At 39.6% G+C, this 143005-nt stretch overlaps 1 protein-coding gene and 2 pseudogenes across 1 annotated transcript; all 3 read left to right on the forward strand.

The window, feature by feature from the left end:
• Positions 1-36549: 36549 nt before the first annotated feature.
• Positions 36550-59470, forward strand: LOC120108019 (annotated as a pseudogene).
• Positions 59471-61155: 1685 nt separating this feature from the next.
• LOC120108020 (pentatricopeptide repeat-containing protein At5g13770, chloroplastic-like) lies at positions 61156-63000 on the forward strand. The gene has a single exon (XM_039121538.1). It carries the CDS (start codon positions 61156-61158, stop codon positions 62998-63000), a length of 1845 nt encoding a protein of 614 aa, XP_038977466.1.
• Positions 63001-73801: 10801 nt separating this feature from the next.
• On the forward strand, positions 73802-73899 carry LOC120108021 (annotated as a pseudogene).
• The last annotated feature ends 69106 nt before the right edge of the window (positions 73900-143005 follow it).

Genomic DNA, 143005 nt, shown 5'->3' on the forward strand with positions numbered 1-143005 from the left:
AACACCATCCATTTCAAATTATCTCACCCGTATGAACCATCTAATGTTTGAATTTTGAATTCAAATAAGATAGGATCTATCTTGTTACAACCAACTCCTTCATGCGCCAACAAGATACCAGATTATCATTTGAATTTCGAATTCAAATGATTAGATGGCGTGCCATTAAAAGGATGATCTCCTTGTGTCGCCAAAATAATTAAAATTCAGCTTTTCCATTTTGCTGACTTCCATCTCCTCTAAGTCCATCTCGCCATAGCTGATAGGGATCCCTGATAAGAGCTTTTAGATCAGATCTAAGTCCTCTTTAATTCTTACAAACCATTCCTCCAAGTTCTTCCAAGAAGGTGAATCAAAAGTTGATAGCGTCGAAAAGATCAAAATTCAGTAAAGGAAGATCCTGCGCAAGCTAGCACTTCCGCGGGATTGGATCACTCTAGGAGCTTCGCATGGATTACTCGTAGAGGCCAGACGAGTGTGTGGCTACAAAGCTCAAGCATCAGATACATTACTTTTAGATTTCATAATGGTATGAATCTAGATCCAAAGATATTTCTAATAGATTTTAATCCCCGAGGGTTAAACCTCTTTTGGGGCTCTTCATAGAGTAATCTTCAGAGCCTATTCGATGGACATTCGAAGATTAGTTGGGTGTTAGATTAATTGAGTTTAGAACTTAATTAATAATCTCATTTCAGATCTGAAATTAATCGTGCAATGTTTGTAGCATAATCGTTTAAAAGATCCCGGCATATTGATCATGAATACTTATAGTGGTACTTTGAAATTTGATTTCTTATGCATGCCAGAATTAAAATGTTTAATTTGATTTTTCCGCTACGAATTTCAAAATTAAATGAACTACATATGGCTTGATCCCCCTTGTGAAGGGTACGTAGGCAACCCGAATAGGTACAGCCATTGATTTTGAAAAAAATTTAAATTTCAGTATGCTATCACTACTAGCATCATAGGATTGCTTTCGGTGGTACTTGATTTGCTCTCCCTCTTGAGACAAATCCTTCTGCCTGTGTCATGTAAACCTCTTCCTCAAGATGACCATTAAGGAAGGCGGTTTTGATATCCATCTGCCAGATTTCATAATCATAGTATACAGCTATTGCAAGCAAAATCCGAATAGATTTGAGCATAGCAACTAGTGAAAAAGTTTCATCATAGTCAATTCCTTGCTTTTGCCTGAAACCTTTTGCCACCAATCTAGCTTTGGAGGTTTCTACTTGGCCATCTGCTCCAATCTTTTTCTTATAGACCCATTTGCAATCTATAGGATTTACACCCTCTGGTGCATCAACCAAAGTCCATACTTGGTTGGTATACATAGAGTCTATTTCGGATTTCATGGCCTCCAGCCATTTGTTGAGTCACTACTCATGATAGCTTCCGAATAAGTCAGAGGATCATCATTCTCAATGATGTGGGCTTCATCATTCTCAATGATAAACCTATACCTCTTAGGTGCATTTCGCACTCTATCTGACCTTCGAAGAAGAGATGTGTGTTGTGGTTGTACCTCATCAATGGGTACATCTGGTTGAGGAATATCTTGTGTCTCCATTTGTAAGTCTTGAACTTCTTCAAGTTCAATTCTTCTATCCTTCCACTTTTCAAAGAAAAACTCTTTCTCCATGAAAGTAGCATGCCTACCTACAAAGATCTTTTGTTCGGTAGGATGATAGAAGATGCATCCTATACTATTTTTAGGATAACCTACAAAAATATACTTATCTGATCTAGCACTTAGCTTGTGTCTAAAATTTCTTTTGACATAAGCTTGACAGCCCCATATCTTAAGATACTTAAGATTAAGCTTCTTTTCTCTCCATATCTCATATGGAGTGCTAGGTATAGACTTAAAAAGTACCCTGTAGTTATACTAGTGCAGCAGTCTCTAGGGCAAAATCCCAAAATGAAATAGAAAGATCTGTAAAGCACATCATGGACTGTACTATATCTAATAGAGTATGATTCCTTCGTTCGGCTACACCATTTAATTGTGGCGTATACGGAGGTATCCATTCAGAGAGAATACCCTTTTCCTTAAGATAATTTAAAAAAACTCACTAGAAAGGTATTCACCTCCTCGATCTGATCGAAGGATTTTAATATACTTTTCGGTTTGTTTTTCAACCATACTTTGATACTATTTAAACTTATCAAAAGCTTCGGATTTATGTTTCATAAGATATACATATCTGAACCTTGATAAATCATCAGTGAATGTGATGAAATAAGAGTATCCACCTCTAACAGGAGTTGTCATAGGACCACATACATCTGTATGTACAAGTTCTAATAACGCTTTTGCCCTTTCTCCATGTCCTATGAATGGAGACTTGGTCATTTTTTCCATAAGACAAGATTATAAGTTCCTAATGATTTAAAATCATAAGGATCAAAGAATTCTTCTTTATATACTTGTGTATTCTTGACTCACTAATATAACCTAGACGGCAATGCCAAAGGAGGATGTTATTTACCTCCTCTCTTTCTTTTATTACTTTTATCAATATGATAAATATTATCATTAAGGGATAGAACTAGAAGACCATTTTTCATAATGCCATTACAAAGATGCTTATTAGAAAAAGATATAGAGCAACCATTGCCCTTTTCATTAATCTCAAAACCTTTCTTTAACAACAAAGGAATGAAAATTACATTTTTAATAATTTTTGGCATATAATAATAATTTTCTAATTTCAGGAGCTCTCCCGAAGGCAACTCCAAATGGTAAGTTCCAACAGCTTCAGCCTGCATAGACTCTCCTCCAGTACCATAAAGCTCGAAGTCATCTTTCTCCAAACTTCTAATTTTCTGTAGTCCATGCAAAGATTTGCAAATGTGAGAACCACAGCCGGTATCCAATACCCATGAATTTGAATTTGAAGAACTTAATGACAAATTGGCATGTAACATAAACATAACTTTTGATGCAACTTGAGGATGATAGTGGTATTTTGATGATTAACACAACCACTAAGGGAATATCTAATTAAATATGACAAGGTAATATGATACATCATTACTAAGTTCGTCACCCACGGTACATTAGAAGAATGAGATCAAGATGTACTTCAATGATTACCAATGAGATAAAATTTGCGATAGAAAAGGGATAGTGAATTCTAAATTCCAATTCGGCAAAGTTTCAAGTGAAACGTACTCCTAAGGGGACAATAGTAATTTTCATTGTTTAGAGTATGTAGCACTACCATGACATATATTCAAAATTGCTTGAAGTATATTTCATTGATTATATGCATGAATCTAACCTTAAGTTACAGCAAAGTGTGGAATGAGTCGACCCCAAGATTGGTGGAGTCGACCCCGGCACATCAAGGAACCATCTGGCACATTTTTGCAAAAATGGCACGATGAACAGTACTTGGGTCGACCCAAGTGAAAGTTGAGTCGACCCCATCTTCAAGCCTCAAGAAAATAAGTCTCTAGAATCCCTGAGAGGGTCGACCCTAATGGAACTTGAGTCGACCCCATCTTGAGTCGACCCCAACTGAACATGAGTCGACCCCAAGGCTGTGTCATTCAAAACTGGGTCTCTGGAATTCCTGAGAGGGTCGACCCAATGGAACTTGATTCGACCCCACTGTACCTTGAGTCGATCTAAAAAGAGTTGAGTCGACCCTAGTGAAAAACGGCTGAAATATAAGGTTCTGTGTTTCCTGAGAGGGCCGACCCCAATATAGCATGAGTCGACCCCAGTAAAAGTTGGGTCGACCCCAGTGAAAGTTGAGTCGACCCCAAGTCTGATGAACAGTGGTTTGAGTCGACCCCAGAAAAGTTTGGGTCGACCCCAACACGGGCAGAAGCATAACGGCTAGTTCTGCAGAAGTACTTTTTGTCCTCCAACAGTAAGTAACGGCTAGTTTTTGAAATCTAACCAATGGAAGGTGTCCAATGGATGAGGAAAACTATTTAAAGTGACACTATTCATCAGAGAAAGTATCCTTTTGCAAAATATCAAAGCTTACACAAGAAAGACAAGAGCCCTAATTTTCTTTATCCAAGTACTTCATTCAAAGAGTCAAAAGAAAGTGGTTGAGCAGATTCCAAGAGACATTAAGAGCTCCATCCACCCTTGAAGAGTGAAGCATTCTTGACAAAGAAGAGAGAAGTCTCATCAAGCGATAACTATTTTCTAAACTCTTCTTTGTAGCTTATAATTGTTATATTTGCTCATCTAGGAGTTTCAACTTTCTTCTTCTTTTTAATCACCTTGTAAAGGTTTGTTGGTGAGCCCATAAAACCAACGGTGTAGGCTTGTTGGTGAGCCCGTAAAATTAATTGTGAAGGTTCGTTGGTGAGCCCGTAAAACCAACATAGGTTCTTGGTGATCCCGGAAAACCAAAGTGTAAAGGTTTTTGGATTGTGAGCCCGGAAAATAATCCAACTGTAATCCGCAGAATTATAGCGAATTTCCAAGGGGTCGCTTGGGGAGTGGACGTAGGTGCTTAGGAGAGCACTGAATCACTATGCTTCTTTGTGTTTGCATTGTGTATTGTTTTAACTTCACTCACTCATCGATTGACTAAATTAAGATAGAAAAAATTTGAGAAACCAATTCACCCCCCCCCCTCTTGGCTTGTCACCTTGGGCAACAAGTGGTATCAGAGCAAGGTGCTCACATAGTATTTGTTGATCTCACAATCAAGAGACAAAGATCATGACAACCCAAGTAGGATGCTCTATGAGCGAGGGACAATCCACAAATAGACCTCCTCTATTTAATGGCTCTAATTACACATACTGGAAAGCTAGGATGAGGATATTCATTCAAGCTCTAGACTATGAATTGTGGAATATCATAACTAGAGGACCACACACACCCACAATTAGTATAGAGGGTACAATCATTTCCAAATCAAAAATGAATTGGAATGAGAGTGATAGAAGACTAGCACAACTAAATGCAAAAGCAATTAATGTACTTTACTGTTCACTAGATGTAAGTGAATTCAATAGAATATCTACATGCATCTCCGCGAAAGAAATTTGGGATAAACTGGAGGTCACACATGAAGTAACTAATCAAGTCAAGGAGTCAAAAATAAATATATTAGTTCATAAGTATGAGTTGTTTAAAATGGAGTCCACTGAGTCCATAACTGAAATGTTTACTCGATTCACATAAATCATAAATAGGCTAAAAAGTTTTGGAAAGTCTTATACTAACTCTGATTTAGTGCAAAAAATTTTCAGGTCTCTACCAAGAGTTTGGAAGGCCAAAGTAACAGCAATTCAAGAAGCAAAGGACCTCAATATATTGCAATTGGAAGAACTTCTAGGATCACTCATGATCCATGAGTTGACCATGAGGCAAAATTCAGAAGATGAGGTCAAGAAAAGAAAGACCATTGCCTTGAAGTCTACTACTCCAATGAATCAGAAGAATCTGATGATGAGGAGAAATATGATTAAGAAGGAATGGTTATGCTTGGAAGAAAATTCAGAAAGTTCATGAGAGGAAAGAAGAAATTTCATAAAAGGAAGCCCTTCTTCAAAGGTAGCTCAAGCAAAGAAAAGGGTAAGGACAAAGAAAAGGAAAAGAAAACGCCAATTTGCTATGAGTGTAACAAGCTCGGGCATTTCAAGATAGATTGTCCGGAATTGAAGTGGATGGCAAGAAAACTTAATAAGAAGAACTTCATGGCTGAATGGAGTGAAAGTGAGGAGTCAAGTTCGAAAGAGGAAGATCAATAAGAGACGGCCCAAATCTGTCATATGGCCAATGACGATGAGGTAGATTCTGAACTTGAATGTGATTTTACAGTAGAAGAGTTACATGATGCATTTTTAGAACTCATGAAAGAACACAAGAAATTAATCAATAAAAATAAAGTTCTAAAAGATGAAAATCAATCTCTTATCAAAGAAAAGCAAAAACTATCTAATGACTATGAAACATTAAGTAGGAGATTCACCAATGAAACCAAAATTCAAATTGCTGAAAATGTCAAGTTAAAGGAAGATGCTGAAAAATACAAATTCTTAGTAGACAAGTTTACACTTAGCTCAACTAAATTAAATATGATTCTTGATAGTCAAAAAGCTGTATATGATAAAGCTGGATTAGGATATAAAACAAATAGGAAACAAAAATATTTAAAGAACATATTTGTGAAAGCTAAAAATGAAAATATAACTTGTCATTGCTGCAATAAATTAGGACATAAAGCATATGAGTGTAACTATAGAAAGTCTAGCTACAACAAATTGAGTAATAATCATAAGCTAAAATCCAAGAAAGTTTGGATTCCAAAAGGAATATCAAGTACTAACCCTAAAGGACCCAACATAGTTTGGATACCTAAAGCATATTCTTGATCTTGATTGCAGGGGTGTCTTGCAGGTAATAAGGTGGATAAATGATGGTATCTAGATAGCGGCTGTTCAAGACACATGACAGGTGACGTAGAACAATTTGTCACCTTGGAATCTAAGAAGGGTGGAGTAGTAACCTATGGAGACAATGGAAAAGAATTTATCATTGGAAAGAGTAAAATTTTTATTACTCCATCTATCTTTATAGAAAATGTCTTATTAGTTAATGGTTTGAAACATAACCTACTTAGCATAAGTCAATTTTGTGATAAAGATTTTAAAGTCACATTTGAAGCCTCAGTATTCATAATCACAAATCCTAAAGATAATAGCATTGTACTCATAGAACAAAGGCAAAGAAATATTTACATGGTAGATCTTCATGAATTAGGCAAGAAAAATGGATTATGTTTAATTACTAATGAAGAAAGAAAAAATGAAACAAGTTGGCTTTGGCATCGTAGACTAGGACATGCTAGTATGGATTTAATATCAAAACTAGTCAAGAAGGATTTGATAAAAGATGTGCCAAAATTGATCTTTGAAAAGGATAAAATCTATGGTCCATGCTCATTAGGAAAGCAAACTAAAACATCCTTCAAATCAAAGAATATAGTATCAACCACTAGGCCTTTTGAACTCATACACATGGATCTATTTGGACCCACTAGAACCGCAAGTCTAGGAGGGAAGAAGTATGGACTGGTTATAGTAGATGATTTTTCAAGATATACATGGGTTTCATTTCTTGAACATAAGAATGAAGCATTTTCAGCATTCTTGAAATACTATAAAAACATCATAACTGAAAAGAAGCTCACCTTAATAGCAATTCGAAGTGATCATGGAACTGAATTCGAAAATCAACACTTTGAAGAATTTTGTAATGAAAATGGTATCTCATATCAATTTTCAGCACCTAGAACGCCTCAACAAAATGGGGTTGTTGAAAGGAAAATAGAATCTTGGCGGAAATGGCACGCACAATGTTGTGCGAGTCAAATCTTCCAAAGTACTTTTGGGCTGAAGCTATAAGTACTATTTGCCATATTCTAAATCGGATTTTAATACGACCTATAACCAAGAAAACTCTAAAGGGTTCTAGCATGTCATAATGGGCAGCGGAAGCTAGGGATTTTAAAATTTTCTTAATAAAGTCCCTATGCATGAAACCCTTTTAAGCCTAGATCACTTTAATGATTACAATCAAATAATTAAAATAAATACAGAATTAGTAGAATACCTCAAACGCTAATCCAAAGTGTACAATCTCCACGAGACGTCCAAGTGTCCCCCTCCAATGGTGATCCACACGAAAACTTGATCAAGACTTTAGCTCCAAAACTTTTGATCCTTAATGCAGAATTCTTCTAAAGAACTCTAATGGCTTGCTTTCCTTCCTTTCTATTTTTCTTTAGCCTTCTAAATCACTTCTAATCCTTTTGTCCTAAGGAAGACCACCTTGTCTTGGCTTAGGACACACTAGAAGCAATGTTAGAAAGAAAGAAACTAATGTAAGAAAGAAGGGATATGAGAGAGAGAGTTGGATTGATTTCCGATGATTTGAAAACATCGGGAGCATTCCCTATTTATAGATGGCGTACGGATGCATTGTAGCCATCCATTCATGCATGAAGAGGGGCGTGAGATCAAGGGATGTGTCATTTGATGAGAGGGCATATCAGAAGTAGTTAGGATAAGATGAAGTGCTTATGATATGGCGCTTCATCCTTATCCATTCCCTAAGCATCTCTTCATGAAATCCACCGTACTCATGCCTCTCTTCATTTCTTCTCACGCATGAAAAATAGGGAGCATTCTCAACCATTGATCAAGGCTAGATGATGATCCAAAGGCCCTTATTGGTGGCGCCATAAGAAAGAAGGAGAGAGAGAATGATGCGGTTGAAGGGAAAGTAGTTAGGATATGATGACGTGTCATCTTTATCCAATCCAAGTGGCACTTCTTCATGAGGCGCCATTCTAAATTCACCGTATTCCCTTCTTTCTCACGCCATCTGATGTTGACTAAGTCAATATCACAAGTCCATCACGAGATCATGATCTCCCATCATCCCATGATGAAGATCCAATGGCTCTAATCCATGGCGCCATCCATTTGATCCTTCTCTTCATCCAAATGTTGATCCAACGGTCAAAATTAAATGTTTTATCAAATCTAATCCAATTAGACTCAAATCAAGCCAATTTAGGTGCCAACTCTTGGCTAACCCATATTAGAATATGATCTAATCAAATTAGATCAATTAAGAATCAGATTCGAATCCAGTTCGAATCAGATTCGAATCCAGTTCGAATCAGATTCGAATCCAGTTCGAATCAGATTCGAATCCAGTTCGAATCAGGAGCTAAGGTTTGCAACACCTGCTAGGATGTTTATCTTGCAAACATGATCTAATCCAATTAGACCCTTGATAAGTTTTCTTGTGTGTGACCCATTGGGTTCCATACTTAGCCAGCAATAGGTGTGAGTGCGAGTTGACCCAACTTGATTAGAACTCTTCTAATCGATTTAAGTCCAAACTGCGGCGAACCCCGAACTTAACAATTAGAATCCTTTCTAATTGATGATCGAATTAAACTCTTAGTTCGATCAAACCTATAGACAAGATTGACGTCTAGCAACGTGTCATGTCTACCCGAAAAATGATGGAATTTGGTGGAAATACCAAAAATACCCTTCAGTGGCAAGTTACCATGCAATTCAATCCTTTAAATCAAACTGCATCCCAAATATGTATATGAGTATGAATATATGTCAAACTCAATTTCATATTCATATTTTTCTCAATCTTTTAATGATAATTCAAATAATGAAACATTAGAAACTCTTTCTAATTTTCATTCTGCTTTGATCAAAGGCTTCCTGAATTATCATATGATTAGAATAAATAGGATGCTATCTCTCTTACTTAGAAGTGATTAATTCCTTGTTGACCTACTCATAATCTTCGTACACCAATCCACCATATCCAGAAGACCTCGTACATAACTTATTGTCATGAATGAGTGTAAACCAAAACATAGGTTCATGTGCACAAGATACCATGGTGATCTCAGGTCCAAAGGATCAGTTGCACAACTCCCACTAAGAGAATCATCTTTTGACATGTAAGTAAGACTTCATAAGATTTCTCTTTGTAGGTCAATTCAGTGAACTCATTCTTCTAATGAGCACCCATATCTTTGTATTAGTGTCTCCACACAAATGATTGTGAGATCAATCATCCTCTGCATCGAGCATACATAAGACATGCCAGTCTTTCCGGTAATCATTGATCCCCGACTCAATGTACCAATGACTGGAATATTTAAGATTAGGATTTTAGGATTTTAAGTCTCACTAGTATGATCTCATCATAGTCTTAAAACCATTGCCCTAATCTAAGGAGTTTATCATAAATATAATCAACAGCATATGATAAAATATAATGCCTTTATTCATATTTAAATGTCATGTACATGATTTGGACAAATCAAAAGAAACCCTTCGCAATACATATTGCGATTGGCTTGTAGGGCATCTACTCTTTCAATCTCCCACTTGCACTAAAGCCAATCGCTCTTATATTTTATCCCCATACAATCGAGGGTGGCGATCGAACTGCTGTTGTGGTAGAGCTTTAGTGAACGGGTCTGCTAGGTTGTTCTTTGGTGTCTACTCGTTCAATGACTATGTCTTGTCTCTCGACAATCTCTCGAACAAGATGGAAGCGTCTTAGAATGTGCTTGGATTTGTGATGAGACCTTGGTTCCTTCGCTTGAGCAACAGCTCCAGTGTTATCACAATAAACTGGGACTGGTCCAGCAATCTCGGAACTACTCCTAACTCAGAGATGAACTTCTTCATCCAGACAGCTTCCTTAGCGGCTTCACTTACAGCAATGTATTCTGCCTCAGTAGTTGAGTCAGCTACAGTTTGCTGTTTGGAACTCTTCCAGCTCACTGCACCACCATTTAGGGTAAAGACATACCCTGAAGTGGACTTGCTATCATCTGGATCTGATTGAAAACTAGAATCAGAAAATCCTTCTAGTTTCAACTCAGATCCTCCATAAACTAGAAAAATATCTTTAGTCCTTCTCAAGTACTTAAGAATATTTTTCACAGCTATCCAATGATCCTCTCCTGGATCAGCCTGAAATCTACTTGTTATGCCTAAGGCATAAGCAACATCAGGCCTAGTACATAGCATAGCATACATAATCGATCCTATTGCCGAAGCATAGGGAATAGAATTCATTCTATTCCTCTCTTCAGATGTCTTAGGAGACATCTTCTTAGAGAGACGTATGCCATGACTCATAGGCAAATAACCTCTTTTACTTTCTTCCATGCTGAATCTTTTCAGCACATTATCTATGTACCTAGACTGGGACAAGCCTAGCATCCTTTTAGATCTATCCCTATAGATCTTTATACCAAGTATATAGGATGCTTCTCCCAAGTCTTTCATGGAAAAGCTTTTTGACAGCCAAGTCTTGACCGATTGTAACATTGGAATATCATTTCCAATGATCAGTATGTCATCTACATACAATATTAAGAAGACAATGGCACTCCCACTAGTCTTCTTGTACACACATGGTTCATCCACATTTTTGATAAAACCAAACTCTTTGACTGTTGTATCAAAACGGATGTTCCAACTCCTCGATGCTTGCTTTAATCCATAAATGGATCTCTTAAGCTTGCATACTTGATTTGCTCTCTTACTTGAGACAAATCCTTCTGGCTGTGTCATGTAAACTTCTTCCTCAAGATAACCATTAAGGAAGGCGGTTTTGACATCCATCTGCCAGATTTCATAATCATAGTATGCAGCTATTGCAAGCAAAATCCGAATAGATTTGAGCATAGCTACTGGCGAAAAAGTTTCATCATAGTCAATTCCTTGCTTTTGCCTGAAACCTTTTGCCACCAATCTAGCCTTGTAGGTTTCTACTTGGCCATCTGCTCCAATCTTTTTCTTATAGACCCATTTGCAACCTATAGGGTTTACACCCTCTGGTGCATCAACCAAAGTCCATACTTGGTTGGTATACATAGAATCTATTTCGGATTTCATGGCTTCTAGCCATTTGTCAGAGTCATTACTCATGACAGCTTCCGAATAGGTCAGAGGATCATTATTCTGAACAATGTGGGCTTCATCATTTTCAATGATGAACCCATATCTCTCAGGTGCTCTTCGCACTCTATCTGACCTTCGGAGAGGAGATGTGTGTTGTGGTTGTACCTCATCAATGGGTACATCTGGTTGAAGAATTTCTTGTGTTTCTATTTGTAGGTCTTGAACTTCTTCAAGTTCTATTTTTCTATCCTTGCCCTTTTCTAAGATAAACTCTTTTTCTAAGAAAATGGCATGCCTACCTACAAAAACTTTTTGTTCGGTAGGATGATAGAAGATGTATCCTATACTATCTTTAGGATAACCTACAAAAATATATTTATCTGATCTAGCACTTAGCTTGTGTCCAAAATTTCTTTTGACATAAGCTTGACAACCCCATATCTTAAGATACTTAAGATTAGGCTTCTTTCCTCTCCATATCTCATATGGAGTGCTAGGTACAGACTTAGAAGGTACCCTGTTTAATATTAGTGCAGCAGTCTCTAGGGCAAAACCCCAGAAGGAAATAGGAAGATCAGTAAAGCACATCATGGACCGTACCATATCTAATAAAGTACGATTCCTCCGTTCAGCTACACCATTTAATTGTGGCGTATACGGAGGTGTCCATTCAGAGAGAATGCCCTTTTCTTTAAGATGATTTAAAAACTCACTAGAAAGGTATTCACCTCCTCGATCAGATCGAAGGATTTTAATACACTTTTCGGTTTGTTTTTCAACCATACTTTGATACTCTTTAAACTTATCAAAAGCTTCGGATTTATGTTTCATAAGATACACATATCCGAACCTTGATAAATCATCAGTGAATGTGATGAAGTAAGAGTATCCACCTCTAGCTGGAGTTGTCATAGGACCACATACATCTGTGTGTATAAGTCCTAATAACTCACTTGCCCTTTCTCCATGTCCAGTGAATGGAGACTTAGTCATTTTACCCATAAGACAAGATTCACAAGTTCCTAATGATTCATAATCATAAGGATCAAAGAACTCTTCTTTGTATAACTTGTTGATTCTTGATTCACTTATGTGACCAAGTCGGCAATGCCAAAGAAGGGTGTTATTTACTTCCTCTCTCTTTCTTTTATTGCTTTTATTAATATGAAAGACATTGTCATTAAGTAATAAAACAAGAAGACCATTTTCCATAATGCCATTGCAAAGATGCTTATTAGAAAAATAAATAGAGCAACCATTGCCCTTTCCATTAATTTCAAATCCTTTCTTTAACAACAAAGGAATGGAAATTACATTTCTAATAATTTTGGGCATATAATAACAATCTTCTAATTGTAGGAGCTCTCCCGAAGGTAACTCCAAGTTGTAGGTTCCAACAGCTTCAGCCTGGATGGACTCTCCTCCAGCGCCATACAGCTCGAAGTCACCTTTCTTCAAAATTTTAATTTTCTGTAGTCCATGCAAAGATTTGCAAATGTGAAAACCACAGCCGGTATCCAATACCCATGAATTTGAATTTGAAGAACTTAATGACAAGTTGGCATGTAACATAAACATACCTTTTGATGCAACTCTTGCATCGGTCTTCATACTTGCAAGAAAACTCTTGCAATTCCTTTTCCAGTGGCCAGCTTTGCCGCAATGAAAACAGGTACTTGATCCGGAGTTTTTCTTTCCTTTTTTCTTTTTGATGCTACTCTTGGGGTTCAATCGTTTCTTAGAACCCTTATTTCTCGATTTCCTTTTAGAAGTGCCATCTATAAGAAGGAGTGGACCTTTATCCTTCTTAATATGGCCTTCAGCTGTTTTGAGCATATTTAACAGCTCGGGCAGGGAGGTGTTCAGCTTGTTCATGTGAAAGTTCACAACAAACTGAGAGAATGAATCAGGCAGTGATTGCAGGATCAAATCCTGACTGAGCTCACTATCCATAGCAAAACCTAATTGACTTAATCTAGTGATTAAGTCTATAACCATAAGAACATGGTTTTGCACTGGAGTTCCTTCATTCATTCTAGCACGGAACAACTGCTTAGATATCTCATACCTAGCAGTCCTGCTTTGTTCTCCATACAACTCTTTTAAATTGAGAAGTATGGATTGAGTGTCCATGCCTTCATGTTGCCTCTGTAATTCATTGCTCATAGAGGCAAGTATGATACATTTGACAGTCAAACTGTCATTTTTCCACATCTTATGTGTGGCAACCTCCTCTTCTGTAGCATCATCCCCTAGATCTCCAAGATCAGGGGTTTCAAGTATATAGGAAATTTTCTCCTGAGTGAGTACTATCTTTAAATTCCTCAACCAGTCCACATAGTTTGGTCCGGTCAACTTGTTGGCATCTAAGATGCCTCTTAGTGAAAGTGAAGAAGCCATTTAATAATTCTACATATGCAAGAACATAACTAATATAAGCAGACCAATCATGATGACATGTTTGCAACTAGATAAGGACTTTAATCTAATTTGTCTCCTACTATTTTTATCGAATATCATAGCCCTCTCCTATGATAAACGTGAAAATATAATTTTTCTTAGTAGGGTTGAGATCCTAATTCATCATAAAAAGCCTTGTGGTTACACAACAAACCTTTATGAGTTCAAAGGTAGGAAACTCTTTCCGATTGCATCTCATGCAATTCTCAACTTTATCTTGTCCTCTTAAAATACTTATTGCCTTGTGTTAGCACAACAAACAATAATATTTTAGTTAAGTCAAACCCTTCATTTCCATATAGTCATATTCGAATAATATTGCCCTTGTGGTTGCACAACAAGGCAATATATTAAAATATGCCATAAGCATCTTAATGCACCAAGACAGTATAACATCAGTCCCCATTGCAAGTTTTGTGTTAGCACAACAAACTAGCATGGATCTTGACATAATAATATCGAGGCATGAAGGAAGGCTATCAATAGTATTATATCAATATTAAGCTTATCCATAATAGACAATCAAACAATTGGCCAGGTAAGCAGGTGGGAGGCTCCCCTTACTCAAAGAGTAAGGTCCTAATTAAGTAACCACCTTTAGTGCTTTCCTTAGACACCAATTAGATTAATTGTTCTAGAATGGGTTAGCTCAAAATTTTTTAACACTATGACTTAATATAATTTTTATTGAGGGCTTACTAGTCTCTAGCACATTCTTTAATTGTAACATATATTTAACATATCTAAAATAAGCTATCATGCATCATAGCTATCTCATAGCATGTATAAATTATAAGCAACTAATTAACATGCTTCAACATATTTTCATATGGAAAATTTCATATCATGACATTTTATTACATATCATATCATATATGAATCATATATTTCAGCATTTCATTAAGCATATGACATTACTATCTCATAGTAAATTAATAATCATACATCATGCATTATTATTTGATTGAACCAATTAAGGATAGCTCTGATACCACTGAAGGGTTCTAGCATGTCATAATGGGCAGCGGAAGCTAGGGATTTTAAAATTTTCTTAATAAAGTCCCTATGCATGAAACCCTTTTAAGCCTAGATCACCTTAATGATTACAATCAAATAATATAAAATAAATGCAGAATTAGTAGAATACCTCAAATGCTAATCCAAAGTGTACAATCTCTACGAGGCGTCCAAGTGTCCGCCCTCCAATGGTGATCCACACGAAACTTGATCAAGACTTTAGCTCCAAAGACTTTTGATCCTTAATGCAGAATTCTTCTAAAGAACTCTAACGGCTTGCTTTCCTTCCTTTCTATTTTTCTTTAGCCTTCTAAAATCACTTCTAATCCTTTTGTCCTAATGAAGACCACCTTGTCTTGGCTTAGGACACACTAGAAGCAATGTTAGAAGAAAGAAACTAATGTAAGAAAGAAGGGATATGAGAGAGAGAGAGTTGGATTGATTTCCGATGATTTGAAAACACCGGGAGCATTCCCTATTTATAGATGGCGTACGGATGCATTGTAGCCATCCATTCATGCATGAAGAGGGGCGTGAGATCAAGTGATGTGTCATTTGATGAGAGGGCATATCAGAAGTAGTTAGGATAAGATGAAGTGCTTATGATATGGCGCTTCATCCTTATCCATTCCCTAAGCATCTCTTCATGAAATCCACCGTACTCATGCCTCTCTTCATTTCTTCTCACGCATGAAAATAGGGAGCATTCTCAACCATTGATCAAGGCTAGATGATGATCCAAAGGCCCTTATTGGTGGCGCCATAAGAAAGAAGGAGAGAGAGAATGATGCGGTTGAAGGGAAAGTAGTTAGGATATGATGACGTGTCATCTTTATCCAATCCAAGTGGCACTTCTTCATGAGGCGCCATTCTAAATTCACCGTATTCCCTTCTTTCTCACGCCATCTGATGTTGACTAAGTCAATATCACAAGTCCATCACGAGATCATGATCTCCCATCATCCCATGATGAAGATCCAATGGCTCTAATCCATGGCGCCATCCATTTGATCCTTCTCTTCATCCAAATGTTGATCCAACGGTCAAAATTAAATGTTTTATCAAATCTAATCCAATTAGACTCAAATCAAGCCAATTTAGGTGCCAACTCTTGGCTAACCCATATTAGAATATGATCTAATCAAATTAGATCAATTAAGAATCAGATTCGAATCCAATTCGAATCAGATTCGAATCCAGTTCGAATCAGGAGCTAAGGTTTGCAACACCTGCTAGGATGTTTATCTTGCAAACATGATCTAATCCAATTAGACCCTTGATAAGTTTTCTTGTGTGTGACCCATTGGGTTCCATACTTAGCCAGCAATAGGTGTGAGTGCGAGTTGACCCAACTTGATTAGAACTCTTCTAATCGATTTAAGTCCAAACTGCGCGAACCCGAACTTAACAATTAGAATCCTTTCTAATTGATGATCGAATTAAACTCTTTAGTTCGATCAAACCTATAAGACAAGATTGACGTCTAGCAACGTGTCATGTCTACCCGGAAAATATGGAATTTGGTGGAAATACCAAAAATACCCTTCAGTGGCAAGTTACCATGCAATTCAATCCTTTAATCAAACTGCATCCCAAATATGTATATGAGTATGAATATATGTCAAACTCAATTTTCATATTCATATTTTTCTCAATCTTTTAATGATAATTCAAATAATGAAACATTAGAAACTCTTTCTAATTTTCATTCTGCTTTGATCAAAGGCTTCCTGAATTATCATATGATTAGAATAAATAGGATGCTATCTTCTCTTACTAGAAGTGATTAATTCCTTGTTGACCTACTCATAATCTTCGTACACAATCCACCATATCCAGAAGACCTCGTACATAACTTATTGTCATGAATGAGTTGTAAACCAAAACATAGGTTCATGTGCACAAGATACCATGGTGATCTCAGGTCAAAGGATCAGTTGCACAACTCCCACTAAGAGAATCATCTTTTGACATGTAAGTAAGACTTCATAAGATTTCTCTTTGTAGGTCAATTCAGTGAACTCATTCTTCTAATGAGCACCCATATCTTTGTATTAGTGTCTCCACACAAATGATTGTGAGATCAATCATCCTCTGCATCGAGCATACATAAGACATGCCAGTCTTTCCGGTAATCATTGATCCCCGACTCAATGTACCAATGACTGGAATATTTAAGATTAGGATTTTAGGATTTTAAGTCTCACTAGTATGATCTCATCATAGTCTTAAAACCATTGCCCTAATCTAAGGAGTTTATCATAAATATAATCAACAGCATATGATAAAACATAATGCCTTTATTCATATTTAAATGTCATGTACATGATTTGGACAAATCAAAAGAAAAACCCTTCGCAATACATATTGCGATTGGCTTGTAGGGCATCTACTCTTTCAAACTCCTTATGAACTTTGGAAGAATAAGAAAGCAACTGCTAAATTCTTAAAGTATTTGGATGTAGATGTTCATTTAAATAATGGCAAGGAGGATCTAAGTAAATTTGATGCCAAGTCAGATGAAGGTATCTTCTTAGGATACTCTACATCTAGCAGGGCATACAGAGTATTCAAAAAGAACTCTTGTAGTTGAAGAGTCAGTTAATATCATATTTGATGAATCTGATAGTGAGTCTCCTAGGAGAGAAAATATTCTTGATGATGATGCAGGAATTATTGACTTTGAAAAATTGAATCTTGATGACGTGCCAAATCAAGAAAAAGAAAATGAACGTGTGCCACCACAATCTCAAGACTTGCCAAAGGGATGGAGGTATGCACATGGACACCCTAAAGACCTAATCATTGGTGATCCATCTCAAGGGGTAAGAACTCAATCCTCTTTAGAAATTTAAATGATTATCTTGCTTTTGTTTCACAATTAGAACCTAAGACTTATGAAGAGGCTGAAAAAGACACAAATTGGATAAATGCTATGCAAGAAGAATTAAATCAATTAAAAGAAGCAATGTATGGACATTACTGAGAGACCAAAGCATAACTCAGTAATTTGAACAAAATGGATCTTTAGAAATAAATTAGATGAAAACGGGGTAGTTATAAGAAAAAAGCTAGACTTGTAGCTAGGGATACAATCAAGAGAAGGGATAGATTTTTGAGAAAACATTTGCTTTCGTGGTCAGATTAGAAGCTATTAGATTACTTCTAGCTTTTGCATGCTTCATGGATTTCACGTTATAATCAAATGGATGTTAAAAGTGCCTTCTTAAACAGTTTTATAGAGGAAGAAGTATATGTAGAGCAACCTCCTGGTTTTGAAAATCATGAATTGCCTAATCATGTGTTTAAATTACATAAGGCATTATATGGATTGAAACAAGCACCTAGGGCTTGGTATGATCGACTAAGCAAATTTCTACTGAATAATAATTTAGTAGGAAAAATGTAGATAAAACACGTTTTCTCAAAAGAAAAGACAAAAATTTGCTAGTAGTTCAAATATACGTAGATGACATAATTTTTGATGCCACTAATGATAATCTTTGCAAAGAGTTGCTAACTTAATGCAAGGAGAATTCGAGATGAGTATGATGGAAGAACTAAATTTCTTTCTCGGATTACAAATCAAGCAAACTAAGGAAGGTATCTTCATTCATCAAACTAAGTACACAAGGAAATATTAAAAAGTTTGGGAATGAAAATCACAAGGGAATAGGCACCCCAATGAATCCCACTAGTAAGCTAGACAAAGATGAAAAAGGGAAAAGTATAGATATAAAGCTTTATAGAGGCTTAATTGGATGTTTGCTTTACCTTACTGCTAGTAGGCCAGACATGTGTTTAGTATAGGAATATGTGCTAGATACCAATCAGATCCTAAGGAGTCACATCTAAGTGCTGTCAAAAGAATCCTTAGATATTTGAGAGCAACTACAAACATAGGTTTATGGTACTCTAGAGACTCCTATCTAGATTTACTTGCATATTCTGATGCAGATTTTGCTGGTTGCAAATTAGATAGAAAGAGCACTAGTGGAACATGTCAATTTTTAGGAAGTAACTTAGTATCAATGGTTTAGCAAAAAGCAGAATTCAGTAGCATTGTCAACGGCTGAGGCCGAATATATAGCTGCCGGAAGTTGCTGTGCTCAAGTACTATGGCTCAAGCAACAACTAGAGGACTATGAATTAAACTTGACACATTTCTATAAAGTGTGATAACACTAGTGCCATTAACCTTACTAAAAATCCGGTTCAGCACTCTAAAGCTAAACATATTGAAATAAGATACCATTTCATATAGATCATGTGCAAAATGGGAACATATGTATTGAGCATGTATGTACTGAGAAATAATTAGCTGACATTTCACAAAACCTTTAAGTGAACAGATTTTGCATGCTCAGGAGGGAATTAGGCATATGTGATCCTTTTGATTGAGGAGATATAAAAAGGACAAGTTATCTCATGATACTCTCCTCCCATTTCGAAAAATCGATGAAACATTAGTCAAACTATTCATCTATAGATTCCTTACTCATGTATCAGTGTCCCATAAAGAATTTGTAAGGATTGGAGCCAAGGAAGAATTTTTAAAAGGAAAGGAAGAGAAAGAAAATTTTCTGAACTGGGACCGACCCGAGCCAGAATGGGGTCGACCCCACGTTGAGTCGACCCAAGAAAAATCTGGGGTCGACCCAACAGCGGGACTCTATTTTTAAAAAGAGGGACCCGTGAGCAATGTTAGGGCACTGTTTCATCTTGTCCTCTTCCTAAAACCCTATTTTCCACTTTTCAATCTCTTCCAATCATCTCCAAACAGTAGAAGGGAGCTTCCCCAAGCCATTAGATCAAGATCTTGGAAGGAATGGGACCCAAGCGAGCCGTTGCTAAGAGATCCGGGAAGTTTCACAGACAACCCGTGTTTGATAGACATGCTAGAGAGTCTTCTACAGTGCCTCCACAAGGTGAGACACGTGTAAAGCCTCCTCCTCCTCCTCCCCTCCGTACAACTTGCAAAATATGCGGGGAGACTGGTGACCACGGGGAGAAGGATCCACTCCGAATTTTTGGATCAAGAAGGGTTCCGATTGGATGATTGGATCCAAAGGCAAGGATGGGAGTATCTTTGCTCCCTGGATGTGGTGACCTACCCGGGCTTGGTTCGTGAGTTCTATGCCTTTCTGAAAGTTGGAATGGGAGGGCTTATGTCTGAAGTCCGAGGAGTAAGGGTTAGGGTTTCAGAAGAAGGTTTGAGTGAGTTGCTTATCTTTCCTGCGAAGGAGCTACACCGGAAAGACAAAAAGTAAGTTGAGAGCTCTACAGCTGATTTTTGAGAGAGAGGATTTTGATTATTCAGAAAATTAGTAGCTAGCTCTTTATCAGCTGAGATGAGGTTGTTGCATAACTTCATAGGTCGGATATTATTTCGAAGAGTGGAAGATTCGATCATATATCTGAGCGAGACATGGTCATTATGGAGCATGTCATTCAGGGCATTCCCCTGAATCTTCCAACTATGATGATCAGGCAGATGCGAGAGGCCATATGCAAATCGAGAGTCTCTTTGCCCTATGGTATGATACTCACCCTGGTCTTCCGATAGCATGACATATCAGTAGAGGGAGAGATCTTCAGGCATCTATTATTTACTGACACTTACACTGCACGATCCCTAATTCGCATGGGTTATGAGAAGGTGAACGGGCAGTAGGTGCGTGCAGGAGCAGGGATATATGCACCCAGAGGGTGATGCACCAGAGATTGGAGACCCCATCCTGAGGCAAGGTACCTGCGGATCATCTACAGCACCTTCAGAGGCTGGACCTTCATCATCCGTACCCACGGGGTGCATAGATGAGTTTGGAGTAGGATGACTGATCTTATATCAGCTCAGGCGAGGAACTATCACTGACGGGTTGATGAGCAGGATGGACATCATGACTGCTGAGCTTAGCGACCTCAAAGAGGAGGTGGGAGCATTAACGCAGAGAGAGAGAGGCTCATGGTCATCTGTGCCCCGAGCAGCTGAGTCAGAGGTGTCGGCACAGAGTCATCCAGCTCAGCGAGGTCAACCAGCACTCAGTCCCATCAGGCTCGACTCCCCTCGCACTTATGCTAGGAAGATGAAGACTAATCACAAGCCATTAGATACCCCCTAGGCTGATGTTAGCATTATGAATTAGTGCCTAGATTTATCTAGTTCTCATATGTATTTTGTGATGATCATGTTACTTGCACTTTGATAGAAGAACATTGTATTTTTGGCATTAATGTACTACAATATTCCATTTTGATCAATGAAACTTGATTGTTTATTATTTACTGTGTCTACTTATCTATTGCCATGCACCTATTTGATGATAACAAAAAGGGGGAGAAGGAAGGAAAGAAAGAAGTGGCAATAAGTTATCAAATAAGGTTGAAAATTAATAAAAGGGGATAATATACACTTAAGGGGGAGCGATATGTAACAATGAAAATGTTAAAGTCTAAACTTTTAATCAAATTTTAGAATTTGGCACATACTTTCACACCTCGATACATAATCTGAAACTCTTGCTTTATCTCAAATTTTTGAAGTTTCATTTTTAACCAAATATAAAAGTAAGGGGGAGTAAATCAAAAAGTTTCAAATTGGCAATATTTGGATGAAAAAGGGGAAGAATTCACTCTCAAATTTGAAAAGCTGAAATTCAGTAACTTGAGCTCCTTTAAAACTGATTTTAAGTTAAGTAACAATCTGCTCATACTCAATATTTTGTAATCATCGAAAAGGAGGAGATTGAGGATGATAGTGGTATTTTGATGATTAACACAACCACTAAGAGAATATCTAATTAAATATGACAAGGTAATATGATACATCATTACTAAGTTCGTCACCCACAGGTACATTAGAAGAGTGAGATCAAGATGTACTTCAATGATTACCAATGAGATAAAATTTGCGATAGAAAGGGATAGTGAATTCTAAATTCCAATTCGGCAAAGTTTTAAGTGAAACGTACTCCTAAGGGGACAATAGTAATTTTCATTGTTTAGAGTATGTAGCACCACCATGACATATATTCAAAATTGCTTGAAGTATATTTCATTGATTATATGGATGAATCTAACCTTAAGTTGCAGCAAAGTGTAAAATGAGTCGACCCCAAGATTGGTGGAGTCGACCCCGGCACATCAAGAAACCATCTGGCACATTTTTGCAAAAATGGCACGGATGAACAGTACTTGGGTCGACCCAAGTGAAAGTTGAGTCAACCCCATCTTCAAGCCTCAAAAATACAAGTCTCTGGAATCCCTGAGAGGGTCGACCCCAATGGAACTTGAGTCGACCCCACCTTGAGTCGACCCCAACTGAACATGAGTCGACCCAAGGCTGTGTCATTCAAAACTGGGGTCTCTGGAATCCCTGAGAGGGTCGCCCCAATGGAACTTGATTCGACCCCCACTGTACTTGAGTCGATCTAAAAAAAGTTGAGTCGACCCAGTGAAAAAACGGCTGAAATATAAGGTTCTGTGTTTCCTGAGAGGGCCGACCCCAATATAGCATGAGTCGACCCCAGTAAAAGTTGGGTCGACCCCAGTGAAAGTTGAGTCGACCCCAAGTCTGATGAACAGTGGTTTGAGTCGACCCCAGGAAAGTTTGGGTCGACCCCAGCACGGGCAGAAGCATAACGGCTAGTTCTGGCAGAAGTACTTTTTATCCTCCCAACAGTAAGTAACGGCTAGTTTTGAAATCTAACCAATGGGGGGTGTCCAATGGATGAGAGAAACTATTTAAAGTGATACTATTCATCAGAGAAAGTATCCTTTTGCAAAATATCAAAGCTTACGCAAGAAAGACAAGAGCCCTAATTTCTTCATCCAAGTGCTTCATTCAAAGAGTCAAAAGAAGTGGTTGAGCAGATTCCAAGAGACATAAGAGCTCAATCCACCCTTGAAGAGTGAAACATTCTTGACAAAGAAGAGAGAAGTCTCATCAAGCGATAACTATTTTCTAAACTCTTCTTTATAGCTTATATTGTTATATTTGCTCATCTAGGAGTTTCAACTTTCTTCTTCTTTTTAATCACCTTATAAAGGTTTGTTGGTGAGCCCGTAAAACCAACGGTGTAGGTTTGTTGGTAAGCCTGTAAAACCAATTGTGAAGGTTCGTTGGTGAGCCCGTAAAACCAACATAGGTTCTTGGTGATCCCGGAAAACCGAAGTGTAAAGGTTTTTGGATTGTGAGCCCGGAAAACAATCCAACTATAATCCGCGGGATTATAGTGAATTCCCAAGAAGTCGCTTGGGGAGTGGACGTAGGTGCTTAGGAGAGCACCGAACCACGATACTTCTTGTGTGTTTGCATTGTGTATTGTTTTAACTTTACTCACTCATCGATTGACTAAATTAAGATAGAAAAAATTTAGAGAAACCAATTCACCCCCCCCCCCCCCCTCCTGGCTTGTCACCTTGAGCAACACAACTCTTGCATCGGGCTTTGCAGTTGCAAGAAAAGCTCTTGCAAATTCCTCTTCCAGTGGCCTTCCTTGCCGCAATGGAAATAGATACTTGATCCGGAGATTTCTTTCCTTTCTTCTTCTTGATCTTGCTACTTTTAGGGTTCAACCTTTTCTTAAAACCCTTATTGCCTAATTTCTTCCTTAGCCCTTATCAACAAGAAGGATCAGACCCTTTTCCTTCTGATATGGGTCTCTGCTATCTTTAACATATTTAACAGCTCAGGCAGGGAGACGTTCAGCTTGTTCATGTGAAAATTCACAACAAACTAAGAGAATGATTCAGGTAGTGATTGCAGGATCAAATCCTGACTGAGCTCACTGTCCATAGCAAACCTATTGACTTAATCTGGTGATCAAGTCATAACCATAAGAATATGGTTTTGCACTCGTGTTCCTTCATTCATTCTAGCACGGAACAACTGCTTGGATATCTCAATATCTAGCAGTCCTGCTTTGCTCTCCATACAACTCTTTTAAATTTAGAAGTATGGATAGAGTGTTCATGCTTTCATGTTGTCTTTGTAATTCATTACTCATAGGGCTCGTTTGGTTCGCCAGGAAAAGGAGGGGGGAAAGTGTTGGTCCAACCGGGAAAGTAATGAAATGCCTCTTGTTTGGTTGGAGTTTTCAAAGGAGAGAGATGGAAAAGTTGTATTCCCATGGGAATATGATTTCCACATTTCATGGGAAAAGTCCTTTCCATGAGAAACATGGGACAGTTACTTTCCATGAGGTGGGAATCACTCCTTTTTTATTTTTTTCCAAAAAGACCCTTCACGCATAACAGAAGCATTAAAAGAGCATTAAAGACCTAATTTTATTAAGGCATAATAGGAATTATACATAACATTCCTAGGAAAGTGGATGGTCAACCAAACATAAGCACTTTGGAAATTTGTCACTTTCCCATGGTTAACCAAACATGCCAAAAGTACTTTTCCTAGGTATCCTCTTCCTAGGAATCTGATTCCCAGGAATCATATTCCTAGGAGGAAAAATACTTCCCGCGAACCAAACGAGCCCATAGAGGCAAGCATGATACATTTGACAGTCAAGCTGTGATTCTTCCACATCTTATGTGTGGCAACCGCCTCTTCAGTAGCATTATCCCCTATATCTCCAAGATCAGGGGTTTCAAGTATATAGAAAATTTTCTCCTGAGTGAGAACTATTTTGAGATTTCTCAACCAGTCCACATAGTTAGGACCGGTTAACTTGTTGGATCTAAGATGCCTCTTAGTGAAAGTGAAGAAGCCATTTAATAATTCTACATAAGTAAGAACAAAAACTAACATAAGCAGACCAATCATGGTGACATTTATACAATTAAATAAGGACTTTTATCTAATCATCTCCTACTATTTTTATCGAATATCATAGCCTTCTCCTATGATAAACAAGAAGCCTAATTTTTCTTAGTAGGGTTGAGGTCCTAATTCATCATAAAAGTCTTGTGGTTGCACAACAAACCCTTATGAGCTCAAAGGTAGGAAACTCTTTCCAATTGCATCTCATGCAATTCTCAATTTTATTTTGTCCTCTTAAAACACCTATAGCCTTATGGTTGCACAACAAACTATAATGTTTTAGTTAAGTCAAACCCTTCATTTCCATATAGTCGTATTCGAATAATATTGCTCTTGTGGATGCACAACAAACTAGCATGGATCTTGACATAAGCATCTCTATGCACCAAAACAGTATAACATCAGTCTCCATTACAAGCCTTGTGGTTGCACAACAAACTAGCATGGATCTTGACATTATAATGTCGAGGTATGAAGGAAGGATATCAGTAATGTTTTATTAACATTAAGCTTATCCATAATAGGCAATCAAACAATTGGCTAGGTAAGCAGGTGGGAGGCTCTCCTTACTCAAAGAGTAAGGTCCTAATTAAGTAACCACCTTTAGTGCTTTCCTAGCCACCAATTAGATTAATTGTTCTAGAATGAGTTAGCTCAAAGTTTTTCAACACTATGACTTAATATAATTTTTATTGAGGGTTTACTAGTCTCAAGCACATTCTATAATTGTAACATATTTAACACGTCTATGTATATGCTACAATAAACTATATATCTATCTCATAGCATATATAAATGAAAAGCAATTATCATACATCACAGCTATCTCATAGCATGTACAAATTATTACCAATTGATTGAATCAATTAACATGCTTCAACATATCTTCATATGAAAAATTCATATCATGATATTTTATTATATATCATATCATATAATTCAGCATTCTTCTAAACATATGACATTACTATCTCATAGTAAATAAACAATAATACATCATGTATAATCATTTGATTGAACCAATTAAAGGTTGCTCTGATACCACTGTAGGGTTCTAACATGTCATGTGGGGGCAGCGGAAGCTAGGAATTTTAAAAATTTCTTAATAAAGTCCCTTTACATGAAACCCTATTAAGCCAAGATCACCTTAATGGAAGCAATCAAATAATATAATATAAATGCAGAAATAGAAGAATATCTCTAATGCTAATCCAATGTGCAGAATTTGCACTAGGTGCCCAAATGTTCACCCTCCAACATTGATCCACAGGAAAGCTTGATTCAAGACTTTAGCTCCAAAGACTTTGATCCTTAATGCAGAATTCTTCCAAAGAACTCTAATGGCTTGCTTTCCTTCCTTTCTAATTTCCTCCTCTTTCTAAAATCACTTATAATCCTTTTGTCCTAAAGAAGACCACCTTGTCTTGGATTAGGACGCCCTAGAAGCAATCTTAGAAAGAGACAAGCTCTTGTAAGAAAGAAGGGATAAGGGAGAGAGAATGCGGTGGAATGGGATGAAGAAATACGGTGGAATAGTTCCCTTTTATAGATGGCAAGGGATGCATGTATCCCATCCTTTCATTAATGAAAGGAGGCGTAGGATCCAAGGGATGTGCCTCCTGATGAGAAGGCATATCATAGGATGGGGCGCTATCAAAAATAGGGAGCCGTATCATGAAGAGATGTGATAAGGATGAGAGAGAACGCTTCATCCTTATCCACTTATAACCTCCACGTATTCTCTCTCCTTGTTTTTCACGCCACAAGCCATCACGCCATCATTCATCACGTCCTCCTATAAAGCCCCATCATGCTACCAGCCTATTATGTCCCCATCCAATGGTGGACATAAAAATCAAGGGCTATGATTGAAGGCGCTATCAAAAAAGGAGTTATGTCATCATCCAACGGCTTGATGATGATCCAAAGGCCCTAATTCAAGGCACCTTATCATGATCTCATTATGTCTTCATCCAATGGCTGATGAAGATCAAATGGTCATGATTAAAGGCCCCTATTTAACCCAATCTAATTGGGTTCAAATTAACTTTCCATTATGTCTTCATCCAACGGTAGATGAAGATCTAACGGTCAAAAATGAATGATTTATCAAATCTAATCCAATTAGACTCAAACCAAGCCAATTAGGTGCCAACTCTTGGCTAACCTATATTAGGATATGATCTAATCAAATTAAATCAATCAAGAATCAGATTCGAATCCAATTCAAATTAGGAGCTAAGATTTGCAACACATGCTAGCATGTTCATCTTGCAAACACGATCTAATCTAATTAGACCTTTGATCAATTTTCTTGTGTGTGACCCATTAGGTTCCATACTTAGTCAGCAGTAGGTGTGGGTGCGAGTTAACCTAACTTGATTAGAACTCTTCTAATCGATTTAGATCCAAACTGCGCGAACCCAAACTTAACAATTAGAATCCTTTCTAATTGGTGATCAAATTAAACTCTTTAATTCGATCAAACCTACAAGACAAGATTGATGTCTAGCAACGTGTAATGTCTACCCGGAAGATATGGAATTTGGTGAAATACCAAAAATACTCTTCAGTGGTAAGTTACTGTGGCAATTCAATCCTTCAATCAAACTGCATCCCGAATATGTATATGAGTATGGATCTATGTCAAACTCAATTATATATTCATATTTCTCTCAATCTTTTAATGATAATTCGAATAATGAAACATTAGAAACTCGTTCTAATTTTTATTCTACTTTGATCAAAGATTTTCTGAATTATCATATGATTAGAATAAATAGGATGCGGTCTTCTCTTACTAGAAGTGATTGATTCTTTGTCGACCTACTCATAACCTTCGTATACAATCCACCAGATCCGGAAGATTCCGTGCACAACTTATTGTCATGAATGAGAATAAACCAAAACATGGATTTTTATGCACAAGATACCATGGTGATCTCAGGTCAAAGGATTAGTTGCACAACTCCTACTAAGAGAATCATCTTTAGACATGTAAGTAAGACTCCATAAAGATATTCTCTTGACAGGTCAATTCAGGGAACTTATTCCTCTTAATGAGCACCTACATCTTTGTATTAGTGTCTCCACATAAGTGATTGTGAGATCAATCACTCTCTGCATCGAGCATACATAAGATGTGCCAGTCTTGCCGGTAGCATTGATCTCCGACTCAATGAACCAACGACTGGAAATACTTAAGATTAGGATTTTAGGATTTTAGGTCTCACTAGTATGATCTCATCATAGCCCTAAAACCATTGCCTTAATCTAAGGGGTTCATCACAAATATAAGAGACAGCATATAATGAAATACAATGCCTTTATTTATAATCAAATGTCACATACATGATTTGAAAAATCAAAAGAAAAACCTTTGCAATACAAATTGCGATTGGCTTGTAGGGCATCTATTCTTTCAGCTTCTTCTCCGCGACCTTCTGCCCCTCTGGCTCCTCCGAGCCTGGCTCTGGTAGTCAGTCGCTGCGGAGACTAACATGTCAATTTCATGGAGGTGCTGCAACGAGGAGGAGTAAAGGTTAACCGAGATTAAAAACTTGGAAGAATATGAAAGTGAAAGTATGAGAAAAACTTACTCGGATGGCGGAACAGTAGGCCTGATCAACAAAATTGCTGACCTCGCCGGCTTTGAGCTCGGCCTCGGTCAGCTGGGAGCAGCGCGTAGCGGATGACCTCGCGAGCAACCTCGCTATTGTGGAGGGCCGAGTCGTCCTCAAAAATCGACCACTCGGGGCAGTAGGGTCTCCTCTCGGGGCGATCCTCAACCCCTGAAGAGCTCGAAAGGTCGAGTCTTGAAGAGTTCGGGAGGTCGAGTCTTGAAGAACTCGAGACCTCGAGACTGCTGCCCGGCTCAGGTCCCCGAGCGCCGCAAACGGATGAACCTTGCGGACTTTTGAAAGGCCCGAGGACGGGCAAGCATGGGCCGCTGATTCCTCTAACGGCTCGGAGGAGTTGCGCGCTCGGCGGGGGGAGCCTCTTCCGATCTAAACTCCCTTAGTTTCTTCCTTGCTGTTCTTCCGAAGAAGCTGGGAGGTCTCAGCCTCAAGATCTTCAACCTCCACAGGGGCAGAAGTCGAGGCCGGCCTAGGCCTCTTCCTAGGCAATGGGGCGAGCTCCACCGAAGTACAGCCATCCTCCATCCGCGAGGTTCGATTTCAGCATGAAACACCAGCGGAAGACATTTACCGGGTCGGTATTCATGAAGCAAGGCAGAGGGACAGGAAGCCGATGATTGTCCTCCCGAGTCGGAGCAAGCTGCACTGGGACGAGATGATACATAGTCTAGTCCTTCGGATGATTTTTTTGCTCTTTTTCCTATAAGCTCTTTTGCCTTGCTACGCACCTATATTAAGATGTAGGGTATGACTACGAAAAGATGAAGAAGTCCGAGCTAGAAGACAAATTCTCGCTTTTTTTCCACGCCAGGGGAGATGCCATTGAAGAAAAAAGAGTCACTCCCGTTTTTCCCCGCCTCAACTTTCTATATATACATATAAAAAAATCCGGATATTAATATAATTCATTTCATTCTACTTTGTAAAGTGAAAAGAAGAGGTGGCTCATGCCGGTGAAAGAAAAGAAGAAAACAACAAGGAACAGAGGAAGGGGTCAGATTTATCCTGATGGGAGCAAGAGTAACAATACAGTCATATAATGCTACATTCAGCAGGTATAGTAAGCGTAATTCTACCAACCTTCCGGATTCTCAATGAAGTGCGTCAGGAAGATTCGTCATTCTCGTAGCGGTGACCGAGAGTGATTGCGCAGCACCTTTGCGTCAAGTCAACTGCGCCCGCTAACCAAAAGAAAGATTACCCTTGTCTCTGTTTATGTCTCGGATTGGAACAAATCACTATAATTCGTCCGCGCCTACGGATCAGTCGACATTTTTCACAAATTTTTGACATCAACAGCAGTAGTGGGCCCGCTCACTTAAAGCCGGAAGTAGAGCTAGTTCTTTCATCCAAAGTTTTCATTACATAAACATCCATGTATCAAATTCTGCCATTTATCACAAAAGCCGAAAATCACACACACGCATTACCCCCAACAAGCCCATTCGATCCAAAAAGATTGCTTTTGCCATATCCTGAGTTTCTTTTTTTCGTTTCGTCCGTCAAAATGAAATGGCAATAACTCATCTCGGGCAAGAACCAACTACTAAGCGGTCGTTCGGGCTCTATTCCTCGGTCAGGTGGCAGCTCGCTCTCTTCTTATTTTTCTTGATTAGCTATCCACTCACAAAAAACCCTTTTTTCTTTCGATTCAGTGGCTTTCTGGTGAAGCTTAACGAAGGCCGACCACTCCCACCGAGACAATGACATATCCTTTCCCTTATCCGTCAGGATACCTGATATTCAAAAAAGCTTTTCACTAAAGTCAGGTCCATTTATGGACGGATATTCCCCCCGAGGGGGCAGGGGGGTAACGCGCGAACGAATTATAGTGATTTTGTTCCATTAGGAGATTTGTTCACAAACTCATGCAGGGGGCATCTCAGACCGGCCCGAAGTGTCTTCACGTACACTCTAATCCGACCTGGGGGGGTTTCGTGAGCTGGTCCTCCGGCCCCGCGAGCTCGAAAGCGAACTCGCGCGGAAAGGAGAACTAGGTTGGAATCATGCCTAGTTCTTCCTTAGTCAGGTTCGACCCAACTCCGTCTGGGCCATGGCCCACCTCTAGCTCGACCTCCTTCCTATAGGAAGGAGCCCCAGCAGAAGATGAAGCACCACTCGACATTTGTCTCACTCACGAATTTAAAAAAAAGAGGAGAGATGAAAGAAGAGAACAAGGAAAGAGGAAGAAGGATGAAGAAACAGAGAAAGGAGAAAAAGCAAGCCTCCGAGCAAGCGTGAGTGGAAAACCTACCGTGGTCCTCGCCGAAAGCACCGACAGCTAGAAATGGAGAATCAAGAAGAACCTCCAGAAAATACTCAGAGGCACCTTCGGGAACACTAAACAACGATCAGAGGAAAGTAAAATAGAGAAAGAAGAAGGCGAAGGCTATGGCGGCCAAATGAAGGTTCTTAGGGCTGGACTGGGCTTTATATAGACCTCTCAACGGATCGGATTGACAAAGGCAAGCCGCGCCTTCCATCCAGATCACGCTACGTGCCAGCCTCGGAAATCGGCCTAGCGTATCAACCTGGATCGTAGCTTTAAAAGCGAAATGGGAGCAGCCATCTCTTTAAATACTGGAGTCCCATTATGAAGTCGCAGCACAAATCGCCTCAAAAAACAAAAAGCTGCCACCTCGTGCCTTCATTAAAAACATCCAAAAGCGCCTTTTCTCCTTCTTTCGAAACGACAAAATGATTGGAAGCCGCCTAATCTCATCAGCATGATATAATTAGCTACTTCCTTTGTCCCGAGCTCGAAACGGCTCGAACTCTGAAGCCAAGGGGTAGTGATGGGGGAAAAAGTGGACCACCCCACAAATACAATTAAAGCACCCGAATCTGACGGCAGACATAATCTCAATAAGTATAGTCTCGACAAGCACGGCCCCGACAAGCACGACCTCGGCAGGCACGGCCCCGACAAGCACGAACTCGGCAGGCATGACCTTGACAGGCACAATCTCGGCAGGCCATGACCTCGATAGGCACAATCCGGCAGGTATGACCTCGGTTGGTAGGACCGTCGGCATGCATGGTCTCGGTTGAGCAGAGCCCGATTGACTTCGAGGTCAAGGAAGGCCTAGTCAGAAGTTGAGTACCGACCCCGACTCCACTAACAGTCAAGCCGGTCCGTCCTAAGAAAAGGACCACCAAATCCTCCATATCTGGGATCAAATTCTGCAATCTCCACCACAACGGCTATCATATTTGAATCCTCTCAATCTCACCGATCACAGCAAGCCTGAAATTTCGTGTCATCTAAGGTAATTCATTTAAACTAAGAATTTGGCGCAATCACATTCGATTGCGTGTAAACCGCTATAACCCCCTCCTATAAAGAGGGGGAGACTCCGGGAGAGAGGGGCATCTTCTCCCTCGCTAGAAAACACCTCTACATTAAAAATATCTCCAAATTCCTCTCTGACTTAGAGCATCGGAGAGCTTTTGCCGGATTTTTCCGGCCAAAAAACTTTTGCAGGTCCGCCGGAGCCAGTCGTCCGCCACCGCGCTGCAGCAGAAGCTCCTCCTCCTTGGTTCGCGTCACTCCCGGGTCTATTTTTCCAGCAACAATAGCGGTTCTCATCCTTTGATCTGGATTGTCTGTGGTGACTACTCTGCACTCCTTTAAGGTGGTACAGGTTTAAAAGAGAAGTAAAATAGTACTGCATATGGTCAGGGGCGGCCCAAGCCCTAGCGACCGAGGCGGTCGCCTAAGCCTCGGCCTCAAGGAAGGCCTCCGGGCTCCGGCCTTCCACTCTCCTGCCAGGGGCATCACGATTTTGGGATTGGGATCACCATTCGCCGCGAAGAAGAAGTCGGAAGAGTCACGGAAGGAAGCTACGAGCCTTAGCTGCCTTCCTCTTGCCTACGAAGTACGATCCAGCCTCCACTCTCCAAGCATGGCACTGGCAGCATAGCCAATGCGGCAACGCCCAACGGGCAATGGACAGCGGGCTATGGCCTATCAACCTATGGAGGGCCCTATGCCCCTACGATCCTCATTCCCCCATAGCCCATCTTCTCCATCCACCGCTGTAGTCACCAGAATGGCAGTCTTGGCAGAATCCCAGATAAGTAGATAACCAGAGAGAGTCCTTCTCCAGTTCTCCTTCTAAACTCTTCTCAATCTTCGTTCTTCCTTCCCTAATCCCCAGCCCTAGTTGATTCAATCTTCGGTTCTTCCGAGCAGGGGCGGCCCAATCTTCCGTTCCGAGTTTCGACTTTCGAGACTCCGACTCTCTGAGTTCCGAGTTCCGTCCTTCGCTGGTTCGCCGTCCTCCGCTCGGTTCTTCCAACTTCCGAGACTCCGACTGTCCGAGTTTCGTCCTTCGCCCGTTCGCCGTCCTCGGCTCGATTCTTCCGACTTTCGAGTTCCGTCCTCGGTCCTTCGCCCATCTCTTCTCCTTCTCGACCCAGCCTGGCAGCCCTCCGTCCTCGCCGCCGTTGTCGGAGCCCGGAGGTGAGCTTCCGCCTTCCGAGCTCCGAGAATGGGTTTAGGCCCTTTAACCTTTAGGGTGTTATGTGTTCTGTGTTCTGTGTTCTGTTTGTTTGTTGGGTACTTGGGTTGGGTAATGGGTTTATTGGGTAATGGTAGTTAACTAGTTATTACTTACTTATTTTGTTATTATATACTCATAATCCTATTGCAGGTTATTGGGTGATTGAATAAAATAAAGTTTTAACAGATTTTCCTTCTTTCCCTAAATTCCCTGTCAGCGAAAATTCCTGGAGCACCTATTTGAAAGAATGGAATATACGATGTAAATATGTAATGACTTGTGAATGCAGTTTTTCCAAAAGTTGATTGAGAATTTTCATCTAGTTCACCTGCTAAATCATCCAATGATCTGATCCAAAACCATACATCTGTCTCAGTTTTCCTACACGCCCTTGGAGCTCTTTACTCTTTAGTAGCCTATAAAATAAAGCATTTAAGGTCAATTCCTTATTCCTATACAAAAGCTGAATTAGTTGTTTCAAGACATTTCCATTGATATACCTCGGCCTTTTTAGAGACAAATAACACCCTTGGGGCTTGGGCCGCCCCTGAGTAGTGTCATTGTGTCATCTGAGAACTCTTACTATTAAAAGAAAGATCCTTTCAAGAGGGGGAGGGGGGAAAAAAGAAAAAAAAATTACTTTTCGATTATTCATCTTTTCCTCTTTTATGCATATTTTATTGTCTATTGCTTTAAAATTGACAGTAGCTTTTCATGTTTAGGGTCCCCATTAAAATTGACAGTAGCTCCGACACTACTTCTCGCCGTTGAGCTCGATACCGCTTGTCGGGACTTGAGTTCGTCGTCGAATCCGGGCCGTCCGACACTGCTTCTGTTGACATTTCAGGTTTTATCATTTTTAACTCTCTTATATTTTAATTTGTTTATAGTGATTGTCTTAATTGTTTTATTTGATAATATTATTTTTAAATTCAAATGTCTAATAGAAAATTTGAATGTGGATATGAAAAACTCAAAAAGAAAAAAAAATTAAAAAACTTATTCTATCTCAAACAGGTGCTTTAGATAGATTTATTGTTACAAATAAACAAAATACTACATCAAGTTCAACTCAGAATGAAATAGAGTTTGAAGATGACATAAAAAGAATGAAACAAAATGAGATTGACAATTAGATTCATAATAGTATTCAAACATCTGATGAACCAATCTCTAATGAAGAACACAATGAAAAATTAGATGGAGATAAGATAAATAAGGATAGTATAGAGTTTAATGAAACTAGTTCTAATCCTACAAATATATATGATTCTGGTCAATGGAAAAATATTGATACAAAGTTGAGAGATCTATTAGTGGAAAGAGGTCCAATTAGAGACTATGATCTTTACTTTCCTAGGGATGAAAATAATAGACACTTCTCTACTATACATTATATTCGTAAGTTACCTAATGGTGAAAAATATGATACAAAATGGTTAGTGTATTCGAAGAATTTGGATAGAGTATATTGTTTTTGTTGTAAATTCTTTTATTCAACACATAGCACGACTCATTTAGTCAATAAAGGAACAAGGGACTAGCAAAATCTAGGTATTAAGCTCAAAAATCATGAAACAACTAATGAACATATTACTAGCATGAATAAATGGATTGATTTAGAAGTAAGATTGTTAGAAAACAAGACAATTGATAAAAGTCTCCAAGAACAAATAAACCAAGAGAAGGACCATTGGAAAAAGTACTATTAAGAATTATTGCTGTTGTGAAAAATCTTGTAAAAAATAATTTAGCATTTCGGGGAAAGAATGAAAAGATATACCAAAGCAATAATGGAAATTTTCTAAGTTTTATTGAAATAATTGCAGAATTTGATCCAATAATGCAAGAGCATGTTCGACGTATTCAACAAGGTGAAATTCACAATCATTATTTAGGTCATAAGATTCAAAATGAATTAATTCAAATGTTAGCATCTGAAATTAAAACTATAATAATTAAAAAGATTAAACAAGTAAAATACTTTTCTATAATACTTGATTGCACTCCTGATGCAAGCCATCAAGAACAAATGACTCTAGTTTTAAGATGTGTAGATACTACAACAAGTCCAGTAAAAGTAGAAGAATATTTTTTAGAATTTTTAGAAATAGATGATACAACTGAAAAAGGTCTTTTTAGTGAACTTATAAATATACTAGAAAAACATAAACTTGAGGTTAATGATATAAGAGGACAAGGGTATGACAACGGATCTAATATGAAAGGAAAACATCAAGGTGTACAAAGAAGATTATTAGATATAAATCCTAGAGCGTTTTACACACCATCGTGGATGTCATAACTTAAATTTAGTATTATGTGATACCGCTTAACTCATGTCCTAAGGCTATATCTTTTTTTGGAGTGATACAACGAATTTATACCTTATTTCTTCTTCTACAAAACGATGGAAAATTTTACAAAATAATGTATCCACATTAACTCTTAAAACCCTTATCACAAACGCATTGGGAAAGTCGTATTGAAAGTATCAAAGCAATTAAAACCAAGCTCCTAAAATAAGAGATGCCTTAATTCAATTAGCAGAAACTAGCGAAGATCCTAAAACAAAAAGAGTGAAGCCATATGCTTAGCTACATATGAGATTGAAAATTTTGAATTCCTATTAGGCATGAATATTTGGTATGATATATTGTTTGCTGTTAATTCAGTTAGTAAAAACTTACAATCTGAAGATATGCATATTGATGTTGCTATAAATAAATTAAAAGATCTTCTTTCTTATTTGAAAAATTATAGAGAAAATGGATTCATGACCGCTTTGATTTCATCTAAAGAAACTGCAATTGAAATGAAAATAGAACCTACATTTCGTGAAAAACGTGTGATCCGTAGGAAAAAACAATTTGATGAAAATAGTGATGATGAGATAGAAAGATCAACCGAAGAATCTTTTAGAATTGATTACTTTTTATATATAGTAGATCAAGCTATTTCTTTCAATTCAAAATATGTTTGAAACAATTCACCATATATGAAGATATTTTTAGTTTTTTGTTTAATTTTAGAAAGTTTAAATCTTTGAATGAAGAGGAGTTGAAAAAGTATTGCCTTAATCTTGAAAACTTTTTAAAGCATGGTGAAAATTCTTATATTGATGGTCTTGATCTGTTTTCAGAGTTAAAAGTTTTAAAAGAAGTTTTACAAATAGAAACTAGTACCCCTTATTGATATTTTAAGTTTTATAAAAAAAACAGATTCTTTTCCAAATGCATGCATTGCTTACAGGATATTGTTAACAATACCTGTAACAGTTGCTTCTGCTGAAAGAAGTTTTTCAAAATTAAAGTTGATAAAATCTTATTTACGGTCAACTATGTCGCAAGAAAGATTAAATGGATTAGCTATATTATCGATTGAAAATAGTATTTTAATGAATCTTGAGTACAAAAGTTTGATTAGTAATTTTGCATCTCAAAAAGCTAGGTGAATTATTTTTAAATAAAATTTTTAAATATTTTATATTTATTGGGCTGCCCCTGTGGAACTCAACTGTTGCTGCTTCTCCTGAGCTTCAGAATTTTTTATTTATTCCAGGATCATATAATATATCCATCCTTTAAAAAAAAAAATAACCGGTTAATCACCACCTTTTCAACCGAACAAACTATGTTGTGCGGACACCGTCGCAACGCAGTCTCAATATATCGGACCCTTGCCAGCGACCATCCAGGCACCCCAAGCCTTATTTTAAAATTTAAACGGGGTGAGAGCATCGGCGTCTGGTCAAGAGACGACATTGTGATGGAGCCCGTCTCGCTTGCCGCCTACTCCTAATTCCTAAAACCCCCAAAGCAAGGCCCTTCTCTTTCTCCTCTTCTCCTCCGCCATGTCTTCCCCCTACGTCGTCGTCAAGAACCGGTGGCTAGGGTTCCTCATCTGGCAGTCCATCGCCTCCACCACCGTCTACCTCTCCACCTCCCTCCTCCTCCTCCTCCACCGGCCCTCCCCCCTCGCCATCCTCTCCTTCCTCGCCTTCCACCTCTCCCTCCTCCTCCTCACCCTCTCCCTCTTCCTCCTCTCCTCCCCCCACCCCGACCCCTCGGCCTCCCTCCCCGAGCTCGCGGCCGCCCTCCTCCGTGCTTCCCTCTGCTCCCTCGTCGGCGGCTTCTCCCACCCCTCCTCCACCCCCGATGCTCGCCGCCGCGCCAGGAGGGCCCTGGCATCGGCGCTGTTCTTGGTGATTTGCGCCGTCTCGGGGTTTCTCTCGGTGGCGGCGGTGTGCGGGGAGAGGGAGCTGCTTTACGGATTGAGGCTGGTCGGGTTGGGGCTGAGAGGGTCGATCTTTGGATTGGTTTATGGCCTGCATTATGTTTTCAGGAAAAGGTGGATCCTTAAGTTTCCAATCATTCAGGTGAGCGTGGAAACTATCTATCTGTTTTTGTAGCATATATCTTTGTTTCTTCTTTTGCCATTTCCCTTACTCTTATTGGTTACTTTATTTTTTTTTTTTTTGGTTGGTTGTCGGTGGGGGGGGGGGGGGGGGGGGGGGGGGGGAGAGGGAGAGGGGGGTTATGGTAGAAGAAACTCTTGAGTTGATACTTAGATGACAGTATATGAGTTTTTATGATTTGTGCGAGTTTAGGGTTTAAGGTGGTACAGGAAACTACATTTCACCGTGCAGAACTAAGTTTTATTCATTGTGGTGCGAAATGCTTCATATGCTTTTATCATATGATGCTCACGTTTCCTAGGAAAGAGAATAGCTTTCTGGAGATAGAGTGTTCCGGTGACCTGAGCTGATATCTGGTCTTAGTAGTGAGGAGAGGTTATTGGAATATCAGATTAGATATCTAATGCACATCTATATATTTAGAAGTTGGAACTAATGCATCAAGAATTTCAAGTTTCAGTTCCAAATATTTGGCTTGATTTCAGTTGATATTGTTACAAGCTATCAGAAGTGCATTTAAGCTAACATGATTTTGGTACAATTAACCAGTTCTATCTTATGTGTTGCTACAAAGAAAAGAAGAGAAAAGGAAGGCTAAAATAAGAATACTCGAGCTGTAATTTTGATCCCAAGACTACATTCTATAGCACCACCTTCATGCACAAAGCAAGGCTTCTTCCATTACTTAATATCACTTATTTTATGTGCATTACTTGTCTTTTCTCCATGCTTTCCAGAATTAGCCATAAGTTGAAGAAGTTAATAATCAATGCCAAGAAGAAAATCTCTCCAAGAATAATCCAAAAGGATGAATAGACTAAAATAGAAAAAATAATTAGCTTCACTTTGGTCCAATAACATTTGGAAGCAATAAGTTGATGATTACTTAACTGCAGGATTATATGATAAATTCTCAATGATGATGCTTACCCTTTAATTTGCAATATTGGAAGCTTTAGCTCAAGGTGCTCCTTATGATGCATCTGCTAAATAATATGTATTATCTTAGTTTGGCTGTTCTCTCAACTGGTTACATCTGCAGCGACCTCTTTTCTACAGCTTCAAAATGGGGATTTCATCGTCATTTAAACGAGCTCTAAAGGTGTCAATTCAGGCATTCTTCTGTTCGAGCCTGTTGATGCTGTTTTTGCCGGATCAGTTTTAAATACACAAACACAATGAGAAAATATATTATGCAGCAGATCAAATTTTACATTGGGACATTTGCTATTTCTTTCTGCTGGGAAATAAGTCACCACTTGCTCCAGGTTAGCTCTTTCAAAATTTATTTAGACTGATCTGTTTTATGTATATGACCCTGATCAGACTTTCCATCCCCTCTTTTTACTATTCGTTGATCACCACCCATGCTTCTTTTCATTGCTTTCCATTTTCATTGCTAAAGTTATGCTTTCATCTTGTTATCAGTTTGGACTTTATATTTCATCTTGGTGAATGTACTGTGACATGTCTTCTTTTTGTTTTCCTTTTTACATATCATGTAAAGCTTCTGCTGTGATGTTTTAGGTGGTACATACAAGGAGGTGTATATTTGCACCACCACAGGGATCAGCTGCTGCAGAAACAAACCCAAGTGAAACTCTCCTTGAAACTTTGGAGCAGAGCAGTCCAAGATCGCTTCTGCAATATCTTGCTTATCTTGATTTATGCATGGTTGCAGAGAACAATGTTGAACCTTGGCGTCGAGCTGCTGTTTTTGAAGAAACTGGTGAAACCTACAGAAGAGTTGTAAATATGTGCTTGAGGCCTCTTGAACAGCTAACATCAAGGATTGCTGAGGGTTTGGAAGCTTTTCCTGTGGACAAATCAGATTTCTTGTCCCAACAATTAAATTCACCAGCAACTATTCAAGGGGACTCAAAGCTTAATGAAGCTTTTGATGACTCCCAGGTACTTTGCTTAATTTGGATGTATAACTTCTGACTTCTGAATTTTCTCTCTTACTTGTTGCTTATCGACAATCCTTTGGATGCATCTAATTGGAGGAAGAACAAAAGCTCATTTCATAAAAATGTGGATGACACAACCTTTTCAATTTAGTCTTCCTAGTATAACACGTCCAACATTCAAACATGTTGATTGTTATAGTTTGTTTTCAATTATCAAGAATATGGAATCACTTGGACATTGCTGTGAACATAATATCTGTTTTTGAAAGAAAACAAATTGTGTTATTGGTTAAAAATGATTTAAAATAACCAGAAACTTCACTAAACATAACTTTTTAGTAGGTAAATGAAGTGGTAGATTCAATGTACGCCATTTGGGTACCAGGCCCCATACCAGTGCTACTCTGTTACTATGTCGGTACATCTGGCACGGAGGTTGTTTGGCGTATCGACTGTACCAGTACTGAAACAGATGGTACGGTATGTCTATACCGTCCGGTTTGGTACGGTATGGCATAACTTGGGTAGATTCTTTAGTTACTAGAAGGGAATGTGGTTGTGGTAGAAGATTTGGGCTTAAAATAAATTCAATAAGTCGGTGCAAGGATGAGTTTTTGGAGAGATTCTAAAGTGGTTTGCCACCTTAGATGGAAGACTCCTACTAAGGTAGGCATCTAACTTGGGAAATCAGAGATATAGTCCTTAACTTCAGCTCGTGATGTCTCTTTTAGATGAATTAGGAGTCATTGGTTCTAAGTCTCCTATTCTTAGTTGATTGATGTCTATAGCAACGTTGTTTCTAACTTAGATGCTCTAAGGGGCTTTTTGGTTGGCTGCAATTGGACCCGGATGCGAGTCGAGCTGCAGCTATGGCTCAGCCCAGTTGTTTGGCAGGCTGCAACTCCATTGAGCACTGTAACTCGAGCTGCTGGAAGGCTGCAGTTCAGAGCTGATTTGCGGCAACTTGACTTGTCGCCAAAATGAGCATGGGTCGAGCTATAACAACTCAATGCTTATACAGGCTTCTGAGATATATAGGTAAAAGATCACCATGCTTCTTGATCTCGAACAAAGCTCCATTCAAGATTCCCTCCCCAAACCTCGATCCTTCTCTCCTATCAAAGAGGTATCTCTTCTCTTCCTCACCGTCATTGATAGGGGCATCAACAATTTCAAGTTCCAGACCTTGCCTTTTATATTTTGTCTCCTCACCTCAGCCTCCTTAGGGAGACAATCCTCTCTCTCGGCCATAGCATGATCCTGCTCGCACCATGATCCAACTCCAAAGCCCTCGTTGCCCTCCATCTTCCTATTAGCTGCATCTGTGCTGTTTTCACCTCTCCATTCGAGACAGCTCCAACCAAGATCTCCTCTCAGGGTTCAAGATCAAGGTTTTTACCAGCTAGGACAAGGGCTTCCAGTATCCTTGCTGTGATTAAGAAATATGCAATATTTTGGTGGGGTTTCTTATGATTTCATGTTGGGGAAGAAAGGTGAAGTCTAGATCTAACATCTCCTTAAGAATGGGGATCCACATGGTGCTGTTGTGGTGGGTGGAGAAGAGAATTAAAAGAAAAAGTAATTCATTTTATGAAGGGGAGGAGGACTAGAAAAGAATTCTAGTCATAGTTGGAGAAGAGAACTGAAAGAACAGGTTATTGGTTTTGGAGAGGCCTTTTTCATGATGAAGATTGTTCTGGAAAGAGGAGAAGCTAAACACCACTTCTCTTGTAGGGTGAAAATATTTCTTACAAGTGCATTTAACCAAACAAATGAAAAGTAGTTGCAATTTGTATCCAGTCAAACATAGTATTGAAAAGTTACATGCAGCTCGAATTGCTGCAATACCAGCTACAAGCAGCTCTGCAGTGTATCTTCAACTGCGGGGAGCCAAACAGTCTCTAAGCGATGGAAAGATCAAGGTCAGCTGAACTTGGCAGGATGACTTGCCAAATTTACCATGTTTGGCATGATGTCCTTTTGTTAACCAGGCTAGACATGCCTCCCTTGTTTTCCTACAGTTAATGATATTAATTAAAGTTCATGTACTATTATTGTGATGGGAAAATATAACCTACAAGATCCATAAAAGATCATCAACTATCACTCAATAAGACAGTAGGCCTGACACAGTGATTCCTAGCATTCCTCATTTTTTGGGGCTTGATTTCCCACATGTATGATAATTTTTCCTTTGCCAGCATTGATTAACTTCTTAAGCCGCCTAAGATTATTAGAGTTCTGTTAGAGGTGTGAATTCGTAGATATGTCCCTTATCTTTCTTCCAAATACTTGACATTCATTTGCTTTCTTCCAAATAGTAGATATTAGCGTAATTAGTTTGTTTGTTTCATGCTACATAACCTATCAATGTGCAATTCAAACTTACGTTTTTGCAGATAGAAATGCAATTTAAAAAGTTGGTTCTCAATGTTTAATATTTCATAGTTGGTTGGTCAATTTTTAATATTTCATATTTAGTATCAACCAAGCTTGATAAACTTGGATTTGGTTTTAGTTTCAGTCGGGCCTGTTGAGTTTCGATTTTAGTACTTCTGTATCTAGCTTCTAGGATTCAGCCAATCTGAAAAATTTGAAATAATCATGAAAGTAAGATAAATAAAGCAAACCAAGGAAACATATATTTAGATGCATTATTTTGAAAAAAATATTAAAATTAAATGACTTTAGAAAAGTTATTAAGAACATATATTTAGATTCATTGTTTTTTACATTTAGGTGTGTTGTTCTGAAAAAATATTAAAAATTAATGATGTCAGAAAACTGTATTGCATTCAATTGTTTAATAGCAATTTAATTCTTATTACATCAAACAATTTAAATATCTGTAAAAGAAAATGCATCAACATGGATTGCATATGAATATGAAACTTGATTTGATACTTTACTATCATATCAAGCACAAGTACCAACATTTAACTTGTAGTCTATTATGTATGAAAAGGAATGCAATTAGATACAAATGAAGCACACTATTCCCAGTGCTTGATTGACTTAAAAAAAGTAGTTTTTTTCTCCAATATTTAGAAAAGTCGACCTTTCTGTTCAACTCTTTATTGCCAAACTATTAAATGCTTTAAATTTCATTACAAATTCTAAAATTTTATATTTTTAAATGAAAAAAGTACTTAAAGTTCAGATTTATCATCCATGAGTAAGTATTCTTCAACTCAAAAAATGAAAACTTTATTCAAAATGGACACTTTTTAGTCAGATTTACTTAACAGAGAAATGTCCCTGAAATTACACCTAAATACCAGCATAATGAATAAAGACAATATCCACAACTAGTTCTGGTCGATTTTAGCTGAAGCCACTGAAATGGGATTGGAGCTGGTTGGTTTCAGCTCAGACAGATTAGAACTGAGTTTCAGGGTTCATCTTGGTTCTAGTGGAAACCAATTCATTATTTATTTATTTATTTATTTTTGTTGCCTAAGGAGACAACTCAAGAAGAGGGGTGAATTGGGTTTTAATTAAATATTGATCAATTAAAAATAAGGTTAGTGATTAACTAAATATATTGCCAGAGAATTAGTTAGATCACTAGATGCAATGAGTAAAGAGAGTGAGAGAGACAAGATGCAATACAAACACAGAAAGATTTATAGTGGTTCGGAGCCAACTCTCGCTCCTACGTTTGCTCCCCAAGCCGCACTTGGGAGTTCACTATAATTCCTAGGATTACAGCCGGTTGTTTTACAAGCTCACAAACTAACTTGTTTTCACGAGGTAACAACGAACTCGGTCGGTTTTGACAAGCTCACCGACTAGAACCAAACGATTGTTTTTCCGGGGTCACAATCAAACCCAGTTGGTTTGCCCCGGTACACCAACCACAACCTTACACTGTTGGTTTTATCTTTGGCTCACCAACAAACCTTACAACCTTTGATTCAATCTCCTATTGAATCAAGTATACAAAATAAGAGTTTAAAGTTCACAGGAAGAAACTTCTAAAAAGCAAGTGTGAAACAATATAAACAAAGTTGAGTTAGAAGCCCTCAAACAGATTTTAGATGAGGAAGTGGGGGTTTCTCGATTTCTGAGTCTCCTCTTGAATGTGCCGAAGGATGGAGGACAGTAGTAGAGCCTTGAATGCGAAGGAAGCACTTTTTTTCTTGAATGCGAAGGAAGCACTTTTTTGGTTGAGTTGAATGCACTTCTTCCTTCTTTTTTTTGGATTCACTTTTTGGAAGCCCTTAGTGGTTGAAATGTTTTAATGCTCAAATGGATTAGCTCTTTTGTTGTCTACTACAGTTCACTCAGGCTATTTAAATGGTTCCTTTCGAAAACTAGCCGTTAGAGAGTGATTTGGAGCCGTTCTGTTCCGTCTGCACATCCTGACAATGGATCCGTTGGGTCGGAGTCGACTCGTGCGATATGGAGTCGACTCGGCTGTTACTGGAGTCGAGTCGCGCTTTATTGGAGACGACTCGCCCGCTGTTCCAGATTTGAATTAAAGTGCATGCCTCGTCCTGGGGTCGACTCGGACCAAACTGGAGTCGACTCGCCAACAGCTGGAGACGACTCGGGCAGGGGTCGGCTCGTTCTCAGAGTTCCAGAAACTCAACTTTCTGTTTTTCTTCCTTGAGTCGACTCGGGTTTACTTGGAGTCGACTCGGCTGACTTGAGAGGCGACTCGAGATCTTCAGGAGACATCTCGTTCTCAGAGACCGCAAAAATTGATTCTTTGTCTTTTGAACTGATCTGCCTCGGAGTCGACTCGGGCCTTGTTGGAGTCGACTCGGCTAACTTGGTCGACTCTGAAACACTTAGAGTCGATTCGTTCACAGGGTCTCCGAAACTGAGTCTCTGCCTTTCAGACTGTTTTTCCCTGGGAGTCGATTCGAACAAACTGGGAGTCGACTCGCAACCTTCTGGAGTCGACTCGGTAACAGGGTCTAAAATCCATCGTTCTGTCTTTCTGTCTGTTACCCTTTGGAGTCGACTCGGGACCATCTGGAGTCGACTCGCCAAGCATCGGAGTCGACTCGTTAACAGGGTCCAAAAATCATCGTTCTTTCTTTCTGTCTGTTCTCAGTCGGAGTCGATTTGAGCTTGTGCCAGAAACTCAAAGTGTGCAGGAGTCGACTCGCAAGGCTCAGGAGTCGACTCGTGATTCAGACTTTGGTTCAAATAGAGTTCAATACTTAACCAAAATATCTTGAACCAAAGCCCAAGGTACTTAGACAGAAATTCACAAAGATTTACCTGAAACACTAGATTGAATTCATTAGAACAACATAAAACATACTCAAATGCTTTGAGCTCATCAATATCAATTAGGGGTTTACTCAATCACTCCACAATCTTCTCTTTTTTGATGATGACAAAATATTGAGTATTTGTAAAGTGAATTTCTCATTCAAGAAGTGATTCGTAGTAAAGTTTTGAAATGAATTCAAATGTCTAGTCATTTAGTGTATCCAAAATTGAAAGGTATGAGTCAGTAAACTTTGAAATTAAAGCTCCTTCTTTTATTTAGAATTATATAAGCCTTCAAATCATGCAATCAATTGTTTGGCTTATGCGTCTTTAATGAATTTGCTTTCTTAGAATTTTAGATTCTCCCCCTCAGCATGTGCATTCAATTTTGTTTGAATTTTGCTCGAGTTTTCTGAATTTTCTTTTAATGTTTTAAACTTGAGCTTAAGTTCTTAATTATAGAAGGGAAAATCTGACGATTTGTTCTTGAATATGATTCAACTAATCTCCGAATATCCCTTGAACAGATTCTGGAGATTACTCCTTGAGGAGCCCCAACAGAGAGATAATGAGCCTCGAGGTATCGAATCCACTGAGAACAAATCTCATTTTGCTTAAAGGTTTTCTTGTTTAGTGATTCCCTTTACATACAATATCTCATATGTTCTTCCCCTTTTTGTCATCATGGCAAAAAGGTGAAGTATCAAAGAATCAATGTAGACAATGCTCATAACACAGAAAGCACAATGTACACAAGTTTTTAGAAAAAGACTTCAATTCATTTTAAGTATTACAAAATTTGAGTACAATGATTGAAAGTCCAAAAGGATTTTAAATGATAACAAAAACAAAATACAAGTCTAAGGACGTCTAGAAGAAAAAGATGAAGCTCCCAGATTTCTTCGCTGACACTGCAAAACCAAACTAATTCCTTCAGAGACATTCCCCAGTTGCGCAATTATTTCTGAAGTAGTCCTAGCTCGAGTCTGGGTCAGTTGGGTTACGCTTTCGTTGATTGTATCAAGCTTATCTATCATTGCGTTTGCAACCCTTTCTGCTCCTTGATTCAGGTTTAGTAGCTCGTGACCTCACCGAGTCTTGCATTTGTTTGATAGCTTCCTGAATTTCGGAGAATCTCATATACTGACCCTGAATTAGATTCCTCAGACTGGACAGCTCCTCTTTGACTTCAGTTACCATGACAGACACTACTACTGTGGAGGGGGTCAACTCAGTGGAGGGTGTACTGGTGGTTCCTCTGAGTTCTCTTACAATGTCATCCCTCAAAGCTCTAAGCTGCTCAGGACTAATTCATACTTCTAGAGGCTGCTGAGGTGGTGGCACTGTGGATGAAGGTCTAGCAGAGGACGAAGGGCCGACAGTGGATGAAGGGCCAGTAGTGGATGGGAAGGTGGGAGGATTTGCGGAGATGTCCTTGCCATGGTCAGAGGTGGGAGAGTGAGGAGCAGTGGGGTCAGATGGTATGGAGGTAGAGGATTTTCTAACCCATGTACCCTCAACCTTGTGGAAACCCATTCGGTGAAGAGTTCCCTCGCCCATATGGTCAGTGAAACGGAGTGAACGAGAGGGTTCCCCCTCAGGGATGGGAACCTCTAACTCCCTAAAGATCAATGTGAAGAGTATACCGTAGGGTAGACTCAATCTAGGTTTATCTAGGGGTTCACTAATATAACTGTAAATGAGTTTTGGGAAGTTGAGAGGGACTTCATGTAAGATATTGAACATTAAGGCTAAGTCTTTTTCAGAAATGAAATCAAATCTACCGGTTTTGGAAAAGAGGGTGCGAGAGATGATACTAAGTAGGAGGCGCATTTCAGCGGAGAGCTGATTTGCAAAAACCTCCTCAATGGGCGATTAGGGTACTCTCCCTAGGATGGCCGTAAGGGTCTTAGACCTATCGGTGGGGTGAGTGGGAGCTATCCCCTCTCGAGAGAGGTGGAGGACTCGTGCAATGAGGTCCTCCGAAATGCAGATAGGGATGTTGGCTACCCTTCTTTGAATACCACCGCCACCCCGTGTGATGGTGCCATAGAATTCCCGGACTAACCCGGGATAGGTAGGAAGGTCAAGGGATCAAAAATACTCTAAGCCCTGAACCCTAAGACGATACCCTAGAGTGAATCTTTCACGGGAGAGGAAGTCAAAATCGACCTTCCTCCTGGTAGAGACGATCCTTCCGGCGCACGAACGCGAGGGAATCGACCGAGGCGGAGAGGAAACCGGAGGTGGTGACCTTACGGGTTCATTCCGCGCCTTGGACCGTCTCTCGGCACCTCTCGCTGCAAGATGTCTCTTCTGGCTAGGGACGACTTTCTTAGGCATCTTGACCTACCCAAGGACGGAGAGACGTGAAAAGGGAGGAAAAAAAATCGAGGAGAAGTGGAGAGAGAAGGCGGAGACGATCGGGGGAGACGACTCGAGGGTTTTGGAACAGTGACGGCCGGAAAGAAAGATTGGGAAAAGTCATTTCGTTTAGGGTTAAAAGACGGATTCCCGACTTCGAGTCGACTCCTGAAAATTCGCGAGTCGACTCGCCCACGAGTCGACTCTCAGAATCATCCGAGTCGACTCGAGCTCTGGTACATAACCAAAATCTCAGTTAATACCGTGCCAAAAGAGAGATATGGTAATCTTTAGAGCTCAAGGAATGATATGATGATCATAAACGTGGAATACTATATCAAACGTAAATTAATGATCAAAATCAATGAATGAGAGAAAAGAATCAAAGAAATGGATCAATCACTCCTAACCCTCTTCTGAGAGTACAAAATCGATCTTCACTCGAGGGTTTTGTGAAGATATCAGCAAGTTGATCATCAGTACAAACAAATTCAAGCATCACATCACCATTTAACACATGATCTCTTATGAAGTGATGTCTTATCTCAATGTGTTTAGTTCTTGAGTGCTGAATTGGATTTTTAGTTAGATTTATGGCACTTGCATTATCACAGTTTATGGGAATCTTATCTTGCTTAATGCCATAATCTTCAAGTTGTTGCTTGATCCACAAGATTTGAGTACAACAACTCTCGGCAGCAACATATTCGGCCTCCGCCGTACATAGTGCAACCTAGTTTTGTTTTTTGCTAAACCATGAGATTAAATTTTCTCCTAAGAATTGACATGATCCGTTGGTGCTTTTTCTATCAAGTTTACAACCAGCAAAATCAGAATCAGTGTATCCTATTTAGTTTATGCTTGATTTTTTAGAGTACCACAATCCTATATATTTTGTTCCTATTAAATATTAAAAGATTCTTTTAACTGCAATTAGGTGTGATTCCTTAGGATTAGATTGATATCTAGCACACATGCATACACTAAACATGATATCAGGTCTATTTGCTGTAAGATATAATAATGATTCGATCATACCTCTATACAGCTTTTGATCTACTGACTTATCTATTCGTCTTTGTCTAGTTTGCATGATGAGCTCATGAGAGTGCCAATTGACTTGTTTCCATCCATATCAAACTTCTTTAGCATTTCCTTGATGTACTTAGCTTGATTGATAAAAATTTCTTTCTTAGATTGTTTGATTTGAAGTTCGAGGAAGTAGTTCAACTCTCCCATCATGCTCATCTCAAATTCACTTTGCATTAATTCAGCAAACTCTTCGCAAAAACGATTGTTAGTAGCACCGAAAATAATATCATCTACATAAATTTGCACTACTAACATATCTTTGTTTTTCCTTTTCAAAAACAAGGTTGTATCAACATTCCCTCTAGAAAATTCATGGTCTAATAGAAATTTGCTAAGCCTTTCATACCATGCTCTAGGGGCTTGTTTTAGACCATAAAGTGCTTTATTTAATTTGTAAACATGGTTGGGGTATTGATGATTTTCAAAACTAGAAGGTTGTTCTACATAAACCTCCTAATTAATATACCCATTCAAGAAAGCACTTTTTACATCCATTTGAAATAATTTGAAATCTTTGAAACATGCAAATGCTAGTAACAGTCTAATTGCTTCAAGTCTAGCCACAGGAGCAAAGGTCTCATCAAAATCTATACCTTCTTGATTATAGCCCTTTGCTACTAGTCTAGCCTTGTTCCTAACCACTACTCCATTTTCATCAAGCTTATTTTTGTACACCCATTTAGTTCCAATTATTGAGTATTCAGAGGATCTTTCAACTAAGTTCCATACTTTGTTTCTTTTAAATTGGTTTAGTTCCTCTTGCATAGCATTTATCCAATTTACATCATTATCAGCTTCTTCAATGTTTTTAAGTTCTAAATGTGAAACAAATGCAAGATGATTATTTAAGTTTCTAAGAGAGGCTCTAGTTCTAACAGGTTGAGATGGATCATCTAAGATTAACTCTTTAGGATAACCGTGAGCATACCTCCAAGCCTTTGTAAGTCCATGTCAGCAATTATCTCTTGACTTGTTGAAGTCTATTCAATTTGCTTCGGTTCATCCTCTTGTAAGATCATGTCATCCATCTTTTCCTCAAGTATCCCTGCATCATCATCAAAAGCTACTCTCTTGCTAGAGGAAGCATCATTAGTCTCATCAAAAACAACATGAATAGATTCTTCAATAACAAGAGTTCTTTTGTTGAAGATTCTATATGCTCTACTTGATGTAGAATATCCCAAAAAGATACCTTCATCAGATTTGGAATCAAATTTACCTAAGTTATCTTTGCCATTATTATGAATGAAGCACCTACAACCAAAAACATGAAAGTAGTTTACTTTGGGCTTTCTATCTCTCCAAAGTTCATAAGGTGTTTTCTTTATAATTGGTCTCAATAGAACTCTATTTAGAATATAACATGATGTGTTAATAGCTTCACCCCAAAAATACTTTGCAACATCACTTTCACACAACATGGTCCTAGCCATTTCCTCTAGGGTTCTATTCTTTCTTTCCACCATTCCATTTTGTTGTGGAGTCCTAGGTGCAGAAAAATTATGAGTTATCCCCTTTTTACTACAAAATTTTTCAAATAGATGATTTTCAAATTCCATTCCATGATCACTCCTAATAGCTATAACTGAAGTATTTTTTGCGTTAGTTACTTTCTTATGGAATTTCTTAAACACTGAAAATGCTTCATCTTTATGAGCTAAAACATAACCCATGTATATCTAGAAAAATCATCTACTATGACAAGACCATACTTGTTTCCACCAAGGCTTGTGGTCCTAGTTGGTCCAAAAAGATCCATGTGAAGTAGCTCAAAGGGTCTAGTAGTAGAGACATAATTTATAGATTTAAAAGAACTTCTAGATTGTTTGCCAAATTGACACGCTCTACAAATTTATTTTTCTCAAATTTCAGCTTTGGCAAACCAATCACAGAATATCTTTTAATTAATTTAGATAGTGTGTCCATGCTTGCGTAACCTAATTTACGATGCCATAACCAACTTGCCTCATTAAGCTTAGTATCATTAGCTACTAAGCAGCGGCTGTTTTTAGCAAGATCATCAAGATCTACTACATAAATATTGCCACGTCTTAGTCTTTTGAAAACTAAGCTATTATCAATTGAATTGGTTATGATGCACATAGATGGCTTAAACAAAACATCAAAACCTCTATCGCATAATTGACTAACGCTAAATAAGTTATGCTTGAGACCATCTACAAACCGAACATTATCAACAAAGGTAGAAGGTGTGATTTGTATTTTACCGATACCAATGATGTGACCTTGGTTAGTCTCCAAAAGTCACCGTACCTCTTTTCTAAGACTCTAAGGTGAAGAATTGCTCCTTGTCACCCGTCATGTGTCTTGAGAGCCACTATCCAAGTACCAACAATGTTTATTGAGCTTAGCTGCAAGACACTCCTACACAAGGAAATCATACAGTCTTAGGTACCCAAGTTTTTTTGGGTCCTTCAAGGTTAGTTATGTTAGTTTCTTTTGGAATCCAAACTTTTTTAATTTTTCTTTTAGCTTTTGTTTTTCTATAGTTACACATATTAGCTTTATGTTCTACTCTATCACAACAAAAAAAGGTTACATCTTTAGCTTTACTTTCACCGGCTTTTACAAAGAAGTTTTTAAGAAATTTTTGCTTATTATTAGGCTTATATCCTAACCCGGCTCTATTAAACCCAGCTCTTTGACTATTAAGGATCATTTCTAGTTTTTCAGAGCTATAAGTAAATTTCTCAACAATGGGTTTATATTTTTCAAGTTCTTTAGTTAATTTTAAGTTTTCTTCACTCAATGATTTAACATTAGTAATTGAATTATCTTTTAAAGTATGATTACTGTTTTTAAGTTTTGAAATTTTCTTAGTTAGTCTTTCATTATCTTTAATTAAGGAATCAGTTTTTTGAGTTAGCAATTGGTTGCTTGTTTTAAGTTTTAAGTTTTCTTTGACAATAGAGTCCTTATCCTTATTCAATTTATCATTTTTATGAATGTAAGATTGATTAGTTAGCTTTAATTCTTTGTTTTTAAAGTTTATTGTACTATATTCATCCATTAGTTCATTAAATACATCATATAATTTTTCAAAGGTAAAATCTAAATGAGTTTCAGATATTACCTCATTTTCGTTTGCCATAAAGCAGAAATTGGTCTTCTTCTCTTGTTCCTCTTCCGATAATGATGATGACTTATCAGAGTCAGTCCAGGTGGTGATAAGGGCCTTTTTCTTCTTGTACTTGTTGCTCTTTTTCCGCAAGGGGCAGTCGGCTCTAAAATGACCCGGCTTTTTGCATTCGTAGCATCCGATTCCCTCACTTTCACTTTCCTTACTTTTATCCTTATTGAAGGAACTCGAGGGAACTCTCTTCTTATGGAAGGGCTTCTTTTTATTGATGAATCTTCTGAATTTTCGCATAAGAAGAGCTTCTTCATCTTACTCATTGTCTTCTTCTTCATTGCTGCTACTGCAAGATAGATCTTTGTTAGAAGAAGTAGACTTGAGGGCAATTATCTTTTTCTTATGGGAGGATTCTTCTTCGCTGTGTTGTTTCATTGTGAGCTCATGTGTCATAAGAGATTCAAGAAGCTCCTCGAGTGGCAGCTTGTTCAAGTCTTTTGCTTCTTAGATTGCCGTGACATTGGCTTCCCATGACCTTGGTAAAGAGCGAAGAATTTTTCTGACAAGATCACTGTTAGTGTAACTTTTGCCAAGGCTTTTTAAGCCGTTGACAATATCAGTAAATCTGGTGAACATGCAAGAGATGGTTTCATTAGATTCCATTTTAAATAGTTCATATTTATGGATTAGCATGTTAATTTTAGATTCTTTGACTTGATTTGTGCCCTCGTGGGTCACTTCAAGTCTATCCCAAATCTCTTTTGCAGAATTACAAGTAGAGATTCTATTGAATTTATTAGGGTCCAAGGCATAATAGAGAACATTCATTGCTTTGGCATTTAGTTGTGCCTTCCTTCTATCGTTATCATCCCAATCTTTTTTAAGTTTGGGTATAGCAATGTTATCAACATAGATAGAAGGAACATATGATCCATTACCTATGATGCTCCAAACATCATAATCTTAAGCTTGGATAAATATCCTCATTCTAGCCTTCCAATAGGAATAGTTAGCTCCATTGAACAATGGAGGCCTATTGGTGGATTGCCCCTAACTAAGGGAAGATCCAAAAGGGGTTGTCATTTTAATCTTTTACTTTTTTTAAGGATTGGAATACCAATCGATATGAAAGCACCTGCTCTGATACCACTTGTTGCCCAAGAAGACAACCCAAGAGGGGGGTGAATTGGATTTTAATTAAATATTGATCAATTAAAAATAAGGTTAGTGATTAACTAAATATATTGCCAGAGAATTAGTTAGATCACTAGATGCAATGAGTGAAGAGAGTGAGAGAGACAAGATGCAATACAAACACAGAAAGATTTATAGTGGTTCGGAGCCAACTCTCGCTCCTACGTTTGCTCCCCAAGCCGTACTTGGGAGTTCACTATAATCCCTAGGATTACAGCCGGTTGTTTTACAAGCTCACAACCTAACTTGTTGTTTTCACTAGTTAACAACGAACTCGGTCGGTTTTGACAGGCTCACTGACTAGAACCAAACGATTGTTTTTTCGGGATCACAATCAAACTCAGTTGGTTTTTCCCGGTACACCAACCACAACCTTACACTGTTGGTTTTATCTTTGGCTCACCAACAAACCTTACAACCCTTGATTCAATCTCCTAATTGAATCAAGTATACAAAATAAGAGTTTAAAGTTCACAGGAAGAAACTTCTAAAAAACAAGTGTGAAACAATATAAACAAAGTTGAGTTGGAAGCCCTCAAACAGATTTTAGATGAGGAAGTGGGGGCTTCTCGATTTCTGAGTCTCCTCTTGAATGTGCCGAAGGATGGGGGACAGTAGTAGAGCCTTGAATGCGAAGGAAGCACTTTTTTTCTTAAATGTGAAGGAAGCACTTTTTTGGTTGAGTTGAATGCACTTCTTCCTTCTTTTTTTTGGATTCACTCTTTGGAAGCCCTTAGTGGTTGAAATGCTTTAATGCTCAAATGGATTAGCTCTCTTGTTGTCTACTACTGTTCACTCAGGCTATTTAAATGGTTCCTTTCGAAAACTAGCCGTTAGAGAGTGATTTGGAGCCGTTCTGTCCCGTCTGCACATCTTGACAATGTATCCGTTGGGATCGGAGTCGACTCGTGCGATATGGAGTCGACTCGGCTGTTACTGGAGTCGACTCGCGCGTTACTGGAGACGACTCGTCCGCTGTTCCAGATTTGAATTAAAGTGCATGCATCGTCCTGGGGTCGACTCGGACCAAACTGGAGTCGACTCGCCAACAGCTGGAGACGACTCGGGCACTTAGGGGTCGGCTCGTTCTCAGGGTTCCAGAAACTCAACTTTCTGTTTTTCTTCCTCGAGTCGATTCGGGTTTACTTGGAGTCGACTCGGCTGACTTGAGAGGCGACTTGAGATCTTCAGGAGACGTCTCGTTCTCAGAGACCGCAAAAACTGATTCTCTGTCTTTTGAACTGATCTGCCTCGGAGTCGACTCGGGCCTTGTTGGAGTCGACTCGGCTAACTTGGAGGTCGACTCTGAAACACTTAGAGTCGACTCGTTCACAGGATTTCCGAAATTAAGTCTCTGCCTTTCAGACTGTTTTCCTCTGGGAGTCGACTCGGACAAACTGGGAGTCGACTCGCCAAGCGTCGGAGTCGTCTTGCAACCTTCTGGAGTCGACTCGGTAACAGGGTCTAAAATTCATTGTTCTGTCTTTCTGTCTGTTACCCTTTGGAGTCGACTCGCCAAGCATCGGAATCGACTCGCAACCTTTTGGAGTCGACTCGTTAACAGGGTCCAAAAATCATCGTTCTGTCTTTCTGTCTGTTTTCAGTCGGAGTCGACTTGGAGAGTCCCGGAGTCGACTCGAGCTTGTGCCAGAAACTCAAAGTGTGCAGGAGTCGACTCGCAAGGTTCAGGAGTCGACTCGTGATTCAGACTTTGGTTCAAATAGAGTTTAATACTTAGCCAAAATATCTTGAACCAAAGCCCGAGGTACTTAGACAGAAATTCACAAAGATTTATCTGAAACACTAGATTGAATTCATTAGAACAACATAAAACATACTCAAATGCTTTGAGCTCATCAAAATCAATTAGGGGTTTACTCAATCATTCCACAATTTTCTTTTTTTATTTTTGGGGTGGGGGGAGGGGTCTCAGTTTTGATTCTGCCTAAATAAATTGGATTTGTTTTTGGATGAAACATCAATCCTTGGTTTGAGAACTAGAATAAATTTCTATTAGGAATGATAGCCAGTGTAGAAGAACTGATCTCAATAACAGATGACTGCTTTTGTTTTCTGGATTCATTTCTTATGTCAAATGATAAGCATGAATTATGTTCAGGTATGTCCTATGATATGATAGCTTTAAGATATCTGGAATTTTACAGAGTTAACCTTTTCAAAATGTTCGATAATTTTGGGGCTTTTGAAAGATATTTTGATGAAGAAGAAAAATATAGCCTACAAGGAGTAGATTGAGCCCCCCTTGGTCCCTAGAAAGATCTGTTTTGTGAGTTCTGTACTGGAATCTTATCAGTAGTTGAACGAGCTACATTCAATTGTTGTCTTGGTAGTTGGTGTTTGTTGTGATACTAATCTTCATTATTAGTCTCATATTAGTAGTACAACTACATAATATGTACTTGATAATAGGTTTTTCATCAGACAATTGAATAATTCATTGAACCATAACAAAATCTATTCTTTTTAGCTTTTCTGTCATGAGTTCAAATGGTCCTTGGATTGCTTCTCCATGGAAAGACAGCGACCTCGAGGCATGAGTGTTGTGGCAAGATCAGTACCAAGATCTGTGATACCATTGGTGTTTCAAAAGATGATATGGGTAAGGGTTTTTTTAATGGTGTCAAAGAGAGTTTTCCTACAAGGAATAAAGATTGAACCCGGCCTATTGGCCCTAAGTTTGCAGCTCTTGAATGTTGGAGACAATGGAGACATCCGAATGTGCTGTACTGTAGAATTTGGAGCAAGTCCCAAAGGAGTTCGGAAAGAGAAGTCACTTTAATATATCACCCTTTGCCAAGAATAAGGAATAACATTTTTCTTGGGTTTTGAGGCAAATTTGGATGCTATTGAGCAAAGTATGCTGTATAGGCCCGAATCAGGTGGTACGGAGCGTATCGTACCGGTTCGGTACCGATATTTGCAGCTCTTGAATGTTGGAGACTTGAGACATCCGAATGTGCTGTACTGTAGAATTTGAAACAAGTCCCAAGGAGTTCGGAAAGAGAAGTTACGTTAATATATCACCCTTTGCCAAGAATAAGGAATAACATTTTTCTTGGTTTTTGAGGAAAATATGGATGCTGTTGAGCAAAGTATGCTGTACCGGCCCGAATCAGGTGGTATGGAGCGTACCGTACTGGTTCGGTACCAGTATTCGGTACGGTGCATACCCTACCGGTTCGGTACCCGTATCCGATACAGGTGGCGTACCGATACTCGGTATGCTAAAGAATTTCATTCTATACTGACACTATGCTTGTGTGGCACCGGTATGGAGTCCGGTACCGAGACGGCAAATCTCGCTGTTAAGTCTATAGAGGTAGGATCCACTAGGAGAATGCCAAATGAAGTCAGGTCTTTGAAGCACAGAAATAGAGAGTAGACACCTCTCTGCCAACCATTAAAAAGCTATGGAAAACTCTTTGTGATGATAGGCAATCTCAATGATAAGAAGGGAAAAAAAGATAATGGTCTAACAATATACTGCAAAATATAATAAAAGTTTGGATGTATGTATGTATTAGCTTATATTAGCTTCTGTTTTTTCTTCAAATTATCTTAATAACTGAAGTTTTGACTGAGACATCGAAACTCAGATGAAAATAACTCTAAGTACTAAACCGAAAACTCAACAAGCCTGAATTGAATCCAAGAACAGCATTGAATTTTTGAACTTTGGCTACAATGGTGTTCCTTATATTAGTAGACCAGTGCTTCAATAGATGCCCTAGGCAGATGCCAAGGCGGTGGCCCTAGGTGGCATCACATAATTGTCATCTTAGTGTTCTATAACATGCTTGAGCATAAAGGATGAAATTGATTTCTGAATTTGTGCATGATGTCAGTGAGTTGGTACTTCTTGCTGGCATCTTTGTTAATGTGTTGTGTTTCAGTTTGGGGATTATGACTATCTTTTAAGCTCTCTCTTTGTTATTGCTGTCATATTTGCCTCACTTGGTGCCTGACTAGCTGCTTGCTTAGTATGGGTTGGGCAGTCTTGTGATGGCCGGCTTACCACATACAATCTCCTTAAACATTATTAAAATCTTGGCTGTGATATATTATGTTGGCAATTTCCAGTTTGCTAGGTGAATGAAAAGGTGGTGGCCCTGGGTGGCATCACATAATTGTCATCTTAGTGTTCTATAACATGCTTGAGCCTAAAGGATGAAATTGATTTCTGAATTTGTGCATGATGTCAGTGAGTTGGTACTTGTTGCTGGCATCTTTGTTAATGTGTTGTGTTTCAGTTTGGGGATTATGACTATCTGTTTAGCTTTCTCTTTGTTATTGCTGTCATATTTGCCTCACTTGGTGCCTGACTAGGTGCTTGCTTAGTATGGGTTGGGCAGTCTTGTGATGGCCGGCTTACCACCTACAGTCTCCATAAACATTACTAAAATCTTGGCTGGGATATATTATGTTGGCAATTTCCAGTTTGCTAGGTGAATGAAAAGACCACCGTTGTTCACAAGATGTTCTGAATGCATTTTTTATCCAAAAAAGCATAAAATGCCAGCTACAATGCTTATTTTGACAAAGGCCCATACAAAAACTGCATCACATGATGATCATCAGAAAAATATAAAGACTATATATAAAATTGCTTAGGAAAGTTGATTTCTAAAAAACAAAAATTGACATTTTTGTGCCACAAAAACATATTCTCCTTCATAAACATTGTTCAAGTAGGCATTGAACAAGGGAGTAGTATGAGGTGTTGCCAAATTGTAATCGGAATTGTTTTTGAAGCAGTTAAACCATAGAGGTCTTGTATCTATGCTTGATTTATTCAACTTCCTCTGGATACAGCATATTCTGCTTTTGATCAAGCCATCAAGGCCTTTGACAGCAAGAAGAATAGTTGATAAATGAACAAAAAGGAGAGAAAGTCCCATCATTTCTTGGTAGTTAAGAGCTTGGGAGGATAGTAGTTGAAGATTAGTTGTATTATATCTTAGTGGACATCGTCTAATATATTGGAATAATCCATTGGTTACAAGAAAATTCTCAGCTTTTTCCTAGCAGGGTGTAAGTCTCAGTCTACCATGCTATTTGCCCTTTTGTAGAGCCAATCACAAATTCTTGCTAACATGGTTCTATAGATAAGCACTTTGGATAAAGTTGGTTCTTATATAATTCTCTAGTTAATATCTTAAAATATTTTGCATCATGTCATATTCCCTTTGTAACTTCTATCTATTTCAAATTTTATTTCATTTACAAAATTTCATGCACTTTAAATGTAATGAAGTTAATTTTTTATATATTTTGTCATTTGAGAGATTTGGGCCCAAATAAGCCAGATTGGTTGTCTTTTGTTTAGTAGTGGGCTTCGAGTGAAGCTTCATTGTGTTTAAAAGGTGTGTTTGCAATATTAAGCCATGCTTAGCACAGAATTCAACAAAATCCCATCTTTGTCTCCTTTTTACCTCCCTTTTACATGCAAATCAGAAGAGTTTTTTCTTTTTTTTTTGGCTTGGCTTCTAAGCTTTGCCTATTTCTTTCTTTCTTCTAGGACAAATTTGAAACAATAAGCTTGATCCTTTTAGACAAAGTGTCATTTAATAGCTTGATGCAGGAACAAAGTATTCAGTTTCATCCTTGTCATTAACCCTCTGATCTTAATTTGCTAGTTTATTCATCAGATTGTCCTTTTAAGCTATTTGGGCAGAAGTATTAAATTCTCTCAACATACGGTATTATGCCCACACACTTAGAGCCTTGTGAGTAGATTGGAAGAAACAAAATAACCTGGTTTTCCAAGTATTAGTGGCAGCATATTATGTTCCTTCTGGAAACAAAGAAAGTCCTGAATTTTCTATAATCGGATACAATCAGACAACTTCCTCTTGTTTCTAAGTTATGGAACCTCATTGGGGATGTAAATTGTTAATATTGTGTGCTTTTCCTTATCTTCTATGTTCTATTTTTTCGATTGTAATTTCTCTTCTCACTAATAAATTTGTGTGGGTTTGCCTCCAATAAAAAAAGGAGCAGCCTGATATTACATTGTTATTTATATCTTCTATTCTGATACACAAATATATTACTGAAGTGAGCAGTTTAAAGTCTAACTGAATCTTTTCATAACTTTTTACGCCCCAGCTAACCATTTGTCAGAATTGTTTGACCTCTTTTTGGGTTCAGTTATCCTCCAGGAGTTGAATTTTTGATGTAAATACAGTTTCAAGTAACAATTGCAATATAATTGATTTGCTTTATTAACTTAGGAAACTTGTGTATTTGCAATAAGATAATGCCTTTTTTGGGTTAGGATCCACAAGGATTAGCTGCCTCTTATTTCTGTTATTTGGAAGTTTCCTATGCTTATTCTTATGTCTGTTTGTGAGGCTAATTCTCTTCGGTTCTGCAACAGCTGTGCACGTGGTGTGCAAGGACACTAGCAACATTGACTGCACGATCCCACTGGGAGGATAGATATGGGGTTGCTCAGCTCACAGGTTGCAACAGTGCTGTGGTCTCGACTTTGTTGTCTTGCCTGCTAGCTGTTGAGGCTTGTCTAGGGAAGAAGACCAACCCACAGCCTGCACACCTGATGGGTCCTGCAAGCATCAGGTGGGCTACAGTCAACACAGGCAGAAAAGATGGAGTGACTGCAATTACGAGTAAAAAGAGAGGTGCTGCGCTGCATGCTAAAGCTTATACCATGGCTGATGTCCTTAGAACATCGGTTTATCAAATAATTTCCACTTTCCAGGCTGATATGCAGGCAAATGCAAAAGCTTCAGTCTTGGAGAAGAATTGGATCGGTGAGGGAAAGCCTCTATATGGTGCCCGTGAGATCCTCGTACAGAAGCTGGGTCTGTTTCTGGACTTCTGTGCTGTCTGAGTTTTTGCATTTAGCCACTTTCTCTATTTGTGCCTTTAGAGAGTTGAAGTGGTTTGGAGGAAAAAGGTTAATTTGCTGAGGTATTGGATTTTGTGTGTATCAAGGGGAGAGCTTGTTGTTATGAGACCTTGTGTTCAAGTATTGGTGGCTTGCATTGATGGTGACTGTAAATGGAAAAGAGCATTCTGCTGAGTAGCACTTTACAGGGTTAAATTTTCTGGGATTGGCCTAGTATTGTTAAAATTTTACTATGAGGTGAATGCTTTTTGAGTTGTAAGCATTTCTAGTAGCACCATTGCTACCTCGAGATACAATTCCATGCATCTTTGTTTTTTTTTTATTTTTTGGGTATGGACTGTATATCAGTTAAAAATATAGTGCCAGCTTGCACTGTTACTCCAGCAGTCATTAAGTTCTGATTCCAATTGACTGGTTTATGGTTCATTATCGTGTGATGTTTCCTGATATGGTGGTCAAATGCAACTTAGAAAATTTTCTTTTATTTAGCTTGCTTCCAGACAGGAATTTTAATTCATTCGTGTTGGCTTATACTTGCCTCCACCAAAATGGGTCAAGATGATGTTAATTGGTGATTTTGTTGCCAGGATACATTTTTTATATTGTGCAATCTGGTTCAGATCTATAGATGAAGTCTCCCCTTGTTTTTCCCATAAGGTTCTTGCGAAAGAAATTAGCATCATGGTTATTGATGCTCGTTGGTGGTGCCTTGTTCACAGAACCTGTATTGACTGTTATTTTGTTGTTAGACCCATTGGCACATGATTAGTGAAAGGATTGATTTTAGAACTTGTTTTGACATGTCTCATTCTTGATTATTTATGTGCTCAAGGACTGGAAACCAGCTGATAGTCTTTTTTTTTTTTTTGAGGTAAACAGTATGCATTAGACATACAAAATAGGCGTAATTATCTGATTGATCATGAAGTTTGCCCCATTAGTGTGGAGTACGTTTTGATGTGTTGTTTCTAATAATTCTTCTTTCAGGTTACCTTCAATACCATTGCAAGTTCTTATGATAGAACTCTCGCTTTCAGCCTCCTGTTAGTTTAGGTCTTGCCTCCTTTTCAAAATGGAACTCCTACGTACACTGTTGTTCTCTTCCTTATTAGATCCTTTTTAGATAATTATCAAAAATATTAGGGTTTTCACTTGTTTGAGATACCTGAAATATAGTATTTTTATTTTATAATTTAGAGAGATTTCTTAAATACTCGTTTGCGATATGTGGTGAGTAATTGAATAATTTTTAATTAATATTTGATGGATATCAATTAACAAAATCAACTGTCTTGAAAAATTGACTCCCTTTTCATGGTTTTGCGCGGAATACACCTGTTAATATTTCAGTTCAACCAAATTTTAATTTATATATTACGTTTATAATTTTCTGTACAGTGTTAAAGTAGGCCTTAAGGCTGATATTTATATATATATATATTTTTAGGTTTTTTTTATGAATACCTTCCTAAATATCGGATTTTGCATGAATATCCTTCCAAAATTGATATTTGCATGTATACCCTCGTAAAATACTTGTTTTGCCATTCTATCCTTTTTTTTATTTTTGTTTTTACATATGTACCCATATTATCTAACGACGTTAAAAAATTAACGGTTTCAAATTAAAATGACTAAAATATCCTTAATAGGTAGACATACAAATAGATCGCGATTCCGATAGCAGAAGAAGAAAATAAGGACAATAGCTTAATTTTAAAATTTTATTTTATTTTTAATTAATATAAATATGATTTTTCTTAATACCGTTAGAACAACCGTTATATTACGGGCATTTGTACAATAACAGAGTTTTATAAGGACATATATGTAAATATCAATTTTAAAAAATATTTATGTAAAATTTGATATTTAAAAGGACATCAATGCAAAAAAAAAATGCTATATTTTTCTATCCAGCGAGCGGTAGTCCACGGCACTGCACATTTGCACGAGCCCAAACGGTCGTAAATCTCAGATAATTACAGCGGGCATCATTTCTTCCACGCGTCCTCTTATAACTCGCTGGTTTGGTATGAAGAGGATAAGGGGTGTGCGTATATAAAAACGACATGTTCTCCATCTTTTCCCCGGTGCTTCGGGTAAGTTCGATGGCCATATGGAGCTCCGACTTCTCCCTGGCTTCCATCCCTTCTCGCAAATCCCTCCCCAGAACTTCTCTTTCCATCTCAACTTCTCATAGTTCATCCATCACCTTCTCCTCCAAAAGACATAGAATCCTCAATGTCAACTTCTCCAATTCTCCTTCCCATCTTCTTGAAGAGGCGGCGAATGGTGTCCCAGTTATCCAAGTCCCCTCCAATTCTCCAGCCCGACAACCGTCTCCCATCTCAGACCTTGACCTCACTAACGAATTCATCTGCGGTTTGTGCAGGGTTCCTCAAACAGAAGCTCTCGCCTTCGAATACTATCAAAAAGCCAGAAAACAACCAAAGTTTCATCCAGACCGCAGGACTTTCAATCTTTTGATCCGGATTCTGCTCAAACATAAGCAATGGGGCTCCATCTCAGCTCTAGTAGAAGATTTTGGTGTCTTCAATTTGTTTCCAGATCGATCCATGTGTACTAGATTGGTCAGTGGTTGCGTTAAAGCGAGAAGGTTCAAGCTTGCCGAGTCTTTGCTTCGAATTCTCGCAACCAGGAAGGGGACGACTGCCATCTCAACTTTTTGCTCCGCAATGCATGGTTACAACAAGCTTCATATGCACAATTGTACGGTTTCAGTGTACGATCAGGTGAGGATGGCTGGTCTTCCTCTAAACTCTGGCTGCTATCGCTGGATCATGGATGCATACCGGAAGATGGGGGACACTGAGAATGTGCTTGCCCTGTTTCTCGAGTTTGAATCGAAAAGTTGGAACTCGTTGGCTATTTCTGTTGAGATTTATTCGATCTTGTTGGATTCGTTGGGTAGAGCAGGAAGAGCTTTTGAAGCTTTTAAATACTTCAAAGAGATGGAAAAGAAGGAAATACAGCCCAATCCTTCCATCTATTCTTCACTTATTTGTTCCTTTGCAGGGACTAGAGAGGTGGAGATGGCAGAAGACCTCCTTCAAAAAGCCCGAGAGAAGGGAATGGTGAGAGACTCATCTGTCTTTATGAAGCTTGTGATGATGTATGTGGAAGTGGAGCTGGTAGAGAAGACAATTAGGATTGTGGAGGCGATGATGGAGATGGGACTCAAGGTACCAGATTGCATTTTATGTGCAGTTGTTAATGGCTTTGCTAAGAAAAGAGGACTTAAGGCTTCGGTCTGGGCATACGACCAATGCATCTTTAATGGATGTGAGCCAGGGCAAGTGACCTATGCTTCCATCATTAATGTCTATGGCCGTTTGGGGCTCTTCCAGAAGGCAGAGATGGTGTTTCTGGAGATGATGGAGAAGGGGTTCGACAAATGTGTGGTTGCCTACTCGAATATGATATCGATGTATGGGAAGGTTGGGAGGGTGAGGGATGCTATTAGGCTTTTGGCCAAGATGAAAGAGAAGGGATGTGAGCCTAATGTTTATGTTTATAATTCTCTCATAGACATGCATGGAAGACGCTTGAACCTAAGGCAGGTGGAAAAAGTTTGGAAGGAAATGAAACGAAGGAGAGTAGCACCAGATAAGATTAGCTATACAAGCATTATTAGTGCATATAACAAGGCTAGAAAATTGGATGAGTGCATTAGGTTTTATGAAGAGTTTAAGATGAATCGAGGAAAGGTTGATAGGGCTTTGGCTGGGATAATGGTTGGTGTTTTTTCGAAGGGTAGTAGGTTTGATGAGTTAGTCAAGCTACTGCAAGACATGAAATCCGAGGGGACGGGGTTGGACGAGAGACTCTACGAGTCAGCCTTGAATGCTTTAAGAGATGCAGGGTTGCAAGTTCATATGAAGTGGTTTGAGAAGAGTTTTGGTTTGAAAAAGATAGACTTGATGGAGGAGTGAGATGAAGAGGATCGATCTGCATAATTCTTTGCATGTCATGCCTAATCTGCAAAAGGCCGTGGAGGTTTAGGCTGCCATTGGCTTTTGAGGACAACAGCTTCCCCCTCTGGATCATTTCAGACTGTAGAGCTAGAAGTCAGCTAATATGAAATCACAAGTTGAATACAAGAAGTCTATGCTTCCCATATGAACAAAATTAAAACGGTTTGGGGAGGTGGCGATCAAACACAATGATCAGTTTTTTAGTATGACGAGCAATTTGGAATTAGATTGGGTTATTCATCAATTTCTACTAGCGTTCAAGCTGGTGCTATGCGGTATAATTTCTTTGGCATGATCTAGTGCATCGAGTTGTTTAGTTTTGTCATTGGTGAAACTACCTAAGCTACCTTCAATCTCTCATTAGTTGGATCCATCTTACATATTGTAATTGTGTTAATGACATGACAGAGTAAGCCATTCTTTGTAATTTGTTCTTCAGAATGTATATTTATTTGTCTATTCTTTGTACTTTATCCCTCCATTTTGATCATGTATATGTTAGGTTTACATATTAATATAGTTTCAGAATTTAAGGACCTTTTGTTTAGATTATTTATTAGTCTTTAATTTGGGTTGCTTTATGAAACTAAAGAAGTCTTAGTGTAAAGCTATCCGTGTTGTGTTTTAAAGATGCACTGATTAGAAAGCTAAAGATCCAGAACATCAGAAATTCATCAAGCAGTATTACATTCTTTTTATTTTTTCCATGCATTTCATCAATATGTCATGTATCAGCTCCCTCATAACCATCATATCATGTGAAACTTTTAGTCTTAAGCATTTGCAACTAAATGAAATCTCTCACTTGCAGACAAATTCTATCAATAAAGTCTTTTTCATATATTCGTTTGCCACACCAGCTATTTCAATTTTTTTTTCCTTTTCACCCCATAGCAGCTTCTTTATATCGTAATCTTAATCTCGAACTTTTCAATTTCAGTTTTGATTCTGCCTAAAATAAATTGGATTTCTTTTTGGATGAAACTTCAATCCTTGGTTTGAGAACTAGAATAAATTTTCATTAGCAATGATAGCCAGTGTAGAAGAATTGATCTCAATAAGAGATGACTGCTTTTGTTTTCTGGATTCATTTCTTGTGTCAAATGATACATCAATTAATTATGTTCAGGTATGTCCTATGATCTGATGGCTTTAAGATATCTGGAATTTCACAGAGTTAACCTTTTCAAAATGTTAGAGATTTTTGGGGCTTTTGAAAGATATTTTGATGAAGAAGAAAAATATAGCCTACAAGGAGTAGATTGAGACCGCCTTGGTCCCTAGAAAGATCTGTTTTGTGAGTTCTGTACTGGAATCTTATCTATAGTTGAACGAGCTGCATTCAATTGTTGTCTTGGTAGTTGGTGTTTGTTGTGATACTAATCTTCATTATCAGTCTCATATTGGTAGTACAACCACATTATATGTACTTGATAATAGGTTTTTTATCAAACAATTGAATAATACATTGAACCATAACAAAATCTCTTCTGTTTAGCTTTTCTGCTATGAGTTCACATGGCCCTTGGGCATGAGTGTTGTGGCAAGATCAGTACCAAGATCTGTGATGCCATTGTTGTTTCGAAAGATGACATGGGTAAGGGTTCCTTTAATGGTGTCAAAGAGTTCCTACGAGGGAAAAAGATTGAACCAGGCCTATTGGCCCTAGGTTTGCAACTTTGAATGTTGGAGACAATGGAGACATCCGAACATGCTAAACTATATAGTTTGGAACAAGTCCCAAGGAGTTCGGAAAGAGAAGTCACTTTAATATATCACACTTTGCCAAGAACAAGGAATAACATTTTTCTTGGTTTTTGAGGCAAATATGGATGCTGTTAAGCAAGGTATGTCGTACTGGCCCGAACCAAGTGGTACAGATTGTAAGGTACTGATACCCGGTACGAAGCATACCATATCGGTTCGATACCGGTACTCAATACGGATGGCGTACCAACACTCGGTATACCAAAAAAACTGTACCGTACCGACACAGTGTTTGTGTGGCACCGGTATGGGGTCCGGTACCGAGACGACGAACCTTGCTGCTGAGTCTATAGAGGTGGGATCCTCTAGGAGAATGCTAGATGAAGTCAAGTCTTTGCAACATAGAAATAGAGAGCAGACACCTCTCTGCCGACCATTAAAAAGCTATGAAAAATTCTGTGTGATGATAGGCAACCTCAATGATAAGAAGGGAAAAAAAGATAATGGTCTAACAATATACTGCAAAATATAGTAAAAGCCTAGATGTATGTATGCATGTATGTATGTATTAGCTTGTATTAGCTTCTGGTTTTCCTTGAAATTATCTTAATAACTGATGTTGGACTGAGACATTGAAACTCAGATGAAAATAACTTTGGAAGTACTAAACCGAAAACTCAACGAGCCTGAATTGAATCCAAAAATAGGATTGAACTTTTGAATTTTGTCTACAATAGTGTTCCTTATATTAGTAGACCAGTGCTTCAATAGATGGCCTAGGCGGATGCCAAGGTGGTGGCCCTAGGCGGCATCACGTAATTGTCATCTTAGTGTTCTATAACATGCTTGAGCATAAAGGATGAAATTGATTTCTGAATTTGTGCACGATGTCAGTGAGTTGGTACTTCTTACTGGCATCTTTGTTAATGTGTTGTGTTTCAGTTTGGGGATTATGACTATCTTTTTATCTTTCTCATTGTTATTTCTGTCATATTTGCCTCACTTGGTGCCTGATGCAAAAATAAAATTGTTCTCCCAAGTGCAGGAGAATCGCACAAGTAGTAAATTCTCGGAAGTCCGAGGTCGAATCCTCAGGGAACGAAATGTATATGAGATTATTTAATATAATTTTAGATTAATTAATTCAATAAATTTGTGGATTAAAATTATGTTTTGATTTTCAGAAATTAAAATCGGAGAACAATATAGCAATAAACAAAGTTTAATAAAATAAAGATGGTAGGGATCTAGAATCCCCCTTGACGATATTGCACCCAAGAAATAAACTCTATGGTTCTTGATTAAAAATGAATGGTAGGATAGATCTAATCATGGTATATGTTTCATGAACATATGAACTCAATTTCTAAGCATTCGTCGTGCTTTCTACGTCTACGACGAATCAAATACTAAAGCAATCCATATATCAATAATCATAATCCATTTAAGAACTATCTACGAAATAACTATGCATGGATCAAAACATATCAGTAAATATGATTCATTGAAGGCAAAAGTTTAGAGTTTACTTCAAAGAGCAATACATCAAAGGTTCCTCCATCTCCCTCCTAAGAAATCAGCCACCCATTTTAAAAATTAGTCCCCCTTTCATTTTCCCCTTTTCCTTTCTTTCTTTTTTTCTTTTCGGAAACAGGGGAGGCCCTGTTTCCCTTTCTCTTTTGTTTTTCTTTTGACAGAGGGCCCTCCTCTGTTTCTTCTTTTCTTCCGAATGAGGGATACCCCCTCCCAGCCGAGAGAGCCCTCCTTTTAAAATGCGATGAGTCCCTGATCTCCCGGAATACATGGAGATGCCGAGTATCCCGGACGCGAGAAGCTCGGACGTGGATGGATCGCGATCTTCGCGGGTGGATCGTTGGAGATTCGAGAGGAGCTGGGATGCGTGGACTGCTGAGAACTGGGAGAACCTGGGACGCATACGCTGAGATCACGGACGCGGGATGTCTGGGAGAGGTTGGATCGCGGTGGATTTTTGCATGCGGACGGCTGCAGGATGTTGGGAGGTTGGGTAGCGAACGGATGAGCTTGAGATGGAGCTGGGACACGGAGACTGCGAGGAAGATGGAAGGCTGGGAGCTGATGTGGCTGGAACTCCGAAGAAGCTGGAACGGAAGCTGGTTCGGACGCGGAGGATCGCAGATGCTGAGATGCGTGGGAGAACTGGGATGTATGCTCTGACTTGCGGGAGAAGCGGAAGGAAGCTGAGATCTGGGACTCCTGCGGGATCTGGTGAAGGCTGAAAATCGTGGTGGATGCTGGGAGCTGATCACACGCGCTGGGACGCGGCGGAATCGCCACGGACGGCCGGATGTTGGACTCGGGACGCTGAATGCTTCGTGGACGCACGAGAGAAACACTTGATCGCAGGTTCCAAGAGCTGGGAGAAAGGCTGATCGCGGCATGATTTGATCACGGATCCTGAGACGCGGACGGGTCTTGAGAGGGCTGATGTGGCTCACGGATGCGGACGTGGAAATGCTCGAGATGCATTGTGGATGGCTGAATCTGGGCTCTGTTCTGCAGTTAGGAAGATGCATTCTTTTAAGATGAATTTATATAAAATAATGATAAAAATTATAATAAGTGCTAAGGATAAAATATTTAATCATGCAAATGTTAACACCTATTATTTATCATTATTTTGCTAGCATTAGGCTAAGTTAATGGGTATTTAGATCGCACTTTTGTGCTCTCATCACACCCCCCAACTAACTTATTGCTAGTCTCTAGCAATTTCAGAGTAAACAATAACATGAGAGTACAAAAAGTGTTGGTTGATCTTTTGATGTTTTATTAGAACTAATTGCATAAAATTAAGATAAATACTCACTTTCGTAGGAATCACGATTGCACTTAGCACGTGCAACAAGCCGTTAAACCCCTAGGTTACCCTAGTGGACGAGTGTTGTCTCGTGAGGGTTTTCAGGGATGTTACCCACAAACATCATGAATTATATGACATGATATTCTAATAAAAATATGAAATAAATCCTAAGCTAATACACATGTAATTAATTGATATATATTTTCAAGCATGGCAACTGTCAAAGCAAGGAATATAAAAGTGTAGTGTGCATCAAATCATATGACTTTCTCAGAGTACTAATACCTCCACCACAACAGAGCACCGCCTGAGTTTTAGGTGCACTACTCAAGTCCACAAATGTTTTCTACACTTTATTAGAACTTGATCCATCAAATTTTCAGAATATCACTTGTTGTCTAAATTTGTCAAGAATGGTTCGCATATAAAGAAAGAGCTATCAATCTCAACTAAACAACCCGGGTACACAGAGGTCCAATACAATGGAGTCAAACCAGCCATTACCACATGTCACTAGGTTCAGCCTAACCAACTCATTCATGCTTATTTTTATTTCATTTTTTTTTTCTTTCAATACACATGACAACTACAGCTATCCAACCCCATTAGGCTCTAGTAAGGTCCATGTAGCGAGCTTTCAGTCAATGACCCCCGATCCAGTTGGCTCAAGACATTAGGTGAAACACCCCTCGGACTTAATTACTCGAACCAGACTACGCCACGAGGCCAGACTTGTCATCATAAGTATTTTTTTTTTGAATAATAATTATGCAAGAAAAGAAATGGTAGACTGAACCATATAAATATTTTTATTATATATGTGACTGCATCGTGACTATAGGTCAACCAAAGTCGGATCATAAGGCACCTAAGTAATCTAGTCGGGATATTCAACCTCTATCTTTATGTGAAAACCAAATCCTGAACCTTATGGTACGAACAAGGATACTCATACTTCTTTTATGGATAAGGCTAACAAAAATGCAGTTAACAAATATGAACTCCTGAGGCCTTCCTATTGTCATTAAGTACACGTGTGGGGATCTAATAATAGGTCTCTGATCAATCATAGTATGCATGTGTTCCTTGCCTTAATAGTTGCACAAACTCAATATGAAAATACATGTGCATTTGCTCAGAAAAGAAAGCAATAGAATAAATCAAATGCAAAAACAAGTTTTTTTTATTTTATTTTATTGTTTTTTTATTATTTTTATTTTTATTTTTTTTTGGATCAAAATTTCCCTCCCCCCAACTTAAACATTGCATTGTCCTCAATGTAAAAAAAATGCAAGAAAACTATATATGAGAGACAATAGAGAAAATAATAGAGAGAAGAAGAATACCTTGAGCTGTTGATTTTCAAAAAAAAGAAGACCTACAAAATAAGAAGAAAACTAGAAATAAAAGAAAAAATTTAATTCTAACTAATATACACGTACCTTGGCCGTCATGCTCAGTCATAAGAAGGCTCCTCCAAGGGAAAGGAGTCCTCTTCATCTGTAAAATTCTCAAGAAAAGGTTTTAATCTTTGTCCATTTACCTTAAAAATTGTGCCATCCTGTGTTCAACTGCCCCGTGTGGAAAAACAGTTTTTACAATGAAAGGACCTGTCCATCTTGATCGTAACTTTCCAGGAAACAGATGTAAGCGGGAGTCATAACAAAGAACTTTTTGTGCAGGTTCAAAAGATTTTCTTAGAATTGATTTATCATGCCTAATTTTCATTCGTTCTTTACAAAGTCTAGCATTGTCATACGCATCCCGACGAATTTCATTCAATTAACTTAATTGTAATTTTCTAGCGAAACCAGCATCTGACAGTTCAAAGTTTAATTGTCTAATGGCCCAATACGATTTATGCTCTATTTCAACAGGTAGATGACATGCTTTTTCATAAACTAGCCGATACGGGGACATACCAAGAATAGTTTTATAAGCAGTACGGTAAGCCCACAATGCGTCAGAAAGTTTTAAAGACCAGTCTTTGCGTGATGGATTCACCGTTTTCTCTAAAATTCGTTTAATCTCCCGATTAGCTAACTCAACTTGGCCACTAGTTTGCGGGTGATAAGGAGTTGCAATTCTATGAGTGATACCGTACTTTCGTAACAGGATCTCAACAGGTTTGTTACAGAAATGTTTTCCCCCATCACTAATTATAACCTTGGGCATTCCAAACCGTGAAAAAATATTTTCTTTAAGAAATTTCAAAACAGGTTTGTGATCATTAGTTCTACAGGCAACAGCTTCTACCCATTTTGACACATACTCAACACCAACTAAAATATACTCATATCCAAAAGACGGTGGAAATGGGCCCATAAAATCCATGCCCCACATGTCAAAAATTTCAATAGCAGTAATGGGCTGAAGAGGCATCATTTGCCTACGAGTTAGACTTCCAATACGTTGACATGGGTCACATGTCCTACAGAACTCGTGGGCATATTTAAATAGTGTAGGCCAATAAAAACCACATTGTAACACCTTAGCTGCTGTTTTCTTAGATGCAAAGTGTCCTCCGCAAGCACTGGCATGACAAAAAGAGAGTACACTTTGAATCTCATGATCCGGTATGCATCTTCTAAAGATTTGATCATTGCAATACTTGAACAAATAGGGGGCATCATAATAATAACTCCTTACTTCACGCAAGAAATTATTCTTATCATTCGATCCCCAATGCTCCGGCATCCGGTTCGTGACAAGAAAGTTTACAATATCAGCATACCACGGCATAGTAGAAAGTGCAAACAATTGTTCTTCAGGGAACGAGTCCTTGATGGGCAACTGTGGCACCAAATCATGAACAACTAGCCATGATAGATGGTCAGCAACCACATTCTCTACTCCCTTTTTATCTTTGATAGTGATGTGAAATTCCTGGAGTAGAAGTATCCATCGTATTAAGCGTGGTTTGGCATCTTTCTTATCCAATAAATATTTTAGCGCTGCATGATCTGTAAAGATAACAATAGGAGCACCAAGAATATAAGAGCGAAATTTGTCTAATGCAAATACTACCGCAAGCAATTCCTTCTCGGTGGTGGTGTAATTCATTTGAGCATCATTTAAGGTTTTGCTTGCATAGTAGATGACATATGGCTTATTATCCTTGCGTTGTCCTAGGACAGCTCCTATCGCATAGTTACTAGCATCGCACATGATCTCAAAAGGTAATGACCAATCAGGTGGTCGCACGATGGGTGCAGTGCTAAGCATAGCCTTCAATTTTTCGAATGCCTCTTGACATGTTTCGGTCCAATCGAACGGTGTATCAAGGGATAAGAGGTTACATAATGGTCGAGCTATGACACTAAAGTCCTTGATGAACCTCCTATAAAATCCCGCGTGACCCAAAAATGATCTAACATCTCTAACCATCTTGGGTGCAGGTAGCTTGGCGATTAAGTCAATCTTAGCTCTATCAACTTCCATGCTCTTCGATGAAACAATATGTCCTAGGACAATTCCCTTTGGCACCATGAAGTGGCATTTCTCCCAATTCAGTATCAGATTCTTTTCTATACACCGAGCTAAGACAGTTTGTAAATGTAACAAACAATCATCAAAAGAATCGCCAAAAACAGAGAAATCATCCATAAACACTTCTAAAAATTTCTCATTCATGTCTTCAAAAATACTGAGCATGCATCTTTGGAATGTTGCAGGTGCATTACACAACCCGAATGGCATCCGACGGAAAGCGAATGTGCCAAAAGGACAAGTGAAGGTAGTCTTCTCTTGATCTTCTGGTGAAATCTCGATTTGGTAGTATCCAGAATAGCCATCGAGAAAACAATAGAAATTGTGTCCTGCAACTCTTTCTAAAACTTGGTCTAGAAAGGGTAGGGGAAAGTGATCTTTTTTAGTGACCAAATTCAATTTTCGGTAGTCAACACACATGCGCCAACTCGTCGGAACACGAGTTGGAACTAGTTCACCATGCTCATTTTTGACTACCGTCTGACCTGACTTCTTAGGAACGACTTGAGTAGGACTTACCCATTTACTGTCGGAAATTGGGTAAATAATACCCACGTCAAGCAACTTGAGGACTTCTGCTTTAACTACATCTCTCATCGTAGGATTCAACCTGCGTTGCATTTGCCTTGTGGTTTTGGCATTGTTCTCCAAATATATCCTGTGCGTGCAAATTAAAGGGCTAATCCCCTTCAAGTCGGCAATAGACCACCCTAAAGCTCCTTTATGATTCTTTAGAACACCAAGTAATTTTCTTTCTTGGGCATGATCCAGATCAGATGAGATGATTATAGGAAATGTGTCCTCGGGTCCAAGAAAGGCATACTTGAGTTCCTTCGGTAAAGGTTTCAACTCGAGCTTAGGTGTTTGTTCATGGGATGGTACTATCTTTGCTTTTAGAGGTGGCAACTGTTCAAATTCCTCTATTCTCGGTCTCCACCCATTGACCATCATGACATCCGAGTTATCTAAAATAGGTGGGACCATATCATCAGCAGTACCTTCAGAACACCAATCTATCAAACCATTGTCGGTCAATTCAGTAAATATTTCTTTTAACAAATATTCTTCCGCAATGGTTTCAACCCATTCAACTTCTTTACTTTCTTCATGATCACTGGGTTGTTTGCCTATACTAAAGACATTCAGTTCCAAAGTCATATTGCCAAAAGAAAGCTTCATGATACCATTCCTACAATTGATCAATGCATTAGAAGTTGCAAGGAATGGACGTCCTAAGATGACTGGAATCTGAGATGGTGAATTGGAAGCCGGATGTGTGTCCAGTATGATAAAGTCGACAGGAAAATAGAACTTGTCTACTTGGACCAACACATCTTCGATAATTCCTCAAGGGACCTTCACTGACCGGTCAGCTAATTGTAAGGTCACAGTTGTTGGCTTCAACTCACCCAAACCGAGTTGCTCATATACCGTATATGGCAACAAATTCACACTCGCTCCTAAATCTAACAATGCTCGCTCAATCCTAAAATTGCCAATGATGCACGAGATAGTTGGGCAACCTGGATCCTTATATTTAGGGAGAATGTTATGCTGTAAAATTGCACTTACATTTTCAGCCAAAAATGCTTTCTTCTTGACATTTAAACGACGCTTGACAGTGCACAAATCTTTTAAAAATTTTGCATAGGAAGGCACTTGTTTGATTGCATCAAGAAGAGGTACATTGATTTTTACTTGCTTAAAAAGCTCAAGAATTTCAGAGTTTGGTTCAAGCTTTTGCAAGGGCTTTAATCTTTGTGGAAATGGTGCAGGAAAAGGACATTCAATTTTTTCAGTAGATATTGGTCTTTCAGTTTCTTCATTATCCTTTTCTTTTGTCTTGGAAGGGTCAGAATTAGGTATGACTTATGTTTGTTCTGAGACTGGTCGGTCAATAACCTTTCCACTTTGCAAAGTTATTATACTCTTTGCTTGTTCTTTATGCGAAGTTGAAGATGATGCATTGCTACCACCATAGATTTGAGGATTAGGTTGTGGTTGAGCTGGTAGCTTACCTTTCTCTTGAGCACTTAAAGCAGTGGTCAGCATTGTCAGTTGATTTCTTAATTCATCATTGATTTTAGCTTGACCTTGCATGAAAGATTGCAAAGTTTCTTCGAGACCGGATTTTTGAGGGGATGCGTGTGCATAATGAGGCTGCGGAGGTGGAGGAGTTGGGTTATATACTTGTTGAGGTTGGTCATTCCTCCACCTGAAATTTGGATGGTTCTTCCATCCAGGGTTATAAGTACCCGAAAAAGGATTATTAAAAGATTTTTGATATGTATTCATAACATTGGCCTGATCATGCAAGACTTCCTTGAATGCGGGTATTGTGGGGCAATCAGTGGTGAGATGACCAGGCATCTCACAAATCCTACAACACTCGCTGTTATGTTCTAAGGTCTTGACGGGTTCAATCCTTCTAAGTTCAGTTTCCTCTACCTTCCTAGTAAGGGCTGCCATTTTAGCCTGATATCATCCTGAGTACTAAGGTTGTAAAGGCCCCCGTGTGGAATGCTAGTAGGCTTAGGCAAAGGTTTATTCACTCTATCCCCTGTATCCCATAATTGTGCAGTCTCTGCGAGAGAGTCTAGATAGTCCCATGCCTCATCGGGTTGCTTTTCCAAAAATAGACCATTGCACATAGTCTCTATAAATTATTTTAACTGTGGAGACAACCCTTCGTAAAAGAAACTAATGGTTCTCCATGTTTCAAACCCATGATGAGGACAAGAGAGAAGCAAATCTTTAAATCTCTCCCAGCATTCATAAAATGTTTCATGGTCTTTTTGTTGGAAGTTACTAATGTGCCTTTTCAAAAAGTTAGTCCTTTGTGCGGGAAAGAATTTTTTCAAGAATTCTCTTTGCATATCCTGCCATGTTCCTAGCGATCTCGGTCTCCAGGAGTTCAGCCATGTTTTGGCTTTATCTTTTAAGGAAAAAGGGAACAAGGTCAATTTAAGGACATCTTCCGATACATTTGGCACCCTAAATGTGATGCTAATTTCTTCAAAATCTTTAAGGTGAAGATAAGGGTTCTCAGATTCCATTCCATGATACTTGGGCAGCAATTGAATTACTCCTGGTTTGATTTCAAAGTGTCCTACATTTTCAGGAATAATCATGCAATGAAGGTTGACTAGTGATGAGAGCACAAAAGTGCGACCTATATGTCACCTAAATTAGTATTATTGCTAACCGATAATGATAAATTCACTGGATTAATATTATATTTGGGTTTGGCACAGATTTTCATAAATTAGAGATAAAATGCGCATTGAGTACAAATTTGACTAAAGAAGGATCCCTTCCCAGATCCGACCTGGTTGAAGATCGGGTCGGGTCCGAGTCGGGTTCGGGTCCGAATCGGGTCCAATTTTCTTATGCTTTTAGGAAAGAATTTTGGGCAAATCTAAATTGACCATATCATAACTATGAGGTGCTAGGTGACCCATGACTTGAAAGACTTGCAATTGACCTCCAGTCAGAACAGATGACCCTACAAGCCAAATTTCATATCATACTATTTTTTTTATATGAATAATTGGACGGAACTTGGTGTCTCCCAGCTCCCTCTCAGGAGGGCAAAGAAAGGCCCAGACCTTCTTCCAAAATTCAATTCCATTGCAGAAACTGGCACATGACCCAAGCCATCTTCAAGCATCCACCGCATCCCCAGCTCCTTCCAAATCCTCCACGCCAACGCAGCCAAGCTCCATGTCAGCTCCTCCCCGGCGATCCCGCGTCCGTGAAGGAAACCCGAGCCTCCCAAATCGGCAGCCATCAAGGAGCCACCTCACGGATCGCGTCCAAACCTCGGATCCCGCCATCATCCCGCCCGGATTCTTCCGCATCCAAGCATCCATGCCAGCTCGGCCGTGATCCAAGCCGGATGATCCCACGGCAGCTCGTCCCAGCTTCTCAGCCATGCGCCCATTCCGGATTCCCAGCGAGCCCGTGATCCTTCTTCCGCATTCAACGCCCAGCTCCTTCCCAAATCAAGCGTCCACACATCAACCTCCCGTGATCCCAGCAGCGCCCAAAGAAGGAACTCCGCGCCTCCCTTCCGCATCAGGCGTCCGGCGATCTCGCGTCCGTGGCCAAAGAGGGAAGCCGTCCGGAGCACGCCCACCATTTCCTCGTCCATCCCAGCATCCCAGACGACCCATGATTCCATTTCAAGTGCATCCGCAGCTATAAGAGGGGAAGGAGGAAGAGGAAGAAGGTGTGCTCGGTTGGAGGAGAGTCCAAGGAGAAAGAGAGCTCGGCTTGGTGCGGGATTGGGGCCAAGAAACAGAGGATTGGGGGAGAAGAAGCAGTCGGAAAGTAGTGCTCTGTTTTCAGATTTGAAAACAGAGCATTACGTTTCTTTTGTTTATTTTTATTGTTTTATTTGTTTTTTTTTTTAGAGGTTATATTTTTAATTTGTGTTTAGTGATTCTGTTCTGAGTACCATGTTGTTCTTATTTTAAGTTTAATTGAGAGCAATATACTTTTTTTTTAGTAAGAGTTTTATCTCGAGACATGTTGTTTTGGGGTTTTTGGTTTTAGTTTAATAAAGAGTTTTATTTATGCTAAAGCTTTAATTTCTGTTGTGTTTAATTTCTGTTGTTTTTAAGCTCTGTTCTTCAACTTTTGGAATTTTTCTTTTTATGCAATACATTAAATCTTCCTCTATGCAATTTGTGTTCGCTTCAATCCTTTTAGTTTCATCCATTTTAATTTATGCAAAAATTTTTCTTTTCCATTAAATATATAAATGTTTTTTTTGAATCTAAGTACATGTCTTCTAGTTAATTTTAATTAAAAATCATTCTCCGGTAGACTAGAGAATCTATCAACATCCCCGACGTAATGTTTTTCTTTTGTTATTCAAAAATCGCTTTTGAATCCCAGTGAACGTTTTTATTTTTAAGCAACTCCAATCGCCTCCCTGTGGATCGACCTCTTACAACCACTATTCTTCGAGTAGAACAGGTAAGAGTAAATTTAAATTCAACTTTTGTTCGTCGGTTCTAACAACGATCTGTCTAGCATATTTTTAGGTAGACAGAAAAGGGACGTACAAAATTTTGGCGCCGTTGCCGGGGAGGCAAATCGAGAAGCAAGAACTATCACGAAGATCAAATTGGATTTTGGATGCCCGGAGTGAACGCACTCCGGTAGTAAGTTTTTATTTTTATTAATTTTTTTTATTTTGATTATTTTAGTTAGTAATTTCGTAGTTATTAAATTCTGAAATTTGAAATTCGTAATTAAAGTTTTCTAAAAAAAAGAAAGAAAAAAAATTAAAATTTTTTTTTTTCAAGAATTCAAAAATTTAAATTCAAAATTCGAATTCTGTGATTCGAAATTTGAAATTTAAATTTTAAAAAAAGTTAAAAAAATTAATTAATTAAATTAAAAAAAAATATTATTTTTGCTAGTAATTGATAGGGTGCAATCCCCCGAGGTGATCATACCTCTATTGGGACTCCTCATGGAGTAATCTCCAGAGCTTATTCAACGGGCATTCGGAGATTGACTGACGCATAAGGATTAGTTTTAGTTTACATTCAAGTTATTCCTATATTAAAAATTAAAAAAAAACAACATAAAATTAAAATTAAAAATTAAGAAAAATAAAAAAAAATAATAAAAAAAAAATTTGCTTGCTCATTTAATCAGTACAACCTAATGACATTGCATAAACTTTAAAAAAAAAATATTGATTATTTGCTGCATTTAGTATTAAGCATTTGCATAAAGTAATTAAGGGCAAAACCCATTAAAAAGATAAGGTCGGGAAGTCATTACCTGTCCTTAGCCCAAAAATCACCACCTTGCATACTTATCCTAAGCCAAATTAAATTAAAATCAAATTAGACGTCGGCCTTAGGGTTTTCGAGCTCAATTAGGCTCTTGGAAAGAAGCGGCTGAAAGCCACTCCAGTGAGGATTTAGTAATTGGTGATGTCTAGGAAAGTTTTACAACAGTGAGAACTGTTACGGGTATTGTGGTATCGGTGTATCCCTTCTGGCACCACTGCACACCCCGGGACTTTCCTGGTCACTGGTTACTGGATCACTTAACTGGTAAGCTCGAGCTTAATCTGAAAGGGAGATTAGGAGCTGTCTAATCTAGAAAGAATTTCAGGAACTTTTTTAACCTGATAAGTCTCTATGCAACTAGATTTAAGAACCTACTAAACCTCACTTAGCTCTAAGACTAATAGGGTCAAATTGTTGTGTGGTGTTGATTGTGGTCATCTTGGTCTAGCCCTTCTTCTTATCTTTTAGGATTTCATTTAAAAAAAAAAGATTGAGTCTAATTAAGTTGTGGAAAATGTATGCATGGTAGAAGGTCATTAAGGGATAAGTTAACCCCATTAGATCCTGAGATTGACAGAACTTTTCATCATAATCTGCGAATTGTAAACCAACCGTCGATCTCTACAATGGGTGAACATATTAGAACCCTGAATGAATTATTCGCATCCGCATCTGCTAGTCCCCCTACTTGCATAGTATTACCAATCAATAATGCAGCCCAATTCGAGATTCGGGCTGCAACAATAAACATGTTACCCAAGTTTCATGGTGTGGAGTGATTGATTAAAACCCCATTTGATTTTGATGAGCTCAAAGCATTTGAGTATATCTTTTAATTACTAATGAATTCAATTGAGTGTTTCAGTGAAAATCCTGTCTAAGTGTCCCAAGACTTGGTTCATAATTGTTGGATAAGTTAAGGAGTCTGTTTGAACCAATGTCTGAGACTCGAGTCGACTCCCGAGTATCACGAGTCGACTCCAAGCGTATCAAGTTCACTGGCACGAGCTCGAATCGACTCCAGATGAGTACGAGTCGACTCCGACTGAGAACAGACAGAAGAACAGAAAGGATCAACTCAAAACCTGTCAACGAGTCGACTCCTGAAGTGCGCGAGTCGACTCCAATGTTCACCAAGTCGACTCCAGGGAAGTAAGAGTCGACTCCAAGCAGTCACAGGCAGAAAAGTCAGAGAGCAGTTTTCGGGTCTGAGATTCGAGTCGACTCCAGTGGAACGCGAGTCGACTCCGATGGTTGACAGGTCGACTCCAAAGAAAGCAAGAGTCGACTCTCAGCGGTACACAAAGAAAGTCAGAGACCATTTTATGGACTCTGAGATTCGAGTCGACTCCCGCAATACGCGAGTCGACTCCAAGACACCGCGACCCCAAGACAGACAGAAAACCAAGTTACTGCCTCTGAGATTCGAGTCGACTCCCAGACAGCTCGAGTCGACTCCAAGACAGCTTCACGTCAAAAGGCAGAAGACCATCTTTCGGAAACTGAGAGCCGAGTCGACTCCAAGGAAGTTCGAGTCGACTCCAAGACTGGACGAGCCAAAAGACAGAGGATCGGGAGTTCGGGCTCTGAGATTCGAGTCGACTCCCAGGACAGTCGAGTCAACTCGAGTGGACAAAATTCAAAATTGGATCCACGGACTTCAGTGGATGAGCCGACTCCAAAATTGCCAAGTCAGCTCCAGAAGTTGACGAGTCGACTCCAGGTCAAGACGAGTCGACTCCCAGTCGTGAAGGCAACTTTAATTCAAATTTGGAACAGTTGCTGAATCGACTCCGGAAAAGCTTGAGTCGACTCCCGCTACAGCCGAGTCGACTCCTGATCGCGCGAGTCGACTCCAACCCACCAACGGTCATATTGTCAGGCTGCGCAGAGTGTTCAGAACGGGCAGAAAAAGCACTCTAACGGCTAGTTTCCGTGGGGGTTGGCTTAAATAGCCACAGAGGACTGTAGCAAGGAGGGGAACAACTATTTCACTCCAACTAATCAAGCATTCAAGCTCTGCAACGTGCTCTTCAACGAAAAAGAGGAAGATCTGCATTTACTGCTTCCAACTACATCTTCCCAGCAATTAAAGCCTCCTTCTCCTGCATTCAAGTCGACTACTCTTTCAAGAGGAGACCAGAAGTTTAAGAAGCCATTCCTCATCTCCAATCTAAAAGCGTTTGAGGCTTCTTAACTTCATTTATTGTTCATATTATTTTCATCTGCTTTTTGAGAAGCTCATTTTCTGTTTTCTTTCTACAACTTGTATTTACTTGGTTCAATCGGAGATTGAATCAAGGGGATTGAGGTTAGTTGGTGAGCCGAGTTAAAACCAACGTGTGTAAGGGTTCGATTGTGATCCCGGAAAAACAATCGGGGGTGGTTCTAGTCGGTGAGCCTGGAAAAACCGACCGAGTTCGTTGTGAGCTCGTAAAACAACAAGTTTGGTTGTGAGCTTGGAAAACAACCGGCTGTAATCCAAGGGGATTATAGTGAATTCCCAAGTGAGACTTGGGGAGTGGACGTAGGAGCAAGGGTTAGCTCCGAACCACTATAAAACTTGTGTTTGTGATTGATTGTCTCTCCTTCTTCTCATTTCATATTACTCACAGCACATAGTAATTAATTAAATAACTTGCAATAGTTTTTTAATTAATCATCCATAACGTTTTAAATTATCTAAATTATTTTAAAACCCAATTCACCCCCCCTCTTGGGTTGTCTATCTGGGCAACAAGTGGTATCAGAGCCTAAACTCTTCCACCCAAGAGTAAAAGATCGAAATGACAACCCCATTTGGATCTTCCCACATTGAGGGTCAGTCCACCCAAAGACCCCCATTCTTTAATGGGTCTGACTACTCATATTGGAAGGCTAGGATGAGAATATTCATCCAAGCCCAAGACTATGAGATGTGGACTATTGTAGTAAATGGGCCATACATCCCATCCATATATGTAGATGGTGTCAAGGTACCCAAACTAGAAACGGATTGGGATGAACATGACATGAGGAAGGCACAACTAAACTCTAAAGCTATGAATGTGTTTTATTGTGCCTTAGATAGAAATGAATTCAATAGGGTCTCTACTTGCAACTCTGTAAAAGAGATTTGGGATAGACTGAAGTGACCCATGAGGGCACAAATCAAGTTAAAGAATCCAAAATAAATATACTGGTTCATAAGTATGAACTATTTAGAATGGATTCTAATGAGACAATCACTAGCATGTTCACTAGGTTTACAGACATTGTCAATGGCCTAAAAAGCCTTGGCAAGAGCTATACTAATAGTGATCTTGTCAGGAAAATCCTTCGGTGTCTACCTAGGTCGTGGGAAGCTAAAGTGACGGCAATCCAAGAAGCCAAGGACTTGAACAAGTTACCACTAGAGGAGCTTCTTGGATCCCTAATGACGCACGAGCTAACCATGAAGCAACACAACGAGGAAGAGTCCTCCCATAAGAAAAAGGTAATAGCTCTAAAATCTACTTCATCTAACAAGGACTTATCTTGCAGTAGCAGCAGTGACGAAGAAGAGGATGAGGAAGATGATGGTGAGGCTCTTCTTGTGCGCAAGTTCAAGAGATTCATCAACCACAAGAAGTCCTATCATCAAAGGAGAGGCCCCTCAAATTTCTACCGCAAGGACAAAGGTAAGGAAAGGGAAAACGAGGGGATTGGGTGTTACGAGTGCAAGAAGCCGGGTCACATAAGAGCTGAATGCCCTTTACTGAAAAAGGGGAGCAAGTACAAAAAGAAGAAGGCTCTTGTCACGACTCTATCCGACTCCGACTCATCATCCTCTTCATCGGATGAGGAACAAGAGAAAAAGGCCAATCTCTGCTTCATGGCCAATGAAAGTGAGGTAACATCCGAATCACCTTTAGATTTTACTTTTGATGAGCTTTATGATGCTTTTAATGAATTAATGATAGAATATAAGGCAATAAATTTGAAGAATAAAGAACTAAAAATAGCTAATTAATCATACATACTTAAGTACGATAAATTAGTTAAGGATAAGGACTTAATCACCAAAGAAAATATGGAACTTAAGACAAGCAATAAACTTTTAACTCAAAAGACTAATACCTTAACTAAAGAAAATGAAAGGCTAAATAAAGAAACATTAGAACCCAAAAACCATAAACAAATCCTAAACAAGGATCTCACAAAAGAACTTAATGATCTAAAAGCAGAAAATCAAACACTAACTAAAGAACTTAACAAATACAAACCCTTAGTTGAAAAATTTACCTATAGTTCTGAAAAGTTAAACATGATACTTAATAGTCAACGAGCCGTATTTAATAAAGCGGGGTTAGGATATAAACCAAGAAATAAACAAAAACTTCTTAGTAACTTCTTTGTTAAAGCTGAGGAAACTAAAACTAAGAAAATAACCTGCTTTTGTTGTGGAACTATCGGACATAAGGTAAATGTATGTGACTATAGGAAAAGTAAAACAAAAAGAAAAATAAAAAGGGTATGGGTTCCAAAAGGAACCAACTTGACTAACCATGAAGGACCCAAGAAAACTTGGGTACCTAAGATGACATGATTTGCTTGTGTAGGAGTGTCTTGCAGCCAAGGTCAACAAAAACTGCTGGTATTTGGATAGTGGCTGCTCAAGGCACATGACGGGTGATAAAGATCAATTCTTCACCCTCGAAGCTAAGAAGAGAGGTGCTGTGACTTTTGGAGACAACAACCAAGGTCACATCATTGGTATTGGTAAAGTTCAAATCACCCCTTCTACTTTTATAGATAATGTTAGATATGTTGATGGTCTTAAGCATAACTTGTTAAGCATTAGTCAATTATGTGATAAAGGATATGATGTTATATTTAAACCATCACTATGCATTATAACAAATCCTAATGATAATAGTTTAGTTTTTAAAGGGATTAGGCGTGGAAATGTATATGTTGTAGACCTAGAAGATCTTACAAAACATAACCAATGTTTAGTTGTTAATGAAACTAAAGAAAATGATGCTAGTTGGTTATGGCACCGTAAGTTAGGTCATGCAAGCATGGACACAATAACTAAACTAGTTAAAAGAGACTCCGTGATAGGTTTGCCAAAATTAAAATTTGAAAAGAACAAAATATGTGAAGCATGTCAATTTGGCAAACAATCTAGGAACTCATTTAAATCCATAAAATTTGTCTCTACTTCTAGACCTCTAGAATTATTACACATGGATCTATTCGGTCCAACTAGAACAACAAGCCTAGGTGGAAATAAATATGGTCTAGTCATTGTAGATGATTATTCTAGGTACACATGGGTCATGTTCCTAGCACATAAGGATCAAGCATTTTCTGTCTTTAAGAAATTTCATAAAGAAGTAACCAATGCTAGAGATAACTCAGTAATAGCTATTAGAAGTGACCATGGTACCGAATTCGAAAATCAGTCATTTGAGGAGTTTTGTAGTAAAAAGGGGATAACCCATAATTTTTCAGCACCTAGGACACCACAACAAAATGGAGTTGTGGAAAGAAAAAATAGAACACTAGAAGAAATGGCTAGAACTATGTTATGTGAAAGTAACCTCCCTAAGTACTTTTGGGGAGAAGCCATTAATACTTCTTGCCATATATTAAATAGAGTTTTGTTAAGACCCATTATAAAGAAAACACCTTATGAACTTTGGAAAAACAGAAAACCAAAAGTTAATTACTTTCATGTTTTTGGATATAGGTGTTTTGTTCATAATAATGGGAAAGATAATCTAGGTAAATTTGACTCTAAATCGGATGAAGGAATATTCTTAGGTTATTCTACAACTAGTAAAGCCTATAGAGTCTTTAATAAAAGAACCTTAGTTATAGAAGAATCTATACATGTTGTTTTTGATGACTCTAGTGACATCTCGTCTAGTAAGAAGATTAATTTTGATGATGATGTTGAAATACTTGAAGAAAAGATAGATGAGATGGGATTTCAAGATAATAATCAAAAGTTGATTGAAGGAGAATCATCAAGCCAAGAGGGTATTGTGGATCATGGGCTAACTAAAGCTTGGAGGTATGCTCATGGGCATCCTAAGGAACTAATTCTAGATGATCCATCTCAACCCGTTAGAACTAGAGCATCCCTTAGGAATTTGAATAACCATCTAGCTTTTGTTTCACACTTTGAGCCCAAACATATAGAAGAAGCCGAAAATGATGTAAATTGGATAAATGCAATGCAAGAAGAACTAAACCAATTTACTAGAAACAAAGTGTGGAATCTAGTAGAGAGACCTTCTGAATATCCAATTATAGGTACTAAATGGATATATAAAAATAAGCTAGATGAAAATGGAATTGTTATAAGGAATAAGGCTAGACTAGTAGCAAAGGGTTATAATCAAGAAGAAGGCATAGATTTTGATGAAACCTTTGCTCCCGTAGCTAGACTTGAGACTATTAGATTATTATTAGCATATGCATGCTCTAAGGACTTCAAACTATATCAAATGGATGTAAAAAGTGCTTTTTTAAATGGGTATATTAATGAGGAGGTATATGTAGAACAACCTCCTGGTTTTGAAAATCATCAATATCCCAATCATGTATATAAACTAAACAAAGCACTTTATGGTTTAAAACAAGCACCTAGAGCATGGTATGAGAGGCTTAGCAAATTCCTATTAGAACATGAATTCTCTAGGGAAAATGTAGATACAACATTATTTCTGAAAAAGCAAAATAAGGATATGTTATTAGTACAGATTTATGTTGATGATATCATTTTCGGTGCTACTAACAATCGTCTCTGCGAAGAGTTTGCTGATTTGATGCAGAGTGAGTTTGAGATGAGCATGATGGGAGAGCTGAACTACTTCCTCGGGCTTCAAATCAAACAGTCTGAAGGAGGCATCTTCATCAATCAAGCTAAATATATCAAGGAGATGCTCAAGAAGTTTGATATGGAGGGAAACAAATCAATCAGCACCCCCATGAGCTCATCATGCAAATTAGACCAAGATGAATCAGGTAAATCTGTAGATCAAAAACTTTATAGAGGTATGATAGGATCTTTACTGTATCTTACTGCAAGTAGACCTGATATTATGTTTAGTGTGTGCATGTGTGCTAGATATCAGGCTAATCCTAAAGAAACACACCTAGCTGCAGTTAAGAGAATTTTTAAATACTTAATAGGAACTAAGAACATAGGGCTATGGTACTCTAAAGAATCTAGCCTAAACTTAATAGGATACACAGATTCAGACTTCGCTGGATGTAAGCTTGATAGAAAAAGTACCAGCGGGTCGTGTCAATTTCTAGAAGAAAACCTTATCTCATGGTTTAGCAAGAAACAAAACTCGGTTGCATTATCCACTGCAGAAGCTGAATATGTTGCAGCCGGGAGTTGTTGTGCTCAAATCTTATGGATTAAACAACAGTTAGAAGATTATGGCATTAAACAAGATAAAATTTCCATTAATTGTGATAATACAAGTGCCATAAATCTAACTAAAAATCCAATTCAACATTCAAGAACTAAACACATTGAGATAAGACATCACTTCATAAGAGATCATGTATTGAATGGTGATGTGACACTCCAATTTGTTTGTACTGATAATCAATTAGCAGATATTTTTACAAAACCCCTAAGTGAAGAGAGGTTTAGTGTGCTTAGGAGGGGATTAGGAGTGATTGATCCATCCTAGTGGTAGTTTCCACTAGATTCATTGATTTTGATGATTACAATGTGGTTAAAATAGAGTTCCTTTTCAATGATCATCAAATCAGATCTTAATTAGGTGATTTTCCCTCATTTGGCACGATTATAGCATGATTTTTAGGTGCGTGCCAAGGTTAGAGACGACTCGAGTAAGTTACAGAGCCGGCTCCTAAGGGGGAGTCGACTCGCATATTGTCGGGAGTCGACTCGAGGCCTACAGGCGCATAAGGAGAGTCGACTCGCGCATATTCTGGAGTCGACTCGAGGTCGAGTCGACTCGCGACTCAGTGGAGTCGACTCGCAGTCGGGATCCGACTTTTTAACCCTAGATTTGTCGTTTCGAAAATACTTTTCTCTCAAGCCGCCACTGTTCAAAAAGCCCTAGAGCCGACTCCTAGGTCGTCCCCGATCGTCTCCAACCCTTTTTCCGTCGATTTTTCACCGGTTCTTAGGGTTTTCGTCCGTTCCTAGGTCATCTCCGGTCCGTCCCAAGCTTCCTCCGTCGACCCTTCTCCGTCCTTTAGGTTCTTCATTCCGTTTTAGGTCAAAATACCACGTAAGACCGTGGTTAGGAAGAGGTCCCGTCCCGAGCGCCGCTCCAAGGCGCGGCACGATCCCGCGATGCAACCACCTCCGGCTCGTTCCCCGCCTAGGGCGGTTCCCGCGAGGCCATTGGCCGGAAAGGTCGTCTCCACCGGGAGGTATGTCGATTTCGACTTCCTCTCCCGGGAAGGGTTCACCATAGGTGAAAGACTTAGGGTCCAGGGCTTAGAGTTCTACCTTACATTGGACCTCCCCACATATCCAGGGCTCGTTAGAGAGTTTTACGGTACCGTCCATCGGGGAGATGGGGGTATCGAGGGCACAGTAGCCGGTGTCCCTGTGTTTGTCACGGAGGATCTTATTGGCCACATCCTCCACCTTCCACTAGTAGGGGTGGCTCCCACACATCCCGAGGACAGAGTTGAGGCCCTTACGGCCGTTCTCGGGCATCCACCCCAGTCACCCGTAGACGAGGTATCCGCCAGCTCACTACCGATTGAGATGCGGATCCTCTTGAGTATACTGTCTAGGTCCATCTTCCCTAAGACAGGGAGATTTGATTTTGTAAATGAGAGGGACCTAGCTCTTATGTTCTATATGCTTCATGACACCCCAATCAACTTCCCTAAACTCATATATCGATACATGTGTGAGCCCTTAGATAGACCTAGGCTCACCCTCCCATATGGCATGATATTCACCCTTCTGTTTAGGGAGTACGAGGTTCCCATTCCTAAGGGGGAGCCCTTTTGCGCTTTGCGATGGACTAATCGCACGCGTGCGGGGACCCTACACAGGATGGGGTTTCGGAAGAGAGAGGGGGTATGGGTTAGGAAGTCTACCCTCACCGCTCAGACCACCAGACCTTCACCCAGTCCTGAGCCCGATTCAGACTACCCAGACCTTCCAGACCATCCAGACCTTCCATCCACTCCTCCTGCTCCTACCACCTCCGCCGGACCTTCCTCCTCGGCACCACCCTCTATGGCGGTCCGGATTGATCCTGAGCAGCTCCGGGAGCTGCGACAGGAGATAGTCAGAGAGGTGAGGGATGAGCTGCTTCGGGAGCTCCGAGGTGCGGTGCCTGCTCCCACTCCTGCACCCGTATCTTCTCAGTTGGTCCCTTCCTTGACAGCCGTGACTGACATGACGGCTCATGTACGGGAAGAGATCTACAATGTCCGGAGTTTGGTCCAGGCCCAGTTCCAGAGCATGAGTGAGGTCACGAGCACCACTCGACAGATGCGAGAGGACATAGGTCGTGACATGCACACCACCACCGAGGGGGCCAAGCGCTTGTCGAATGTACTCGTCGACAAGCTGGACGCACTTCAGACGTCGGTGACTGGGCTTCAGACGTCGGTGACTGAGCTCTCCACTACATATAGCAGAGCCACTACGTCTATTATCACGCAGCTCGGACATGTTACAGATGCAGTCACCCTCCTCATGGAGCAGAGCCGATTGAGAGGAGGAGCACCATCCTCGAGAGGAGGAGCCACATTCTCGAGAGGAGGAGCCACATCCTCGAGAGGAGGTGCCACCTCATCGAGAGGGGGAGATACATCCTCGAGGGGGGGATCTTCATCCTCGAGGAGACCATAGATGTTCTTTTTGCTTTGTTTTGTATTGTTTTGCTTTACTTATTGTATGCTCAAATGTATTCACATTCATATCAATACAATGAGTAGACATCTTATCTTCATTTCTGTGCCATTTGATGATTGGTTGTGCCATTTGTGCCATTGATTGTGTGTGATTACCTCCTTTTTGATATGATGACAAAAAGGGGGAGAAATATGTATAAAATATGTAAAAGGAGAGAAACATGGATAAAATATGTAAAAAAAAATAATAAAAAGATAAACTCTTAAAAACACACACAAATTTGTTCTAAGTGGATTCGGTACCTCGAGGCTCATTATCTCTCTTTTGGGGCTCCTAATGGAGTAATCTCCAGAATCTATTCAAGGGATATTCGGAGATTAGCTGAATCCTACTCATGAACAAATTGACAGATTTTCCCTCTAAAAACCAAATAATTCAGTTCAAAAACTTCAGAGCATTAAAAGGAAATTCAGAGAATCAAAACATAGTTGAATGCATATGTTGAGGGGGAGAATCTGAATTTTAATCAAACTAAATCATTAATGACATATAAGCCAAACAATTGATTGCATAATATGAAGGCTTATATAATTCCAAATGAAAGGGGGAGCTTTAACTCCGAAATTTAATGTTTCACTCCTTTCAAGCTTGGATAAATTGAATTACCAGACATTTAAATTCATTTATGGATTTTATTTCATTATTTATTGAGCAATTCATTTTACATATACTCAATGTTTTGTCATCATCAAAAAGGGGGAGATTGTGGAGTGATTGATTAAAACCCCATTTGATTTTGATGAGCTCAAAGCATTTGAGTATATCTTTTAATTACTAATGAATTCAATTGAGTGTTTCAGTGAAAATCCTGTCTAAGTGTCCCAAGACTTGGTTCATAATTGTTGGATAAGTTAAGGAGTCTGTTTGAACCAATGTCTGAGACTCGAGTCGACTCCCGAGTATCACGAGTCGACTCCAAGCGTATCAAGTTCACTGGCACGAGCTCGAGTCGACTCCAGATGAGTACGAGTCGACTCTGACTGAGAACAGACAGAAGAACAGAAAGGATCAACTCAAAACCTGTCAACGAGTTGACTCCTGAAGTGCGCGAGTCGACTCCAATGTTCACCAAGTCGACTCCAGGGAAGTAAGAGTCGACTCCAAGCAGTCACAGGCAGAAAAGTCAGAGAGCAGTTTTCGGGTCTGAGATTCGAGTCGACTCCAGTGGAACGCGAGTCGACTCTGATGGTTGACAGGTCGACTCCAAAGAAAGCAAGAGTCGACTCTCAGCGGTACACAAAGAAAGTCAGAGACCATTTTATGGACTCTGAGATTCGAGTCGACTCCCGCAATACGCGAGTCGACTCCAAGACACCGCGACCCCAAGACAGACAGAAAACCAAGTTACTGCCTCTGAGATTCGAGTCGACTCCCAGACAGCTCGAGTCGACTCCAAGACAGCTTCACGTCAAAAGGCAGAAGACCATCTTTCGGAAACTGAGAGCCGAGTCGACTCCAAGGAAGTTCGAGTCGACTCCAAGACTGGACGAGCCAAAAGACAGAGGATCGGGAGTTCGGGCTCTGAGATTCGAGTCGACTCCCAGGACAGTCGAGTCGACTCGAGTGGACAAAATTCAAAATTGGATCCACGGACTTCAGTGGATGAGCCGACTCCAAAATTGCCAAGTCAGCTCCAGAAGTTGACGAGTCGACTCCAGGTCAAGACGAGTCGACTCCCAGTCGTGAAGGCAACTTTAATTCAAATTTGGAACAGTTGCCGAGTCGACTCCGGAAAAGCTTGAGTCGACTCCCGCTACAGCCGAGTCGACTCCTGATCGCGCGAGTCGACTCCAACCCACCAACGGTCATATTGTCAGGCTGCGCAGAGTGTTCAGAACGGGCAGAAAAAGCACTCTAACGGCTAGTTTCCGTGGGGGTTGGCTTAAATAGCCACAGAGGACTGTAGCAAGGAGGGGAACAACTATTTCACTCCAACTAATCAAGCATTCAAGCTCTGCAACGTGCTCTTCAACGAAAAAGAGGAAGATCTGTATTTACTGCTTCCAACTACATCTTCCCAGCAATTAAAGCCTCCTTCTCCTGCATTCAAGTCGACTACTCTTTCAAGAGGAGACCAGAAGTTTAAGAAGCCATTCCTCATCTCCAATCTAAAAGCGTTTGAGGCTTCTTAACTTCATTTATTGTTCATATTGTTTTCATCTGCTTTTTGAGAAGCTCATTTTCTGTTTTCTTTCTACAACTTGTATTTACTTGGTTCAATCGGGGATTGAATCAAGGGGATTGAGGTTAGTTGGTGAGCCGAGTTAAAACCAACGTGTGTAAGGGTTCGATTGTGATCCCGAGAAAACAATCGGGGGTGGTTCTAGTCGGTGAGCCTGGGAAAACCGACCGAGTTCGTTGTGAGCTCGTAAAACAACAAGTTTGGTTGTGAGCTTGGAAAACAACCGGCTGTAATCCAAGGAGATTATAGTGAATTCCCAAGTGAGACTTGGGGAGTGGACGTAGGAGCAAGGGTTAGCTCCGAACCACTATAAAACTTGTGTTTGTGATTGATTGTCTCTCCTTCTTCTCATTTCATATTACTCACAGCACATAGTAATTAATTAAATAACTTGCAATAGTTTTTTAATTAATCATCCATAACGTTTTAAATTATCTAAATTATTTTAAAACCCAATTCACCCCCCCTCTTGGGTTGTCTATCTGGGCAAAACATGGGTTCGAGAGTGAACAACCCTACATTCATCTGAACAAATTTTTGACAATCTGTCAAACGTTTAGAAACCAAAACTTAGATGAAGAGGGTGTTAAATTAAGGTTGTTTTCCATGATCCTGCTGCATGGCTTTATTCCCTTGCTTCAAATTCCATCACATCATGGGAACAACTATCTAAGAAGTTCATGGCTAAGTTCTATCCTATGGTAAAGACTGAAAAAATTAAGGATGCCATAAGAACTTTTAGAGGCAAATCTGAGGAGGAATTTTTCCAACTTTGGAAAAGATTCCATGACTTGTTGGTCAAATGCCCACACCATGGGCTTGATAAGGCTGATCTGGTCCACTTCTTTTATAAAGGACTACCTCCAGCACATAGAAACATGATTGAGTCCATGCACAAGGGTAGGTTCATGAACCAAACCCCGGATCAAGCCTATGAATTTCTTGTTGACTTAGCTGAAAATGCCCAAAATTGGAGTAGCTATGGTGAGGAAGTAAATAGAGATGAGTTCGGGTCTAGAAAACCAGGTAATTATGAAATGAAAGCAGACCCAGAACTCAAAAATGTCATGTTCAATCTGGTGACTGGAATGAACAACTTAAGTAAAAAGTTTGATGCTTTCACTGTTTCCACTAGTTCGAGTTCATACAAAGAGTCAAATCCCGTCATGAAAGTGGATCACGAGTCATATAGTTTGTGTGTTTTGTGTAACAGTCCTGAGCATCTAGTGGAGTGCTGCCCTAATCTGCCCACCATAAAGGCCGAGCAAGCAAATGCTCTAAATTCATATAGTGCCTTTAAGAAGCCCACTCCCAACTCGTTCAGCCCAGTTTATCACCCTGATAATAGGTTCCACCCAAATTTCTCATACAAGCAAAATGAACCTATTCAGCATCAAGGTGGTCCACCAGGTTTTCAGAACAACTTCCCCAAGATAGGTCCATCACAAATGAACCAACCATTGGTTCCATCTGTACCTTCTTATAATGCCTCTATCCCACAGCAACCTTCACAATTAGAAACCATAATGGCTAATATGATGAAACAACAACAAGATTTTATCAAGCAACAACAACAGACCAATACAGCCCAAGCCCAGACTAACCAATTCCATGCGCAAGCGATTGCAAAACTTGAGGTTAGTCTAAGCCAAATAGCTAACCTTTTCGGGGATAGGAAGAAAGGTGAACTACCTAGTCAACCAGTGCCTAACCCTAGTAGACAACAAAATCAAGGTCAGTATCAAATCAATTCTAATGGAAATCCGACCTATGAAGTCCAGGCAATTACCACTTTAAGGTCTGGCAAGCAAGTGGACAATAAAGTTCAACTTCCTGAACATGAAAAAGAAAATAAAACTGAATCTGATAAAAACCCTATTCAGAAGAGGGGTCAAGAACAGGACAAACCGGAAAAAAGGGAAGAACCCATAGAAACATACAAACCCAAGGTTCCCTTTCCCAGTAGACTTCAGGACTCCAAGAAACAATCTAACTTTGATGAAATCATGGAAGTCTTTAAAACTGTTCAAATAAATATACCTTTTCTCGATGCCATAAGACAAATTCCCTTCTATACAAAATTCTTGAAAGACCTCACCACGGTCAAAAGAAAAACAAGTATTCCTAGGCAAGCTGTTATGGCCGCACAAGCCTCATCTCTCATTCAACAACAGATTGCCCCAAAATTCAAAGACCCTGGTTGCCCAACTATTGAAATAAAAATAGGAGAGACGATCATCCAAAGAGCTCTATTAGATTTAGGAGCCAGTGTAAACCTACTTCCCTACTATGTGTACCAAAAATTAGGTTTGGGGGAATTAAAGCCTACAAATATTACTGATGCAGGAGCACCTTCCTCATTCTAATGGCGTGGGACATTGGGTGAGGGGTGAAAAGAATTTGAGTCCAAGCTGAAATTAGATTGAGTCCATGCAATAAGTGATTTGATTCACAATGGGTTAGCCTCTTCACAATGAATTAAATTGAGTCCAAGGCGTGAATGGGTCCATGGCTAATTAGAAGTGGTCACATGTCAAAAGAAAGAGAAGTTCAACCATGAAGACCTCTCACATGTGGAAGAAATTCAGAGTTCAAATCCAGTTGAAATCCGTGACAGATTAAACACCATGTGGTATTTTGAAGATTTTGGCAGCTACAGAAGTCTGATTAAGTTGATTCAAATTTTGTTGGAAAGTAGACATCCGTAGCTTTCCAATGACTATAAGAACATGAAATTTGGAGATCAGATGAAATTTGAAGAGTCTCCCGAACTTCATGCTGATGTTGGTACCCGAGAAGGAGTTCCACCTAGATTCCAACTCGTGGCATGCGGCTGAATTTCTTTTGATGGGTTTCAATCCACACGCCATAAGGAATGGATTCCTAGGTGTCTAGGCTTAGGTGTCAAGGCCTTTGATTGGTCAATTAGAAAATTTAAATTTTGAATTGAGTCCTCATGTAATTAGGAGTCCAATTTAAAATTCTGTGCCAACCTTTCTTCCTATATAAAGAAGGGTATGATGAATGAAGTTAGTTTTTCTTTTGGATTTCGAAATTATGATTTGTTTGCGTGAAGAGAGGCTACTCCTCTTGCTGGTGCGATGCCAAAGGGGCTGAGGGAAGGTGGGACGCCTCCCCTTCACGCCATTTGAAATTGGGTTGGTTTTGGATGAGATTTCCCTAACAAACTCAAGTTTATCCTTATCCCTTCTTTTGTTCTCACGCCTCCACCTCTTGTGTGCACCCTCCTTGAGTGCCACATCAGCATTTCAGCACCTCCCTCACGCCCAAGACTCCTTTCCCACGTCCTCCTCTAAGTCCTATTGCCATTAGGACTCCACACAACCCAATTCAGCCAAAAAAAATTGGTCTAGCCAATTTCAGCCCCCACAAAAATTGGTGCCCAATTTTGGTCCATTGGCTGACCCTCCTTGAACCCAATCTCACCAACCAGCAACCCATCTTCTTCCTCCTTCCTTCCACCACAAAGAACCCTAGCCTCCATTGCCATTGCTTTGAAAAAAAAAAAAGAGAAGAAAGATTCAGCCATCCTCAAGAAAAAAAAATCTGCAGCCCACCCCGATTGCGTCAATTGGTATCAGAGCGAATCCTTGTCGCCATGAGTACCAGAAGTGGTCGCCCCTACAACAATGAACGACAACGTGCTGAGATGATGGCCGAGCTCATCCGGCAAGTGGCGGCCTTGAATCAGAAGGTGGAAGTTGTTTGGGATCGTCTCTTCCCCGAGCCAAACAATCTTGAAGATGAACATGCTGTCCCCGCGCAACCTAAAAATTTGGAAGTGCCATTTGGAGGAGACCCCGATGTTGAAGCATTCTCCCCCAGGGGTCTATCACCCCAAAGGCCACCTAGGGATCAGCGGATGCCCCCTCCAAACATTCCTCGTATGGGGAATAATTTCAGGAACCCCTATGTTCATCAAAATCAGCGGGAGCGCCATGATCTCGACGATGTCATGAAGCGGGTTCGTGTAGAAGTTGCTGATTACAGCGGAAGCATGGACCCAACCTACTTCCAGGATTGGTTGATGTCTCTCGAAGACTACTTCGAATGGTTCAGCATGCCCAATGAAACCAAGGTGCGATTCGTGAAGATGAAGCTCAAGGGCCAAGCACGCATATGGTGGCATAGCGTTGAAGAGAAGCTTCATCGACTCCGACAGCCCCCTATCAATGATTGGGAGGAGATGATACTTCGTTTGAAGGAAAAGTATCTTCCCCTTGATTATGAGGAGACACTCTTCGAAGAACTTCTGAAACTTCGTCAAGGAAGCTCTTCCGTAGAGGAGTATACGGCCCGATTCCATGAGTTGATGATCCGCAGCAACCTCACGGAGACGGATCGACAGTCCCTAACTCGGTACCGATCCGGGCTGAGGGATGACATCAAGAGGGAGCTAATGACAACGCGCATCTTCAGCCTAGAGGAGGCATACCAACTCGCCATTCGAGTTGAATCGCAGCTACGACAAAGACGCCCTGCGCAAGCACCAGTTGTACGACGATTTTCCGAGCGCAGCACCAACCGAGGAGTTCCATTTCCTCGAGGTAACGCCCCTGCTTTCAGATCTGAAACCTCTGTAAATAGAAGCACATATCAGGAAAGGGGTGCTCCAAGGGCTAATGAAAAGGGTAAAGGTCCTATGCCACAATCCACACCGCAAGGGAAGAATCCTGTTGAATGCTACAAGTGCGGCGGGCGAGGCCATTTCGCCGTTGTTTGTCCTACCCGAGACCAACGATTTGCATTGGTATGCGAGGAGGATGAGATCATAGGACCCTCTGAAGTCACTCCTCCCTCTCAGCCCGCTGATGAAGAGGGAAATGAAGGAAACGAAGAACATGATGAAGAAGCCCCTGCGGTGGAGCTAGAAGCTTCAGATCTACCTGTGTGCGTCGTGCGGCGGGTTCTTACGGGTTGCAAGCTGGAGGAGAACGTGGAGGAAGATTGGAGGCGCACCAATATCTTCCACACTCGCATCGAGCATTCCAACAAGTCTCTAAACCTCATCATTGACAATGGAAGCTGCATGAATATCATTTCCGAAGAAGTGCTGAAAAAGCTGAATCTGAAATCGGTACCGCATCCAAAGCCGTATCGGGTAAGTTGGATCGAAGACTCCTCCATCCCTGTTAAACAAAGATGCTTGATCAGTTTTTCACTTGGTAAGGACCTCCGAGATGAAGTATGGTGCGATGTTCTGCCCATGAAAGCGTGCCATCTTCTTCTAGGAAGACCTTGGTTGTATGATCGTAGTGTCGAGTATGATGGTCGATCCAATTGTTATTCTCTATATTGTGCCAACAAAAGAGTTGTGTTAAAGCCCCTTAGGATCACTGATTTTACCTCTGAAAATCTGATAATCCAACGGGTTTTAACCATGAGAAAGTTTGAAGCTTGTAGCCGAGAGATGGGGGTCATGTATGCACTAATGGCTAGGGAAGTTGGGGCTGAAATTTCAGAAGTTGTTCCTCCTGATTTCAAGTCTATATTGGATGATTTCTCTGATGTAACCCCTGAGGACCTTCCCAAGGAGCTTCCACCGATGAGGGACATCTAACATGCCATAGATTTGGTGCCGAGTTCAAGTTTATACCGAATCTTCCTGCATACCGGCTGAATCCTAGAGAACATGAGGAGCTTCACCGCCAAGTCCAAGAACTTTTGGACAAGGGATTCATCCGAGAGAGCCTCAGTCCATGTGCCGTTCCGGCTCTACTTACTCCCAAGAAGGATGGTTCATGGAGGATGTGCGTGGACAGCAGAGCAATCAACAAGATTACAGTGAAGTACCGCTTCCCGATCCCGCGGCTTGACGACATGCTGGATTTGTTACATGGAGCCACCATCTTCTCCAAGTTGGACCTTCGAAGTGGCTACCACCAGATCAGAATCAGACTTGGGAATGAGTGGAAGACGGCATTTAAGACCAAGGATGGCCTCTATGAATGGATGGTTATGCCGTTTGGTCTCTCCAATGCGCCAAGTACTTTCATGCGGGTTATGAATCAAGTGCTGAAACCGTATATTGGGCGCTTTGTGGTTGTTTATTTTGATGACATTTTGATTTTCAGTCGTAGCCGTGTGGAGCATCAGCAACATCTTCGCCGAGTGCTTCTTACACTTCGATCAGAAAAACTTTATGTTAACCTGAAGAAGTGCTTCTTTGCTGAATCACAAGTACCATTCCTTGGTTTCATAATTTCAGATCAAGGTGTTGCAGCGGATCCGGAGAAAGTTCGTGCCATTCGGGAGTGGCCGATGCCAAGTAACATTCATAAGGTGAGGAGCTTCCATGGCTTGGCTTCCTTCTACCGCCGGTTCATAAGAAATTTCAGCAGCATAGTAGCACCAATCACCAATTGTATGAAGGCTGAAAATTTCCGTTGGACGCCGGCCGCCACTAGAGCCTTTGAAGACATCAAGGAACGTCTAACCCAAGCCCCAATTCTTCGACTTCCAGACTTTGATCAGCTCTTCGAGGTCGCTTGTGATGCTTCTCATATTGGGATTGGTGGAGTTCTGAGCCAAGAAGGTCATCCCGTCGCCTTCTACAGCGAAAAGCTCAACGACGCCAAGCGAAGGTATTCCACTTATGATATTGAGTTTTATGCTGTGGTTCAAACTCTTAAATATTGGAAGCATTATCTTCTACATCGAGAGTTTGTCATGTATACCGACCATGACTCTTTAAAGTACATCAATTCACAAAAGAAGCTAAGTGCGCGACATGCGAGATGGGTGGATGTACTGCAGCAATTTACTTTTGTATTGAAGCATAGGCCTGGTGCAGAAAATAGAGTCGCTGATGCCCTTAGCCGGAAGACACATATTCTCACCCTCTTGAATGCAGAAGTAACGGGCTTCAATGATCTGAAAAATCTATATTCTACTGATGCATATTTTCAGTCTATCTACACCGAAATTTCAGCAGGAAGTCACCGGCAGCATTCTGATTTTTCAATCCATGACGGCTTTCTCTTCCGTGGCACACGCCTATGTATTCCAGAAACCTCTCTTCGCGACCACATCATCCGGGAGGTTCATGGGGGAGGTCTTGCTGGTCACTTCGGGCGTGACAAGACCGTCGTTATGATGGAGGATAGGTTCTATTGGCCGACCTTGCGCAAGGATGTCCACCGAATCATCAAACATTGCCGAACTTGTCAACTAGCCAAGGGAACAAAATCCAATGCCGGCCTCTACTCTCCACTGCCATTGCCGAGCTCACCATGGGAGGACCTCAGCATGGACTTCGTGCTTGGGTTGCCCAAGACGGTACGAGGACATGATTCTATTTTTGTCATTGTTGACAGGTTTTCAAAGATGTCGCACTTTGTGCCCTGTGCGAAGACTTATGATGCATCACGAGTTGCTGATTTGTTCTTAAAAGAAGTGGTTCGTCTACATGGGCTCCCGAAGACTATTGTATCTGATCGTGATGTCAAGTTCGTTAGCTATTTTTGGAAGACACTTTGGGCGAAGCTTGGCACCCGTCTTTCCTTCTCCAGCGCCTATCACCCCCAAACCGATGGGCAGACCGAGGTGGTCAACCGCAGTCTTGGGAACCTTCTTCGATGCTTAGTCCGGAATCATGTGAAGTCATGGGATCTGATTTTACCCCATGCCGAGTTTGCCTACAACAGCAGTGTCAACCGTACCACAGGATTGTCACCTTTCGAGATTGTTCTCGGGTTGAAACCGCGGCGGCCTATTGATCTTGTACCACTTCCCATCAACACAAGGACCAGCGAAGGTGGTGAAGACTTCGCTAGGCACATACAAGATATCCATGCTGAAGTTCGACATCGTTTGGTCACCAACACCGAGATTTACAAGCAACAAGCAGACTTGAAGCGACGTCCCCGGGAATTCAAAGAAGGAGACCTTGTGATGATACGGTTGAGTGCTGAACGCTTCCCTCGCAGAAATTTTCAGAAGCTACATCCTCGTCGCACCGGCCCCTTCAAGGTAGTGAAACGAATGGGACCTAATGCATATGTGCTTGATTTGCCTGAAGACTTGCAGGTTAGCCCAATTTTCAATGTTGAAGACCTGCAGCTCTACGAAGGTCACTTTGCTGAAGATGAAGACCCTCCAGCCGTACCCCCATCATTACCACGTCGATCAGCCCCTAAAGACACCATTGAAGACATCTTGGATGATCAGATTGTGTCCACACGTCGAGGGGGATATCAGAAATTTTTGGTTAAATGGAAGGGCAGACCAATTTCAGATTGCTCTTGGTTGAAGACGGAAGAAGTCCAACGGCTGAACCCGGATCTCTACGAGCTCTATCAGTCACGGAACTCGACAGAGTCGAGTCTTTTTCCAGCCGGGGAGAGTTGATGCAGGAGCACCTTCCTCATTCTAATGGCGTGGGACATTGGGTGAGGGGTGAAAAGAATTTGAGTCCAAGCTGAAATTAGATTGAGTCCATGCAATAAGTGATTTGATTCATAATGGGTTAGCCTCTTCACAATGAATTAAATTGAGTCCAAGGCGTGAATGGGTCCATGGCTAATTAGAAGTGGTCACATGTCAAAAGAAAGAGAAGTTCAACCATGAAGACCTCTCACATGTGGAAGAAATTCAGAGTTCAAATCCAGTTGAAATCCGTGACAGATTAAACACCATGTGGTATTTTGAAGATTTTGGCAGCTACAGAAGTCTGATTAAGTTGATTCAAATTTTGTTGGAAAGTAGACATCCATAGCTTTCCAATGACTATAAGAACATGAAATTTGGAGATCAGATGAAATTTGAGGAGTCTCCCGAACTTCATGCTGATGTTGGTACCCGAGAAGGAGTTCCACCTAGATTCCAACTCGTGGCATGCGGCTGAATTTCTTTTGATGGGTTTCAATCCACACGCCATAAGGAATGGATTCCTAGGTGTCTAGGCTTAGGTGTCAAGGCCTTTGATTGGTCAATTAGAAAATTTAAATTTTGAATTGAGTCCTCATGTAATTAGGAGTCCAATTTAAAATTCTGTGCCAACCTTTCTTCCTATATAAAGAAGGGTATGATGAATGAAGTTAGTTTTTCTTTTGGATTTCGAAATTATGATTTGTTTGCGTGAAGAGAGGCTACTCCTCTTGCTGGTGCGATGCCAAAGGGGCTGAGGGAAGGTGGGACGCCTCCCCTTCACGCCATTTGAAATTGGGTTGGTTTTGGATGAGATTTCCCTAACAAACTCAAGTTTATCCTTATCCCTTCTTTTGTTCTCACGCCTCCACCTCTTGTGTGCACCCTCCTTGAGTGCCACATCAGCATTTCAGCACCTCCCTCACGCCCAAGACTCCTTTCCCACGTCCTCCTCTAAGTCCTATTGCCATTAGGACTCCACATAACCCAATTCAGCCAAAAAAAATTGGTCTAGCCAATTTCAGCCCCCACAAAAATTGGTGCCCAATTTTGGTCCATTGGCTGACCCTCCTTGAACCCAATCTCACCAACCAGCAACCCATCTTCTTCCTCCTTCCTTCCACCACAAAGAACCCTAGCCTCCATTGCCATTGCTTTGAAAAAAAAAAAAAGAGAAGAAAGATTCAGCCATCCTCAAGAAAAAAAAATCTGCAGCCCACCCCGATTGCGTCAATTACCCTTTCCTTAGCAGATAGGACAGTGAAGTACCCCAAGGGGATTGTAGAGGATGTAATAGTGAAAGTAAATGAGTTTTACTATCCTGTGGACTTCGTTATCCTTGAGACTGAACCTGCAATACATCCAGACAGTCACACACCTATAATTTTAGGTAGACCTTTCTTAGCCACAGCAAATGCTGTGATCAACTGTCGAAATGGGATGCTGAAGTTATCTTTTGGCAACATGAAAGTCGAGCTTAATGTCTTCAGCATAAGTAAACAACCACCAGACGACAAAGAAATCAATGAAGTTGACATGATTGAAAGTCTGGTTCAGGAGACTTTCTTACAAACTTATAATAAGGACCCTTTAGAAGCTTACCTTGCCCATTCCGAGGAAAGGGTCAAGCATGCGCCTCTTAGTTCTGTTCCCCTTATGAGCATAGATCGTCATCAGCCGACTGTTCTTCATCGGACTCTTCCAAAACCATTCTTCGATAATGGTTGAAAAAAAAAAGGAGATTTACATTTTGTCTGGCTGAAGACATAAAACTTAGCGCTCTTTGGGAGGCAACCCAACATGTAAGTTTCTTTTATTAAAAAAAAAAAATCATCAATAAATTACTAACATGCAGGTTTGGGGGATTTTGCCCCAATTTTCAATTTACCCACCCATATCAGGTAACCTCTCCTCTGTCCTCTTACTGCTTTAAATTTTCTTTAACATTGAGGACAATGTTAGATGTAGGTTTGGGGGTATTTTTAAGCATTGGAATTTTATAAAAATAAAAAAAAAGTTTTTAGTTAAAATAAAAAAAAATATACAACACACAAGGTATATAAAATCTAAGAGCCCAATGACTAGGTGGAAGTAGTGCAAAGTGAGTTCTTTTTATTAAGTTCCTTTTAGTGAGTTGTAAGCTAATTAGTGCTTTGAATTTCACAACACATCTGGCCTGCATTTTCTAAGGTATAGGTTCGACATTGTGTTGAGAATATGGTAGCAACCTCGAATCCTGATGAACCATCTTTTTCTGATCCAAAAAAAAAAAAAAATGGTGGATTTAGTCAGGTACATCGAAAAGGGCTACCTACTATCAAAGGTCAGCGGGCTTGTGATGAGGAACCCGAGCATAGGTCCGTAGGGGAGTCTTGATGCCCGACACCTCATGCCAACTGGTGTGAGAATTGTCGACTAATTGCTCGCTACATGGAGGAATCATCACAGGAGTAGAAGTGCACAATATATACATTATCATTTCTCTTTAATGCAAAAAAAAAAACACAAAAAAAAATGAAAAAAAAAGAAAAAAAAATGTATACTGACCTTAAGAAAGACAATAGTGTGAAAGCCGTCGTTGTAAAAATTCGAGTAAACTGGAATATTACAGATAAAGCCCATGAGGTATTAAAGTAAACATCCACAGCTCTCGAAATCCTGCAGAAAAGATGATTTTGAATCAGCAAATAGGTCTTGTCCGACCAATTCTTGGAAACTACTAATATTAGCGATATTTTGGAGATCTAAAACCTTAACTTGTGCATGGTCCAAACTTCACTGAGCACTCAAGTATAAATAAGTCTTACAACTTCCTAACGGAAAACCTAATAACTTCAACTTAAATTGCATACTAACCTAGAAATTGGGCTACTTAGTAATTAAAACCTTGTGTGCTTTTGAAATTCTTATCAGTTATGTACTTGAAAATTAGACTTTCATTTCATAAAACAAATTTTATTTTGGGATTGAAGTTTGTGGGTAACTTCACTGCAAACCCTCACGAGACAACACTCGTCCACTAGGGTAACCTAGGGGTTTAACGGCTTGTTGCACGTGCTAAGTGCAATCGTAATGCTCTAACGAAAATGAGTATTTATCTTAGTATATTTATATAATAAATTATACTTTTGCACTCTTATTTTATCATTTTCGCACTAAATTGCTAGAGACTAGCAATAAGCTAGTTGGGGGGTGTGATGAGAGCACAAAAGTGCGACCTATATGTCACCTAAATTAGTATTATTGCTAACCGATAATGATAAATTCACTGGATTAATATTATATTTGGGTTTGGCACAGATTTTCATAAATTAGAGATAAAATGCGCATTGAGTACAAATTTGACTAAAGAAGGATCCCTTCCCAGATCCGACCCGGTTGAAGATCGGGTCGGGTCCGAGTCGGGTTCGGGTCCGAATCGGGTCCAATTTCCTTATGCTTTTAGGAAAGAATTTTGGGCAAATCTAAATTGACCATATCATAACTATGAGGTGCTAGGTGACCCATGACTTGAATGACTTGCAATTGACCTCCAGTCAGAACAGATGACCCTACAAGCCAAATTTCATATCATACTATTTTTTTTATATGAATAATTGGACGGAACTTGGTGTCTCCCAGCTCCCTCTCAGGAGGGCAAAGAAAGGCCCAGACCTTCTTCCAAAATTCAATTCCATTGCAGAAACGGGCACATGACCCAAGCCATCTTCAAGCATCCACCGCATCCCCAGCTCCTTCCAAATCCTCCACGCCAACGCAGCCAAGCTCCATGTCAGCTCCTCCCCGGCGATCCCGCATCCGTGAAGGAAACCCGAGCCTCCCAAATCGGCAGCCATCAAGGAGCCACCTCACGGATCGCGTCCAAACCTCGGATCCCGCCATCATCCCGCCCGGATTCTTCCGCATCCAAGCATCCGTGCCAGCTCGGCCGTGATCCAAGCCGGATGATCCCACGGCAGCTCGTCCCAGCTTCTCAGCCATGCGCCCATTCCGGATTCCCAGCGAGCCCGTGATCCTTCTTCCGCATTCAACGCCCAGCTCCTTCCCAAATCAAGCGTCCACACATCAACCTCCCGTGATCCCAGCAGCGCCCAAAGAAGGAACTCCGCGCCTCCCTTCCGCATCAGGCGTCCGGCGATCTCGCGTCCGTGGCCAAAGAGGGAAGCCGTCCGGAGCACGCCCACCATTTCCTCGTCCATCCCAGCATCCCAGACGACCCATGATTCCATTTCAAGTGCATCCGCGGCTATAAGAGGGGAAGGAGGAAGAGGAAGAAGGTGTGCTCGGTTGGAGGAGAGTCCAAGGAGAAAAAGAGCTCGGCTTGGTGCGGGATTGGGGCCAAGAAACAGAGGATTGGGGGAGAAGAAGCAGTCGGAAAGTAGTGCTCTGTTTTCAGATTTGAAAACAGAGCATTACGTTTCTTTTGTTTATTTTTATTGTTTTATTTGTTTTTTTTTTAGAGGTTATATTTTTAATTTGTGTTTAGTGATTCTGTTCTGAGTATCATGTTGTTCTTATTTTAAGTTTAATTGAGAGCAATATACTTTTTTTTTAGTAAGAGTTTTATCTCGAGACATGTTTTGGGGTTTTTGGTTTTAGTTTAATAGAGAGTTTTATTTATGCTAAAGCTTTAATTTCTGTTGTGTTTAATTTCTGTTGTTTTTAAGCTCTGTTCTTCAACTTTTGGAATTTTTCTTTTTATGCAATACATTAAATCTTCCTCTATGCAATTTGTGTTTGCTTCAATCCTTTTAGTTTCATCCATTTTAATTTATGCAAAAACTTTTCTTTTCCATTAAATATATAAATGTTTTTTTTGAATCTAAGTACATGTCTTCTAGTTAATTTTAATTAAAAATCATTCTCCGGTAGACTAGAGAATCTATCAACATCCCCGACGTAATGTTTTACTTTTGTTATTCAAAAATCGCTTTTGAATCCCAGTGAACGTTTTTATTTTTAAGCAACTCCAATCGCCTCCCTGTGGATCGACCTCTTACAACCACTATTCTTCGAGTAGAACAGGTAAGAGTAAATTTAAATTCAACTTTTGTTCGTCGGTTCTAACAACGATCTGTCTAGCATATTTTTAGGTAGACAGGAAAGAGACGAACAACTAGTCCTAGTGGGATGTAAGTATTGTCGAAGTGTCATAACTGGGGGTCTACCTTCATCACCATGGTGACTTCCTACATCATCAGGAAAATTTGCCATCTCACAAGGTGTGAGATACTGCGAAGGAATTTCAAGGATGTGTCCTAAGGGATGATCTAAAGTTGTACGACTTAATCGACCGGTGTCGTCCCTATTCCAACCTAGCATACAAAATTTAATTAAATTTTTTTATGTTTTTTTTGTAAATTTAATAATTTTTTTTATTTTTTTTATGTTTTTTTAAAAAAATAAATATAAATGTAAGTACCAACTAAAGATACCCTAAAACTACACCCTAAAACAAAAATCTATTCACAATCAAACATGCAACTAAACATTACATCTCAATTTCTAATGTTTTTCCTAAATTTCTAGACAGCTCCTAACTGGTTTGAAGAGGGCACCTAAGCCTCCAATCCGGTCTAATGAACCGAGTTGACCAGGTAAGCTCCCAGGTAAGCGGAGGGGTCACGATGCGTTCGCAAAGGTCCCACTTAAAACCCACTTGCCTCGAACAGATGAACTGTCTCCCTTATAGGGACAAAGCTTGCCTAGACATCAACTAAGCCACAGAGCGAAATTGGTGCAACTTTCGGTGGTCTTCATCCTATTGAGCTCGAATGTCTTTAGGGGCCAATGTCTAGTTGATTTTACTTAAGCTTAGGATATTTATGCAATGGGGTGATTTTTGGGCTAAGGACGAGTGATGAAATCCCGACCTTATCTTTTTAAATGGGTTCAGCCCTTAGAATATTTTATGCTGATGCCTTATACTATATGCAACAATCAAGAGATTTTTTTTTTAATGTTTTATGACATGACATTAAATTTCATTGAATAAGTGATCAAGCAAATTATTTATTTTTTTTTTAAAATTTTATGAGTTGAAGTTTGAAACTTGAATTCTGAAATTTGAAATTTGAAATTTTAGGTTTTTCTTTTTTTAAAAATTTTCAATTAGCAACAAGGGTCAATGAGATATGTTAACAATAAAATTCTGATTCAAAACAATTAAATGCAGAAAATTCAAAACAGACAGTAGCAAGTTTTCGTATTAATCTGATAGTCTTAAAAGTTTCCGAATGTCAATCAGACCGTTCAAATGAATGAAACATAGGTCCTACACCTGACGACCAAATTTGAGTTCAATCAGACGGCTAATTTCTTTGATATCAGAGTTTGATACAGACTGTGCAGAAAATAAAAAAACAGCAATAAAGATTTTTTTTTTTAAAAGAAAAATACTAACAAATCAACTAAAAATTAACTCTAAAATTATACTAATAAATCAGCCGTTCTCCGGCAACGGCGCCAAAAACTTGATGCAAAAATAAAATTGTTCTCCCAAGTGCAGGAGAATCGCACAAGTAGTAAATTCTCGGGAGTCCGAGGTCGAATCCTCAGGGAACGAAATGTATATGAGATTATTTAATATAATTTTAGATTAATTAATTCAATAAATTTGTGGATTAAAATTATGTTTGGATTTTCAGAAATTAAAATCGGAGAACAATATAGCAATAAACAAAGTTTAATAAAATAAAGATGGTAGGGATCTGGAATCCCCCTTGACGATATTGCACCCAAGAAATAAACTCTATGGTTCTTGATTAAAAATGAATGGTAGGATAGATCTAATCATGGTATATGTTTCATGAACATATGAACTCAATTTCTAAGCATTCGTCGTGCTTTCTACGTCTACGACGAATCAAATACTAAAGCAATCCATATATCAATAATCATAATCCATTTAAGAACTATCTACGAAATAACTATGCATGGATCAAAAACATATCAGTAAATATGATTCATTGAAGGCAAAAGTTTAGAGTTTACTTCAAAGAGCAATACATCAAAGGTTCCTCCATCTCCCTCCTAAGAAATCAGCCACCCATTTTAAAAATTAGTCCCCCTTTCATTTTCCCCTTTTCCTTTCTTTCTTTTTTTCTTTTCGGAAACAGGGGAGGCCCTGTTTCCCTTTCTCTTTTTTTTTTTCTTTTGACAGAGGGCCCTCCTCTGTTTCTTCTTTTCTTCCGAATGAGGGATACCCCCTCCCAGCCGAGAGAGCCCTCCTTTTAAAATGCGATGAGTCCCTGATCTCCCGAAATACGTGGAGATGCCGAGTATCCCGGACGCGAGAAGCTCGGACGTGGATGGATCGCGATCTTCGCGGGTGGATCGTTGGAGATTCGAGAGGAGCTGGGATGCGTGGACTGCTGAGAACTGGGAGAACCTGGGACGCATACGCTGAGATCACGGACGCGGGATGTCTGGGAGAGGTTGGATCGCGGTGGATTTTTGCACGCGGATGGCTGCAGGATGTTGGGAGGTTGGGTAGCGAACGGATGAGCTTGAGATGGAGCTGGGACACGGAGACTGCGAGGAAGACGGAAGGCTGGGAGCTAATGTGGCTGGAACTCCGAAGAAGCTGGAACGGAAGCTGGTTCGGACGCGGAGGATCGCAGATGCTGAGATGCGTGGGAGAACTGGGATGTATGCTCTGACTTGCGGGAGAAGCGGAAGGAAGCTGAGATCTGGGACTCCTGCGGGATCTGGTGAAGGCTGAAAATCGTGGTGGATGCTGGGAGCTGATCACACGCGCTGGGATGCGGCGGAATCGCCACGGACGGCCGGATGTTGGACTCGGGACGCTGAATGCTTCGTGGACGCACGAGAGAAACACTTGATCGCAGGTTCCAAGAGCTGGGAGAAAGGCTGATCGCGGCATGATTTGATCACGGATCCTGAGACGCGGACGGGTCTTGAGATGCATTGTGGATGGCTGAATCTGGGCTCTGTTCTGCAGTTAGGAAGATGCATTCTTTTAAGATGAATTTATATAAAATAATGATAAAAATTATAATAAGTGCTAAGGATAAAATATTTAATCATGCAAATGTTAACACCTATTATTTATCATTATTTTGCTAGCATTAGGCTAAGTTAATGGGTATTTAGATCGCACTTTTGTGCTCTCATCAGTGCCTGACTAGGTGCTTGCTTAGTTTGTGTTGGGCAGTCTTGTGATGGCCGACTTACCACCTACAATCTCCTTAAACATTACAAAAATCTTGGCTGGGGTATATTATGTTGGCAATTTCCAGTTTGCTAGGTGAATGAAATGATGATAGTCAACTTTAAAGACCACGCAATAGCACGTATCTAATAGGATAGTGATTACGGGTATCGATCCACAGGGATTGGGGTATAGTTGTTTTCTTAAAAATAAAAATATTTAAAAGGATGAATTTGTGAAGACTATTAAACTAAGCAATTTAATAAAAGAAAATGCAATTAAAGGGATATCAGTTTGGAAGAACCTAGGGCACGGAATTCACCACTAACATCGGAACAAGGGTTATTTATATTTTATTTCGTTCTTGGATTAACATGCAAATTGGCTACAAGCCTAATAAGCATTTAAATAAAAATTTACAAAAGTAATTTGGGCATAATCCATCTTCAGTAGGCATGAAATGTCTATCCTAATTGGCAGCACATCGCATCTTCCCTAAGCATGGACTATCTTATATTTACTTAGTGATCATGAAGAACAGTTGTATAAACTTCATATTTAAAATTAAAGAAATTAAATATGATTCAAAAGAAGATATCCATTAAAAATAATAAGTTCATACAACCCCAAGAATATAAAATAAAATATAAAACCCGTGTCCCTTTGTTAGGGCTACATCCGGCCCTGGAGAAGAGATCAGCCTTTCATGGAGTTGGAGACGGTAGCAGCAGCACAACAGCAGGCTCCCATCTCTTCCTTCATGATTTCTTTCTTTGAAATATTCTCAAAATAACAAAACTCTTCTCTTTCCTCTTATTTTTTTATTCTCTCATGTTCCCATGGCTCACTCCCTCCCTTGTTTCCTCTTCTTCTTCCCGTGGGACTTGCCTCCGAGAGATTCATGCCATGGGATCCGTCTCCTCCTCCTTTTATAGCCTTCACCAGCTCTCTCTCCTCCCCTGTTTCGTGCGAAGGATAAGCTTGAATGTGGGATAAGGATGGCTGGCTGGAGTTGATCCGGTCGTTGGAAAAGTTGAGATTTGTTGGCCGCGGGAGATCCGGATGCGGGAGAAGTTGGAAGGAGTTCACGGACGCTGGGATGAATTGGAAGGGAGTGATCTGTAAGGCTCTGTTCCTTGATCCTTGGACACACTGCTGGATGGAGTTGATCGCTGGACGCGTGGAGGAGTTGAGCTGGGAGCTTATGTGTTGATTGCTGGATCTTTGAAGCTCGCCGAACGGCTGGATTGGTTGGCTGAAGTCAGCTTGATCTTTGGAACGAATTTGTTAGGCTGCTGTTAATCCAGATGCTGGGGAATGGAGTTGTTGGAGTTGTTGGAATTGTTGGATTCGGCCGGTAGTGATTCCGGAACAGAGGAAATGAAGATGCTGGGATTCTGTTCCGAAGAAGAGATAAGGATGCAAGGCCATCGCGAATGGGAGATACACGTAACAGGGGATGATGAAGTTACGAAATAAGGATGTAATCCGAGATGCAGGGGATTTTGTTTTAAAGCAGGGGAAGAAAGAATGGAACGTGGGATAATCTGTGATGACGCGGGGATGAAGATGTTGGGAACGGAAGATAGCTGGGACGTTGAGGATGCTGTTCACGGTTGGAAAACAGGGGATGTTCCACGGGCACAGTTGAATGGGGTTAATCTGGAACGAGAGGATAGGAAATCTAGGAGTTTGGTTGGGAGGAACTGGGATCGGTGGATGCTATGCATTTGGTTCGGATTTGTGAAAGAAGAACAGGCGACGGAAGGTGTTGCTAGATTTGGAGGAAATCTAGGAAGGAGAGAATCATGGGCTGCAATCGGGAAAAGTGTGGGATTAGGATGAACTCGGTCGCAGAGCCGTGGGAGCTTGTGGGAAGAGGGAACTGTTGGAAGATGTTGATCCACAGAATGGGAGAAGGATGAACTCTGTTCGGGAGATTGGCTTGGTTTTGTTGTGAAACTGAGAGGCTTGATCTGCGGAGGAAGAGGATTATGGAGAAGATGGGATCCGAAGCAGGGGATAAGGATGTAATCCATTATATTAGGAACAAATGGGATGTGAGGAGTGGATGGAGCTTTGGGATTCGTGCAAATATGATGGTATGCTTTGAGATTGAATCAGAGGGTCTTGATTTGCGGGGTGCATACGATTTGGGTTCAGAGATCATCCTAAATCAATTCGTCTTGACCTGCATCCATTAGATTCGATCAATAAAAATAATCAAACTTGAATTATTTCTAATGATGAAGGTAACACAAATTTTTAGTTGAATTTACAAAATATGTGAATTAAAATAATGATAAGTGCTATGAATAAGATATTAATTTATACATTATTTAGCACTTATCACATCCCCCAACCTACATTTTCCTAGTCCTCAAGCAAGATAAAATAAAATAAAAAAAACTAACTCACTTTCGCAGGAATCGCGATTGCATTTACCGTATGCAATAAGGCTTTAAACCCCTAGGTGGCCCTAGTGGACGAGTTTTGTCTCGTGAGGGTTTCCGGCTCAGATACCCACAAACTGCTGTCCCTACCTAAAGAATTTATTTTACTGTTTTATAAAATCTGATTATAAGTGCCAAGAATTTCAAAAGCACACAAAGTTTTATTACTAAGTCAGCCCAAATCCTAGGTCAAGATGCAACTTAAGTTGAAGTCATTAATGTTGCCCAGAGATGGTCACCCAAGAGGGGGGTGAATTGGGTGTTTTAAAACTTTTTGACTATCTAAAAAATAAAACACGCAGATGTATGAACTAAAGTAAAGATGGAGGGATGAGAACAGTCAATCGCAAACACGAGGTTTTATAGTGGTTCGGAGCTTCCACTGCTCCTACATCCACTCCCCAAAGCACCTTTGGGAATTTCCACTATAATCCAAGATTACAGTCCGGTAGTTTTGCGAGTGCACTACCCAACTCGTTGTTTTACACCGGGCTAACAACGAACCCTATAACCCCCAATTTAACCTAGGCTTGGGACGCCTTTCCCTTGTTCCAAGTCCCTTGACTGGAACAAGCACAATATTGAATAAGTTTTACAAGGATTTAAAAGTTCTAAATAAGCAAATATAACAATGATAAGCAATAGAACCCGGAAGAACCCTTTTAGCTGTTGGAAGCGTGGGAGATGATGGTTCTTCCGATGTGGATCGCGTTGGCTTGAGTGTGAGCTTTGAATCCCGAGCGGAAGAGAGTAGTTGAGCTTGAAATCAGTTGGGAAGCTTGAAGGCACTTGATTTCTTCACTTGAATGCACTAACTCCCTTGAACCTCTCTCTCTTGCTTCTCTCTTGAATGATCTTGTGTTGGGTTGGTGAGAAGTTGTTGAGAAGCACTTAAGAGGTCCCTTTTATAGCCCAAAAAGCAAATATAGCCGTTAGAGATAAAGTTAAAGAGATTTGAAATTCAAAACATCCTGCAAAAAGGTGTCAGTCGCGTCCCAGGCGCTCCGGAGACGTCTCCGCTTCAACGCGAGACGTCTCGGCTGTAAGATTTTACTTTTGACGTTGTTTGGGGTCGACTCGGCGCTTTATGGGGACGTCTCGGCTTGTTTGCGCTTTTTGCATGGGGACGACTCCGCTGCTTCGGGGTCGACTCTGTTGTTATATCTCCGAAAAACATGTCTTCTGGAATTCTCTGAGAGAGCCGACTCCGCTCTTTCAGGGGACGTCTCCGCTGCCTTAACACCGAAAAAGACATCCTCTGGAAAACCCTGAGAGAGCCGACTCCGCTACCTCGGGGACGACTCGGGAGGTTTACTTTTTACTTGCGGGGACGACTCCGCTTACTGTGGAGACGACTCGCGCATATCACTTGAAATCGGCCTTTCTGCCGCCTCTGAGAGAGTCAACTTCGCTACTGAGAGAGTCGACTCCGCTATCGCGGGGACGACTCGGCAGGTGCCGGGGACGTCTCCAGTCATGCCAGTTCTTCCTGTTTGTGCCAGAGACGTCTCTGAGACAACCCGGAGACGTCTCGGCTGTCCCTGATCTGTTTTCTTCAGCTCAAAAATTCTTCAATAAATTCATAAAATTATGGGAACTTGCCTAGACATTTCTTAACAATATTTTTAATTAAACACATGAAATCCTCAAGTAAATTGTTAAGATAAATGGAATTATACTCTAGTGTTTTGTATTCATCAAAATCCATTAGGGGGTCAACAATCTCCCCCTTTTTGATGATGACAAAACACTGAGTATATGCAAAATTCGAAATTTAAACATATACACAGTATTTGATCAGATGTACAAGTATAATGTTTTGATTAGAGCTAGATACAGTGTGCATAATTCAAAATAGTCAACTTTCATTTCTATCCTTATGCATAAGATTGATCTTAATAGCTCTTAAGCAATTTTAGCATATCAACTGAATTTGAATCAAGTTAAAATGAAATATTGATGTTCAAGATAATTGAAAGCTAAGTTCTTTTTGACTCCCCCTTTCTTTTCCAGAAGGGCAATTATCTTAAAGCCAATATTCTTCAATTTTATCTCTTCTAATTCTTCAATTTTGCATTCCACCATAAATTTTGCATTCCAATATATCCAATATCCATATTGGTTCTACTCCCCCTTTTTGTCATCAACAATGAAGGGGACAAATTATCCTTAGGTACTTAAAACTCAAGTTCTAGTAAAATTCAGCATATTATCATGAACCACTCAAGGATATTCAAGTTATTTCTATTAATGAATTCTGCATTCATTTTACTCCCCCTTTGTTTTGGAATTCATTTCAGACTCCTCTTTTCTCCCCCTGTTTTATATGCATTGATAAATTATGTCAAATTTGAACATTTAAGGTATGTTATGAGATTTTTATGGCACATCACAGAATCACATACACAATCACAGAATCACATACACAGAGTTAGCAACAATGTACACAAGGTTTCAAAAGAAATTGTATGTCATTCATGTATCATTGTAAACCTTTGAAGTCATTACAAAGTTAAAAGAGGAAATCATTACAAGTATTGATTTCTAATACAAAAAGTGTTTCAAAATGAGCCTGGGGTTTACAAAAAGAAGAACCCTAGTTGTCTACAAGGTGTCCCTCATCGGCGACGTTGCTCATAAACTCTGGCAGCTGCATCTATAAAAGCATTGATGGAATCTAGCAGTGTTCTGAATTGATCTCCCTGTGACTGATGAAAGGCTGCCACTAGTGCTTCAAATTCAATGCTTGCCCTATCAATTCTTCCTCTAAGTTGGGCAACCAAAGTGCCCACATTGCCTCCAGGGCTTGTCAATTCTTGAAGGCTATTTGAAATGGTCCTCAAGCTGTCTTGTAGCTCAATTGATCTGAAGGTTTGGGTGGCATTCACACTAACTAGTTCTTGCGCTGTAGCTTCTATCTGAGCTCTAATTTTCTTCAGCTCTTGTAGAATCCCTTCATGTGAGGCTCTGATGGGGGCCAACTCAGTAGAGATCATCGATCTCATCTCCTCCCTCATCTGCTGGCAAATTACAGATGCTAAAGTGCGCATCTGGTCTTCTGATAGGGAGTAGGGCCCACTGAATGGAGGAGGTGGTGGCATGGATGTGGAAGGTCCAGCTGAGCTGGAGGGTACATCAGGAAAGTCCATGTGGCTATGTGGAGGAGAGTGGTGGTCAGGCTCCTGAAGTGGGATCTCAAGCTCTAGGGTTTGAGCTTTTCTCTTTGGTACCTTGACCCATGACCCATCTACCTTGTGAAACTCCATTCTACGCATTGTGCTCTCATTATAATAGTCGGTGTTTCTCAAGGGTTTTGCAGGCTCATTTTCTGGAATGGGTACTTTGAAATGTTTGAAGAGTAGGGTAAGGATCATCCCATAAGGTATGCTAAACCTAGAATACCTATGACATGTAGCAATGTAGTTCAACATAAGTCTGGGGAGGTTTAGGGGAATCCCTAGTAGGATGTGGTGCATGATAACTAGGTCTTGCTCCGAAACAAAATCGAAGCGGCCGGTTTTAGGGAATAAGACTCGGTTGACAATACTCAAAAGGAGTCTCATCTCGGCATTTAGGTCTTGGGAGTTAACCACATCGAGAGGGCCGCAGTCCTCTCGTCCTAAAAGCAAGTTTAGGGCTATTTCCCTTTGGGGATGTGAGGTCGGAGCCTCACCGTCCTTAGGGATTTGCAAGACGCTAGATAGGACATCTTCATTAATTTCTACCAACGTCCCTCGAACATATGCAGTGTACCCTAAGTCCCCTAAGGCCATATTGCTAAATAGTTCTCTAACTAGGCCGGGGTAGGTTGAAGTATTGAGTGTACAAAGATATTTCCACCCTTGGGCACGGAGTCTCTCTCCAATAGAGAACCCCTCACTATCTAGAAAATGGAAATCTATGTACCTCCCAGTGGTTACTGTGCGATTCACACAGGAAATGGTCATGGTTGGCGGAGCAACCGGAGGAGACGGCGCGGAAGGCTCTTCCCTCCGTTCCTCACCGTCGGTCGCTGCCCTAGGATGCCTCCCACCAGTCCTCCTAGCTCTTTTAGGTGCCATTGAATGGAAATCCTAGGGAGATGAGGAGAAAGAGGCTAGGGTTTGTGTTGGAGAGAAAATGGAGGCTAGGGTTTTTGTTTTTGTCGGGGATGAAAGGTATAGCTCGGGTCGGCTCGAGCTGTTTCGACTTATTTTAAAAAACCTCGTTCGGTCTCCGAGACGTCTCCGCGACTAATGCGAGACGTCTCGCCGGGGGGACGTCTCTGCGATTTGCCAGAGACGTCTCCGGCATTGAAAAATTTCAGACTGATTTTTATCTTTTCCCAATTTGTTTCATTTAATCAATTTAATCAACATGATTTCTTTTTGTGAATACAGAGTGAGTTTGTTTGTGATCCTCCCCCTTAATAATACATCCTATAAAAGTTTGATAATGATTTTTGAATCATTAATATTGAAATGAGGAATGTTTGACCAAATTTCGAATACCTATGAAATAGGCTCTGAAAATATCTCCACGAAGAGTCCAAGGGAGGGTAACCATCCTCCGGAAAGTCAAACAGTTCGTCATTTAGCTTAGATGGATTCATGCTTTCACTTATGTTGACCTTGAGGTGGATTACTAGCTTGAGTAGCAAAGTATTGCAATACAAGTTGAATTTATTTGCTAGGATCATACAAGCTCAAGGCATTCCTTAAGAAGTTGAACCTATCTTTACAAAGGGGTTTTGTAAAGATATCGGCCAATTGATTTTCAGTACATACATATTCAATCATCACATCATTTTTCAGCACATGATCCCTAATAAAGTGATGCCTAATCTCTATATGTTTTGATTTTGAGTGTTGGACAGGATTTTTCGTCAAATTAATTGCGCTTGTGTTATCACATCTAATTGGTATATTGTCCATTTTGATACCAAAGTCTTCAAGTTGTTGCTTAATCCAAAGAACTTGGGCACAACAGCTTCCAGCTGCAATGTACTCAGCCTCAGCTGTGGACAAGGCAACTGAATTTTGTTTCTTGCTAAACCAAGAAACCAAATTAGCACCCAAGAATTGACATGTGCCACTTGTGCTTTTTCTGTCGAGTTTGCACCCGGCAAAATCAGCATCGGAGTAAGTAATTAAATTTATGTCAGATTGTTTAGAATACCATAAGCCTACATTAGGTGTCCCTACTAGATATCTGAAAATTCTTTTAACAGCTTGCAAATGTGATTCCTTAGGACATGCTTGGTATCTAGCACACATGCAAACACTGAATAATATATCGGGCCTACTAGCAGTAAGGTAAAGTAAAGAGCCTATCATACCTCTGTACAATTTGCAGTCTATACTTTTACCTTTTTCATCTTTGTCAAGCTTGCAGCTTGAGCCCATGGGTGTGCTAATTTCCTTTGCATCCTTCATCTTGAATTTTTCCAACATTTCCTTGATATATTTGGACTGACTGATGAAGATGCCTTCCTCTGATTGTTTTATTTGTAGCCCAAGGAAGAAGTTGAGCTCACCCATCATGCTCATTTCAAATTCTCCCTGCATAAGCTTGGCAAACTCTTGACAAAGACTATCATTAGTAGTAGAGATGGGCACTGGGCCGGGCCGCCCACGGCCCGGCACGGCACGGCACGAAGCGGGCCGTGCCTGGCACGGCCCGCCAGCTACAGTGCCGGGCCGTGCCTGGCACGGCCCCTTTGAGAAGGCCGTGCTGGGCTAGAGGGTCCTGGCCAGCGGGCCGTGCCTGGCACGGCCCGCTTCGGGCCTGGGCCGGCACGGCCCGGTCTAGGCCCGCGGGCCAAGCACGGCACGGCCCGCGGGCCAGCACGGCACGGCCCATAAGGGCCTGGGCCGGGCTGGCACGCGGGCCTGGCACGGTCCGGGCCTGGGCCCGGCTCGGCCCGATAAAAATTAATGCTTCATAAATTTTTTTAATAAATTAATAAATATTGAACACTAAGAATTTATGATTTATGAATATAAAGCCACCTTAATGGTGGGGGGTTTGGCATAGACCCCTACCAGTTTATTAATTTAAATCAAAATGGTACATGAAGGGAGGTTTGGACCTTGGTCTGACCTCTAGAATACAATAAGAAACTAAGAAAGGGCCGAGGTTTGGACCTTGGTCTGACCTCCAGAATACAATAAAAATGTACAATTATAAAAAATTAAGAAATCTTACTAATCATCAGTGATTCAGTGAATCAGTATTCACTCTTCAGTCTTCAGTCTTCAGTAGTGTTTGTATCATCATCATCAGAGGATGTTGTATTATGTCCACCTTTATCTTGAAGTCTTGCCTCAGCATCCAGCCAATCCTTGAAGCAGAGAAGCATCTCCACCGTTTCGCCCGTCATCCTACTTCTCTTTTCGTCAAGAACACGCCGACCTGCACTAAAAGCGGATTCCGATGCTACCGTGGACATCGGCACAGCTAAAATATCGCGTGCAATTGCAGACATAACAGGATATTGATTTCTAACATTCTTCCACCAAGATAATACATCTAGATTCTCTATTTGATTTTCATCATATGCAGAATGAAGATCATTTCGTAAATAAAATTCTAGTTCACTACTTAAAGATGAAGAAGATGAAGAGGAACTTGAAGCATGTGTGTGTCTTCTCTGTGCAATGAATGAAAAAATAGATGACGAACGAGAACTACTAGAAGGAGAAATAGAGGTTTGTATTTGTGTTCTAGATCCACGAATTTTTTCATCATATATAGCATAAATATCATAAAGAAGTTTTTTTACCTCATCTTTAGCAGATTCAGCATCTTGATTCATATTTTCAGAGTATGCATCAAGTAAAATTAGCACGCCATTTAATTTAACTCTAGGATCAAATACAGCAGCTAAGTTATGCATAGGACATATCCTGTCCCAATACTCATTCCATTTAGATTCCATTAGGTCAATAATAGGCATTAAAACATCATCATATCTATGTTCTGCAAATTTTTGACTAATTATATATGCTTGTTGTAAAAATGAACATGAAGTAGGGTAATAAATACCAGAAAGAACATTGGTAGCATTATAAAACTAAGCAAAAAATCTTCCAAAATTTTTCCTTTATTCCAATCAGTTTCAGTCAATGTAAATCCTAATCCACGATCATTAATATATGCACTTAATAAATTTTTATATGGGTATGCATCATGTATCATGCTATATGTGGAGTTCCAACGAGTAATTACATCAAGTTTAAATTTTTTAAAATGTTTACCATGATTTATGCATAATTCCTTAAATTCTTGAAGTCTTGATCTAGAAGCATGAATAAAAGAAACTGCATTTCTAATTTTTGAAATCACATCTTGAATCATGCCCATGCCAGCTTGAACAGAAAGATTTAAGATATGACATGCACATCTAATATGCAGTAAATTTCCATCTAATATGGGATGCAATGAGTCTTTTAATAATACAACAGCAGAATTATTATTAGATGCATTATCAAAAGTAATAGACATAATTTTATCATTAATATTATATGAACATGCAGTTTGATAAATTATATTTGAAATTTGTTGCCCAGAATGTGGAAAATCAAAAGCACGAAAAGCAAGAATACGTTTATTTAATTGCCAATCATTATCAATATAATAGCAGTAATGGCAATAAAACAATTGCTACCTACAGATGCTGACCAAATATCAGAAGTTAATGAAATTTTTACATTTAAAGTAGAAAATCTTTCAATTAAATTTTGTTTCATTGCTAAAAAATTGGTCATAGCTACTCTTCTAAATGTACGCCTACTAGTTCTTTTGTAAGCAGGTTGTAGGTTTAATTGAACATATTCTTCAAAATTAAAAGATTCACATAAACTAAAAGGTAATTCATCCTTAACTATCCATTTTACAAGTGCTTTTCTTTGATTTTCATGATTATATGCAAAATTACCTACAAGTAATCCCCCTTGTATATTAAGGATACTTTGAGTTTGAGCATGAGAATCATGCATCCTATGACTCTCTTGATGTCTTTTTAAATGCCCTGTTCCCCCACTACTACTACAACTATAAAGTTTGGCACATTTTTTACATTTAGCTTTCCAGACTCCCTCAACCATAACTCTATCAAATTCATTCCATACAGTACTAGTCCTCTTACGAGAAGAGGTTTGACCTTCACTCGGTTCACCAGTTCTAGAGGAACTAGGAACAGGGGGTTGGGGATTAGTTTCTTCTCCCTCAGAAACAGGAATGCCAAACTGACTTTCCTCAAAAGATGACATATCTATGATTAATTCAAAAAATAAAAACTAACCGCAAGGAGGAATTGAGTAGAGGGTCGGAGGGCAGAGGCAGAGCCGAGATTCCGAGCTTCCTCTTGTGCTCTCAACAGAAGCGACCTTCTCTTCTCAACAGGAACCTCCTCTTGTGTAGCACTTGAACAAACTAAAAATTAAATTGCTAGAAGAGCACTTTAGAAGAGAGAAATAATAGCAGTAGAGAAGGAGAGAATGAGAGGTTTGGTGTGGTGAGAATGAGGGAGGAATGGGCTATTTATAGAAGCTCAAAAAATTTTTTTTCCCAAAATACCCCTCAATTCAGCCGTTATTGGACTGTTGGGAGGGGTAAAAGGGTCATTTTCACGAAAATAGCCGTTGGAAACGGCTATTTTCCTCCTCCCTCTCCAGATGGGCCGTGCCTGGCACGGCCCGTTTGGAGCCGTTACGGGCCGTGCTAGGCACGGCCCGTTTGGAGACGTTGCGGGCCGTGCCTGGCACGGCCCGTTTGCGCCCGTGACGGGCCGTGCCTGGCACGGCCCGTGGCGTGCCGTGCCCGGCCCGGCCCACCAATAGAGGGGCCTGGGGCCGGGCCGGGTTGGCCTTCCGTGCTGGACGGGCCGTGCCAGGCACGGCCCGTTTAGTTTTTGGGCCCGGGGGGCCTGGGCCGGGCCGGCCCGGCACGGCCCGTTGCCCACCTCTAATTAGTAGCACCAAAAATTATATCATCCACATAAATTTGTACAATCAATAAGTCATTTCTTTTTCTTTTAATGAAGAGGGTTTTGTCTACATTTCCTCTCTTAAATTTATTTTCAATTAGGAAATTACTTAATCTTTCATACCATGCTCTAGGGGCTTGCTTAAGTCCATACAATGCTTTATGCAATTTATATACATAATCTGGATGTAAGTGATTTTCAAAACCTGGAGGTTGTCCTACATAAACTTCCTCCATTATATAACCATTTAAAAAGGCACTTTTTACATCCATTTGATAGAGTTTAAAATCCATGAAGCATGCATATGCCAAAAGTAGTCTAATAGCCTCTAACCTAGCAACAGGAGCAAAAGTTTCATCAAAATCTATTCCTTCCTCCTGATTATAGCATTTGGCAACTAGTCTGGCTTTGTTTCTTATAACTATTCCATCTTCATCTAGTTTATTTCTATACACCCACTTGGTGCCTATAATTGAAACATTAGGGGGTCTTTTCATTAGAGTCCAAACTTCATTTCTTTCAAATTGGTTTAATTCTTCTTGCATAGCATTCATCCAATTATCATCTTTTTCGGCTTTTTCTAGTGATTTAGGCTCTATTTGTGAAACGAAAGCAAGATAATTACTAGTATTTCTTAGAGAGGATCTTGTCCTTACCCCTTGTGAGGGATCACCAAGGATTAGATCCTTTGGATGACCATGTGCATACCTCCATTCCTTAGGAAGATCTTGATTTCTCAATGGAGGTTGATCTTCTTCATCTTGCTGAATTGTATCTTCTTTGATCTCATCCTCATGTTGTTTGTCTTGTATGGAGAATTCCTTCATTCGGTCTTCAAGTATACCTGCATCACCATCTTCTTCTTTTCTAGAAGAATCTTCATTAGCTTCATCAAAAACAACATGAATGGATTCTTCAACAACGAGAGTTCTCTTGTTGAAGACCCTATATGCTCTACTAGATGAGGAACAACCTAAGAAGATCCCCTCATCTGATTTAGCACTAAATTTGCTTAGATTGTCCTTTCCATTGTTTAAAATAAAACACCTACAACCGAACACATGAAAGTAACTTATATTGGGCTTCTTATTTTTTATTAGCTCATAAGGTGTTTTCTTTAAAATAGATCTAACTAATGCACGGTTTAAAATGTGACATGCAGTATTTATTGCTTCAGCCCAAAAATATTTTGGTAGATCCGATTCGCACAACATGGTACGAGCCATATCTGCTAGTGTGCGATTCTTCCTTTCTACCACCCCACTTTGTTGGGGTGTCCTAGGGGCCGAGAAATTGTGATTGATACCATTTTCGTCAAAAAACTTTTCAAAGTGCTGATTTTCAAACTCGGTACCATGATCACTCCTAATTGCTTTTAGTTTAAGATTGAGTTCATTCGAAACTCTATTATGAAACTTGATAAAAGCGGGAAAGGACTCATCTTTATGTGCAAGAAATGAAACCCATGTAAAGCGTGAAAAATCATCAACAATTACAAGACCAAATCTCTTGAAAGAGTAGATGCTCTACAAGCCAATCGCAATATGTATTGCGAAAGTTTTTTTTCTTTTGATTTGTCCAAATCATGTACATGACATTTAAATATGAATAAAGGCGTTATGTTTTATCATATGCTGTTGATTATATTTATGATAAACTCCTTAGATTAGGGCAATGGTTTTAAGACTATGATGAGATCATACTAGTGAGACTTAAAATCCTAAAATCCTAATCTTAAATATTCCCAGTCATTGGTACATTGAGTCGGGGATCAATGATTACCGGAAAGACTGGCATGTCTTATGTATGCTCGATGCAGAGGATGATTGATCTCACAATCATTTGTGTGGAGACACTAATACAAAGATGTGGGTGCTCATTAGAGGAATGAGTTCACTGAATTGACCTACAAAGAGAAATCTTATGAAGTCTTACTTACATGTCAAAAGATGATTCTCTTAGTGGGAGTTGTGCAACTGATCCTATGACCTGAGATCACCATGGTATCTTGTGCACATGAACCCATATTTTGGTTTACACTCATTCATGACAATAAGTTATGTACGAGGTCTTCTGGATATGGTGAATTGTGTACGAAGATTATGAGTAGGTCAACAAGGAATTAATCACTTCTAGTAAGAGAAGATAGCATCCTATTTATTCTAATCATATGATAATTCAGGAAGCCTTTGATCAAAGCAGAATGAAAATTAGAAAGAGTTTCTAATGTTTCATTATTTGAATTATCATTAAAAGATTGAGAAAAATATGAATATGAAATTGAGTTTGACATATATTCATACTCATATACATATTTGGGATGCAGTTTGATTAAAGGATTGAATTGCATGGTAACTTGCCACTGAAGGGTATTTTTGGTATTTCCACCAAATTTCATATTTTTCGGGTAGACATGACACGTTGCTAGACGTCAATCTTGTTTTATAGGTTTGATCAAATTAAAGAGTTTAATTCGATCACCAATTAGAAAGGATTCTAATTGTTAAGTTCGGGTTCGCACAGTTTGGACTTAAATCGATTAGAAGAGTTCTAATCAAGTTGGGTCAACTCGCACTCACACCTATTGCTGGCTAAGTATGGAACCCAATGGGTCACACACAAGGAAACTTATTAAGGGTCTAATTGGATTAGATCATGTTTGCAAGATAAACATCCTAGCAGGTGTTGCAAACCTTAGCTCCTGATTCGAATTGGATTCGAATCTGATTCGAATTGGATTCGAATCTGATTCTTAATTGATCTAATTTGATTAGATCATATTCTAATATGGGTTAGCCAAGAGTTGGCACCTAATTGGCTTGGTTTGAGTCTAATTGGATTACATTTAATAAATCATTCAATCTAGACCGTTAGATCTTGATCTACCGTTGGATGAAGACATAATGGAGAGTTGGTTTAACCCAATTGGATTGGGTTAGAGGATGGCTACCATAATTGACCATTGGATCTTAATCCCACCATTGGATGAAGACATAATGGGTCAAGTGAATGGCGCCTTGCATTGGAGCCCTTGGATCATCATCATGAAAGATCAAGAGGTGAGGCATGATGGACATGTGATTAGCATGTGATGTTGACTTGGTCAAAATATGGCACCACATGAAAGGACATATCATTTGATACACCTCCTCACTTGATCTGCACCTCCTCTTATTTGATATGGCCCTTTAGATGATGCCCTTTCATGAGAGGATGTGTGGATGGGATGCATCCCTTGGAGATGCATTCCTACACCTATTATAAATAGGTTAGTACTTCATGGGTTTCATCATTCTAATTCCACCCCACTCCTCTCTTCTTTCTTTCTTACATTAGTTTCTTTCTTTCTAGCATTGCTTCTAGTGTGTCCTAAGCCAAGACAAGGTGGTCTTCTTTAGGACAAAAGGATTAGAAGTGATTTTAGAAGGCTAAAGAAAAATAGAAAGGAAGGAAAGCAAGCCATTAGAGTTCTTTAGAAGAATTCTGCATTAAGGATCAAAAGTCTTTGGAGCTAAAGTCTTGATCAAGTTTTTCGTGTGGATCACCATTGGAGGGCGGACACTTGGATGCCTCGTGGAGATTGTACACTTTGGATTAGCATTTGAGGTATTCTACTAATTCTGTATTTATTTTATATCATTTGATTGTAATCATTAAGGTGATCTAGGCTTAAAAGGGTTTCATGCATAGGGACTTTATTAAGAAATTTTTAAAATTCCTAGCTTCCGCTGCGCATTATAACATGCTAAAACCCTTCAGTGGTATCAGAGCCATCCTTAATTGGTTCAATCAAATAATAATGCATGATGTATGATTATTAATTTACTATGAGATAGTAATGTCATATGCTTAATGAAATGCTGAAATATATGATTCATATATGATATGTTATGTAATAAAATATCATGATATGAAATTTTCCATATGAAAATATGTTGAAGCATATTAATTAATTGCTTATGATTTATACATGCTATGAGATAGCCATGATGCATAATAGTTTATTTTAGACATGTTAAATATATGTTACAATTAAAGAATGTGCTAGAGACTAGTAAGCCCTCAATAAAAATTATATTAAGTCATAGTGTTGAAAAACTTTGAGCTAACCCATTCTAGAACAATTAATCTAATTGGTGTCTAAGGAAAGCACTAAAGGTGGTTACTTAATTAGGACCTTACTCTCTGAGTAAGGGGAGCCTCCCACCTGCTTACCTGGCCAATTGTTTGATTGCCTATTATGGATAAGCTTAATATTGATATAACACTATTGATAGCCTTCCTTCATGCCTCGATATTATTATGTCAAGATCCATGCTAGTTTGTTGTGCTAACACAAGACTTGCAATGGGGACTGATGTTATACTGTCTTGGTGCATTAAGATGCTTATGGCATATTTTAATATATTGCCTTGTTGTGCAACCACAAGGGCAATATTATTTGAATATGACTATATGGAAATGAAGGGTTTGACTTAACTAAAATATTATTGTTTGTTGTGCTAACACAAGGCAATAAGTATTTTAAGAGGACAAGATAAAGTTGAGAATTGCATGAGATGCAATTGGAAAGAGTTTCCTACCTTTGAACTCATAAGAGTTTGTTGTGTAAACACAAGGCTTTTTATGATGAATTAGGATCTCAACCCTACTAAGAAAAATTATATTTTCACGTTTATCATAGGAGAGGGCTATGATATTCGATAAAAATAGTAGGAGACAAATTAGATTAAAGTCCTTATCTAGTTGCAAACATGTCATCATGATTGGTCTGCTTATATTAGTTTTGTTCTTGCATATGTAGAATTATTAAATGGCTTCTTCACTTTCACTAAGAGGCATCTTAGATGCCAACAAGTTGACCGGACCAAACTATGTGGACTGGTTGAGGAATTTAAAGATAGTACTCACTCAGGAGAAAATTTCCTATATACTTGAAACCCCTGATCTTGGAGATCTAGGGGATGATGCTACAGAAGAGGAGGTTGCCACACATAAGATGTGGAAAAATGACAGTGTGACTGTCAAATGTATCATACTTGCCTCTATGAATAATGAATTACAGAGGCAACATGAAGGCATGGACACTCAATCCATACTTCTCAATTTAAAAGAGTTGTATGGAGAACAAAGCAGGACTGCTAGGTATGAGATATCTAAGCAGTTGTTCCGTGCTAGAATGAATGAAGGAACTCCAGTGCAAAACCATGTTCTTATGGTTATAGACTTGATCACCAGATTAAGTCAATTAGGTTTTGCTATGGATAGTGAGCTCAGTCAGGATTTGATCCTGCAATCACTGCCTGATTCATTCTCTCAGTTTGTTGTGAACTTTCACATGAACAAGCTGAACACCTCCCTGCCCGAGCTGTTAAATATGCTCAAAACAGCTGAAGGGCATATTAAGAAGGATAAAGGTCCACTCCTTCTTATAAATAGCACCTCTATGAGGAAATCGGGAAATAAGGGTTCTAAGAAACGATTGAACCCCAAGAGTAGCATCAAAAAGAGAAAAGGAAAGAAAAACTCCAGATCAAGTACCTGTTTTCATTGCGGCAAAGCTGGCCACTGGAAAAGGAATTGCAAGAGTTTTCTTGCAAGTATGAAGACCGATGCAAGAGTTGCATCAAAAGGTATGTTTATGTTACATGCCAACTTGTCATTAAGTTCTTCAAATTCAAATTCATGGGTATTGGATACCGGCTGTGGTTTTCACATTTGCAAATCTTTGCATGGACTACAGAAAATTAAAATTTTGAAGAAAGGTGACTTCGAGCTGTATGGCGCTGGAGGAGAGTCCATCCAGGCTGAAGCTGTTGGAACCTACAACTTGGAATTGCCTTCGGAAAAGCTCCTACAATTAGAAGATTGTTATTATATGCCCAAAATTATTAGAAATGTAATTTCCATTCCTTTGTTGTTAAAGAAAGGTTTTGAAATTAATGGAAAGGGCAATGGTTGCTCTATTTATTTTTCTAATAAGCATCTTTGCAATGGCATTATGGAAAATGGTCTTCTAGTTTTATTACTTAATGACAATGTCTTTCATATTAATAAAAGCAATAAAAGAAAGAGAGAGGAAGTGAATAATACCCTCCTTTGGCATTGCCGACTTGGTCACATAAGTGAATCAAGAATCAACAAGTTATACAAAGAAGAGTTCTTTGATCCTTATGATTATGAATCATTAGGAACTTGTGAATCTTGTCTTATGGGAAAAATGACCAAGTCTCCATTCACTGGACATGGAGAAAGGGCAAGTGAGTTATTAGGACTTATACATACAGATGTATGTGGTCCTATGACAACTCCAGCTAGAGGTGGATACTCTTACTTCATCACATTCACTGATGATTTATCAAGGTTCGGATTTGTGTATCTTATGAAACATAAATACGAAGCCTTTGATAAGTTTAAAGAGTATCAAAGTATGGTTGAAAAACAAACCGGAAAGTGTATTAAAATCCTTCGATCTGATCGAGGAGGCGAATACCTTTCTAGTGAATTTTTAAATCATCTTAAAGAAAAGGGCATTCTCTCTGAATGGACACCACCGTATACGCCACAACTAAATGGTGTAGCTGAACGGAGGAATCGTACTCTATTAGATATGGTAAGGTCCATGATGTGCTTTACAGATCTTCCTATTTCCTTCTGGGGTTATGCCTTAGAAACTGCTACATATGTGCTAAACAGGATACCTTCAAAATCTGTATCTAGTACTCCATATGAGATATGGAGAGGTAGAAAGCCCAATCTTAAATATTTTAAAATATGGGGCTGCCAAGCATATGTCAAAAGAAATTTTGGACATAAGCTAAGTGCTAGATCAGATAAATATACATTTATAGGTTATTCCAAAGAAAGTATTGGATATCTCTTCTATCACCCTACTGAACAAAAGGTATTTGTTAGTAGGCATGCCACTTTCTTAGAAAAAGAGTTTATCTTAGAAAAGGGCAGTGAAAGAAGAATTGAACTTAATGAAGTTCAAGACCTACAAATAGAAACACAAGAAATTCTTCAACCAGATGTACCCATTGATGAAGTACAACCACAACACACATCTCCTCTCCAAAGGTCAGATAGAGTGCGAAATGCACCTAAGAGGTATGGGTTTATCATTGAGAATGATGAAGCCCACATCGTCGAAAATGATGATCCTCTGACCTATTCGGAAGCTATCATGAGTAATGACTCTAACAAATGGTTAGAAGCTATGAAATCCGAAATAGACTCTATGTATACCAACCAAGTATGGACTTTGGTTGATGCACCAGAAGGTGTAAACCCTATAGGTTGCAAATGGGTCTATAAGAAGAAGATTGGAGCAGATGGCCAAGTAGAAACCTACAAGGCTAGATTGGTGGCAAAAGGTTTCAGGCAAAAGCAAGGAATTGACTATGATGAAACTTTTTCACCAGTTGCCATGCTTAAATCTATTCGGATTTTGCTTGCAATAGCTGCATACTATGATTATGAAATTTGGCAGATGGATGTCAAAACCGCCTTCCTTAATGGTTATCTTGAGGAAGAGGTTTACATGACACAGCCAGAAGGATTTGTCTCAAGTGGGAGAGCAAATCAAGTATGCAAGCTTAAGAGATCCATTTATGGATTAAAGCAAGCATCGAGGAGTTGGAACATCCGTTTTGATACAACAGTCAAAGAGTTTGGTTTTATCAAAAATGTGGATGAACCATGTGTGTACAAGAAGACTAGTGGGAGTGCCGTTGTCTTCTTAATATTGTATGTAGATGACATACTAATCATTGGAAATGATATTCCAATGTTACAATCGGTCAAGACTTGGCTATCAAAAAGCTTTTCCATGAAAGACTTGGGAGAAGCATCCTATATACTTGGTATAAAGATCTATAGGGATAGATCTAAAAGGATGCTAGGCTTGTCCCAGTCTAAGTACATAGATCGTGTGCTGAAAAGATTCAGCATGGAAGGAAGTAAAAGAGGTTACTTACCTATGAGTCATGGCATACGTCTCTCTAAGAAGATGTCTCCTAAGACATCTGAAGAGAGGAATAGAATGAATTCTATTCCCTATGCTTCGGCAGTAGGATCAATTATGTATGCTATGCTATGTACTAGGCCTGATGTTGCTTATGCCTTAGGCATAACAAGCAGATTCCAGGCTGATCCAGGAGAAAATCATTGGATAGCTGTGAAAAATATTCTTAAGTACTTAAGAAGGACTAAAGATATTTTTCTAGTTTATGGAGGATCTGAGTTGAAACTAGAAGGATTTTCTGATTCTAGTTTTCAATCAGATCCAGATGATAGCAAGTCCACTTCAGGGTATGTCTTTACCCTAAATGGTGGTGCAGTGAGCTGGAAGAGTTCCAAGCAGCAAACTGTAGCTGACTCAACTACTGAGGCAGAATACATCGCTGTAAGTGAAGCCGCTAAGGAAGCTGTCTGGATGAAGAAGTTCATCGCTGAGTTGGGAGTAGTTCCTGAGATTGCTGGACCAGTTTCAGTTTATTGTGACAACACTGGAGCTGTTGCTCAAGCAAAGGAACCAAGATCTCATCACAAATCCAAGCACATTCTAAGACACTTCCACCTTGTTCGAGAGATCGTCGAGAGACAAGACATAGTCATTGAACGAGTAGACACAAAGAACAACTTAGCAGACCCGTTCACTAAAGCTCTACCACAACAGCAGTTCGATCGCCACCTCGATTGTATGGGGATAAAATATAAGAGCGATTGGCTTTAGTGCAAGTGGGAGATTGAAAGAGTAGATGCTCTACAAGCCAATCGCAATATGTATTGCGAAAGTTTTTTTTCTTTTGATTTGTCCAAATCATGTACATGACATTTAAATATGAATAAAGGCGTTATGTTTTATCATATGCTGTTGATTATATTTATGATAAACTCCTTAGATTAGGGCAATGGTTTTAAGACTATGATGAGATCATACTAGTGAGACTTAAAATCCTAAAATCCTAATCTTAAATATTCCCAGTCATTGGTACATTGAGTCGGGGATCAATGATTACCGGAAAGACTGGCATGTCTTATGTATGCTCGATGCAGAGGATGATTGATCTCACAATCATTTGTGTGGAGACACTAATACAAAGATGTGGGTGCTCATTAGAGGAATGAGTTCACTGAATTGACCTACAAAGAGAAATCTTATGAAGTCTTACTTACATGTCAAAAGATGATTCTCTTAGTGGGAGTTGTGCAACTGATCCTATGACCTGAGATCACCATGGTATCTTGTGCACATGAACCCATATTTTGGTTTACACTCATTCATGACAATAAGTTATGTACGAGGTCTTCTGGATATGGTGAATTGTGTACGAAGATTATGAGTAGGTCAACAAGGAATTAATCACTTCTAGTAAGAGAAGATAGCATCCTATTTATTCTAATCATATGATAATTCAGGAAGCCTTTGATCAAAGCAGAATGAAAATTAGAAAGAGTTTCTAATGTTTCATTATTTGAATTATCATTAAAAGATTGAGAAAAATATGAATATGAAATTGAGTTTGACATATATTCATACTCATATACATATTTGGGATGCAGTTTGATTAAAGGATTGAATTGCATGGTAACTTGCCACTGAAGGGTATTTTTGGTATTTCCACCAAATTTCATATTTTCCGGGTAGACATGACACGTTGCTAGACGTCAATCTTGTTTTATAGGTTTGATCAAATTAAAGAGTTTAATTCGATCACCAATTAGAAAGGATTCTAATTGTTAAGTTCGGGTTCGCGCAGTTTGGACTTAAATCGATTAGAAGAGTTCTAATCAAGTTGGGTCAACTCGCACTCACACCTATTGCTGGCTAAGTATGGAACCCAATGGGTCACACACAAGAAAACTTATTAAGGGTCTAATTGGATTAGATCATGTTTGCAAGATAAACATCCTAGCAGGTGTTGCAAACCTTAGCTCCTGATTCGAATTGGATTCGAATCTGATTCGAATTGGATTCGAATCTGATTCTTAATTGATCTAATTTGATTAGATCATATTCTAATATGGGTTAGCCAAGAGTTGGCACCTAATTGGCTTGGTTTGAGTCTAATTGGATTACATTTAATAAATCATTCAATCTAGACCGTTAGATCTTGATCTACCGTTGGATGAAGACATAATGGAGAGTTGGTTTAACCCAATTGGATTGGGTTAGAGGATGGCTACCATAATTGACCATTGGATCTTAATCCCACCATTGGATGAAGACATAATGGGTCAAGTGAATGGCGCCTTGCATTGGAGCCCTTGGATCATCATCATGAAAGATCAAGAGGTGAGGCATGATGGACATGTGATTAGCATGTGATGTTGACTTGGTCAAAATATGGCACCACATGAAAGGACATATCATTTGATACACCTCCTCACTTGATCTGCACCTCCTCTTATTTGATATGGCCCTTTAGATGATGCCCTTTCATGAGAGGATGTGTGGATGGGATGCATCCCTTGGAGATGCATCCCTACACCTATTATAAATAGGTTAGTACTCCATGGGTTTCATCATTCTAATTCCACCCCACTCCTCTCTTCTTTCTTTCTTACATTAGTTTCTTTCTTTCTAGCATTGCTTCTAGTGTGTCCTAAGCCAAGACAAGGTGGTCTTCTTTAGGACAAAAGGATTAGAAGTGATTTTAGAAGGCTAAAGGAAAATAGAAAGGAAGGAAAGCAAGCCATTAGAGTTCTTTAGAAGAATTCTGCATTAAGGATCAAAAGTCTTTGGAGCTAAAGTCTTGATCAAGTTTTTCGTGTGGATCACCATTGGAGGGCGGACACTTGGATGCCTCGTGGAGATTGTACACTTTGGATTAGCATTTGAGGTATTCTACTAATTCTGTATTTATTTTATATCATTTGATTGTAATCATTAAGGTGATCTAGGCTTAAAAGGGTTTCATGCATAGGGACTTTATTAAGAAATTTTTAAAATTCCTAGCTTCCGCTGCGCATTATAACATGCTAAAACCCTTCATCTCTTACCCCCTAGACTAGCAGTTCTAGTGGGTCCAAATAAATCTATGTGAATTAGTTCTAAGGGTTTTGTTGTTGAGACTATGTTTTTAGGCTTGAAAGAGCTTCTCGTTTGTTTTCCTAATTGACATGCAGCACAAATTTTGTTCTTTTCAAAATCTATCTTTGGTAGTCCTTTGACTAGATCTTTTGTAATCAATTTAGAAATTAAATCCATGCTAGCATGTCCTAACCTACGATGCCATAACCAACTAGTCTCATTGACTTTGGGATCCATGGCTACAAGACATTGGCCATCCTTCATGGTGAGATCATCAAGATCTACCATGTAAACATTTCCATGCCTATGTCCTGTGAGTATGATCTCATTGTCAATTGGACTACTAATTATGCATAGTGATGATTCAAATGACACTTTAAAGCCCTTGTCACAAAATTGACTTATACTTAATAAATTATGTTTTAGTCCATTAACTAACAATACATTGTCAATAAAAGAGGAGGGTGATATGGAGATTTTACCAACACCAATTATTTGACCTTTAGCATTGTCTCCAAATGTGACTACTACTCCTTCTTTTGATTTCAAGGTGACGAAGAGACTCTTGTCACCGGTCATATGCCTTGAGCAACCACTATCAAGATACCACATTCTCTTTTTATTCCCGGCTGCAAGGCATACCTGCAAAATAATTATGTGAGGCTCTTAGGTACCCAAGTCTTCTTGGGTCCTTCGTAGTTAGTGTAGTTGGTTTTCTTAGGCACCCATACTTTAGTTATGTTTTTAGCTTTTACAAATGTACTCTTGTTAGTTTAGATCTTTCTTTGAATACAAGAGTAGGCTTTATGTCCACTTTTTTTACAATGAAAGCATGTAGGTTTTTCAGTTTTGACATCTTTTGTTTTCACAAAGAAATTCTTTAGATACTTTTGTTGCTTGTTAGTTTTATATCCTAATCCGGCTTTATTAAAAACAGCTCTTTGATTTGAAAGAATAAGATTTAATTTTCCAGAGCTTTGTGTAAATTTTTCAACAATTGGTTTGTACTTATGTACCTCATTCTTAAGATTCAAATTTTCTTTAACTAGTTCTTCCTTGTCCTTTTTAAGGGATTCAACATTTTGTGCAAGTGAGGTATTATTATTGAGTAGAGATTTAACTTTTAGATTCAATTCCTTAATTAGTGTTTTTGCCGTTTCATTTTCAATGCTAAGTTTTGAATTTTTGTTTTCTAGATCAATGGTGTTAACATTTTCAACGCTCTCTTTCTCAATCAATAGATTTTTAATATCTTCCTTTAGTTTTAGATTGGAGGCTTTTAATTCTTTATTCTTTGCTCCTAACATACTACAATCACTCATAAGTTCTTGAAAAGCTTCATACAATTCTTCTAAAGTAAAGTTTATAGTTGAGTTTTGACATACCTTGTCGTCTTCGAACGCCATGAAGCACAAATTGGCGGTCTCTTCCTTCTCTTCCTCGGAGGAGGATGTGTCACTATCATCCCAAGTTGCCTTTAATGCCTTCTTCTTCTTCTTCCCAAAGTACTTCTTTTGTTGAGGGCATTCGGAACGAATGTGTCCCGGTCTCTTGCAATCATAGCATATGATTGGGTCTCTTTCTTTTTCCTTTTCTTTTTCCCAATCATTTGTTCCTCCAAATTTCTTTCTTGGGAAGGGTTTCTTTCTTCTCATAAATTTCTTAAACTTCCTTACTATTAAACCCAAATCCTCATCTTCGCTTTCCTCTTCACTCTCACTACTTTCTTCTTCACACACACTCGAGGTAGCCTTGAGTGCGATTGTCTTATTCTTTGGCAACTCTTCTTCATGTTGCTTCATTGTGAGCTCATGCGTCATCAATGAGCCCAATAGTTGTTCTAGTCCCAAGGTGTTGAGGTCTTTGGCTTCTACGATTGCCGTGACCTTTGCTTCCCATGCTTTCGGCAAAGACCTGAGAATTTTACTCACAAGTTCCGGATTAGTATAAGATTTACCCAAACTCTTTAGACCATTAATTATATCGGTGAAGCGTGTAAACATGCATGTGATGGTTTCATTGGGTTCCATCTTAAACAACTCATATTTGTGAACAAGAATGTTCACTTTAGACTCTTTGACTTGATTTGTACCCTCGTGGGTAACTTCAAGCCTATCCCATATTTCCTTAGCGGAACTACATGTGGAGACTCAATTAAACTCATTTACATCTAGAGCACAAAATAGTGAGTTCATGGCTCTAGAATTGAGTTGAACCATCCTATTATCATTCTCATCCCAATCCTCCTCAGGTTTGAGAACTTGAATGCCATTCACCATGTGTGATGGTTCTTGTGGTCCCTTGACTATAACCCTCCACAAGGCATAATCTTGTGCTTGAATAAAGATCCTCATTCTAGTCTTCCAATAGGTATAATTTGTCCCATTGAAGAGTGGAGGTCTATTGGTTGCCTGCCCCTCAGCAGGAACATTGTTAAAGAGTGTTGCCATCTAGATCTTTGGCTAAGACGGTTAGGTCTTTCAAGAAATACACAGAGCACCTGCTCTGATACCACTTGTTGCCCAGAGATGGTCACCCAGAGGGGGGTGAATTGGGTGTTTTAAAACTTTTTGACTATTTAAAAAAATAAAACACGCAGATGTATGAAACTAAAGTAAAGATGGAGGGATGAGAACAGTCAATCGCAAACACGAGGTTTTATAGTGGTTCGGAGCTTCCACTGCTCCTAAATCCACTCTCCAAAGCACCTTTGGGAATTTCCACTATAATCCAAGATTACAGTCCGGTAGTTTTGCGAGTGCACTACCCAACTCGTTGTTTTACACCGGGCTAACAACGAACCCTATAACCCCCAATTTAACCTAGACTTGGGACGCCTTTTCCTTGTTCCAAGTCCCTTGACTGGAAGAAGCACAATATTGAAAAGTTTTACAAGGATTTAAAAGCTCTAAATAAGCAAATATAACAATGATAAGCATAGAATCCGGAAGAACCCTTTTAGCTGTTGGAAGCGTGGGAGATGATGGTTCTTCCGATGTGGATCGCGTTGGCTTGAGTGTGAGCTTTGAATCCCGAGCGGAAGAGAGTAGTTGAGCTTGAAATTAGTTGGAAAGCTTGAAGGCACTTGATTTCTTCACTTGAATGCACTAACTCCCTTGAACCTCTCTCTCTTGCTTCTCTTGAATGATCTTGTGTTGGGTTGGTGAGAAGTTGTTGAGAAGCACTTAAGAGGTCCCTTTATAGCCCAAAAAAGCAAATATAGCCGTTAGAGATAAAGTTAAAGAGATTTGAAATTCAAAACATCCTGCCAAAAAGGTGTCAGTCGCGTCCCAGGCGCTCCGGAGACGTCTCCGCTTCAACGCGAGACATCTCGGCTGTAAGATTTTACTTTTGACGTTGTTTGGGGTCGACTCGGCGCTTTATGGGGACGTCTCGGCTTGTTTGCGCTTTTTACATGGGGACGACTCCGCTGCTTCGGGGTTGACTCCGCTGTTATATCTCCGAAAAATATGTCTTCTGGAATTCTCTGAGAGAGTCGACTCCGCTCTTTCAGGGGACGTCCTCCGCTGCCTTAACACTGAAAAAGATATCCTCTGGAAAACCCTGAGAGAGCCGACTCCGCTACCTCGGGGATGACTCGGGAGGTTTACTTTTTACTTGGCGGGGACGACTCCGCTTACTGTGGAGACGACTCGCGCATATCACTTGAAATCGGCCTTTCTGCCGCCTCTGAGAGAGTCGACTCCGCTACTGAGAGAGTCGACTCCGCTATCGCGGGGACGACTCGGCAGGTGCCGGGGACGTCTCCAGTCGTGCCAGTTCTTTCTGTTTGTGCCAGAGACGTCTTCTGAGACAACCCGGAGACGTCTCGGCTGTCCCTGATCTGTTTTCTTCAGCTCAAAAATTCTTCAATAAATTCATAAAATTATGGAAACTTGCCTAGACATTTCTTAACAATATTCTTAAATTAAACACATGAAATCCTCAAGTAAATTGTTAAGATAAATGGAATTATACTCTAGTGTTTTGTATTCATCAAAATCCATTAGGGGGTCAACAATTAAGTTTCCGTTAGAGAGTTGTAAGGCTAATTTATACTTGGGTGCTCGGTGGTGTCTGGACCATACACAAGCTAAGGCTTTAGATTCTTCAAAATAACTGCTAAAGCTAGTAGCTTCCAAGAATTGGTCAGATAAGACCTAATCACTGATTCAAAATCAGCCTATCTTGCAGGATTTCGAGAGTTGTGGATATTTACTTTAATACCTCATGGGCTTTATCTGTAATGTTCCAGTTTACTCGAATTTTTACAACGACGCGCTTTCACACTATCGTCTTTTCAAGATCAATATTATTATATATTTTTTTCTCTTCTTTGTTTTATATATTTATAAATTACGCACTTTTACTCTTGTAATGATTCCTCCGTGTAGCGAGCACTCAGTCAACACTCCCACACCAGATGGCGTAAGGTGTTGGGCATCAAGACTCCCCTACGGACCTATGCTCGGGTTCCTCATTACAAGCCTGCTGACCTTTGACAATAGGTAGCCCTTTTCGATGTACCTAACTAAATTCGCTTTTTTTTTTTTAATAGCGAATTAGATAGGTATAATTCATCAGGACTCAAGGTTGCTACCAGACTTAACAACATCATTGTTAAACCTAACCCTTAGAAGTGCAGGCCATACGTGTTGTGAAATTTCAAAGTAAAAATTATCTTACAACTCGCTAAAAGAACTTTTAATAAAAAGAACTCAAATTGTCTTACTCTTGACTAGTCCTTGGGCTTTTTTAGATTTTATATACTTTGTGTGTTTATTATTTCAGCACTAAGGCATAGAAATTAGGTTTTTTTTTTTTTGTTTTGAAATTCACTTTTGTGACCCCCTAATGGATTTTGATGAATACAAAACACTAGAGTATAATTCCCATTTATCTTAATAATTTATTGAGAATTTTAGGTGATTAACTAATAATATTGTTAAGAAATGTCTAGGCAAGTTTCCATAATTTTTAAGGATTTATTGAAGAATTTTTGAGTTGAAGAAAATAGATCAGGGACAGCCGAGACGTCTCCGGGTTGTCTCAGAGACGTCTTTGGCACAAACAGAAAGAACTGGCACGTCTGGAGACGTCCCCGGCACCTGGCGAGGCGTCTCGCAGGGTCGGAGTCGACTCTCTCAGAGACGGCAGAAAGGCCGATTTCAAGGGATGCGCGCGAGTCGTCTCCACAGGACCGGAGTCGTCCCTGCGAGTAAAAAACAGACTTCTAGAGTCGTCCCCGAGGTAGCGGAGTCGACTCTCTCAGGGTATTCCAGAGGATATCTTTTTCGGTGATAAGGCAGCGGGGACGTCCCCTGAAAAAGCGGAGTCGACTCTCTCAGAGAATTCCAGAGGACTTGTTTTTCGAAGATAAAACAGCGGAGTCGTCCCCGAGGCAGCGGAGTCGTCTCCATGCAAAAAGTACAAAACATCCCGAGTCGTCCCCGTAAAGCGCCGAGTCGACCCCAAACAACGTCAAAAGAAAAATCTTACAGCCGAGACGTCTCGCGTTGAAGCGGAGACGTCTCCAGAGCGCCTGGGACGCGACTGACACCTTTTTGCAGGTTTGTTTGAATTTCAAACATCTCTTTCTTTATGTCTAACGGCTATATTTGCTTTTTGGGCTATAAAAGGGAGTTCTTAAGTGCCTTCCAATAACTTCTCACCAACCCAACACAAGATCATTCAAGAGAGAAGTAAGAGAAAGAGGTTCAAGGGAGTTAGTGCATTCAAGTGAAGAAATCAAGTGCTTTCAAGCTTCCCAACTGATTTCGTGCTCAACTACTCTCTCCCGCTCGGCATTCAAAGCTCACATTCAAGACAACGCGATCCACATCGGAAGAACCACCATTTTTCCACGCTTCCAACGGCTAAAAGGGTTCTTCCGGATTTTGTTATTTCTCACTGTTTTATCTGCTTATTTAGAGCTTTCAAATCTTTTGTAAAACCTTTGGTTATTGTGCTTGTTCCAGTCAAGGACTTGGAAACAAGGAAAAGGCGTCCCAAGCCTAGGTGAAATTGGGGGTTGTAGGGTTCGTTGTTAGCCCGGTGTAAAACAACGAGTTGGGTAGTGCACTCGCAAAACTACCGGACTGTAATCTTGGATTATAGTGGAAATTCCCAAAGGTGCTTTGGGAGTGGATGTAGGAGCAGTGGAAGCTCCGAACCACTATAAAACCTTGTGTTTGCGATTGTCAGTTTTCATACCTCTATTTTACTTTAGCTCATACATTTGTGTGTTTATTTTTAATTGGACAAAAAGGTTTAAAACACCAATTCACCCCCCTCTTGGGTGACCATCTCTGGGCAACAAGTGGTATCAGAGCAGGTGCTCTGTGTATTTCTTGAAGACTAACCGTCTTGGCCAAAGATCTAGATGGCAACACCCTTCAACAATGTTCCTGCTGAAGGGCAGGCAACCAATAGACCTCCACTCTTCAATGGGACAAATTATACCTATTGGAAGACTAGAATGAAGATCTTTATTCAAGCACAAGATTATGCGTTGTGGAGGGTCATAATCAAGGGACCACACGAACCATCTCACATGGTAAATGGCATTCAAGTTTCCAAATCTGAGGATGATTGGGATGAGAATGATAGTAGGATGGTTCAACTCAATTCTAGAGCCATGAACTCATTATTTTGTGCTCTAGATGTAAATGAGTTCAATAGAGTCTCCACCTGTAGTTCCGCCAAGAAAATATGGGATAGGCTTGAAGTTACCCACGAGGGTACAAATCAAGTCAAAGAATCTAAAGTGAACATTCTAGTTCACAAATATGAGTTGTTTAAAATGGAACCCAATGAAACCATCACATGCATGTTCACACGCTTCACCGATATAATAAATGGTTTTAAAGAATTTGGGTAAATCTTATACTAACCCAGAACTTGTGAGTAAAATTCTCAGGTCTTTGCCGAAAGCTTGGGAAGCGAAGGTCACGGCGATTGTAGAAGCTAAAGACCTCAACACATTGGCATTCGAACAACTATTGGGCTCATTGATGACGCATGAGCTCACAATGAAGCAACATGAAGAAGATGTGCCAAAGAAGAAGACAATCGCACTCAGGCCACTTCGAGTGTGTGTGAAGAAGAAAGTAGTGAGAGTGAAGAAGAAAGCGAAGATGAGGACTTGGGTTTAATAGTAAGGAAGTTTAAGAAATTCATGAGAAGAAAGAAATCCTTCCCAAGAAAGAAGTTTGGAGGGAAAAATGTTTGGGAAAAGGAAAAAGAAAAGGAAAGAGACCAATCATTTGTTATGATTGCAAGAGACCGGGACACATCCGTTCCGAATGCCCTCAACAGAAGAAGCATTTTGGAAAGAAGAAGAAGAAGGCATTGAAAGCAACATGGGATGATAGTGACACATCATCCTCCGAGGAAGAAAAGGAAGAGACCGCCAATTTGTGCTTCATGGCATTCGAAGACGATGAGGTAAGTCATAGCTCAACTGCAAATTTTACTTTAGAAGAATTATATGAAGCTTTTCAAGAACTCATGAGTGATTGTAGTATGTTAGGAGCAAAGAATAAAGAATTAAAAGCCTCCAATAAAAAACTAAAGGATGATATTGAAAACCTATTGATTGAGAAGGAGAGCTTCAAAAATGTTAATACCATTGACTTAGAAAATAAAAATTCAAAACTTAACATTGAAAATGAAACGGCAAAAACACAAATTAAGGAATTAAATCTAAAAGTTAAATTCCTACTCAATAGTAATACCTTACTTGCGCAAAATGTTGAACTCCTTAAAAAGGATAAGGAAGAATTAGTTAAAGAAAATGTGGATCTCAAGAATGAGGTACATAAGTACAAACCAATTGTCGAAAAATTTACACATAGCTCTGAAAAGTTAAATCTTATTCTATCCAATCAAAGAGCTGTTTTTAATAAAGCCGTTCTAGGATATAAAACTAGCAAACAACAAAAGTATCTAAAGAATTTCTTTGTAAAAGCAAAAGATGTCAAATCTGAAAAACCTACATGCTTCATTGCGGAAAAAGTGGACATAAAGCCTACTCTTGCATTTAAAGAAAGATTCAAACTAACAAGAGTACATTTGTAAGAGGTAAAAACATAACTAAAGTGTGGGTGCCTAAGGGAACCAACTATACTAACCAAGAAGGACCCAAGAAGACTTGGGTACCTAAGAGCATCACTTGATTATTTTGCAGGTATGCCTTGCAGCCGGAAATAGAAAGAAAATGTGGTATCTTGATAGTGGTTGCTCAAGGCATATGACCGGTGACAAGAGTCTCTTCATCACCTTGAAATCAAAAGAAGGAGGAGTAGTCACATTTGGAGATAATGCTAAAGGTCAAATCGTTGGTGTTGGTAAAATCTCCATATCACCCTCCTCTTTTATTGACAATGTATTGTTAGTTAATGGACTAAAACATAATTTATTAAGTATAAGTCAATTTTGTGACAAGGGCTTTAAAGTGTCATTTGAATCATCACTATGCATAATTAGTAGTCCAATTGACAATGAGATCATACTCACAGGACATAGGCATAGAAATGTTTACATGGTAGATCTTGATGATCTCACCATGAAGGATGGCCAATGTCTTGTAGCCATGGATCCCAAAGTCAATGAGACTAGTTGGTTATGGCATCGTAGGTTAGGGCATGCTAGCATGGATTTAATCTCTAAATTAATTACAAAAGATCTAGTCAAAGGACTACCAAAAATAGACTTTGAAAAGAACAAAATTTGTGCTGCATGTCAATTAGAAAAACAAACAAGAAGTTCTTTCAAGTCTAAGAACATAGTCTCAACATCAAAACCCTTAGAACTAATTCACATGGATTTGTTTGGACCCACTAGAACTGCTAGTCTAGGGGGTAAGAAATTTGGTCTTGTAATTGTTGATGATTTTTCACGTTTTACATGGGTTTCATTTCTTGCACATAAAGATGAGTCCTTTTCCGCTTTTATCAAGTTTCATAATAGGGTTTCGAATGAACTCAATCTTAAACTAAAAGCAATAAGGAGTGATCATGGTACCGAGTTTGAAAATCAACACTTTGAAAAATTTTGTGACGAAAATGGTATCAATCACAATTTCTCGGCCCCTAGGACACCCCAACAAAATGGGGTGGTAGAAAGGAAGAATCGCACACTAGCAGATATGGCTCGTACCATGTTGTGCGAATCGGATCTACCAAAATATTTTTGGGCTGAAGCGATAAATACTGCATGTCACATCTTAAACCGTGCATTAGTCAGATCTATTTTAAAGAAAACACCTTATGAGTTGCTGAATAATAAGAAGCCAAATATATGTTACTTTCATGTTTTCGGTTGTCGGTGTTTTATTTTAAACAATGAAAAGGACAATCTAAGTAAATTTAGTGCTAAATCAGATGAGGGATCTTCTTAGGTTATTCCTCATCTAGTAGAGCATACAGGGTCTTCAACAAGAGAACTCTCGTTGTTGAAGAATCCATTCATGTTGTCTTTGATGAAGCTAATGGAGATTCTTCTAGAAAAGAAGAAGATAGTGATGCAGGTATACTTGAAGACAGAATGAAGGAGTTCTCCATACAAGACAAACAACTTAAAGATGAAGTCAAGGAAGATAAAATTCAGCAAGATGAAGAAGATCAACCTCAAGCAAGAAATCAAGATCTTCCGAGGGAATGGAGGTATGCACATGGTCATCCAAGGGATTTAATCCTTGGTGATCCCTCACAAGGGGTAAGGACAAGATCCTCTCTAAGAAATACTAGTAATTATCTTGCTTTCGTTTCACAAATAGAGCCTAAGTCACTAGAGGAAGCCGAAAAGGATGAAAATTGGATAAATGTTATGCAAGAAGAATTAAATCAATTTGAAAGAAATCAAGTTTGGACTCTAATGAAAAGACCCCCTAATGTTTCAATCATAGGCACCAAGTGGGTGTATAGAAATAAACTAGATGAAGATGGAATAGTTATAAGAAACAAAGCTAGACTAGTTGCTAAAGGCTATAATCAGGAGGAAGGAAAAGATTTTGATGAAACTTTTGCTCCTATTGCTAGGTTAGAGGCTATTAGGCTACTTTTGGCATATGCTTGCTTCATGGATTTTAAAACTCTATCAAATGGATGTAAAAAGTGCATTTTTAAATGGTTATATAATGGAGGAAGTTTATGTAGGACAACCTCTAGGTTTGAAAACCACTTACATCCAGATTATGTTATAAATTACATAAAGCATTGTATGGACTGAAGCAAGCCCCTAGAGCATGGTATGAAAGATTAAGTAATTTCCTAATTGAAAATAAATTTAAGAGAGGAAATGAAGACAAAACCCTCTTCATTAAAAGAAAAAGAAATGACTTATTGCTTGTACAAATTTATGAGGATGATATAATTTTTGGTGCTACTAATGATAGTCTTTGTCAAGAGTTTGCCAAGCTTATGCAGGGAGAATTTGAAATGAGCATGATGGGTGAGCTCAACTTCTTCCTTGGGCTACAAATAAAACAATCAGAGGAAGGCATCTTCATCAGTCAGTCCAAATATATCAAGGAAATGTTGGAAAATTCAAGATGAAGGATGCAAAGAAAATCAGCACACCCATGGGCTCAAGTTGCAAGCTTGACAAAGATGAAAAAGGTAAAAGTATAGACTGTAAATTGTACAGAGGTATGATAGGCTCTTTACTTTACCTTACTGCTAGTAGACCAGACATATTATTCAGTGTTTGTATGTGTGCTAGATACCAAGCATGTCCTAAGGAATCACACTTGCAAGCTGTTAAAAGAATTTTTAGATATCTAGTAGGGACATCTAATGTAGGCTTATGGTATTCTAAACAATCTGACATAAATTTAATTGCTTATTCCGATGCTGATTTTGCCGGGTGCAAACTCGACAGAAAAAGCACAAGTGGCACATGTCAATTCTTGAGTGCTAATTTAGTTTCTTGGTTTAGCAAGAAACAGAATTCAGTTGCCTTGTCCACAGCTGAGGCTGAGTACATTGCAGCTGGAAGCTATTGTGCCCAAGTTCTATAGATTAAGCAACAACTTGAAGACTTCGGTATCAAAATGGACAATATACCAATTAGATGTGATAATACAAGCGCAATTAATTTAACAAAAAATCCTGTCCAACACTCAAAATCAAAACATATAGAGATTAGGCATCACTTTATTAGGGATCATGTGCTGAAAAATGATGTGATGATTGAGTATGTATATACTGAAAATCAATTGGCCGATATCTTTACGAAGCCCCTTTGTAAAGATAGGTTCAACTATTTAAGGAATGCCTTGAGCTTGTATGATCCTAGCAAATAAATTGAACTTGTATTGCAATGCTTTGCTACTCAAACTAATAATCCACCTCAAAGTCACAAATAGCAAATCTAGTATCTATTAAGTGAAAGCATGAATCTATCTAAGTTAAATGACGAACTATTTGACTTTCCGGAGGATGGTTACCCTCCCTTGGACTCTTCATGGAGATATTTTCAGAGCCTATTTCATAGGTATTCGAAATTTGGTCAAACATTCCTCATTTCAATATTAATAATTCAAAAAATTATTATCAAACTTTTATAGGGTATATTATTAAAGGGAAGGATCACAAACAAACTCACTCTATATTCACCAAAAGAAATCATGTTGATTAGTGTGGTTAAATAAAATAAAATGGAAAAGATAGAATTCAGTCTGAAATTTTTCAGTGCCGGAGACGTCTCTGGCAAATTGCAGAGACGTCCCCCCGGCGAGACGTCTCGCGTTAGTAGCGGAGACATCTCGGGGACCGAACGAAGGTTTTTTAAAATAGGTCGAAACAGCTCGAGCCGACCCGAGCTATCCCTTCATCCCCAACAAAACACAAAACCCTAGCCTCCATTTTCTCTCCACCTCAACCGAACCAAAACTCCCCATTTTCCTAGGGTTTCCGAACTATGGCACCTAAAAGAGCTAGGAGAACTGGTGGGAGGCGTCCTAGGGTTGCGACCGACAATGAGGAACGGAGGGAAGAGCCTTCCGCGCCGTCTCCTCCGGTTGCTCCACCAACCACGACCATTTCCTGTGCGAATCGCACAGTAACCACCGTAGGTATATAGATTTCCATTTTCTAGATAGTGAGGGGTTCTCTATTGGAGAGAGACTCCGTGCCCAAGGGTGGGAATACCTTTGTACCCTCAATACATCAACCTACCCCGGCCTAGTTAGAGAGATGTTTAGTAATATGGCATTAGGGGACTCGGGGTACACTGCATATGTCCGAGGAACATTGATAGAGATTAGCGAGGATATCCTTTCTAGCGTGTTGCAAATCCCTAAAGACGGTGAGGCTCCGACCTCACATCCCCAAAGGAAAATAGCCCTAAACCTACTATTAGGAGAGAGGACTGCGGCCCTCTTGATGTAGTTAACTCACAAGACCTAAATGCCGAAATGAGACTACTTTTGAGTATTGTCAACCGGGTCTTGTTTCCAAAAACCGGCCGCTTCGATTTGTTTCGGAGCGAGATTTAGTGATCATGCACCATATCTTACTAGGGATTCCCCTAAACCTACCTAGACTTATGTTAAACTACATTCTATATGTCATAGGTATTCTAGGTTTAGCATACCCTATGGATGATCTTTACCCTAGTATTCAAACATTTCAAGGTTCAAATTCCAGAAAATGAGCCTGCAAAATCCTTGAGAAACACCGACTACTATAATGAAAGCACAATGCGTAGAATGGAGTTTCACAAGGTAGATGGGTCTTGGGTTAAGGTCCCTAAAAGAAGATCTCAAACCTTAGAGCCCGAGATCCCACATCAGGAGCCTGACCACCACTCTCCTCCACATAGCCATATGGGCATCTGTTGCCCAGATAGACAACCCAAGAGGGGGGGGTGAATTGGGTTTTTAAATTAACTTAGCTAATTAAAACTTTGTGGATGATTAACGAAATACTATAGCCAGTTATTTAATTAAAGCTAAGTGCTGTGAGTAATGTGTGGGGAAGAAGATGAGAGACAATGCACTACAAACACAAAGTTTTATAGTGGTTCGGAGCTAACCCTTGCTCCTACGTCCACTCCCCAAGTCTCACTTGGGAATTTCACTATAACCCCCTTGGATTACAGCCGGTTGTTTTGCAAGCTCACAACCGAACTTGTTGTTTTACGAGCTCACAACGAACTCGGTCGGTTTTCCCAGGCTCACCGACTAGAACCAACCCCGATTGTTTTCCCGGGCTCACAATCAAACCCTTACACTCGTTGGTTTTAAACCGGCTCACCAACCAACCTTAATCCCCTTGATTCAATCCCCCGATTGAATCAAGTAAATACACGAGATAGAAGAAAACAGAAAATAGCTTCTCAAAAAGCAGATTTAAAACAATATAATCGTAAAGGAGTTAGAAGCCCTCAAACGCTTTTAAGATGGTGAAGAGGTGTGGCTTCTGGAACTCCGGTCTCCTCTTGAAAGAGTGATCGACTTGAAAGCAGGAGGAGGAAGCTTTGAATGCTGGAAGATGTTGGTGGAGCAGTAAATGCAGATCTTCCCTTTTTCTCGTTGAAGAGCACTTAGAGAGCTTCACGACTTGAATGCTAGGAGTGGAATATGTGTTATCTCCCTTGCTACAGTCTTCTGTGGCTATTTAAGTCAACCCCCACGGAAACTAGCCGTTACTCTCCTTTTTCTGGCCGTTCTGCACACTCTGCGCAGCCTGACAATGTGACCGTTGGTGGGTTGGAGTCGACTCGCGCGATCAGGAGTCGACTCGGCTGTAGCAGGAGTCGACTCGAGCTTTTCCGGAGTCGACTCGGCAACTGTTCCCAGTTTGAATTTAAAGTTGCCGTCTTGACTGGGAGTCGACTCGTCTTGACCCGGAGTCGACTCGCCAACTTCTGGCGCTGACCTGGCAATTTTGGAGTCGGCTCATCCTCTGTAGTTCGTGGATCCAAATTTGAATTTTGTCCACTCGAGTCGACTCGACTGTCCTGGGAGTCGACTCGAATCTCAGAGCCCGAACTCCCGATTCTCTGTCTTTTGGCTCATCCAGTCTTGGAGTCGACTCGACTTCCTTGGAGTCGACTCGGCTCTCAGTTTCCGAAAGTTGGTCTTCTGCCTTTTGACGTGAAGCTTGTCTTGGAGTCGACTCGAGCTGTCTGGGAGTCGACTCGAATCTCAGAGGCAGTAACATGGTCTTCTGTCTGTCGATGGTCGCACAGTCTCGGAGTCGACTCGCGTACTGCGGGAGTCGACTCGAATCTCAGAGTCCATAAAACGCTCTCTGACTTTTTCTTTGTGTACCGCTGGGAGTCGACTCGCGTTCCACTGGAGTCGACTCGAATCTCAGAGTCCATAAAACGCTCTCTGACTTTTTCTGTGTGTACCGCTGGGAGTCGACTCGCATTCCACTGGAGTCGACTCGAATCTCAGACCTGAAAAACTGCTCTTCTGTCCTTCTGTCTGTTTTCAGTCGGAGTCGACTCGTACTGATCAGGAGTCGACTCGAGCTCGTGCCAGTGACCTTGATACGCTTGGAGTCGACTCGTGAAACTCGGGAGTCAACTCGTATCTCAGACATTGGTTCATGCAGACTTCTTAACTTATCCAAAATGCTATGAACCAAGTCTAGAGACACTTGGACAGGATTTTCACTGAAACACTCAATTGAATTCATTAGTAATCATAAGATATACTCAAATGCTTTGAGCTCATCAAAATCAAACGGGGTTTTAATCGATCACTCTACAATCTCCCCCTTTTTGATGATGACAAAACTTTGAGTATATGTAAAATGAGTTGCTCAGTAAATAATGAAATAAACTCCATAAATGAATTCAAATGTCTTGATAATTTAATTTATCCAAGTTTGAAAGGAGTGAAACATTAAATTTCGGAGTTAAAGTTCCCCCTTTCATTTTGGAATTTATAAGCCTTCATATTCTGCAATCAATTGTTTGGCTTATATGACATTAATGATTTAGCTTGATTAAAATTTAGATTCTCCCCCTCAACATATGCATTCA

This window comes from Phoenix dactylifera, unplaced genomic scaffold (assembly GCF_009389715.1).
Source record: "Phoenix dactylifera cultivar Barhee BC4 unplaced genomic scaffold, palm_55x_up_171113_PBpolish2nd_filt_p 001126F, whole genome shotgun sequence".
NCBI lineage: Eukaryota > Viridiplantae > Streptophyta > Magnoliopsida > Arecales > Arecaceae > Phoenix > Phoenix dactylifera.

Coding starts and splice junctions, on each gene's coding strand:
- LOC120108020 (XM_039121538.1), top strand. CDS start 61,156: ATGGCCATATGGAGCTCCGACTTCTCCCTGGCTTCCATCCCTTCTCGC.